Genomic DNA, 141121 nt, shown 5'->3' on the forward strand with positions numbered 1-141121 from the left:
GGACAATGGATGACGTTTGAATATGGTCTGGGGATTAGGTAATAGTGTGTCAATGTTAACATCCCCGATTTTGATCATTGTAACATGGTGATTATGTAAGAGACTGTCCTCGTTTTTAGCAAATCCACTCTCAAGTAATGAGGGGCTTTAGAAAAATGAAGTCAACAGTCATTCCATCTGCAAACTAGGACAGCCACCAGAAATGGGGAAGACACAGCACATGATTCGAATAGTAGCTGCAGGCAATGGCAGAAGTAGGTTTGTGATAAAACACACAGGATTTATCATTGCCAGAAGAATTATGTTGATGATGGCTGCCAGAGGCACTTAGGGGAAGGAAGCCTCAGCTGAGGAGGTTAGAAGTGCCCATGGATGCAAGTTTTTAGCCACGTTCTTCTAACTTGGCGAGGAGTCTGCCATGTGCCAGGCATTGTGCTGGGTGTTGAGGATGGAGTAATGACCAAGATGGAAGTAGCCTTTGCCCTGCTGGGGCTTCTGCTCCGGAGGGGAGCCGGACAAATACCCAACAAACAAACAGATAAAGTAACGGTGAATGTAAGTTTCTGAACAAAGGATACAAACAAGGGCCAAGACAGAACAACACACACAGGGCATTTGGGTGGCTCAGTCAGTTAGGTGGTTAAGCGTCTGCCTTCAGCTCAGGTCGTGATCCCAGGGTCTTGAGATCCAGTCCCTGCATCGGGCTCCCTGCTTGGCGTGCAGCCTGCTTCTCTATCTCCCTCTGCCACTGCCCCTGCTTGTGCTCTGTCAAATAAATAAATAAAATCTTAAAAAAAAAAAAAAAAAGGAATAACACACACATAGTCTTTAAGGAAGTCCTCTTGGTGAGGATGACAGCTAAACCGCCACCTGAGTAAGGAGAAGGAGCTAGACAGATACGAGTGACAAGCATTCCTGCCAAAGAGCACAGCCTGTGCCCGGGGCAGGCGGGGGGGTGGGGGGCAGGGTGGGTGTTGGGGGATGGAGTAGACCCATAAGGCCAGAACAGTAATGGGGTGGGAGGAGCCCAAGGTGAGTTTTCTGAAAGGAGGCAGGGGTTCAGACTGTGTAGGGCCCTTGTGCGAATTTGGGTTTTACTCTAATGCAGTGGGGGGCCATCGGGGAGTTGTAAGTAGGGGATGAAATGACCTCGTTGGTGTTTGAAGTACTGTTGCCACCCACCGAAAGGAGACTAAATGGGATAGAGGCTGAGAGCGAAGGCAAAAAGATGGGTTAGGAGGCCTCGGGGAAAGGCGAGGGCAGGAAGGCAGACAGGGCAGGCCTCATGATTGGACTTCTGTAATGTCTCCAAACCCAGCTCCACTTAGCATGATAGAGAGGAGCTGATGGGGACGAAGAGGACGGCATTCATCCTCTACCTTGCAACCTGCTTCCCGTGACCAGCTCTCCTGGCCTGGAGTGTGTGCGGAATAAATATTCCCACCTAAAGCCTATAAGCAGCCTGGTGATAGCATTTTGTGTTACAATTTTTGTCGTGCTGTGTCCTAGTTTGGGTTCTCCTAGACCCCGAGAGGCGGGTTCAAGTGTAAGCAGCTTATGCAAGAGGTGCAGGAAGTGCAGGTGAGGGAGGAGGACGTGGGCAGCTAGAACTTAATCAGTGCACACACTCTGGGAAGCACACCTCAGCTCGGCCACCCAAGTGATGGGGGAGCTGGGATATCTCTACACCAAATCCCTTCCCCGGGGCATTGCAGGGCTGCCGGGCAGGGGGTTAATAATGCTCTCTCATTTCTGCCTTTCTGCAGGGATGGGCACACTGCCTCCCCCAGTTCTGAAAAGAGGCCTCAGCACAGAGATGCAAGTGTTGACAGGTGGAAACCTCTGAGCCCAAGAAGTGGCAGGGTCTGAGGGATACCAGAGACATGTAACAGAGTGGCCTGGACTCAGTGTTGTGTTTCCTTTCACTTTTGAAATTGAGCTCAGATGATGAAAGCTTCTTTGACCCCCAAGAGCCCCTGAGAAGCTGGGAGAGAATATTCCAGGGAGAACTGGCTTGGACGGAGGAGGCAGTCGTGGAGACAGAGAGAAGTCAGCGTCTCCTTCAGGTGCTGGTTGGGGGTAGGGAAGGCAGCAAGCAATAGATCTGAGGCGAGAAGACAAGAGTTTGGTGTCGTGTTTGTTAAGTGTGCAGGGTGGAAGGAACATTGGAGGGCAGGTGCTGGTAGGCAGGACGGGAGACGCAGCTCCAGAAAGGGGAGATAGGTGGCCTGGGTTAGCAGGGAGCACAGCGGATGTTCAGGGCACCAAAACTATTCCAGTAAAACGACTGATGGAAGTGTGTTCTTACATATTTGTCCAGACCCACGGAATATACAGCATTGAATGAATCCTAATGTAAACGATGGCCTTGGGTGATAACGAGGTATCAGTGTAGGTTAATGTACTGTAACAAACATACCGCCTACTGTGGGCTGTCGATGGCCGGTAGGCTGCATGGGTGTGGGGTCAGCGGACAGATGGGTACTCTCGGAAAGTTCACGCGATTTTGCTGTGAACCTAAAACTGCTGTAAAAAATAAAATTTCTTTTTAAAAAGTTGGGGGGCAGGGAATAGGGGAAGGTTAGGCCACAAAGACAAGGAGGAGAAAGGTTCAGAAGAAAGCAAAGATGTGCTAGGGAGAGGGCAGAGGACGGATGTGCCCAGCACAAGCGAACACTACCTAACCACAGGCCTCCTGCATGGCGGGCACTCTCTCTCTACAGCTTCACGAGAAGCTCGGGGGGTGGGTGTCCTGAGGTGGAGACCCTCAGACTCTGAAAGGTGCAGTGACCCATGGGGGTTTAAATTGAGGACAGCAGACTCCATCACTCTGCTGCCTGTGATAGAGAAACCACCCAGGAGCAGCATAAGGCAGGGCAGGGCGATGCTGGGGATAAGCCCCAAAGGAGAAGCCTTTGCTAGGAGACAGGGCTCTGCATTGAGGTTCCATCCTCCCTAAACCCAGGAGAGAGCTGAATTTGGGGCTCCTTGTCAATAAGAAAAGAAGAAAAAAAAAATGAACATGTTTTGCCCTGGAAAGAGGAAGAGCTCGGCAAAGCCCAGAGTTGTGCTTGCCATCCCTAATTGCAGCCCCAACTACCAGAATGTAACTTGTGGTTCCAGGGAGGTATTTTCCTAATCACCAGAGAAAATAGCATTTATCTTTTCATTTGCCTTTCCCTCAAAGAGGTCCAGAAATTCTTCTGTCAAGCTCAAAAGGGAGAAATTCAGTCACTTTCTACTCTCGGTGATGTGGATGGGGTCGGTTTGTCTTCTTCCTTCAGCAGAACACTTTGTGTCCTTGTTGTGACAGCTAGAGAAAGCCAGATAAAAAGATGTTTTTTTCCAGAACGAGTGTGGAAAGAACGTTCTGGCCACCACGCCAGCCACTGCTTATTCATTTACTTGACAAACTTTTTTTGAGCAGTTGCTATGAGCCAGACACTAGCCCAGCCATTAGGACCACAATGATGAGTAAGACAGGAGCTCTATCCTTGAGAAGTTCACAGCATGGTTAAGACCCGGACAAGACAACAAAAAATTCCATTGTGATATGACAATAGCGGGGAGAACGAGAAAGGCCTATGCACGCTTTCCAGGCACCTGGGAGATGGATGGGAGAGGTGGGCAGGGACAGCTGGCAGGACAGTGTCGGTATTGGTGATTAGACAGCCATCATGCTTATGTTTTCATGAAATGAACTACTGGTGGAGTCTGCTTTACCTTTTCAGGGGAAGTCTCTGACTGCAGCCTGGGATGAACTGAAGGCCACTCACTCTGCAGTTCTGAACAGACCATTGGAAGGTTCTTGAATAAAATTCCTTCCAGGCCTCTGGGCTGGAGATTCTAGGGTATTTCATTCCCTTTAGGATAAAAGAAATCAGACTTTAGACAGAGAGCAGCAGACCAGGGGACCAGCATGTCCATTGGAAGGTTCTTGGTTCTAATGGTCCCCAGCCAATGAATCCCTGTGTGACTTGGGGAAAGCTTGTTAACTACAGGCAGCTGCCTCAGCTTCCTGTTTGGAAAAGAAGCGATAAGCAGTAGGACTTCCTTCTCTAGTGGCCAAAAGACTCGAAAATTGTGCTGCTGTGTTGGGCCTCTGCTCGGTGTGAAGGAAACAGTAATGCTTTTTTGAGCGTACTTAAAATGCCAGTGTGAAGAATGACTTTTGGAACGACTGAGATTTATGGAGATACAAATCACAAAATGTCTTAGCTTGATTTACATTAAGGGAAAAGGCAGAAAGACACCTAGAAGGCAGTACATTCCAAAGATGAAAATTAAACATATATTAAAAAGAAAACATAACAAATTTAGATACACACACAAAATATAGACACACGAGTCAATACAGTAGAAAGTCAGGCTTTCCATCTAACAAAGAGAACTTTTTAAAAAAATTGTACCAAGCTATTGGATACCCAAGAAGTAAGAAACAGAAATCAGCATCAATCTTAGATATGGGCAAGATTTCTTTCTCATCATAGCTAAAACTCGTCTCAGGTAGATAGGGGTCTGATAAGTGTCTTACCATTATCCTCAGAGTTAGCTTAAAAGCAAAAAAAAAATTTCAAGGTCCCTCGAGTAAAAGCACAGTCCAAGAGCAGGGACTCCGCTAGGCAGAGAAGACTGAGCCACAGTGAGCTGGTACGCTATTCGACTTCTTACTTTCCTCAACTTCACGTCCCTCTAGCATCCAGAAGCCTAATGTAAGATATTTGGAGGTCAAAGCTTGTGCAAAAGTCTCATTCTTCATTCCTGAATGAAAGAAGGAAGAGGAACTTCATCACTCACTTTGAGAAAAACGAAATGTATTCAGAGTCTGTCCCTGCTGTTGGAAAATGGAGCATGTCTGCTTGTGGGCAAAGTAATAACCCCTATCTATCGAACCCTACTCTGGGCCAAGTACCCCCCTAAACATTTTGCATGCATTGGCTCTCTCCACATAGCTAATGCTCTGAGGGAGATATGATACTTATTCTCATTTTACCGATGCAGAAACGGAAGTCTAGAAAAGTTAAGCAACTGATCTAGCCACGAGGGATGCTTGATGCCCAAGACATGCACCCTACCTATAAGACCATAAATGACAAAAGGAGAATATGGATCCCATGTCCCAGTGCCTCTAGAGCCCGTGCCATTAATCATGAGAGCAGTGGTTTTTCAACTGGGGATGATTTTGTCCCCTGGGGGATATCTGGCAATGTCTGGAGACATTTTTGGTTGTCACATCTAAATGGGTACCTTTCTCTCACAGGCTCTGCAGGAAGACAGGAACAGACAAAACCTAGAAGAAAAAGGCTGAGGATAGAATGGCAAATCCCCACAGTGGTAAACATCAATTGCACGGGCAGAATAACTCGAGTTGCTCCGGCAAAAGAGCAGAAAGGGGCGCGTGGGGGGCTCAGTCGGTTAAGCGTCTGACTTCGACTCAGGGCATGATCTCAGGGTCCTGGGATCGAGTCCCACAGTGGGCTCCCTGTCAGCTGGAAGTTGGCTTCTCCCTCTCCCTCTGTCTCTCTCTCCACTCATGTTCTCTCTCTCTCTCAAATAAATAAAATCTTAAAAAAAAAAAAAAGAGCAGAACACATAAAGGAGAGCATCTCTGTCAGGCTCAGGAGCAAAGCATTTGGGGACATTTCACCGAAGGACAGATGGCCAATACTCCCCCATGCTCTGATACAGACCATCTTCTTACAAGCATCTCCTGTCAAGCACCATCCAACACTTTATGCTCCAACAAATACAGCAGGAGGTGAGACAACATTGTGTTTGGAAGTGGTTCTGCAGTCAGCTTTTGGAGTTTAAATTTTAAATCCTGGATCCTTCCCCTTCCAGTTGTGAGAATTTGGACCAATAACTAAACCTCCCTAAGCCTCAGTATCCCCCCTATGAAATGGGTATGGTGAATTTCACACAGTACCTATCTCACAGGGTTGTGTGAAGATCATATGTTACTGTATGCAGCCCAGATCTTGGCCCCCTAAGTTCTCAATAAATGTTGGCTGACGATGATAACAAACCAAAGGGCCAAGGTCACTAATTATTTCTATCTCCCATCTTTCCCCTCATCTTCCCCCATCCTCCCCCAAGGACAGAATCCATCTATTCTGATAACATTTTTTTCCTCTATGAGACCCTTCTTGAGCTCTGTTTCTCTAATGTTTCTCTGTTTCTCTAGTGTTTCTCCAGCACTTTGCCTGGACTCTTTCATTTAACATAACAAACATTTATAGTACTCACTGTTGACCCTGTTAAGTGCTTTAAAATTTAACTCACTTATTCCTCACAACAACCCTTGGGGGAGGTATTAACATCACTCCCATTTTCCAGATGGAAGAACAGGCAGGGAGTAACTTGCCCAAGAGAGTTAAGTGCTACATGGCAGAGCTCATGTTTGAACCCCAGCTGTTCACTCTCAACCATTGTGCCTCTTTTATGCCCCTTAAAATGATGGATCTTCGATTTTGGTTTTTCACAATCTTCACTCAATGTTCCCTGGATACACACGGAGTTCCTTGGGAGCAGGGCCTGTATGATCCACTCAATATATACTTATTAACTGATTAAAATCACATTGCTAATTGATGCAAATTCATCCAAAACACAAGGCTCTACCCGGGACCTAAATAGGAAAGAAAACGCCTTATTCCAAAGGTTAAAATGAGCTTGGGGCAGGGAGGATGCAGAAACCACACTCTAAGCTGAATGGCAGCCAGAGGAAGATAGACGAAATGGAAGACAGAAAGTAGTGTCACCTTTAAGCCTACACAGGCCCCACCTAAAGAGACAGGACTAACTGAATCTCTAAATTTTAAAACTGAAACCAAGATGAATAAGCCGAATCATGAGGGAACTCCATTCTGTTCTGTTGTTTTGTTTGCACTGTGATTTACATGATAGTGAAGTTTAGTTATGAATCAAAGTGCCTATGTGTGGAAACCAAACTACAGGTGCAAGAAATAGGAGAAATAGGAGAGAGAGGTGCCCTCCAAAATGCTAGTGAAAAGGAGAGGTGGACAGCAAAGGGCTATGGGTGTAAGGAACATGGAAAGAGAAAGCTCCCCCTTGCCTTTTCTCTGCCTCCGACCCCTCACCTTTTCCAGCTCACATACTGGCTGGTCAGGTGTGAGGATGTTCTGGCTTCTAGACCCACCTCTGCTTCCAACCAGCTATGGGACTTTGGGAAGGTCTCTCCAGCTCTGAAAGTCTCTGTTTCCTTGCCTACAAAATCACTGGGCTAGGCCATAGCATTTTTGTATTTGTTGTTAATGCCTACCACTTTTTTTAAATTGAGGTAACATTCACATGCCATGAAATTAACCATTTTAAAATGCACCATCCAGTGATATTAAGAACATTCACAACATTGTGCAATCACCATTCTATGTAGTTTGAAAGCATTTGCGTCACCCCCGAAAGAAAACCCTGTACCATGAAGCAGTCAGTCCCCCTGCCTCTCCCTACAGCACTTGGCAATTGCCAATTTGCCTTCTGTTTCTATGGCTTTACCTATTCTACATATTTCATATGGAAGGAATCATACATTTGGCCTTTTGGGTCTGGCTTCTTTTACTCAACATAATGCTTTTTTCAGTTCATCCATATTACAGTCTGTATCAAACCTTCATTTTCTTTTATGGCTGAATAATATTCCATTGCAGGATACAGTATGATTTTGAGCTCCAACATTATGATTCCCTTTCCTTTTCAAACATCTGTTCACAAACACATTATAAGCACCAATTAAACACAAGGCAGGTACTAAGGGGAAATGACTGAGAAATTTGTAGCCCCTTGCTCTCGCTCGCTCTCTCTCTCTCTATATATTTTTTAATTGGAGTATGACATTTAAAAGTGCCCAAATCATAAGAGTACAGGTTCATGAACACTCACAAAGTAAATACAATTATTACTGACTTTAAGCCAGGTCAACAGATAAAATATTACTTGCATCCCATTCTTGTCTTCTCATTACCTTCTTCCAATTCCCATTTTCTCAAGGTCACCACCATTCTGACTTGAAATCCTATATCTTAATTTTTCCCGTTTTTGAACTTCACATAAATGGAACCACACAGTGTCTACTTTTTCACCTCTGGCTTCTTTCACTCAATATCATGTTTGTGAAACTCACCCACCTTGTTGTATGTCACTGCTGTGCGTTCATTCTCATTGTTGTATAGTGTTAATAATATCATAATTTTTTTTATCCATTCTATGGTTGATGGACATTTGTGTAGTTTTATCTCTGTGCTATTATGATAGTGTTGCTATGAACATTCTAGCCTATGTCTTTTGATAAACTGATGTATACACATTTTTTGGGCATATGCCTAGGATTGAAGTTATATGAGTCATATATTCAGTTTTACTAAATACTGACACGGAATTTTCCAAAATGGTCAGACCATTTTAGATTCTCATCTCTTGCTTCTAAGGTAGTCCTTTCCAAAGCATGGGGCTGGTACCCACTGCTGTACTAGTAGTGCATAAAAGGATTTATGTGAGGAGCAAAATAAATAACATCAAGTCCCAAAGTGAGAAAAGTATTACCCTTTTAATGCTCTTTAAATCCTTCTGATTACATAAAGAGAACCCCATGTGATACCAGGATGCTGCTAGCCACCTGTATCCCTTTTTACAAAGTCTCAGATTTTCAGCAGGCAACTGTATCTAGTTGATACTCAATAACATTTTGTTTTAATGTAGTTATTTTTTTAAGATTTTATTTATTTCTCAGAGAGAGCACGAGCACAAGCACAGGGAGCTGCAGGCAGAGGGAGAAGCAGCTCTGGGCTGGGCAAGGAGCCCTACGCAGGACTCGATCCCAGAACTCTGGGATCATGACCTAAACTGAAGGCACACAATTAACCGACTGAACCACCCAGGCGTCCCTAATGTATTTATTTTAATTACTTTCTATTCATAGCAAGTTATAAGGTTTTTCTATTTAAATTATTTAACATTTCTTTCACATAAATTCATTTACGTTTTTCAAAAGTGAGTCAACTTAAAGAAAATATTAAATAATATATACAGATTCAAGAAACTATGTTGGTAGCGGAATGACTGGTGTCTGGAAAATACCTACTTAGAGTCTGCATTTCCCGTAAGGCGACCTTGTGATTTTTATCTGTTTCATGAGCTTGCTTCAAAGTGTCATGCTCACCACGGAGCACTTGTCTTTACTAATCAACAGAAAACACAATGCAACTTGTCCCAATTCTCCCAACCTGGGGAAGAGAGGCCAAAATGGAAGTCCACACACCATCCCAAAGGTTTTCAGAACACCCAAAACTTGACGTGTCTGACCACTTGGACATTAAAATTATATTCCATCTCCTGGAGAATCTGGAAGGCTCTACCTGAGGCCTACACACAGGAAGAAACTTTTGCAGAATGGGTAGAATCAGTCACCCACACAGGTTAACCATAAAAATCATAAACTCCCCACCTGGATGAGTCCTTTTTAGGTTGGGGCGACAGTTAGAAATAAGGTGTTGTTTTCCTACTTAGAAGCCACGGCAGGAATTTTCTCCTCGGAATTAGGGCGACGCACCCAACACGTAAACCGACGCGAGGAAGGTCCCGCCAAAAGTTCGGGAAGACGTCTTTCCCCACCCCCGCTCCCGCCCCCGCTCCCGCTCCACAGCCCAGGCCCCGCCCCGCCCCGCCCCGCCCCGCCGCCGAGGCTCCGCCCCAGCCCCGCCCGCCGTAGATCCGCCTCGTCCTCCCCGCCAGTCCCGCGAATCCCGCGCGCACTGAAGATGGCGGCTGCGGTGGGGAGATTTTTCCGGGCTTCGGTGAGTGGCTGCCGGCAGGGGACAGGAGCGGAGACACAGTAGTGGCTCTGAAAACGTGCTTTCCAGACAGGATCCTGCTTCCTGTGGTGTAAGGGGCCTTTCGCCGTTCTTGGAGGGCACCAGCGGGTAACGGACCCAGAGGCCTCGCTTCCAGGGAATGCGCGTGCGCAGAACCGCCCCTTCCCATCTGTCCCCTCTTCTAATCCCTCCTCTCTCCGAGTTGGGGGTCCCCAGTCCTCTCTCCACCTGAGCACCTCGTCCTGGAGGCAGGCCCCCTGACCCCTGTTACCTGTTCTGTAGCTACTCTCTGACCTTGGACACGTGACTTCACCTTCCCGAGCCTCAGTTTACTGTCCTTGCCCTAATATAGAATGATGCCTACGGCAAGTGTTGCAGTAAGCATCCACTAATTGGTGGATGGAAACCAAAGTGGTAAAGTACAAAGTGCTAAAGTGCAAAAGGCACTGCCCTCCTCCCGTTCCCCCAGGTCTGTCCCTGCGCTTTCCTCCCGGCAAAGCCGAACACCCTCTTGGTACCCTTTCTCCCCTATCTTCTGGCGGGGTTGAACACAAGGCTCTTTCTTCTTCCAGAGTCATGCTAGACACTATAATTGAGCAAACAGTTCCCTTGAGCCCTGTACAAATTTTCCCAGAGGGTGAACTTTGCTCTACTTTTTTGCTTGTCTGCGGGGCCTTGTCTTTTCTGGGAAAACCTTGATATGATAGAATATGCTTAGCAGATCATGCTGGTAAAGGCCATAAATACACAGGCCTGGCCAAGTCCCCTTGGTTTTTGAGCCCTCTGTGTTGTTCTTAAGAGCATGGAGTCTTTATGGTCTTGTAATTCCCCTCTGCCTTGCAGGGTTTTAACAAATTATTTATATATTTTAAAATAAAAGTTACATATATTTAAGATGTACAACGAGGGGCGCCTGGGTGGCACAGCGGTTAAAGCGTCTGCCTTCGGCTCAGGGCGTGATCCCGGCGTTCCGGGTTCGAGCCCCACGTCAGGCTCCTCCTCTATGAGCCTGCTTCTTCCTCTCCCACTCCCCCTGCTTGTGTTCCCTCTCTCGCTGGCTATCTCTATCTCTGTCGAATAAATAAATAAAAAATCTTTAAAAAAAAAAAAAAATAAGATGTACAACGTGATGATTCGATATACATAATGAAATGATTACTACAGTCAAACTAACATCTCTTCATATAATTACTTTTTTGTGTGTGATGAGTGCCTGAAACCTACTCTCTTGGCAAATTCCCAGTGTGAAATACAGTATTATTAAGTATAGTTATTGTACCCCTACAATAATATCTAGATTAGATATCTAGACATTCATCCTACATAACTGTAGCTTTGTATACTTTGACGGACATCTCCCCATTCCCCTGTTGCAGTCTTGAAGAAGAAGGAAGCAGAAAGGAATGTTAAGAACATGGAGGTTCATTCTATACTCTTAGAGTTTGGGGTTTGGCATTTGGTTCACAGGAACAAGGAGAGCAGAGGCGACCAATGGCCTAATGCCCTTTCAGCAGGGCCAGCCTTCAGGCTACTTCCTAATATAAAGTGTTTCTCTTTCCAGATTGCCCGCCATGTGAGTGCTATTCCTTGGGGCGTCTCTGCCTCTGCAGCCCTTAGACCTGCTGCTTCCCGAAGAACCTGCCTGACAAATGTATTGTGGTCTGGTTCTGGCCAAGCAAAATTGGCTTTTAGCACCAGTAAGTGTTATGCCTTGGTTTGACCCAGGTAATATGAATCATCATCTCAGAACATGGGCTCTGACCCCTGGCTATCCATTAGACTCACTTGGGAGCTTTTGAAAATACACCACTGCCCCACTCCCACCCCAGACAAATTAAGTCAATATTTGAGGTGAGACCGGGACAGCATTTTGTTTTGTTTTTTAATCTAAATGTAGTTAACAGGGGCACCTGGGTGGCTCAGTCGTTAAGCGTCTGCCTTCAGCTCGGGGCATGATCCCAGGGTCCTGGGATCGAGCCCTGCACCAGGCTCCCTGCTCTGCTGGGACCCTGCTTCTTCCTCTCCCACTCCCCCTGCTTGTGTTCCCTGTCTCATTGGCTGTCTGTCAATGAAATAAATAAAATCTTTGAAAAAAGAATGTAGTTAACATAACAGTAATTGTTAGTTTTAGATGCACAACATAGTGATTCAAGATTTATGTACATTAGGTGGTGACCACCATGATAAATCTAGGTACCATCTGTCGTCATACAAAGTTGTTATGGTATTATTAACTCTATTCACTATGCTGTACATTGCACTCCCCTGTCTGTCTGCAACTGGAAGTTCGCACCTTTTAATCCCCTTACCAGTGTATTTTAAAAGCTCACCAAATTGGGGTGCCTGGGTGGCTCAGTCATTAAGCATCTGCCTTCGGCTCAGGTCGTGATCCCAGCATTCTGGGATCGAGCCCCACATCGGGCTCCCTGCTCAGCGGGAAGCCTGCTTCTCCCTCTCCCACTCCCCCTGCTTGTGTTCCCTTTCTCGCTGCCTCTCTCTCTGTGAAATAAATAAATAAAATCTTAAAAAAAAAATAAGAGGTCACCAAATGATTCTAATGTCCAGTCAGGATTGAAAATTACTGAGGCAGACTGCTCTTGTGTGGCATTTCCATCATCAACACATCTTCCATCTCCTACCTGAAAATCTCCAGTGACTCCTCTATCCTTTTTTTTAAGAACAAATTCTATGGGGCGCCTGGATCAGTCGGTTAATCAGTTAAGCGTCTGCCTTCCGCTCAGGTCATGATCCCAGAGTCTTGGGATCGAGCCCCACCTGTCTGGCTCCCTGCGCAGTGGGGCTTCTGCTTCTCCCTCTTCCTCTGCCCCTCCCCCTACTCATATTCTCTCTCTCAAATAAATAAAATATTAAAAAAAAAACCAAAAACCTCCAGCCTGATATTTAAGGGCCTGCAGAGCATGGCCTTCAGCTGTTCGTGCTTTGTCTCTTAGGCGTCCTTCCACACACACACCTGCTCTCTCTCTCCTGATCAAACTGCCACGGGCTATTCCCCGCACCCGCCCTATTCTCTCTTCCCTGTCCTGCCTGGACATGGCAAAATCCGAACCGTATTTAGAATCCATCCCTACGCTCCTTTCCTCCTTGATTCTATCTTAATTTCGTCCCTACCATCTTATGGCATCATCTTTTTAGTCTTTTCAGTCCCTATAGTACTTTGAATTGAATTTGTGTACCATCTAGAACTACAGAAGGGGGGATACTACCTAAGACGTAGAGTTGAACTGAACCTTTTAATTAATTTATACTAATTAATTACTACGAGAGAGTTGAATACAGTCAAGTAGGTGCGTGATTTAGCAGATGACGAACTACACACGTGTGTGGCCTTCCTTCAGGTTCCTCATACCACGCTCCTGCCGTCACCCAGCACGCGCCCTATTTTAAGGGCACCGCCGTTGTCAACGGAGAGTTCAAAGACCTAAGCCTTGATGACTTTAAGGGGAAATATTTGGTGCTTTTCTTCTATCCTTTGGACTTGTAAGTGTAATTTCTGTGATGCTTTAATGTCATTTAAGGTCCCTGCTTCCACCTGGTATTTCCTATCTCTGGTTGCTCTTCTGGTCAAGGGAAGGGTTCTTTTTGGATTCTTTTATCACTGGTGGCCTTGCTGAGTACAGCTTGCATCTGCAGCTAATCTGATAAATTTAGAGAAGGGGGTGGCATTCTTTTTAGTGGGGTAGGTTTAACATGGCTCCGTTCTACGTGCTCAGAGTGGTGGTTTCCATAAGCCAGTCTGTCAGGAAGTTTTCACTGGCCTGGAGGAAAACGAGAAAAGTAAAGATGATAAAATGACTTTTCTCATAAAGCTACTTTATTTGTTTCTTTACTCTTAGGATATGCCTCTTTTCCCCCATCCACCCCCATTTTTTTATATGATTCTTAAATGGAGAGGTGAGTCCGGTGAGGGTGCTTATCCGTTTTTGCCTTTTTCACCTTTAAGCAAGTTGAACTAGTTTTCAGGCTACCTGTTTAAATTTTAAATCCTTGTTTTTAAATTCTCTGATGGGAATTTCTGCCCTTTTTTTTCCCTAGCACCTTTGTGTGTCCTACAGAAATTGTTGCTTTTAGCGACAAAGCCAATGAATTTCACGACGTGAACTGTGAAGTTGTTGCGGTTTCAGTGGATTCCCACTTCACGCATCTCGCCTGGATCAACACACCAAGGAAGGTATAAACCTCAGGGGTCCTGCCTTTGCGCTTAGGATCCTAAGAACTGAAAAGATCCCATGAAAGACTAACCTAGAAGTTGTTAAAGCATGACTGGTCTGATTTGGGCTATTTGTAGGTCCTAAAGCTCCTGGCAGATTCTGTTAAATTCCGTCCATATCTCCTCCCAACATTGCCTGGATTTACTGCCCGCTACACATTTGCTCTCCAAGGTACAAACAGTAATGGAGAACAGGCTCAGCAGGGCAAGGAGCGGGACAGTTGGGTGCTCTCTCGGGTACCTTGTCGATCCCACATATCCTGCCTGGCTTGGGAGACAGTGGTTAGGTTCTCTGATTTCACTCTTCTGCATGATCACTTTTCCTGCCGAAAAATGCTTGGGAGAATCAAAATTTCTACCCATGTTGCTGGATTATCCATACCAAATACTCAGTCTTTTTATTACTCTTCCATTTTTCTGCTAGAGAAATTAATCTGTAAGTAAAAGAATGCATCAAGAATCAGAAAGAGAAAGGTTTCCAGTATTAGCTTAAATCCTGCCTCTGTCCCTTTCCAGCTGTGGCCTGGAGCAGGTTACTTTACCTTTGTGCGCCTCAGTTCCCTCAGGTATAAAAAGGCGATGATAATAGTATCTGCTCCAGGATGGTTGGGAGGAGGAAGTGAGTTAACAGAGCTAAGAGCAGTGCTTGACCCACTGTCGGTTCTCAGTTGCTGCCACCTGTCGCCATTCTTGTTGGCCTCAGACATCAGTTTACGTGGCTGAGAATGGGGAGAGCACACGGTGTAACCGCCAGTCACGTTTGCATTTTTGTTAGAATGGCGGCTTGGGCCACATGAACATCGCACTCTTGTCAGATCTGACTAAGCAGATCTCCCGAGACTATGGCGTGCTGCTAGAAGGCCCCGGTGTTGCTCTCAGGTAAGATCTTGTTACTTACAAACTTAAGCTTGTTTTTCATGTTTAGCATCATCCCACTTCTTAGAGGATTTTATAGAGCCCTCGATAAAGCATTTTGAAAACCAAAAAGCTTTCATTCACTTTAGCCTTTCCTAAGCACCGATGAGTGCCTCCATCTCAGGATGGCCAGACGTGTCTGCGCCCTGCAGCACCTTGCGTCTCCTTCTGAGGGCTAGGCTCCTTCTGTGTCTCGATGGTCACACTGCTGCACTTGAGCTCACCACCTGGGAGCTGCCCTCATTGGGAGCACACTCCTGACATGTCCAGAGAAGGGGAGACTAGCAGACTGTAGGAGTCAGTGAGCTGGAATGGCTGAGATCTTGTCCAAGCCCTGGAATCAGACCAGAGTTTAATTTTTTTTAACTCACCCATTTATTTAACAGCTGCATGGCTTTGGGCAAGTTGTGGAACCTGTTTGAGTCCCAGTTTTCCCATAACTAAAATGAGAATGGACCTCCCAGGCTCCCAGGTTGGTTGGGGTCTAAATAAGGTGAGGCAGCTGGAGTTTTAGCACAGGTTCTGGTAGCCGTTACGACCCCTGTCCCAGAATATCATTTCTGTCCTCATTCATTCAGTGGCGAGATCTTTACTCCTTTGAGTGTGAAAACGTTCTGTCTTTAATGGTCCCATATTCAAACACAACCTTCCCGGGTCGGGTGTGACCTTAAGCCTTACAAGTGGCATCTTGATGGCCACTGAGTGAAGCAAGGGTTGGTCAGAACTTGACCCCCAGGGAGCAGGCAAGGACCCCATTCTGATGTGCCTCACAGTTTTGCCGGGGGCTGGCTTGAACCTGCTCACCTGCTCTGTCTTGTCGCCTCACTCCGCTCTGGCCTCACCTGCTCTGTCCTGTCGCCTCACTCCGCTCTGGCCTCACCTGCTCCGTCCTGTCACCTCACTCCGCTCTGGCCTCACCTGCTCCGTCCTGTCGCCTCACTCCGCTCTGGTCTCACCTGCTCCGTCCTGTCGCCTCACTCCGCTCTGGCCTCACCTGCTCTGTCCTGTCGCCTCACTCCGCTCTGGCCTCACCTGCTCTGTCCTGTCGCCTCACTCCGCTCTGGCCTCACCTGCTCTGTCCTGTCGCCTCACTCCGCTCTGGCCTCACCTGCTCTGTCCTGTCGCCTCACTCCGCTCTGGCCTCACCTGCTCTGTCCTGTCGCCTCACTCCGCTCTGGCCTCACCTGCTCTGTCTTGTCACCTCACTCCGCTCTGGCCTCACCTGCTCCATCCTGTCGCCTCACTCCGCTTTGGTCTCACCTGCTCTGTCTTGTCGCCTCACTCCGCTCTGGCCTCACCTGCTCTGTCCTGTCGCCTCACTCCGCTCTGGCCTCACCTGCTCTGTCCTGTCGCCTCACTCCGCTCTGGCCTCACCTGCTCTGTCTTGTCGCCTCACTCCGCTCTGGTCTGCTTTCCTCTTGGGTGATACCTGGAACTGTAGTTCTGGAGCCACCTTGGAGCTTCGGCCTCTGTTACTCCGGGAGATTCTGTCCTCCTTTAATGCACGCAAGCCCGGCTTTGACAAAGTGGGCAAGGGAAGGAGAAAAAGAGTGCGGGCTTTGTCCTCCCAGGATCCCCTTCCCTGTAGGGTCTTGCTCATTTTGCCATTACTTCCCTGCTGGTTTCACTGTTAGGATTGTCAAGGGAGGGTGGCCGAGTCTGGTCTGTAAGATAAGGCTTGCTTCGCGGAGTCTGGGGGCCTTGCGTCTGCACCGTGGACTCCAGCTTGGCTCCGCTCTCGGTCAAGGAGCTTGTGATCCAAGCAGCACCCCTTGCTCCTCTAAGCGTAGACCCCCAAGAGCCAGGCCCAGGGAGGAAGAAGCGCCTGTTCACTTTGTCTTTTTCTTTTACTTGCTTTTTCCCTGCGTGATTAATGCGTGGAATGCCACACCCTTTACGACGGGCTGTTAAAACCTGTGGTTGAAACGTGTCTGCATATGTCGTGGTAACCCCAGCACTTGTACAGAGGATGAACACGGACCACAGGGCAGGTCATCTCATCACGCTGCTGCCAAGTGATGAAGAGTAACAGTCTTGGTTGTTCCTTTAGATCGCTGTTCTGCTCAGACCAGTAAATTCTTTCTGCAAAGATTTCCCCAGGGGATTTTCCCCCATTTACCCAAGAATTCACTCATTTCATCAGTATTTACTGAATAGAGATAAAATACATCTCTGTCTCTTCCCATCTACCTCTGGTTCCTAGCCAAGATTTGATACAGCAGCCCAGAGAACACCTACAGCACTAATAAGTTAAAGAAGTCTTTGCTCTGTGGCTTTTAGACTCTGTGTAGCTCTTCTATGTGGAAAACACCTGTTTTCCACGTGGCCGGTCCAGTCACACCTGTGTGTGGCACATCATCAGTAAGAAGTCATAAGTTTTTTGTGTAACAGTGAAAGCCTCACGTTTAAGCATATGATCGAGTTTCATGCTTTACTGAGGAGACTTAAAGACAGAAGCTGGTAGAAGTTAGACTTTGTCATTGTGGTGCCTCTGAGGTACTAATGGGGATAAATCCTGATGCAGAGGTCTCTTCATCATTGACCCCAATGGAGTCATCAAGCATTTGAGTGTCAACGATCTCCCCGTGGGCCGAAGTGTGGAAGAGACCCTCCGCTTGGTGAAGGCGTTCCAGTTTGTGGAAACCCATGGAGAAGTCTGCCCAGCAAACTGGACCCCGGATTCTCCTACAGTAGGTTTCTTTTCCAAAAGCGGTGAGACCCCAGCATAGGGTCCCAGCCCCTCACTGCCTCCAGGGCTGCTGGCCTCGAGCACCTATACAAGGAGCCCACCCTTGGAGCAAGGGTGCAGGTGGTGTACAAACAGGTGAAGCTGCTGAGGGGCGGGGGTTGGGCTGGGACCAGGGATCAGGCAGGCTGTTGATGTAACCGCCATCCGTGTATTTTAAAGGAAAGAGACCATGCTTTAAGAAGTTAACAACTTTGGGTTAAACACTTAGAGCTTTCAACTCTCTTTCAAGACTGTTATCTTAAAGTCAGCTCCCTAAATAAATGTTTCTGTATTTTCAGATCAAGCCACATCCAGCTGCTTCCAAAGAATACTTTGAGAAGGTAAATCAGTAGATCATCCCATGTGCACCCACCTCTTCTCACATCAGGAAAGAGCCACGGGTGGAACTCACTTTGAGCATTTCAAAGATGATTATTTATAGAAGACAAAATAATTATGCTTGTATTCATACATAATACTCTAAATGTTTTGTTTTTGTAACATTGGCTGAGGCTTTTAAATGTCCTCACACACAAAAAGCGTCCTTTATTGGTAACCTCTTGATGGCTGGCTAGTTTATAGAATGCTAGTTCGCCTGTTCCTTGGATTCTGTCTTCAGTGGAAAGAGGAAACATTCTTCGTTGGCCTTACTTGAACCTTTACGTACACCAGAATAGTACAAGGTGTGCCGAAGCTTCTGACCAAGGGTCCTGAAAGTTTCTTCTTGGATTTCTTTGTACTAAACTGAATTTTCTTTTAAGGTAACAAAGATCATACATAGTTTTAAGGTGTTAACATCAGCGGTCTAATTTAACTCTTGGCAATGGGTGTATATGTACTTGAAACAAATCTGAATCATGTTTTTAAAAAAACACGGTGACAGAGTGACTTAAGTGATCGTGCATGTTTCTCGTCCCTGAGGTTGATATAGTTATTTTGCTTATTTGTTAGCTGATGTAGGGTCTACATACAATTCTAGATATTGATTGGGTATAATTATAAAGGATATTTATCAAATCCAGGAGTTGCATTTTGAAATCATTGTAATTATTTTCTTTTCTGAAATGCTCAAAGTACATAATAAACACATTTAAAAATATTTCATGTTTAATACCATTAATTGTTGGTTCAGCTTATATTATGGGGCTCTAGTTTTCCTTCCGATTATATCAACCAACACTTGTGGAGCATTTAACTCAGGGCCCACAGAAATGAGTAAGATGCTGGCTCTACACCCAAAAAACTCAAGAGAGATATGGAAGCATTTATTTGTTATTGCAGTAAATCCCAAGTGCCTACCGTATGCTGGGTGCTGTTTTGGAGGCACAAGGGTGAACAGGAAAAGACAACCCCCTTGCTTTGTGCAGTTACATTCTAGAGGGGAAACCCAATAAATACAATAAAAATACATAGAATGTTCGGAACGGAAATAAACTGGAGCGAGAGCTAGAGTGGGGAATTGAGATGTTCTAGGTAGAGTTGTCAGGCCTTAAAGGAGAGTCAGCCTCCAGGTCTGTTTTCTCAATCCGTAAAATGAGGGCAATAATTGTCCTAACTCAGAGTTTTGATGAGGACCAAGTGAGAGAAAAGATGTAGAAAGTAAGGGAGGGGTTTAGAAGGTGCTAGGCATAGGGTTTGGCAAGTGCAAAGGCCCTGAGGCAAGAGCCGGCATAGAGTGGTGCAGAGGTGAAGGAGGAGAATGGTAATGGGGAGCCCAGAGTACCTTTTGAACAAGCTAAGGACTTGGGATCGTCTTCTAAGATGGGAGATGTAAGGAAGGTTTTGACAAGAGTCACATCAACTTGTTCTAGGAGGGTCACTGTGGCTCCTTTGTTAAGACTAGACCGTGAGGGTCCTGAGGAGAGAAGCTGAGCTGGATTTGTGACATACTTGAGGGTAGAGCCAACAGAATAACACAGGTGTGCTAAATACTATGGCACATGGATGCACTCCTGGGGGATAAGGGGAACACTGAGGACGGGTGTGGGGGAGAACTTCATCCTAGAAAAGGAGTTGAACTCTTGAGGCTATGGAAAGGTGAACCAGGTGAACTGAGCACAAGAAGCTGCTAAGTCACATTGGCCTGAAGAAAACCATGAGCTAGTTTCATGTCCCTGGAGGGGAAGGCAAGGCAAGGGACGGAATAGGCCAGCTGGGTGTTAGAGGCCCAAACAGCATTTCCAAGGGACCCAGTGTCATATTAGGGCTTTCACATGTTTTATCTCATTTTATCCACAACAAAACCTTAAAATAGGTACAGTTAACTGTCCTCATTTTACAAATGAGGAAGTAGACCCATTTATATTGGCTGGACCAGGACCATCCAACTAAGTAATTGGTGGTGCTGGGTCCTCAGCCCAAGACTCATGAGGACCCCTGAACTCCTTAAAGATCCAGGAACATACATTCAACAAACACAACCCCCACCCACTCTAGTGCAGGGCCAGTGGTCTAGGGAAGGCAGCAGGAGGAGGAAGGCAGGTGCATTTTTTCTCTACAACCAGCCCCTACTTGATCTGGGATTCAGAGGAAGGAACTGGATCTGTCCCAGTGCAGTTTGCACTGAGTGCGGTGCCTGCATCACAGGCTGGGGCAGGGCCTCACACTTCGAAGGGACCTGGGCCTGGTTTAATGCTTTGATATTGACTTTCTAAAATTCTCAATCTTTTTTTTTTTTGTAAGATTTATTCATTTATTTTAGAGAGAGCAAGCGTACAAGCAGGAGGGGCAGAGGAAGAGGGAGAGAGAATGCTAAGCAGACTCCACACTGAGTGTGGGAGCCAGCCGCAGGGCTCGGGTCACCGGACTCTGAGATCATGACCTGAGCAAAAGAGTTGGAGGCTTAACCCACTGAGCAACCCAGGTGCCCCTAAATTCTCAATCTTTTTTAAGTAAGGGGCACCATATTTTCAAATTTCACCTTGAAAATTAAATAGCCAGCCCTCACTATCCCCAGTGCCTTGTACATTGGATTTTAAGGGCAATTGAAGATTTTGCATCGTAAGGTCCAAAAGGTTGCCGCACCTGTCACCTGGGTAAGATGCAGGTTCTTCTCAGTAGGTACCGTGAGGTGGGGGTTCCCATAGGACACACCTACACCCACCCCCACCCTGGCTGGAAGCGGCCCGGCTTCCCTAACGATTAAATAAGGTTGGGAAGACTTGGTCTGTGGGAGGGTGGGCAGGCTCACGGGGACGGGGGGCGCATGGGGACCGGAGCGGAGGTGGAGGCGTGGGATCTGGGGCTCTGGCGCGTGGTGACAGCGAGCAGCGGGAGTTCGGAGACCGGGCAGCGGGAACACCGGGCGGCCGGGGCCAAGGCGCTGACACACTGCGACACCGAGCGGCGGGCGCAAGGGACGCGCGCGCGCCCGGGGCGGGGCACGCTGCCCGGCTCCTCCTCCGCGCCCGGCCCCGCGGCCGCTGCCGCTCCAGCCACCGCACAGGTCCCAGGAAGCAGAGCAGGAGGAGGAAGCGCGGGGCCCTGGCGGCTCTCGGCGTGCATCGGCGCGGCTCCCGCATGGAGCCCAACGTGCGCTTCTGGATCACCGAACGTCAAGTACGGCCCGGGCCCGGCGCGGCTGGGGGCGGGGTGGCCCTGGGCCCCGTGGAGTCGCAGCGCTGGCCCGGGTGACCTTGGGCAGGCCACGTGATCGCACCCCCCCCCCCCCCCCCGCCTTCCCACCTCAGACCCCGGGAGGGGACGAAGGGGAAACCCAAGAGTGCGGGATGCCAACAGCCACGGCCGTTACCGCGTGTCTTCCTAGGCCTGGCTAACGAGGGTCGCCACAAGGTCACCTTGCCCTGGGGAGTCAGCCCCCCCGACCCCCGCAGGTGTCTGCCCTCTGCTGCCTGGGCTGTTGCTGAGCCTCAGGTTGGAAAGGAACATGTGCTCCCAGGAGCCCCCAGCCTCGCACGCTCGGTAGGCTCAGCACTCAAATGACGCGGGGGCTGTGGGCAGCGGCTGAGGACAGGAAGTCGCCCCGGCCCCGCCTCCAGGCGGTGACTCGGCGGCGCTGCCCAATGGAAATGTGAGGGGAGCCACAGAGGTCATTTAAAATTTTCTAAATTCTAAATTTTAAAAATTTTCTAAATTTTCTAAATTCTAAAAATTTTCTAAAACATTCAGAAGGGCCAAAAAAAACAGATGAAATCCATTTTAATAATGTATCGAGCCCAACAAATATAAAATATTAACATTTCAACACATAATCCATATAAAAATTATTAGTGAGATGTTTACATGCTTTTTTTTACACATAGAGCATACTTCACCTTGGCCTAGCCACATTTCAAGGGCTCCATAACCACATGGGGCTAACTGGACAGTCTAATTCTAGGGTGTTCTCTTTCAGCCTTACCTAAAGGAAGGCCCAACCGGGTTTTCTTAGGTAGGGAAGTTGAAAGGGACAGGGAGCTCAAGCTTTTCCTGGCAGAGCCAGGACTCAAAGCCAAAACCACTTCAAAGTTGGGGGGGTGGGTGTTGGGAGGAAACCATGCCACCTCCACGTGTGAAGCCAGCTGCCTTTACTGAGCCCCTCCTGGGGGTGTCCGGTTTTATGACTCGAGTTCAGCTTTATAACAAGGATAAGAGGGTATAGAAACAAATTCTGAGATCCTTTAGGTAGTTGGTTCAAGGTCATTTGTGGGATGTGGACTAGGCCCATTTAACCCCAAAGTCTGGGCTTTAACCTTCAACCTTTACTTTAACCTTCAAAAGTAATTTAGTATTGGAGTGGTTAAGAGCACATGCCGCTGAGTCTTTCCTGGCTGGGTTTCCAGGGGTACATTCCTGAGGTTTTCTATCCCTGTTTCCTCACCTGTAAGATCCCAGGGATTTCCCACAGATTCCAGGAGCTGCTTCAGTTAGAAGGCCCTGTTAGGGTCTCAGAAATAATGGTGACTGTTACTATTACCATGTGTCTTTTGTTTCCCTGCCACCATCAACCTCTTTGGTGCTCTTCTCCCTTTTAAGTCTTTTATTCAGAGATTTCTTCAGTGGACAGAATTGTTGGATCCTACAAATTTGGTCGTTTCAATTGTAAGTATTTTCTTGTTTTTGGAGATAAGACATTTCACATTTTATTCTAAAATGTGAAGACTTCGTCCCTTTGAAAGCAGTTGAAATGGAATCCATATATATTATCATGTTTTTATTCCTTCCGAATGAGCTTGTTAGATTGGAAGCTGATCAACAAAAGCAGACAAGTAATAACCAAAGTTGGTAGTGCTGCTTCAGGAAGGATCAAAACAACAGTCCCTGGTAATGGAGGACAGACAGACAAAGATGGTCACCGACCTAGACCTAGGGTGCTAAGGGAGGGGTGTGGCAGGAAATTGGGAGACAGTGTTGAGGCAGGGCCGGAAGGAGGAGGCAGACAGGAAAGGCCTGACAGAGGGGACTGTAAGCAAAGCCCAGGGGAGAGAGCAGGTCGTCCAGACAGTGGGGATTTTAATGCGGGAGAGCAGGCAGGTCCTCAAGGGCCTTGTGCGTCCTTCGGGTGGGAGGGGTTTGCATTTGGCCTACAGGGCGAGGTGGTGAGGTTTGTGTTCCAGAGGGTTTCTTTGGTCACCAGGTGGTAAGCAGTCAGAGGGGACCAGACAGTAGGTAAGGTGATCTGTTGGGGAGATGGCTCAGCTGTCCTAGCGAAAGACCAGGATTTGAACCAGGTGTGACCAAGGGCTTAAGAGGAGGAGATACCATATCAGCAGCAGTAATCCTTCAGGGCCAGACCCACGGGGACACTCCCGACCTTGTGCTCAAGATATTCCGTGCAGCCTGTTTGTCATAGAGAAAAACAACCTGAATCCCTGTCAGTAGGGAAATAGAGAAACATAACGTGGTATATTCATACAGTGGAATACTAATAAAAGTTAAAAGTGATGATCTAGTTATCAGTGTATAATATGGAAACAGTATATATGATGCTAAATGGAAAACATGTCTACAGTGTTTAAGGGAAAAAGCAGGATGCATAATGTACATTTATGCAGATTACAGTATAAAGACCCAATACTACATCTTTGTTTACAGATACATGTGTTCATGTATATATAAGTATAAAAAAGTGGGCTGGAAGTTAATACCTTGAACTCGTAATAGTGGTTATCTCTGATAGAATGGGGAGACACAAAACTGGGGGCGATGGCTTTTGGGGGAAAATAAAAGAAAAAATTGGAAGCAAATATAACCGAATGTTTACAGTTGTTAATTCTGGGTGAGGGGATTATGAGTATGTATTCATTTCATTGTCTTTTCTGTATTTAGTTCTTTTTTCTCAAATTAAGAAAAAATGAAGAGAGAAAGTAAGCCTGAACGGATCAGATGTGGGAGTGAGAGAGAGGAGGGACTTAGGTTTCTGACTTAACAAAGTCGGGCAGCTAGCTGGTGGCAGCACTCATGGAGACAGCGGACATCCGTTTCTGGGGGGAGGGGGAGGTGCAGCCACCGGTGGGTCGAGCTGCTGGAGCTCCAAATCTGAGTGACACACAGGACTGTCCTCATGGAAACTCTCAGGGAGTGGAGAGCCTTGGCCATGTGTTACATTGAAATCAGATGTGAATGAACATGTGATTCCTAAATCATTTGGACCAGTCTAAACCATGCTGAGATCGTTGATTGATTTCTTTCTGTCTCATAGGAAAAAATAGAAAAATCAAGGCAACTATTGTTAACAAATGAAGATGCATCCATCCGTGACTCGGAGGACCAAAGGGTATGTCTCCTGTGCTGGGTTCAAGGTTGGATGTGGTTGCCTTCAGGAGATCTCTGCTAGCATGGTCTGAAATCAGGTGGAGTTTTATCATTGTAAACACTGCCCAGGGCATCTGCTTTTCAAAACTGGGTTAGTTTTTTTAGATGTAATTGGAATTCGTTCTCATAAACCAGATTACTAGTAGAAGGAACCAGTATTGAGGAGAAAAAAAATCCTAGGGTTTTTCCTAAGCTCAGATATTAGTGGGGATTCTCTGTAGCTGATCCCTGCAGCCCCATGGCAAACTCCAGAATTCAGGCAGGCCTCTGAAGTCAGAATCTATTTCCCATTAGAGGCATTGTTCCAGGTCAGGGTTACATTCCTGCCCAAAGACTTAAACCAAGTGTTTGTTATCTATCTTGCCGTGTATGGGGCTTTCCAGAGCCCACAAACATCAGTCCCGTGAGGCAGCCTGTGGAAAGCACACATATTTACATTGGTTTGGGGTTTTTTTTTTTAAGAACTTGATGGGGCTTTTGGGCCCACAGCCCGGCTCTGAGGCAGGTGCCTTGGCTAATGGCATGATGTGTCACCTGCAAACAGTCTGCTGTTCTCTGAGCCAGTGGCGGGCTGGAACCAGCGACTCACCCGAGGGATAAGTTAGGGGTTGGCCTTGAGTCCTCTCCAAGGAAAGAGACTGAGGACTTTAACGTTCTGGTCATTTTCTTTCTGTGGATCATCTCATTGCTTCTTGTCAGTTCATTTGTTTGTTTGAGTCATTTGATTTGTTTATTTTGATTTGTTCTGTCCGTGTGGCATTGAACAGTTCTGGCCTTCACTCTTGAAAAGGCAGAGGAAGGTGGCAGCAGAAATGAGACTGGAGAAGAGATGGGGTTTTTTTTCTTTTGCTGCCAATTTACCTTTAAAAGCTGTTGCTTGTTTTTTCTCTTTTTAGATAAAAGAAGCTTGGAATAGAAGTCTCGTAAGTTTCAGCCCTTTCCTAATTTTTAGCCTCCTACAAAAACAAAGCCAAGCATCAGACTAACCTTTGTGTTTACCCTCGTGAAGTCAACAGTGCATCCTGACAACAGCAAACTGATCCCCGTTCCTTTGCGACCTGCAGGTGAGCTCATTCTAATTTTCAGAAGAGGGCTGGGAAAACATGGTTTGCAACAGTTCAACAAGTCTGCCTGCCTTTTCTTTTTCCTAGAAGGATTTCTAACAGCGGGTCTGGAAAGGACAGCTTAAAAAGGATATTTGAATCAGAGTCTGGGGTTGATAGTGGAGAAGAGCGGGTTTGGGACCCAGAGCTGCGTCCAGTCCTGTGGAAAGATCTGGGGGGTTAGGGGTGAGGGCACAGGCCTGGGTCTGAAACGTGCTTTGCTTTGTCATCTCCCAAGAAACACACAATCATTTCATTGATGATTCCAGAACTTGTAACTCAAAAGTGTTTTGGATTCCACGTAGTATTCTCTCTCCTCTTACGTTAACTATGATGAGGGGAATAAAACCCATGATGGTACAGGGCCCTTTTAACTGTAAAAATCTCTCTGTTATAAATAAGAAACTGAAAACAACATGAATATCCAACAATTCAGACTATACTTAAATAGACTGAGGTACCTCCCGTGTGCAATGTGGAAGAGCGGATCTCCAGGAACTAGTATTAAGGAGAAAAAAGGCAAAGTATAAAACAGTATATAGAGATCCTCTTTGTATGAATAAGTATTGTGAGCACAAGAGAGTGTGGGAGTTTGCATCTATCCTGATAGATGTCGTGAAGGAAAAACACTTGTTTCTCCTTTCAACGCTTCACTGTTTTTTTTAAGCCTATCCATGTGAGTTGGCATTTTTTTAAGTTTATTTATTATTTTTAGTAATCTCTACACCCAACATGGGGCTCGAACTGACGACCCCCGAGATCAAGAGCTGCAGGCTCCACCGACTGAGCCAGCCCGGGCCCCTGGGGTTTCACTTCTGACGTCAGATGTGCTGGCTTTTCCCACATCCTGCAATTCTTTGACCCCAGCGGTGTATCCTACAGTTTTAACTCAGTTCTGACACTATCAGCCTGGAAACGGCGGCAGACCCCACGGGTGAAAGGCTCAGTCCCACAAGACCAGCCCCACTTCAGACGCCAATTGAAAGCCCAGATTCGGGGCGCCTGGGTGGCTCTGACGGTTGAGCATCTGCCTTAGGCTCAGCTCATGATCCCGGGGTCCTGGGATCGGCCCCGCATTGGGCTCCCTGCTCAGTGGGAGCCTGCTTCTTCCTCTCCCTCTGCTCCTCTGCTCTTGCTCTCTCGCTCACTCTCTCTTCCTATCTCAAATAAATAATAATTTTTTTTTAAATGCTTAAAAAAAAAAAAAGCCCAGATTCTCACCTGTACTTCTCACCAATGTGCTGTAAATTGGAGGTTCCCACACCTCCCTTCTTGGGTCTGAAATTGCTAGAATGGTTCACAGAATTCAGGGAGACAGTTTACTGACTAGGTCCCCAGGTTATTATAAAAGGGAACAGATGGAAGAGAAGCGCGGGGCGAGGGGGGCTGGGGAGGGCGGAGCTCTCACATCCTCTCCAGCACCTGCTCGGGCCCACAAGCCAGAAACGCTGTGAGAGCGGAGGCTTTACTAGTGTGGTCCACTAGATCCTTGGCTGCTGTGAGTAGCCCTGCCTCCAGCCCCTTTCCCCTCCCTGGAGGTGGAGGCCGTGCAGGGGGCTGAAAGGTCCAACCCCCTCATCCCCTGGCTGGTTTTCCTGGCAACCAGCCCCCTCAGGGGCTTTCCAAAAGGCCCCTTCTTAACATCAACTCAGGTGAGGTGGAAAGGAGCTTGTTAGGGTAAAAAAGACACCCATTTCACCTTTTTACTACTAGTCTCAGGAAATCCCAAGGGCTTTAGATCTCTGTGCTAGGAACAGGGCCGAAGAGCACACCCAGGTGTCTTCTTACGAATGACAGTATCACGGATGTGCTAAGCTCCTGAGGAAGGACGAACAGGCGGACCCCGCTGGCCTTCAGTGAGAGGGACTGGGAAGGCCAGAGGGTGCCTCGGTAGGTCTTTCTGGACGGTGCTGGCCCTACGCACGTAGTTAGTATTAGGAAAAAGAAAAGAATGAGCCGAGACTGTCCTTTGGCGCCGCGCCTTCAGGGTGCGGAGGGGAGGTTCTCGGGCGGCGCCCCTTTCTGGCCTCTCTCGGCCTGGGCAGCCGCGCTCACGGACCCTCTTCTCTTCTTTGCCAGCTCTCCTGCCTTTCACGGCGCCCATGGTGAGTGGACTTGAGACCCCGGGGGTAGGAAGATGTCACTCATCTCCTAACCTCAGTGGTTTGTGTCCTGCAGCTCTGGACGCCTGTCCCGCCACGGCCTGGTAGATGGCCGTGGACTCCCCACCCCTGACCGTCGTCCGCCGCCCGCGTGTTCTCACCCCCCCAGCACGCTTACCTAGTCAGGCGCCCCGCCTCCCGGAGGTCCCAGTGTCACGCCGTAATCCTTTGGATGCCTGGTGTGCACAGAGCACTACCGAGGAGACGGACGACAGGCTCCCTGACTCAAGCACACGCAGTTGTCCATGACCTTCTGTCCCTTAACCCTCCGCCCCCATAACGCCCTCACCTGGGACCTGGAACTGCCTCCCAGCGACGCCGTCCCACCTCGGCTCTCACGAGGCGCTCGCGCAAAGGGGCAGCATTCCTCCATCCCTTCTTCCACGCCCGCCCTGTGTCTGCGTCCCCTCGGGAGTGCGTACCCCTCAGCTGCCCTGCCTGCTGCACATCTTGGAAGCAGGGACCGCGTGAGACCCCCGGGGGTCCCCAGTGTCCTGTAGGTGTTCACCGAGCGTCACTCGCCCACCAGCCAGTGGCCTCCTTGTCCCAGCTCCTGGGGGGAGTGGGGGCGGTGCTCAGCACAGCGTCTCCCCTGGGAAGTTCTTTGCCCCCCCCCCACAAGCTCTCCCTCCCCCTCAAACACTTAAACCTCTGCTTTATTTTCTTAAAAGATATTTTTCTCGATGATGTCGGTAAAAAGTCTGAAGTCCCTGATTTTACCTCAGGTAAAAACTCTTTCTGTTTCTCGATTCCTGAATTCTGCTGTGCGCTATGAACGATCAGAGCGTGTGATCTGTTGCCTCTGTCTGCAGGTCTCCTTCTACGCCTACACCACGGCGTTCAACATTGTCAACGGAAACGCCAGTTACGTGAGTATGATGAGGCCCAGGGGACACGCAGGTGTTTGTTTGAGTGATCCTTCCTGGGTAAAACCGTGGTGTGTGCTGAATACGTGCTTTCGTTTCTTCCTAGACTCGTCGCCTACATGAGAGTCTGTTACTAGGGACAGGAGTGATTGCCTCTTCCTCCTTTTTTGGAGTGGGTATTTTAAAAATCTGTCAAATCTTTTTGATTCCTCAGCACAAAAGACACTATGCTGAATTACAAATTTGTTTCAACGTAAACAATTTAGAAAGTGTGGCTAAGACGTAAGAAAGAAAATGGTCACCTGTAATCCCGTCCCCCCCTAAGTAAGCATATGAGTATCCCAGGTTTCTAGGCATAGACCCAGTACTCTTACCTTTTTAAAAAGCTTATTTATATAAAAAATAATAATTAAAGAAAGAAATTCTTTAAATTTTACATATGCTATATAAGCACGTTATACAAATTGTGTATTGCTTTGGATGTCAGGACACTGTGATGGTTAAAAATACAGATGTTAGAGTCAGATAAGCCCGGGTTGGCCTCCTGGCTCAAATTCTTAGCAGCTCAGAGACTCTGGACAAGTTACCTCCCTAAGCCTCCATGTGTTCCTGTGATGATTGGGCGAACACCTCAATGTGGCAGGAATTAAATACACGGAGAGCACATGCAGTGGCCTGACTGGGGTAGGAACTAGGTCGATGCCCCCTCTCTGCTATTGAGTGTGTTCAGCTGATTTTTTTGGTCCTGTGCAATAATGATTTTTCTCTCCTTTTTCTAGTTATTCCCTCGTCTGCTCCAGATGCGGCTGCATAACGTTTTGTTGAAAAAAGCCCTTCCCATCATCATTCTCAGTAAGTAGGAAGCATGTAATCTTTGTGGTCCTTGAGCCTTCCTGCATCTCTAGGGACAGCCCGGTCCCTCGGCCACATGGTGACTGATGGCAGCTGCTGTTTGCAGCTTCCCGGGGTCTCCAGGCCCAAGTTAGGTCCTTGATCTGAGAGGTGACGCTTGCTCTATAGTGACGCTTTCCATTGTCAAAGGATGAACACGAGTCCGGGAACACAAATTCACTCTAAAGGCTGTGCCAGCCCTCTGCATGTTTAATTTCACTTAGTCCTGCCAAAAACGTGTGGGTAACAATGTCATTATTCCATTTCCAGATGGGGAGGCTGAGGCGGGGGGGGCTTTAGGTAAATGTCCCAGGGTCATACACGGAGGCAGAGGCAGCCAGGGGTTCCAGCCTGGTGGACTGACTCCAGTGGAAGTGACAGGCATGTTAACCAGCGGTTTGAAGTTGGCCAGCCCACAAGTTCACTAGTTCACCTCCAGAGCTAAGTTTGAAAATCATAACAGTTTGAAGAGTTGGCAGAATGATCTCAGGGGTAAAACTGGGGAAAATGTTACAGAAACCTGGTCAGACCAGCGAAAGCAAAAAAGGGGGCCGTATTTCAAGGACCCAAGGATTTGTCCTAGAATCCTGTTGTGGGGCTGGACTGGACCCTCAGGGGTGCTGGAGCCTGGTGCTGGGTTGTGATCGGGACCCAGGACCGGGAGGCCAGCGGTTCTAACCCAGCTGTGCGGCCTCAGGACGGAGCATGGTTGGCCGGCACATGCCAGGTGACCACCTGAGGGTCAGGGAAGCGCAGCCATCAGAGAAAGAGGCTTGACACCAGAAAAGATGTTCCTTCACTGGACCAAACTTACCCTCCGTTGTGCATTTTCTTCTTCACATCCACAGCCCACGTCAGTGCAATGAATGTTGTTGCAGCCCGAAGTCTTGAGCCCATTCGAGGCATTGAAGTCATGGACAAGGAAGGCAATGTCATGGGCTATTCCAGAAAAGCCGGGACAAAGGTAGGGGGACACTAAGGAGCCCTAGTTGGCTTGACTTTGGGGAAGAGCGTCGAGTTTTGTGTTTGAGAGCTGGGAACAAAGTCATGTCTCCCTTCCACCTTTCCTTATCCTGTCCTCCCCCATTTTGCGGAGGGAGTGGTTTTACATTTTGCACCACAGTGTTTTAAAGATGGCGCCTTAGTGTGGTTCTCCAGAGAAGCAGAACCAGTAGGATATTGGCTGATTGATGGATTGATTGTAATTGGCTCATGCAATTGGAGGGCTCGTTGTCAGGCTAGAAACTCAGGAGCCCATGCTGTGGTCTTCAGGCAGAATTTCTTTGGGAAAACCTAGATTTTGCTCTCACAGCTTTCCAGCTGATTAAATGCCACCCATTCACACTATGGAAGATAATCTTATTTAAAGTTAACATGGCAGCCCGTCAGGTAGCGTTTGATTAAATTCCTAGGTGCTCTAGCCTAGCCAGGTTGACACGTATGACTGACCGCCACAGATGGGCCTCCGCCAAGTGCGAGGCCAATCTCCAAGGGCAGATCCTGTTCTTTCAGCTCAGCATCCGCCCCACAGGCCGCTCTGTGCTTGTGGGAGTCAGTGAACTTCTTCTCTGCGTTTAAGAGAAATGTTCCTTCTCCACCTCACAGCAGATTTTCTTACAGTCTTCATCTTTAAGGACCAGTTTGCTATCAAGAGTGGCCTGGGGTGTCTGGGCGGCTCAGTCGGTTAAGCGTCTGCCTTCGGCTCAAGTCATGATCCCAGGGCCCAGGGGTCAAGCCCCACATCGGGCTTCCTCCTTGGTGGGGAGCCTGCTTCTCCCTTTCTCTCTCCCTCTGCCTCTCTCCCTGCTTGTGCTCGCATGGGTGCGCGCTCTCTCTCTCTCAAATAAATAAATAAATCTTAAAAAAGAAAAAAATGGCCTGAAGAAATCTAGTGCTCTGACCAGAATGCCTCTAACAGGCCTCAATTTTTAATAAGGTTTATTATTAGTTTATTCTTTTGATCAATTCAGCACAGTGGCTTCTGTGTACATTCAGCTCGAAGAAACTGGAATGGCCTCGGGTGGTCTCATTTTGGGTGTGGACTTTTTTAATGATACTTTTTCAGCAAGTGAGGTGTTTTTATTTGGTTTCTTTGAAATGACGTTAGCTAAAGAATGGAACGTGAGACAGTTGTGTGCGCAAATGGCATGAGGAACAGCACAGAACAGCCCGATACAAAGTGAAGGGAATAGCTCCTGCGTCTGAGGGGCCTCCCGTCAGGACACCTCCTGCCCCGTGTGTTGGCAGAAGAGGAGGTCAGAAAAGATGGCTGCTCAGTCAGTAAATACATCATTATGCGGCTCGCAGAGCACATTCCTCTAAACCCTATCCAGGAGTCACAAAGCTGAGTTATGAACCATCGGATATGTGCCACCGGATTCCTGTCCGACCCTTTAGTGGCATGTCTGAAAATAGTGGCCACCGTCCTAAATGAATTACAGTAGAGACACAGTGATTACAGGTAACACGGGGAAAAGTGGCTGCCAGAAATAAAATACCTCGCTTTTGAAATAAAGGTTTTGTGCCTAAGAGCCACCCTAATGAGACCTTTATAATAGCTTTACTGAGATATAATTTACATACTATAAAATTCACCCGTTGTGAGACTATAGTTTGATGAATTTTAGTAAATGTAAGCAGTTATGCAGTTATCGCCACAGTCCAAATTTAGAACATATTCACCCTAAAAATTTCCCTCCTGCCCATGGAGTCACTCCCTTCTCCCACCCCCGGCCCCAGAGAAACGCTGATCTGCTTTACGTCTTCATACTTTTGACTGTTCAGAAATTTCATGTAAGTGACTTGTACACGTGTTTTTTGTGTCTGACTCCTTTCACTTTTGAGGTTCATCCCCCTCTACCACTTACCTACTGACAGTCTGTCGCTTTTTACTGCCGAGCAGCATTGCACGTATGGATGGACAAACCGCACGTGCGTATCCCTTCTCCCGGCAGGGGGTATCTGGACTGTGTCGAGTCTGGGGCTGTTCTGCGTAATGCTGCTCCGAACGTGCACAGGTCTTTATCGGACCTCTGTTTGCGTTTCTCTTCAGCTCGCTTTACCTGCAGGGCGTTAGGGCTGCTGTGAACTGTGCACACAGCTGAAGAGAAGAGTGAGAACAGGTGTTCAATCCGTGAGTTGCCCCTCTGCACGAGGCGCCCCGAGGTGCTGCGCTAGGCTCAGCTCGGCCACACCCTCAGCCACGCCCTCAGCCACGCAGCCACGCCCCCAAGTGCTCGGCCACGCCCTCAGCCTCAGGCTCCCTTCTTTCCTGGAGCCAGGAGTGCTCAGCCTCCCAGCAGAGGCAGACTCAGGCCCGGAGAGCTGTCTAGATATCTAGTCCGTCTCTCCAGGAGGAACTTCATTTTTTGCATGAAGGCCAATTTAGGGTAAAAGAAAGATTTGATGCTCTGCTTTTGTTTTCTGTTTTACCTTCCTCTGAAGAATAGAGTCTGCAGCTGTGCGTAAGCATTAGCATTCTTCCATCATTTCCTTGTCACCAAAAGGTCTCTTGTCTTTGGCTGAAATTTCAGAAACTACGCAGCCAGCAATATCTGATGGTAATAGGGCACCTCTGATCAGATTTCAGGGCCAATCCATGCTGTTTTCCCTTGACTGGCCTTGGAAGCCACTCAGCTGCAAATAGGCAGACAGCCCCACTGACGTGGAAACCCACCTCCCTCAGCAGCCACTTTTCTCTTCCTGAAGTGGAGCAGTTTTATTTTATATTCCTGAAAGTTTATGTATTTATTTTTTTTTTTAAATGATTTTTTATTATATTATGTTAGTCACCATACAGTACATCCCCGGTTTCCGATGTAAGGCTCGATGATTCATTAGTTGTGTATAACACCCAGTGCACCATGCAATACGTGCCCTCCTTACTACCCATCACCGGTCTATCCCATTCCCCCACCCCCCTCCCCTCTGAAGTCCTCAGTTTGTTTCTCATAGTCCATAGTCTCTCATGTTTCATTCCCCCTTCTGATTACCCCCCCTTTCTTTATCCCTTTCTTCCCCTACCGATCATCCTAGTTCTTATGTTCCATAGATGAGAGAAATCATATGATAGTTGTCTTTCTCTGCTTGACTTATTTCACTTAGCATTATCTCCTCCAGTGCTGTCCATGTTGTAGCAAATGTTGAGAACTCGTTCTTTCTGATAGCTGAGTAATATTCCATTGTATATATGGACCACAACTTCTTAATCCAGTCATCTGTTGAAGGGCATCTCGGCTCCTTCCACAATTTAGCTATTGTGGACATTGCTGCTATGAACATTGGGGTGCATATGGCCCTTCTCTTCACTACGTCTGTATCTTTGGGGTAAATACCCAGTAGTGCAATGGCTGGATCATAGGGTAGCTCAATTTTTAACTTTTTAAGGGACCTCCACACTGTTTTCCAGAGTGGCTGTACCAACTTGCATTCCCACCAACAATGTAGGAGGGATCCCCTTTCTCCACATCCTCTCCAACAATTGTTGTTTCTTGCCTTGTCTATTTTTGCCATTCTAACTGGCATAAGGTGGTATCTCAGTGTGGTTTTGATTTGAATTTCCCTGATGGCTAATGATTTTGAACATTTTTTCATGTGTCTGTTAGCCATTTGTATGTCTTCATTGGAAAAGTGTCTGTTCATATCTTCTGCCCATTTTTTGATTTGTTTATTTGTTTCTCGTGTATTGAGTAGTTTATGTATTTATTTTAAAGATTTTATTCACTTATTTGAGAGAGAGAGAGAGAGAGTATGAGCAGGGGTGAGGGGCAGAGGGAGAGGGAGAAGCAGGCTCCCCGCTGAGCAGGGAGGCGGATGCGGGGCTGGATCCCAGGACCCCAGGATCATGACCTGAGCTAAAGGCAGGTGCTTCACCAACTGAGACACCCAGGTGCTCCCTGAAGGTGTATTTTTTAAGAGCCCCCGCCTTGGCCCCCTCTGTCCCCGTGGGGGGAAAGGCATTCCCTGCGGAGGCATCGGATGAGCTGAGCATCAGCATAAGAAGCAGAGAGTAGGGCTGCCGAGCAGGGGAGAGGAGCGCGGAAGGTGGGCTGTAGCTGCGTCCTGGGAAGCCAGAGTGGAAGACAGCGTTGGAAGGGGATGGTGGAGTGTGTGCCTGTTCTCCTTATGCACAGCAGTGCTGTACTGGGATCGTGTCTCACCCAGGGATTGGCACCTGAAGTTAACATGCGAGTGTCGTCTGTGGTCAGGACTTCCCTTGAGAGTCTCTCTCTTACGTTGCCCTTGAGTACATGTGACTTTGTGCATATAACCCATACAGTCAATACATGTTTAAATGCTCAATATATGGAGTAGCGTGTATTCTAGGAAAGATGACAGAATGTTACAAGCTATACATGTTTGTGCAGAGTAAGCTTTTATAGCACACTTAATGCCAGTGCATACAGATGCATGGTCCGTGTGGGTGTGATGCCACGCCAGGGCCCTCCGAGCTGGACTTCTGGAGGGTTCCTCCACTCGAAGGGGTGGGAGTAACTGGGGAGCTGCTCACAATCGGGAGGCCAGTGGCAGAGTCCTGGGTGAAAAGGAAAACATGCAGCAGTCTTCCCACCAAGGGGACTGCCCTGTGGTTCCAGGAGACGATTTTTCTATAAGCTGCCTTTGCTTGTACTTAGTGAGTATTTTATTGGGTGGTTGGCAGACGGATGGGGAGACCGCGGTGGAGTCAGCGGGAGGTAAATCCCGGCACCAACCCCAGCCGTCCTGGTCTCTGTCTTGAGCGCAGGATCCCTGGAAATGGTCTCATTCCATGCACTAAGATGCTTGCTTTCCATTTCCGCCAGGCCGTGAAAGACACAGCAGCATCCCGGGTGGTTCTGTTTGGGACCTCAGCTTTCATCCCGGAAGTCTTCTCACACTTTTTTGTAAGGTAAGAGGCAACTCGTTTCCCCAGGTAGGAACAAACATTGGACACTCCAAAACCTTACAAGACTTGTCAAACATTGATCCTGGTGGGAGGGATGGGAAGAAGTTTGTTCAGTCATCTTTCTGCTACACTCTCTTCATCACAGCGGAGACAGTAGGAGTGATTTGGGACAGGCGTGGAAATCCAGATGTGCACGCTCCCTAACCCTGGTCTCCTGCCCAGGCCCCGTCCTCAGTTAGCTTTGTGTTCCCAGGCATGTCCCAGCACCTGCTGAGGGAACGGCCCCTCGCGTCTCAAACGCCAAGCCGAGGTTATTTGCAGGTTCTCCCAGCTCCCATGTGCTGTGAGGATTGCTCCCGCCTGTCTTCCCCTTCACGGCAAGCATGTATTAAGTTAGCCTAAGTGGCCCAGGTTCAGTGGACCGTCATCCCTTTTGAGGAGCAAGAAATCGCCTGTTAAGAGGAAGGTCTGGAGTCCAGCCAGTGTGAGAAACCCAACACGCAGTAGCTTAGGCCGGAAGGCAGATGTGTTGGTTTAGATCCTGGCTGCGGGCAGGGGCCCTGTGTAGCCTATGGCCACCGAGCGGAAGCTCCTCTCCTCTTCTCCACGGCGTCAGCTTCCTCTGTCCTGCCACACATCGACTTCTTCGTGTTGCTGAGGGACATGACTGCCAACACCTCCCCGCTCATATCCTCCAAGCGTCCTGATGAGCGATGAAAAACACAGCAGACCCCAGGGAAGGCAGAGAATGTCTTCCACTCAGTTCCCAGACTCCCAGGGAAGGATTTGTTGGCCCAGGTGGGGTCACCTGAACCAGTCCCCTCTGTCCAGCGTGGCGAGCTAGGGAGCCTTTGTTAGGACCACTAAGGAGCGCATTTTTAAGACGTAGCAGCATGCTGCTTAGAGCCAAGTGTTACTTCCCGTGGTCCATTGGCTGGATGGGGGTGGAGACTTCTGCTGGCCCAGGCTCTTCCTGGACCACTCTGGCTGGGTCCGAGCTAGGGCACCTGGGAAAGCTGGGGCCCTCCAGTCTGTCCCTCCAAGCCGTGGTACTGACTACCTGGGGTGAGAAATGGTGCTTGTTTCCCAGTGGCCCCCACTGGGAACATGACAGTATCCACGCCATGACAGTATCCATGCCAGAGTGACCTCGGTGGCTCTTCGGACTCAGCCCTTTCATTCTGTGTGTGAAGAAACCCAAGGCTCAGAAAGGGGAAGTGACTTGCCCCAGACCACCTGGTCTATCCATGCAGACCCCAGCTGGACCCAGGACCCTGGGTCTCTGACTCCCAGGCTGGGGTTCTTAGCACGCTGTCTCTCATGTCCTCAGAGGTCAGGGTCAGAATGTCCCATCCGTGTCAGCAGAGCCCAGCATCTAGAATCCGGCCTCTCATTTTCGAGCTGTGGGATTTTTGGATAAGTAACTTAACCCATCAGTGGCTGTGTCCTCGTTTACGTGAAGGGGATGATGATAATGCAAACCTCAAAGGGCTGTTGGGGATGAAATGGGCAATGCCTGTGAAATGCTTAACCGTGGGCCTGACGCACAGTGGGCGCTCCGTCGTGCAGCTGCTGGTATCACATGTGGCTGAGTGGGAACCAAGACATGGGCCAGCAGCTGCACGAAAGACCATCAGAGCCGAGGGCCAGCCTCTAAAAAAAAGCCTAGTAACCTTGTCTCTTACAGGACCCAGTTTTTCCGGCAATATCCGTGGTCATTATGGACCTTCAAGCTGTCTTGTACTGTCTTAGTAATGGGACTGATGGTGCCAGTTTCTTTTAGTATATTCCCACAAATTGAACGGGTAAGTGCCCCCATCCACATTTCTTTCTCAAAAACAAAACAAAACCCCAAAACCCTTTTTCTTCTCCTTGTTATAAGAGTAAGATAAATAATTCTAAAAAATCTGCAAAGTTGACAAAAGTATAAAAAATAACATTATCTAATCCCACCCCCCCAGATCACTTATGCAATTTTGGATTCTATTTTTCTTAATAATAGATCAGAAGCATTCTTCTGGGACATTTAAAAAACCCTTGAGATATTTTAAATCCTTCATAGTATTTCATAGTGACGCCCCATCCAGTGGGACTTTCTGCAGTGATGGAAATTTTCTATACATGTGCTAATAAGGCAGCCACTAGCCACGTATGACTGTTGAGCGCCTGCCGTGTGGCTGACGTGACTGAGGGACTGAATTTTTACTTTTATTTAGTTTTAAGTTGTGTACTCCCGTGCGGCTCGTGGCTCCTGTGTCCGTGCAGCTCTGTCGACTGGGGTGTATTCTGACTTAGGACGAGTCAGACTAGCTGGATGCGTAGTCCCAGCTCCTCCGTGACTTTGGGCAATTTGCTTCAATTCTCCGAGATTCGGTTTCCGTATCTGTCAAAGAGAACTGAAGACAGTAGTATCTTTGCAAAGGGTTGCTGCCGCTCTCAAGCACTGCTGATGTAATAGATATTCTTGATTTCTGGCATTTCTTGGCTGAAAATTTCAAATGCTTATTTCTGTCACTGAAGTTAAAAATCAGTGATGTCTTCAAAAGTATTTAAATTTCTGGAATGAGCTTGTGCAAAACCGAAATTATGTAATTTTAGGTCCATAGAATCACGAATTCAGGCAACTTTGCCAGCACATAACAGAGAAACTTTAAGTTATCTTAGATGGCTGTGTATTCACTCTGAGGGTGCGGGGGGGATGGGGTGGGGTGGGCAGCTTCTCATTAAGATAAAATGTTAGAAAATATGTTTAATCTTCACAGGCCCACCTGTTAGAACATGGTTTGTCACAGTGGTATTGCAATAACAGTGAAGCCTTTTGCGAATACGTACTTTGGATTACGTTGGTACTCAGAGGGAAGCCGATGGCTGGTCTGCAGGTTAGGTCATTGACAAAAAAGTCTTTGAATCTTGGGGGAATTCCTGCTGCCCTTCGGCCTTGGTCTGGCTTCCCCCCTGGGCTGTTGGATTCATTCTACACACACTTACAGAGGGCCTCCCCTGGCAGACCGGAAGCTAGCTTCTGGGGTCAGCCGTGAGTAAACGGGGGTCTTGCCCTTGAGTAGCTATGAGAAAACAATGGCATGTGGCCACCAGAGGCTTTGATTTGGGGACATAGGGGGAGGAAGAGCCACAGAACCCAGGAATCCTGACCTGGCTGAGAGTAGGGGTGGGGTGCTTTAAGAAGTCCAAGGGAAGAATCTTTTGCAGAGCTCCCTTTGCTGGCATGGGGGAGTCAGAATCTAGAATCAGCGAGTTTGTTGTTATCGGGTCTCTTTCTAGTTGTCTTGTACATGTCCTCACGGCTCGTGGGCTTCATCTTTCCAATGTTAGGAGTAACTTGGTTCCTTACTCTGATAGCATTTTGTTCCTTGGCAGTGGCTGCTTTCTGTGGCTGGGGCTTTCCCTTCTTATGGAAAGGCTAGATCCAGGACAGCCCGCCAGTGCTCAGAGCAGCCCTCTCCCCCTTCACCGCCACCGCTCTCACTGGCCTCCTTGAGTCGGGGGCCACTAGACTTAAAGTTACAGGGCTGAATGGATGTGTTTGGGTGTTCGGGCCAGTGAGGGAGCGACTCCGCACACAGGTTGCCGCAGATGCAGGGGGGTCTCGGGGGAACACAACACGCACCAGGGTGATGTGGGCACGACAGAGGCAGCGTCAACAGTCGGGGGCTGGGGGCAGTAGCAGGAGATGTGACTTCTGTTTATGCAGCACGTTTTGTGTCCTGGGGATTCTGCCAGGCAGTCTCATGTCTTCGAGACAACTTTATTTTTTTTTAAGATTTTATTTATTTATTTGTCAGAGAGAGAGAGAGAGCACAAGCAGGGAGCGGCAGGCAGAGTGAGAAGCAGACTCCCCACTAAGCAAGGAGCCCGATGCGGGGCTCAATCTCTAGACTCTGGGATCATGACCTGAGCCGAAGGCAGCCGCTTAACCAACTGAGCCACTCAGGCATCCCTCAAGACACCTTTCATGGTAGTTTGTATTCCCATCTTACAGATGAGAAGCCTGGGGCTGGGGAGGAAGATGAGACTCCCCTGTGGGTTGTTCAGCTATGGAGTGGCGGGGCCGGGTGGTGAGGACCTGTGAGGTCTATCACCACGGTGATAGAACTTTATATGGAGACAATGAAAGAGGTTTCGAGGTGGGAGTGGCGTAGTGAGGTCATATTTTAGGAATATCACCCTTTGGATGGCGTGCTGTAGGTGGGGCCAGTCCTGGAGGCTGGGAGGGCAGTTGGGGGGCTGTAGAAGTTTTCTGGCTGGAGGTGATGGGGGTTTCGGAGTAAGTCATGGTAGTAAGTTAGAAATATTTGAATTGGACAAGTTAGAACCTGTGAGCATTCAGATTGGGGGAGAAGTGAAGAGAAAGGGATCCGGCGGAGAGGGAAGGAAGGGCTCTGTATTAACTAGGATCACATTTGGTTGGAACTGAGAGCCAAGATAACAGTGCACTCGACAAGGTGGAGGTTTATTTCTCCCTCACATAAAGTGTGGGTGTCACGAGCACGTGACGCAGGTGCACACACGAGTTGTGTCTTTCCACAACGTCCAGCTTTAGTCAGTCATAAAGCAAAGTTACACAAGTATAAAGCAGGTTCAGGATTCCAAACCCATTGACATTTCACCGTGTGATGAAACCTGGCTTCTTACACGGCACACAGAGCAGGACAGAAGACAACCGCACAGCAAGCAAGGTAACAGAAGGGCGGAGGAAGGTAACGAACCTAACGCCAAGTCAGTCTGTGGGCGCGCAGTTGGCATGAGGCCCCAGTCTGGTCCGGGTCAGCTCTCGGCACTTACGGCCTCTGATGTTCAAGCAGGGAAGGACCTCGGTTCTGTCCGGAGATCAGTCTGGCAGAGCCCTCGGCAGCAGTTGCCTTCTCTGTGTGGCCAGACATAGAGGGGTCATGTGTGAAGAGCCGAACAGCTTGCTGCAAAAATTCTCCCCTTTTAAAAGGGATTTAACTGGGGGGTGCCTGGGTGGCTCAGTCGGTTAAGCACCTGACTCATGAGATCAAGCCCCGTGCTGGGCGTTGAGCCTGCTTAAGATTCTTTCCCTTTGCCTCCCCACCTCCTGCTCATGTACTCTCTCTCTCTCTCTCTCTCTCTCAAATAAATGGATGGATGGATGGATGGATGGATGGATTCATTTGGTCTTGGGCCCCTGTTGTCCTCCTCTGATTCTGCTTATTACAGTTCTGGGTGTCGGCTGATGCTGGTCCCAGCGTTACCTCGTAGCTGGTATGTTTAGCCTCTTACCTTTAACTTCTTGTATCGTTGCTTGACACAGGCTCCTGTTTGACATGAGAGACTCCATTTTGCTCTCTACAATGAGGTAGCCAGCCCAGTAAGGCAGCAATGCGTCAGAGAGTCCGCAGGGGTCTAATTCCTTCCAGCTCAGCATGCCACCTTCCCTAGGGTTGGGTCCCATCTTCACGGTGCAAGATGGCACCTTTCTCATTCTTCTGGGCCAGGTGGCACTTGCGCTCTGGCACAATGGCCAGAACTTAGTCATGTTGATCCAAGGTGGACCCAGAGGTGGCTGAATAGTGGTCCTGAGCCGGTGGGGGCCCTGCCTCCTTGTCTGGCCTAGGGTGGCCAGTTCTGTTTGTAGAGAGATCCCAAGGCCAAGACGCCCCTGTCCAGGACCAGGACATCTTCTCAGACATACCACAGGCTGCAGCGACCTTCTGGTCTGGAAACTCAAGGACCTTAACGGGGAAGCTTGTCCCCTGCAAAACTCCTTTTCCACTAAGCCACCCCTGCCTGCGGCTGTCAGCTACTTCTGCCACCTTGCTAGGCTAGAAACATGGCTACGTATTAGATTTTTGTTAATTTTGTTAGCTGTGATGACAGCAGAGTAGTTACATAACAAAGTCTTTATCTTTTGGAATTTCCTACTGAAGTATTTGTAGGTTAAATGGCAGATCTGAGAATTGCTTTCAAATACTCCAGAAAATACCCCCAAGCTGGGTATGGGAGATGCTGGATGAAGCAAGACTGGCGGATTGTTAATAAACCAGATGAGTGTATGAGGGTCCATTCTATTCTTCCTGCATTTGTTTATATTTACAGTTCTCCAGAACAAAGTGTTTTGGAAGTTAAGTGTTCTGCTATCGATTGGACGTCACTGAAAAAATGGGACTGGAAAACAGATGCTTTCTTGAAATTGTTTTTTAAACTTTTAAGGAAAGTTCTTCATATAAATACGAAGACTTTGACTTTGTTTTTCAGATACAGCGCAGTGAGCTTGAAAAGGAAATTCAGTCTGCAACAGAAGAAACAGAACTCTTCTATAACAGAGGGGTATAGGATTGCGGTTTTGGTGTATCTGTTTGGTTCCTGCCCGAACACCTTCCTCTCTGCTCGAGGTGTCCATTCCGAGAACTCTGAGGGAGGTCTGGAACCCGAGGTGTCTGCGCCCACAGGTTGCCTTACAATTACACAGGCCATGACTGTTTCAAGGCTGGTGCCTGGGCTTTCAAGCTGGATGGAAGACGAGAAGAGAGAGGAGAGGCTGTCTTGTCTGACCCACCTCACAGGGCTGCCGAGGGGACGGCTGATAGAAGAGTTGGTTTCTAGGTGTTCTTCAGCCTCTGAAGGATGCTGTGAAATGACTACTACACTTATTGAAAGTTGAGTGTTCGAGAAAATAAAGAAGGGTCCACCTTCTTTACAATGCCAGGGCCCAGGCATTCCATTAATGGCCCATCTCAAGGTAAACAGGAACCTCTGGTGAGCACTGAAGGCCTCCGAGCCCCAAAGCCATCCTCTCACCCTCCTCAGCCTCCTCCCATTTGGGACTGCTTCAAATCTTTGCCCTCAGCCACCCACCTCCTCCTCTTTCCTCACTGGCGAATGAGCCTGCCTCCTCCTTCACAGCGAACACTGAGACTGTTGGCCAGCAACAGAGCCAAGTCTGCAGGCCTCCTGCTGCCCACGCCTGGCCTTCCGTCCTTGCAAGGTCAGCTGTGTCCTCGGCTCTGGGCCCCTCTGTCCTGATCCCTCAGGGCCTGGCTCAGCTGGCCTGGCTCGGCTTCCCTGCCTCCTCCGGCTCCAGGCCCCTCCCTCCTTCCCTGTCGCATTTGAACTACTTGAGGCACCAGCCTCATTAAAAAAGCAAACACCCTTCAAGAGCCAAACTTCATCCAAGATCGTCTCCCCTCAGTTTCCATCCCGCCTTCCACTCTGCTAACACTGCTGTCTCCTCCATGCCCCACCCGAACATTCCACCGCCACTCTGCTGGGTGCTCAGACCCAACCCTGGGCTTGCTCCCCTGAGCCACAGGCCCCAGTCCAGCTGCACCACGCGCTCCGCCATCCAGATATCCACTTGAGAACATCTTTCCTCCCAATCCCAGAAAATGGCACCGCCAGTGAACACGGTAGCATCACCCACGATCGCTGGTGTCACCCTTACTCCTCCCCTCCCCTCAAGCCCATTCAGTAGCTGAGCCCCATGGTGTCAGGTCTGTAAGCCCCATTCCTCCTTGGCCATTGCTACAACCTGCCCAGTCCAACAGCATCCCCTGCTGATATTACTCTCCTATCTCCTCTAGCTCCTCCAGTCCGTGCCCCAGCCTGCTCTGATAAAGACCTGCGTAAAGGCCTTAGATGGCTTCCCAGTGCTTCAGGTTCAAGTCCAAATTCCTTGCCAGGCAGGAAAAGCCTTTACCTTACTCATCTCTTGCCACTCCTTTTTCTGACTCTGGACCAACACCCGCCCCGTTCCTCATACGGGCTATGGTCTCTCCTTCGTGGACCTTCATATCAGCTGCTCCCTGCCAGGCTAACTCTTGCTTATGCATCAGGTCTGACTTGGACATCACTCCCTCCAGGAAGCCTTCCAGGATGTGCAGTACTGAATTAGGTGCCCCTTCTATGTGCTTGCAAGGACTCATACTGTATCTAGCACTTATTTACCACACCACAGCGGAATAGCCTGTTTGTTGTCCCTGAGCCGCCATAAACTGTGCCTCAAGAGCAGGAAGTGTGTCTGTGCATCAGGGAAGCCTCAGGATACAACACCATGCATGGCAGAGTAGGCACCCACACAGCAGCACACTGGAGGAATGTTTCCAACGTACCCTGTCCCCGATCATCAAGGAATCAATCTATCTGTGGCTTTCAGGGTTCCCTAGGCCAGAATGATGGTTATCTTCAAACTTGGTTAAAAGGGTTTCACGACAACTTACAAGAACAAAAATCAGTTAAAAAAAAAAAAGTTCTACCAGGGTGCCTGGTGGCTCAGTTGGTTAAGCATCTGACTCCTGATCTCAGCTCAGGTCTTGATCCCAGGGTGGTGAGTTCAAGCCCTGCGTTGGGCTCTATGCTGGCTGTTGAGCCTACTTATTAAAAAAAAAAGTTCTACCAGATGGGTCAGTATAGCCACAGGTGTACATGAAACAAAATTAAAGAATAAAACATACAAAGGCCCCAGGTGGAGGCTTAGCCGCTAACAGATGACAGTAGAAAGGCGAGGGCATCTTTTCGAAGGAGAAGACATTGAAGTGCCAGCCCTAGGAAGTGGGGGAGGGAGAGCAAGGGGGTGAGCCAGGGGTGGAAGAAGGGCGCCCGAACCCCTTAGCTTTCAAACAGGTCTTGTAAGAACTCCCCAGCATATCTGCATTGACAAAAGGGTTTTATCTTTTGTTCCAAGTGGGGAGAATTACAGCTACCTAAAACTCTGTTACAGAGTATAAAAATATTTCCATTTTATTTCTGTATCATAAGTTTGTAATTTTAACAACGCTGATCGTTAGCTAATATAGTAATACAAAAATGAGGGAGATAAAGACGCTCCTATTCGTTTTCATAAAATGCAGATTTAATTTTCAATTGTTTGCCTTCAAAACATCACCTCATTCCAGATCCTCCCCTGCCCCCACCCAAGGAAGGAGGGGACAAGTCTATTTTTTATTTTTACTCAACAAATGTCTAACACAAAGAATAAAAGAAAGATCTAATAAAGACAAGATTTTTTTACAAACATTTTCCCGGGTAAGATTTCTAAGGACAACAGTAGTGAGTGTAAAATAACCTTTCATAAGTAATCCGAGTACGTGGAATAAAGTAACAAATACATAATTTAGACCTCCATGCTTAGGTTGTAGCTTTTAGGTCTCCAATTACGAAAAAGATACATAACCTGAACAAGAACTGTTACCTTCATATATGGCGAAATTACTTTTACTGAAGTCTGAAGACACTCTCTGGTCTAGGCCTTGGCAATTATGGAAAGTTGCTGTTCCACTCATTTACATCCACATTTACATCCAAAATGGGCTCTTGTTTCACTCCACCATGTAAGGACTGGCATCTTTTTCAGAAGAACATTGCTAGCAACAGGGTTAATTAAGGAGTACTAGTGGCTTAAGTTGGCCAGATGCTTACCTCTGCGACAGTATAAATATGGATTATTAAAGTTGTCTACTCAAGTATAAAATCTATGCAAAATCCTCATAGTATAGGCAAAAATGTTCAAAGGCCAAGAAGAAAAAATTGTTTTACAAGAAAGTGCAACTGCAGGGTCTTTTTTGAATGATCTTCTAGACTGTTCTGCAGAAAACTTAGTTTGGCTCAGAAAGTAGAGTTCCTCGTGAGGAATAAAAGTTCTTCCTAGAAGAATATAAAGCAAAACTTCAGGCAGCTTTCTGAAAATACACTGTTAGTTGGTGGCTACGCAATGAAACAATTGGAACTTAAAATAATGAAGGCTTTGGGGTTTGCTGTGACCTGCGCCAGAACTTGGCAGAGCTTTTTCTCTTCCGCCGGGACGCCACGCCGTTGCTGACGGCATACGTGGTGGTTACAGCACTTCGTCCGACACTGAGCGCAGGCAGGAGGCCAGGAGAAAACCGGTTTTCATAGCGTTTCAGGGTTTTTTCAGGTCAAATCGCAATACCTTCAAGTAAATTGTTAAAAATATAACATTTCCGTTGTAGTTTTCGGTATTTGACATAGTTGGTGGACAATCGTGGCGTGAGAGCTTTCTGTCACCAGTGACACATCGTCGCAGTCAGATTTTCAGCATCTGCTCAGCTGCCGCGAGATGGTAAAGGAAGTTTTCTGTTGCTGGTGGAAATCGTCTTTGCTTTAGGGCCTCAAAATTGAGAACCAGCTTTTCTCCATCACCAGAAACTTCGGAAAACGGTTCCAGGTTGGTGAAGATTTCTCTCGTTTTTAGGGAAATATCCTTTGACAGGAAAATACGCCACACGTGAGCATCAAAAATATGAATCGTTGTTGCATTTGAAGAGAATTCTTCCTGCTATTTTTTAAGTTTATCAGACTATTTATAAATTAGGAAAAATGAAACAAACTTAAAACAACTTCGAAAAATCAGTGTCCTGCTTTTGCCATTTAACCATTTTTAAGTGTTGGATTCAGCGGCATTAAGTATATTCACAGAGTTTTAGGACTACCACCCATTTCCAGAACTTTTTCATCCTCCCAAAATGCAATTTTGTACCCACTAAACAATAACTCCCTATCCCCATCTCCAACCCATGGTAACCACCATTCTACTTTTGGCCTCTATGAATTTTCTTATTCTGGGTACCTCGTATAAGTGAAATCACACAACACTTGTCCTTTTGTGTCTGGCTTCTCTCACTTAGCATAATGTTTTCAAGGCTCATCCACGTTGTAGCCCAAGTTAGAACTTCATTCTTTTTTAAGGTGGAATAATACCCACTCTGCACATTTTATTTTTCCATTCATCCACTGACGGACATTGGAGTTATTTTTTACCTCCTGGCTACTGTGAGTAGTGCCGCTACGAAGCTGGGTGTACAACTAGTTCTTGGAGTCCCTGTTTTCAATTCTCTCTCATACGTATCCGACAGAATTGCTGGATCGAAGGGAATCCTGTGTTTAACTTCTTGAGGAACGCTGCTACCGTTTTTAGAACAAATCTCCTCCCAAAGTCCTCTCTGCCTGGGGTGAGTAACCCAGCACCTGTCACGTGGGCTTTATTCCTCCTTACTGACTGAACAGTGCTTTCCGTGGCTGAAGAGTCATCAGAGCTCACATTAAATCATGTCTTTTTCTTGGTCTGCTGACACCATTCATTCATTCACTCAAATATTTCCAAACCCCTACAGTATGCCAGGCACCTTCTTCATACATTATCCTGAGTCACCTGTGTATCACTTCTAGTCCATGAAAAACACAGTAATTCAAAACTCACATTTACATAGTTAACCAACATTGTAAAGAGTCGATGTTTTGGGGCACCTGGGTGGCTCAGTTGTTTAAGGGCCCGACTCTTGGCTTTGGCTCAGGTCATGGGTCCTTGAGGAGCCCCACATCAGGCTCCCTGATCAGTGGGGAGTCTGCCCCTCCCCCCACTCACTCACACTCAAATAAATAAATCTTAAAAAGAAAAAAAAGTCAATGTTTTTACTCAAATGTTGATAGAGGGATGGATGGGCAATGACGACCCACATGGAAAGAAAGGAGAGTCTCAGTGCTCAGGTCCTTAGGACGAGACCCGCCCGCTCTTCCTGGCCAGAGCTCGATGGGTCACCAGCACTGAACAGAACAGTGCTGCTGGTCGGCTCCTGTCAGAGCCGTGGCTCCTCTCATCCTTTAACTCACAGGCTGCCTCCTCAGAGAGCTGTCTGACCCCTTCTCCAACATTCTCTACCGTGACCACTTGTTCTGTCACAGCAGTCATTTATCATGGCTCACGATGATCTGGTATTTCCACTATTTTCTATTCATCTACTCCCCATGACGGCAGGGGACTTTGCTCCAAAGTATCCCCGTTGCCCGATGCCTGACATATAGTCAGTGTTCAATAAATATCTTCTGGTTAAACGAATGAATAAATGGAGAAAAGAGCCAGGTCTAACCAGGTGAGGAGGGCATGCTTATCAGAGGGGCCCCCCAGGTGGCACAGGTGCAGATGGTGGGAGACAATCCTTCCAAGCCTCTGGCCCCCCCCAGATGAGCCAGGGCCGGGGAGAGGCCAGGCTGGAAGTGTATCCCAAGAGAGGAGCAAGGCGCTGGGCACGGGCGCAACGCAAGCAGACAGCAGACAGGAGAGGAGACTGCGCCAGCTGCAGTGCAGGGGAGCGGCTTTCCCACCACACAGACACGCTTAAATAAACTCTTTGACTATCCTGATCGGGCAAGGGGAGAGGGGTGGGTCCATTCGGACACCGTGGTCAGCTTGACAGGCAGACCCCATAGGCAGGTAGACCCCACCGGCAGCCAGCCACGCAGGGTGTGATCCCAGAGTCTGCTAACTTCGGCAGGGATCTGATATATGCTTACCGATGTTCTGAACACAATACGTCAAAGCCAGATTAAGGCGCTCTCTCTGGATTCCCCGGCTCAGCAGCAACCTTCTCTTTACAATGTGTTCCTCCGTGAACATTCTGCTAAAAATTCTGCTAGGAGCACAAAGTGCACTGGCCGGCCCACAAAAGCATTCCGGACCCCTGGTGGGTTACACTTCTCATTATAAACACTTGCCTTCAGCACCAGCCCCCCAGAGCCTGATAACTCTTCGGCTATGGCGGCCCCCCCCCCATCTTCCCCAGGGCCATCCTGCAGACCCTCATCTGAGCATTGCCCCTGGCCACTCAGAGTCACGCTATGCGCCCTGCCCCACCCTGCCCAGCAACTCTCGTAAGTCAGAGTATTGACGACTTACCTGAATAACTTGGCTGTCTGATTTCTCTGGATCTTCTGCAGACTGAACAATGAGCTGACCAATTTCTTTGTGCAGTTTGCCCATAGTCATGGCCTCTGGTGAGATCAAGCACGTGTTGTATGAATATTTAGAAGTTTACATAACAAAAGCCATGCCGGCTACTTGAAAAGGTAAACAATCACAGAGGGAACTTTCAAAGCAACCAACTGACAACCTCCCACATTTCCATCTTATCACTGAGCACAAACAGGACGATGTGCTAGGAGGTGAGGCATAACCACGCTTTACACTTCATGTTCGAAATAAAAACATTTGTCACTCCAAGGACCAAACTCCATTCAAATAACGCCAACTGAGATGAGCCCATTTTATAGATGCGGAGCGACAGAGGGCAGCGGGGAGATGGCCACCCCTTCCGGTCCTAATGTTTCAGCAGTTTAAGTGGCCCAGGCCACCGCTAGTTTCCTATCACTTTGGCTTTACAGAAGGAGAAGGCCATTACCTCCATTCTCTTGTGCTTCTGGACACATCCTTCAAAAAGATTTTCCACACAGGAGTCATGATCAACCCTGTGCGGTGCTAAACTGCTACACCTTTTCTGATACTCTGTCTTTCGAGAGGTGGGGCACACTTCCCCTCTCTCAAGCGTGGACCGGACTTAATGACTTCCTTCTAACAGAACATGGAGGAACTGGCGTATGACTTCTGAGACTTGAGTCATAAAAGGCACCATGGTCTTTCTGTCTCTTGGATCATTCGCTCTTGGGGAAGCCAGCTGTCGTGTCACGAGAACACTCGAGCTGCCCTGCGGAGAGGCCCACGTGGTGAGGCCTCCTGCTATAGCCACGTGAGTTAATGCAGAAGTCGAGCCTGCGGAGGACTGCAGCACTGGCAATATGCTGACTGAGTCCTCAGGAGAGACCCTGAGCCAGAACCTCTCAGCTAAGTCAGTCCTGAAACTGAGATAATAAATATTTGCTGTTTTAAATCACTAAGTTTAGAAGTGATTTGGTATGCCGCAAGAGATCACTAATACAGCTTGTTTAAACAGAGACGTGGAGAAACAAGATAAAGAGACCATCTTATACTGTATGGCCTAAGCCCCCAGAATGTATTACTGCCATGGAGAGACCTGTAAGAGTAAATGCTGTGTTCTAGACACAGAAAAATCCCTCCAGTTCAGCACAGAAGGCTAAGCAGGCCCTCAAATACCACTTTTAGAGAATCAGCCTAAAAAATAGAACTGCTTGGGGCGCCTGGGTGGCACAGCGGTTAAGCGTCTGCCTTCGGCTCAGGGCGTGATCCCGGCGTTCTGGGATCGAGCCCCACATCAGGCTCCTCCGCTATGAGCCTGCTTCTTCCTCTCCCACTCCCCCTGCTTGTGTTCCCTCTCTCGCTGGCTGTCTCTCTCTCTGTCGAATAAATAAATAAAATCTTAAAAAAAAAAAAAATTAATTAATTAATTTTAAAAAGTACAACTGCTTGGGTGACATTTTGTATCAACGACAGAACAGAAGAGAGAACGAACCTTTTGCAAGTGGAGCAATGGTGATCTCACTATCTGCCAGATTCACAAACACGTCATAGAGGTCTGATCTATTGCTCACCTCCAAGTCCACAAATCCGGCGATGTAACCTGCATTACAAAGATGACCAACATTACCGAGTAGGAACAAATCCTATTGTGAATGTATCAAAAGAGAACTGAATTTAAAGCTCATCAGGTGCTCTTCCTCAAGGCTTTCTTCAGGGAACATCAGCTGTACCCCGCAGCATTTCTTAAGACTTCACTATTGTCAGTCATACAACTCAAACTAGATTTTAGTGTCAAGGAAGAAGGAATTTACTTTTCAGTCACTGCGATTCAGGTCAAGAATGACATCAGCCGAAGCAGAGGTAGCAAGGGATCCCTGGACCAGTGTCCCCCTTTAGGTCTTTGTCGCTAAGAAGCCACAGCCAAACACCCGGCTTTCTCAGGGACAGCATGCTGGGGACAGCATCAGCCTTCACCGGTTTCAGATCGGACACACTAAATGCTCAAGGAAGTAGGGCAACTCAAGATTTAGCAGACCTTGGAACTGATGCTAAAACAGCAGCTACCAGACTTTCCAGATTTCACACCGCAGTACAATTAAAAACAAAAAAAAATGTTTTTTGATGACCAATTTATCAATGCTGAAGTTTTGCTTTACCATGAGAAAACATTTAAAAAACAACAGCAACAAAAACAAAAATTTAACCGCGGGCCACCCAGACACAGACTCACTCACATGAGAAAATGTGATCTATGACAGAAATGATACTGATTACCGGAGAAAAGAGGACCCCATTCACTGAGTAGTCCTGGGCCAAGTGGCTGTCCAACTGGGAAAAAAAATTCCAAACTCACTATAAAAAAAGTAGTTCTAAGTACATTAAAGACTTAAATGGGGAAGAAAAACACTTTTTAAAATTTTACAAAATATGCTTCTACCCTTGGTATAAAGATTTTCTTAAACAAAATACCAAAACTAAAATCATAAAAGTTTAATAAACTCCAACATTAAAATTAGGATTTCCAGAGTAAGGGGATGGGCAAAATGGGTGAAGAAAATGAAAAGGTACAAACTTCCAGTTATAAAAGGAATGTCACAGGGATGAAAACTACAGCATAGGGAATATAGTCAATAATACTATAATAACTTAATAGAGTGGCAGATAGTAAATTTATTATGATGAATGTTTCATAATGGATATAATTGTCAAATCACTACTTTGTATACATGGAACTAATAGCGTATGTCAACAATACATCAATTAACAACAAAAACCCAGAGTGGGGGGGGAACATGAGGGATACAAGGTAAAACAAGATTGTAAAATGTTCACAAATGTTAAGTTGGGTGACAAGCATCTGTATCATATTATTCTTAATAAAAAGCCTAAAAAAATAAATTTCTATTCATTATATCATGAGAATAAATAAAAAATCCATAAACTCAGAGATTTTTTGAAGCATATATAACCAACAATGGATTCATATCCTGAATATATAAAGAATTTCTATGAATCATTAAGAAAAACCCAATGGAAAAATATGTAAAAGATAGTTACTTTGCAGAAGAGGAAACAGAAATGACAGAAACAGAAATATGTTTAACCTCATTAGGGATCAAGAGAATATAAATTAAAAGCACATGAAATATCACTGTACAGTCACCAAGTTGGCAAACATTTTACAGTTTGACAGTAACCAAGTGTTGTTGAGGACATGAAGCAATGGGACCTCTCCTACTCTGGTAAGAGGGTAAATTGGTACAATTTCTGAGGAAAACATCTGGCATTACCCTGCAGCTTGAGGATCTGCATGCCTTATAACCCAGAAATTCTTCTTCCTGACATAGAGCCTAGATAAAGTTTTACATGTGTACACCAAGAGACCCACAATAAGAATGCCTGTAGCAGCACTGTTTTAAAAGTGAAAAATGAAAGGGGCGACTGGGTGGTAGTCCGTTGAGCGACTGACTCTTGATTTTGGCTCAGGTCATGATATCAGGGTCCTGGGACTGAGCCCTACATTGGGCTCCGCAATCAGCGGGGAGTCTGCTTGAGATTCTCTCCCTCCGCCCCTCTCCACCCCCCACCTGCTCTCTTTCTCTCTCTGAAATAGATAGATAGATAGATAGATAGATAGATAGATAGATAGATAGATAAGAATGATGAGAAAAGTCCGAGTGCATAAACTATGGCATATCACTTAATGGGATCCTATAGAGCAGTGAAAATGAATGAGACTACAAATATCCACATGAAAATACATAAATCCTACAAAAATACTGTCAAGCAAAAATAGAACAAAAACCAAAACATAGGCCACAGCAGAATTCATCCATCATGAATCCACATATATAAAGTTAGTTTAGTAAAAACTAAACAATATATTATTTAGAACTATGTGTTTCTGTGTACGGGGCTAGAGGAAGGAAGTGAGGAATGAGATGGGAAGGCACATGAGATGCTTCAAAATACAGATAGTGTTCTATTCTCTCTGGTGAGTCCGTGAGTGTTCCTTTTATTTTTTTATAACTTGCATAAATACTGCATATTAGTTTATATGTAAGAAATTTTTCATAATTGAAAAAGCAACAACAAAAGCCCCTATGATCTATCATTATCATTATTGCTTTATGAAAGAATCTTTTAAGAGCATAACATTATAAAGGTCATGATAACCTTAAATTTAAAAAAACAAAAACAAAAGACTATGTCACCACAATATTAGAATTCCTACAGATATAATACTATTATTAAATTATTCTCAGAATCTTACCATTAAAAATTTTTATACAAGTATAATAACATCATTCAAAAATAATTTCATTTTTCCTTTGGGAAAAAAATATGCAAAGGCTCAAAATAAAATCTAAGTCCAATCACTGATAGGGAAACTTTTAAAATGAGAATTTTACAAATTAAAAATTAATCATATTTTGGTGATGGGTGCACAACAAAGTGAATGTATTTGGTGCCTCTGAATTATATACTTAAAGATGATTACGATGGTAAATTTTATAATATGCGTATTTTACTGCAATATTTTTTAAAATTAAAAATAAATTTTTTAAGGAAAAAGAACTGGTTGCATTTACCAAAGAAATAATAAATCATTATTCCCTTTAAGACTGCAAAAACACTCCCGCAAACCAACAGCAACCCTGGATAAAGCCAAGCCCCTCGTCCCCCGAGATCCTGTCATCTACCTGGGCACATCTGTAAGGCTTCCAGCTCATCGGCATGCAGGTGCACATAGGAATGAAGTATGGTCCAGTCCTGTCGATGCCACACCAGGGCAGGCAGAGTCCTGGGGAATTAAGGCAAGAACTCAAATGGTTGCCAGCCCACACCTGACTCAGCCCACCCTCCTTCCTCTTCTTCCCCAGGAGGAAACTGGCTACCAGAGGCAGAGGGGAGAACGAATGCTAAACGTGCCAATACCTCCAGGCTTCAAGTTAAAGTAATGCAATGTTTTAAACGGCCTTTTTTGGGTCAGATGAGCTACAAAAAGCTCAAGGTGAAGTTTCAAAAGATCTCCTTGGTGGCAAGGAGTAACACTTCTGAAGTTTTCCTCCCAACACCTCACTCTGTAAACTGCCACGGAGGGAGTCTGAAGGTAAGATCCAAAGCAGGGCCCTGAAAGCAACAAAAATTTTTGAAGTCTCTCATTCCATATTTAAAATTGCGATTGGGCGCCTGGTGGCTTAGATGGTTAAGCATCCACCTTTAGCTCAGGTCATGATCTCCAAGTCCTGGGATCAAGCCCCACATGGCGAAGGGGGGGGGGGGGTCCCTGCTCAGCAGGGGGTGTGTTCTCACTCTCCCTCTGCCTCTCCTCCTGCCTGTGCTGTCTCTCTCTCTCAAATGAATACATAAAATCATTAAAAAGAAAATTCCAATCAAACTTACAAACCCCTTTGTGTTTGTTTTTATACAAGACAAGTTTCTTTAAAAAACTTCCAGTAATACAGCTCCTGCAGGAAGAGGTGTAGAATTTAACCGTGATTTGGTGAACCCACTCGTGCCCTGCTATGTATTTTAGAAGCTGTGGACATCCCAGTTTCGGAAGCATAAAGGTAGAGGAAAAGGGTAATTGGGTGGCAAAGAAGAGGCTTTGGGGATCAGAGCAGCGTGAAAGTTCTGGCCCTGTCGCCTAAGATCTGAGGCAGTCGCAATCAGAGCAATCACCGTTTCTGAAGCCACACATGGAGCAGGGTGGGTGCCAAGTACTCTACAAAGAGTATCTCCGATCACGACAACAAGCTTACGAAGTAGCCACTATTATCTTCGTTTTACAGATAAAGAAACGGAGGCTTAGAAAGTTTAAGTATCCTGTATGTGGTCACAGAGCTAGGAAGGTGCCCTCCCAGGATTTTAACCCAGGTCCTTCTGACTACCAAGCCTTCTTTTTCCCACTTGCTAAACAGCCTCTCGGAGCCTCAATTTTCTCATCCATAAAAGAGGGCAATAATATGTCCTTGCAGACTTCTTGTCATTAATAAATTTAATAATTAAAGGTGACTACACAATACCTGGCATACCGTAAGCACAAAAGCTAGGTCTTCCTGCTTTTAAGAAATTATCTATGAACAAGTTAGATTTGGTAAAGAAAAAAACGTAAAAAAAAAAACTTTGTTATAAAAATAAGAGAGGGTGCCCGGGTGGCTTAGTCAGTTAAGTATCAAACTCTTTTTTTTTTAATATTTTTTTATTATATTATGTTAGTCACCATACAGTACATCCCTGGTTTTTGATGTAAGGTTCAATGATTCATTAGTTGCGTATAACACCCAGTGCACCACGCAATACGTGCCCTCCTTACTACCCATCACCAGCCTATCCCATTCCCCCACCCTCCTCCCCTCCGAAGCCCTCAGTTTGTTTCTCAGAGTCCATAGTCTCTCATGCTTCACTCCCCCCTCTGATTACCTCCCCTTTCTTTATCCCTTTCTTCCCCTACCGATCTTCCTAGTTCTATATGTTCCATAGATGAGAGAAACCATATGAGTATCAAACTCTTGATTTTAGCTCAGGTCATTTGATCTCAGGGTCATGAGATCGAGCCCCACCATGTCAGGCTCCATGCTCAACGTGGAGTCTGCTTGTCCCTCTTCCTCCCCCGCCGTGTGCGTGCTCTCTCTCTCAAATAAATCAATAAAATCTTTAAAAAAAAAAAAAAAAAAGAGAGAGAGAGTCTATTTGGTAAAAGTGAAAAAAAGAATTCCTTAAAACAGGGGTCAAGGAACTATGACCTTGGCTCAGCTATCTGTGTTTACACATAAAGTGTAACTAGAACACAGGCCTGCTCATTCACTTACATATGCACTGACTCCGGCAGCTGGGTGGTTGGGACAGAGACCCTATGGCCTACAAGCCTGAAATATTTACTACCTGGCAAGGAAAAGTTTAAACTTCTTGCTCTAAAGTGTTCCTATTTCTAAATCTGAAGAAGAATCTGCCTGAATTCAGTGACCTTGAACTACTAACTCTCACCTGAAACATTAGACCAAAATGGCACTTCACCCTCAGCCTAACACATTCTATTTATACCAAATGTGCAACAGAACAGAGCACACAGGAACACGGACCGCCCCGATCTGGCTGCCAACAAAGCCTCCGCTTCTGAATGGCCAGAGACAATACCTGGTGAACTCCTGGACAGCTTCTATTTTGGGGTGATAGACGACAATTCTTTTCTTTAGCATCAGCGCCGTGTGTAAGATGACGGTTTCCATTCCAAACTGAGATACGATGTCTTAAAACACAAGAAATTATAATGTTTCTGCGTTAAATAATATATAAGGAAATAAAATTGTTATTGGAAAGGATCCTTTCCAATAAATACAGAGATTCTTTTCTATATACAGAATACAGAAATATTTTCAATACAGAGAACAAAGAAGCACCTTATGCCCTTGATGGGCACAGAAATCCGTACCTGCTCCCTAAGAAGGATACTACAGCAGCCTACACCTGCCCCCCAAGGGACTCCGTGCTGGACGCACAGATGAAGCCAGAGCCACAAGAAAGCAGGATAATGATATGAAGGGAACGAGCATCTTCCTGTCATGAAAAATCCTTAGGTTTTAAAAAAAAGTTCACCGACGCCCTCTCCTTCCCCCTCCCCCCCCCCCCCCGCCCATCATGACTTAGGTCCTTTTGAGATAGCTGGACAAACCTAACATGTCAACAGGGTGCTTCAAAACAGTGCAGAACAGTAGGATCAAGAGCAAAGACAGTGCTGTGGGAGGACAAGCACGAGAGCTAGCATGACCCTCAGAGCTCCCCTCTCCTCCCTGTTAAGGACCCTGAAGTCTGGCTCAGCCCTGTACTGTCATTTTGGATGTCCCAGCTAGGAGGGAAAGGGCAGGGGGTTAAAAGAGGAACACCGGGCCAGGGGCTGGAGCTCTCCCCATGGAAGAAGTAACTGCTAAAATGTAAGGAAGAGAAAAACTATGGAAGTCAGTGGAGACTCAAGCCGTGCGATTCAGCTTACCTGTGAAAGAGCATTTCTATATTAACTGTCAGAATCCTATGGAAAGGACCACCACCAAACTCTGCTTTCCTACGACAGAATTCTAATCAAGTAAGGCGATGTAGAAGTTGAACTACCCTCCTGTTCAGCAAACAAATATTACGTAGATGAAAGTATACAGGGAGATGGAATATCAGAGTCTAATGAGGATTGGCCTGGGCTTGGGGATATTATTGTTGTTGGGATGGAACCATCCGGGATGGGTTTTTGTTCTGTTTGCTTGCTTGCTTGCTTGCTTTTTTTTTTTTTTTTTTTTTTTTACCTTTGATGGAGCCTGCAAGATATGCCTTTCGGGCATCAAAATCCTTGCTAAGGAAAGAGCCATTTTCTTCACTCTGGCATATCCCCTTTGTGAGAACTGCAATATAACTCTCCATCATTTTAACTGGGCTCCCATGTTTCAGGTACATTCTGTAAGAAAAGACAAATGGCAGCCATGCTGTTATTCAGCAGGAACCACATGGAGCAACGCAACCCAAGGCTACGTATGGGCCTTGCTACAAAATCTAAGTCAACTTGCTAATACGCTTCTGAATGCCTGAATCTTTTCATGATACGACTACTTCTAGAATTTAATCTGAAAATGTATCCAAAAAAATAACCCCTCGAGAGACCTTCAACAATTCCCGGTAGGTGGCTTTCTCCTTACATCTGGGGAAGCCTGCTATTGTCCACTCAAGCAGGAGAATGAGCTATGGACTTTCTGAGGCCCCATTATTCTTAAAAATATGGCATACTTACCTCTCTCTACGTCTTATGTTCACAAATGGTGTTTCTAGTAGGAACAACTCTATCTTATTGCTGGGACTTCCTTTCACAAGGAAGGAGTTTTGCGTTGTTCACAGAGAAAGCACTAATTATAGAACTTATACTTATTATCAGAGTTCCCAGAGGTAGCTATATTTAGATAATTAGGAAACCAAACTCCTTTAAGTTTCTGGTGATAAATGCACTCTAGATATACTCATCATCAAGTTCCAGAAAATGCTGACAGGACTGACTACATTTATAGCTCATATGTGAAATCAGTCCCTTCCCCTGAAACCTCTTCCTGTGAATAACTAGATCTAACTTGTGCTTGAGAAGCAGGACTGGGCCTACTGGGGTGTCGTAGTAGCTAAAGGAATAGAAAACTGGAAAGAAAATAAAATCATGGTTTAAAACAGATCAAACTGAAAATCATATTTATTGTACATTATGTGAAGAAGTGTTTTAATTACTAATCAAATTTTGTCAATCATTGTGTTTTTTAATTATCTTAATGCACAAATTGAGGAAAAAAGGTAAAGAACAATGAATATGGTAAGCTATCATATATATAAAATAATCAAACCCATGAACTCATACACACATTTCTATATGGAGAAAATGTCTCCATTTGGAGGTTGGGAATAGGGGAAAGAAGGGACTTAGTTTTCATTGGATACCTTTTTTTATTGTTTGTATATTTTTGCTATATGCTTACATTACACCACAAAACAAACAACACACCATTAAAACTGTAAAATAGATTCAATAGACAGTAATGGAGAAGAGAAACATAGGAAGGGTAAGACTACTTTTTCCATGACAACCCTGGGCCATGAAATATTGAATAGAAGGAGGAATTCCCCCAAAATCATTCCATAGGAAACCCACAAAGTGCAACTCAGGGGAACTTATTCAGATGGGACGGCCACAGGCTGTCACACCTGGCATGGACAACTGACTCCACGTGTGCAGGAAACCCGGGGTTCTCCGCCACAGCCACTAGCTGGACGGACTAGAAGATGAAGGGGGTCATGGCAAATGACCTGGACCCCACACAGGAAATGAACCCCTTCGTGTGGGCTCCCACTGCCACTGCGAGCAGCATGCTATAGAAACCATGCTTGCCCGCTCCCCTCCCCAGAGATGGAAGGGAGCCCCTCCATGGTAACCTCAGCATGTGTGAAAAGTGTCAGTCTATGTGCCTGTGCACACAGGCTCGTTAGTGAGAGTGTGCGCGCACGCGTGCGTGCAGGAGCGTGTGGGGATGTACACACGGAGGGCAAGTGCAGTAAGGGGTAGCGGGCAGAGGAGGCCGCTGCCAATAGCTTGAGTCCTCATTTCTCCTCAACTGTGACAAGAGAAAAGTCCAGAATGCAACAATGCCATGGCACTAGAGAAGGTGAGGAACCCTCTGGACTTCCTCTTGGGCAGGAAGCGGGGTCTAAAGCAACCTTACATTCTGGGCCCCAGAATATTTCCCAGTGAATTCACTGGGTAACCTAACCTTAACCCAATCCAATGAAATGAGAGCCCAGTGTTTGTTCAAAAACAGCTTTGCAGTGTTTTTAGCTGATGGCTTCTAGATGGTGTCTCCTCTTACGATAATAATCTCTGTGTCAGTGCCACAGTAGCAGACAACTGTTTATAATCCACGGTGAACTATATACCTGGAACTTATCTTCTGACAGCAAGAAGGCTCTCTTATCATAGCTGGCTGCAAAACCAGTAAAACTTCATTTTGTTAAAATATAACCTACTAGAAACCCTTAAGTAATGAGAAAGCAGACTTCCTCTATAGATCTATATATGAGTGTACATATACAAAAATGGCACACACACAGAAAAGCAACCATTTATCTGGCTTATAGTGAGAAAAACAAAAACAACTCCCTTTGCTCCCCGCCCCAAAACTTACTGGGCATAATAAGCCTGAGGGCTGAGGTTGTAATACATAACATTAGAATGACAAGTCTATCTAGTGACAACAATATTAAAAAACAATAACAAAAAACTGTCAAAGCCCTGGTTAAGGAAAAACCAGTGTCCCTAACATATAAGAAAGATTCCATTAACTCTACTGCATATACTTACCAAGGCAAGAAAGCAGACTGGTATTACTTTACATAATTTTTTTCAACAGCTGGGATGAAACTAAAGAAGTTTACCTGAATGACGACTAACCAATTAATCAGATTCTCAGCTTCTCAGCATTCCAGCTAAGAAATATTTTCCTGTGCTTTAGCGTAATTCAAAATGCCCGTTAATTTTCCCCAAAATGACTCCCACACACAGACTTTGACACATACGAACCAGCTTATCACTTCACGAGCACTTAACTTATTCATCCTGCTAAGGAAAGTTCTAAATCAGAAGTGAGTAGAAGCGGCAGACCAAAAGTGGCAAGTGACTCAAAATCCCCAGGAACTGCAATAGTTGTGTAAACTGCTTGCTTCCCTCCCTTCTCCCATTCTCCCAAAAAGAGGAGCAGTGTCATCGAAGCAGAAGAGAAAGTTCCTCTTTACAAAACAGTTTCTGAAGGGCAAGTAAAGATTAAGTTGGGGAGGCAGAGGCCTGAAATTTGCTTCCTTGGTGTAGAAATCTGCTATGCAACTATTGAGTAAGATCTTCGTTTTTGTGTGATAGCATTTAACACAGTTTTCATACAGACCTACACAATATCCTAGTGAAGGCGGCATATTTCTCTGGGTTAAAATCTTTGGCGGTCAGAACAATAGAAAAATGAGTCACCTGTCCAAAAGAAACAAAAAAGTATACTTTTTAAAGACACTTTCACAGATTTAATTTTTATTACTATATTCTAGCAAACCTCTGTACAAGACAGACAGGCATTAAAAGGAAAAGATCAAAATGTAACCAAGTTTTCACTTGCTTCTTTATACTTTTATGCTTATATACACATGCATATAAACAACATATACTTATATATACACATAAATATTTAATTTCCTAGATAAGAATATAATACTTTGAGTTTAAACTTTTTCAAAAACACAAATACATTTCAAGTATCAAAAATGTGAGTTTTCATTTATATTCCCCTAACCTCATCAAAGCAGAATGAGAAATGCTATTAGACTACTAATTTATCAACTATTAATTAATGAAGCAGAAGGAAAGAAAACAAAAATACACACAGTAAAAATCACACAGTTCCTTGGGGTACCTGGGTGGCTTAGTTGGTTAAGCGTCTGCCTTTGGCTCAGGTCATGATCCCAGCGTCCTGGGATGGAGCCCCGCATCAGGCTTCTTGTTCAATGGGAGGCTGTTTCTCCCTCTCCCTCTGCCCCTCCCCCTTCTCGAGCTCTCTCTCTCTCTCAAATAAATAAAATCTTAAAAAAAAAAAAAAAATCACACAGTTCCTGAAATAGTCAATTCTCTGTAGAATGCCAGATAGTCTAAACCACTGTTATAAGAAGCTTCATTTATCTATATAAATTTCTGGTAATCATATGCCTATTATTTCCACTGAGACAAAATTCAGAACATTATAAAAAGTAAAGCATTTAAGAAATTTATGAATTTAAGAAAATTATTCATTATGAATAATATGATTTTTAGAAATCATATTTTGAAGTATAAGAACTATCTCTAAATCTTGCTACTTTTCAAATCTGAAAAACAGACTTGAAATCAATGTTGCTATTGTTTGGCAGACTATAGCCAAAACATAGATAAATCTACTTGAGGATACATTAAGATCTCTCAGCAAGAACTTAATGAACATAAACCAAAGCTTTTATAACACTTTGAAAACTATCTTTTTTGCAAATCTACATTTTCTAATTATGAATCTGTTTTTTCTTAAACCTCTAGCAGTTTTAAGATTTTATTTATTTATTTTGAGAGAGAAAGACAGTGTGCGTGGCAGAGGGAGAAGGAGAGAAGCATACTCCCTGCTGAGCGTAGAGCCTACTTTGGGGCTCGATTTCAGGACCCTGAGATTACGACCCGAGCAGAAATCAAGAGTGGGACACTTCACCAACAGAGCCACCCAGGTGCCCCAAACCTCCAGCAGTTTAAAATAGTTGCCTTCCTGTTATTTTAAATGTAATTTTTTAATTTTAAACTGATATCTTGGACATGCTTCATACAGTCTGGTTATTGGTTATAGAAGTAGCCCTAGAAGGTAAAAGAAGTCCCCACCCAGGAACACACCAGGAGCTCAGCCACTTTCTAATATTTCTTTTCTTTGAAAATAATTGGCTGGTTGCTTGGGATTAGGAAAGCCCACAATAACCACGTACTAGTTTTCAACATGTCACACTGATACTGTTCATATCAAATGACACACGCAAAAGGCCTACTGAATACCTGAGTTTCTTTAATTCTCCTTTCTATTCTTAATATATCCTTACCATCCACAAACAAATGAAACAAGTTTTCTTAATTATGCCAAGGATAATTTTATCCCTTAAAATAGTTTTTAATTATAGAAAAATGCTTTTTCTACTTTTATTAGTCAGAGTCATGACTTTGAAAGTACTTCTACATTTCTAACTGCAACAGAGTATAACCTGGAAAAGGCTTCATGATACCAACCACAGGGTCAGTCGTATAATATACACCAACAAATGTTTATAGAATAAATGAGAGTGAAACCTGAAAGGGAATATTCCCAGTGAAAATCATATTTAGTTTTTTTTCAAAAGGGTATCATGAATGATAATGTCTAAAGCTAAGAGTTACTGGAATAATGTGACATCACTTTACATATTTTTGGAGTTTGACCTTTATGCAGTCATACCTTTATCAAAACTGAAGAATCTGGAACTTCGATTGTTGTGATATAAAACCATGTTCTTCTGTACTGACCGAAGACGAAGGGATGGAGAAGTTTGCTCTCATCTGTAAGGCAGCATTTTCTCAGCAGTAAATTCCTTAAAGTAGCTGTCGTGGAAGGATAACACCACACCCACAGAACTTCTCCATTTGTGTCCTTTTCTACGGTGGAAAGATGGTCACTGTGAGAATGTCAAACAGCAGCAAGGAAGTGAATTGATTGGTTACTCAGAAGCACTTAGTGGAATCAGTTTTAACATCCCATTTCACAAAGCATCCTGGAGCACATGTGACCCCAAATTCCCACCTACCTCTACTGGTCAAATTATCTAGCTCTCCTGATCTTGAGTCTTAGGCCACCTGAGTAAAAAGCTTTTATAACAAATCATGAATTAATATTTAGCCTTACAGCTTTGGTAGAGGTCTTCCCCTTCACCCTTCTCCTCCCACACAAATTCTCATAAACTCATTACATTTTTATCTAGTGCGAAGGATCTTTAATAAATACACAGGAAGGGTCTGTTAAAAACAAAACTGGGGATGAAGAAAACGGTGAGATCTCTTTTAAATCACATTACATACTGCTTGTGCAAATTCCGTATTTAAAATAGTAATAGTAATAATAATAATAATGGTTATGCCATCATGTATGTAGTTTCATCATCAAAGCAAACACCTCAATAACGTAGCCAAACTTTAGAAAAACAGTTACTGCATATATAACGGTAAGGATGCAGATTTTGATCTATTCTATAGATTAAAAAAAACTTTTATTATGAAAAATATCAAGCATGTATAAAAGAGAACTTAAAAAAAATGAATTTCCCCATCTCCACCATTCAGCTCCAGCAACTAGACACACCTGGCTCCTCCTCGTTTCATAGGGGGAAGAGATAGCTCTCCCCACCATTATTTTGAAGCAAATCCCTTTTAAATCCGTGTCCATATAAAAAGATACAAAACCCGCTGAATTGAAAATGATTATAAGTCATCTTCGTCTTTGCTGTTACCAGATACAGTCAGAATTTAACCCAACCTCATTCAGAAGTACCTTCAAATAGGACTACGATGGCTGAAATAATTAGGTTTTGTTTTGTAGCAGTTTTAAAATCACATCAGAAATAAATACAGGAAGCCATTCCCAGATAAATGCACTCCTTTGAGACAATGAAAATAGAAACAGTTTTGCTAAACGGAAGCAATGTTCTTCTACACTAAAGGAACACAATGTTTAGGTGTTTGTAAAAAATATCAATAGAATATTATTTCAAAGGACAATGGCACGCAGGGAACCGAGACAGTCATACAAGCAACCCCGTGCTCGCTCCCGCCTATGGGATGAATGGTTCCTTGAAACACCCAACCCTAAAAGACTGCACACGGCTCAGGCACACCCAAAGGTCCCAGCGTACTTCCTCAACCACTATTTCCTCAAAACTAAACAGGATCCCACCGTATGTGAATATGTGGACACTCAGGCTACACGCTTTATCTTATGATGAAGAATTCCTCCAATGGTACGAGTTGGGGCTCCGCGGCTAGACTGCAAAGGTCCCAAACCTGGCTCCACCACTTCCTAGCGTGCGTCCAGCATAAATGACACCCTGGGCCTCCATCTGCCTCTCCAAAATGTGGCCATCAAACATTATTACCTACACCCCCCGGAGCAGTGGTAGAAGTTTAACGGGACGTAATTCGTGCATAACGCTCAGCACTAGGGCTGGCACAGTTAGCCACCGAGACTCGAAGCGCTCAACCACATAATCGGGGCCAGGGCAGGCAGTCACGCGTGGCTCCCCCACGCTCCGAGGTTGGCCCGGCCGCCTCCCAGCTGCGCGGCCCTCGACCTGCTCTCCGCCCACTCCCCGCCCCGCCTGTGCAGCGGGCCCCCTTGCAGCCGCCGGAGCTCGGTCATCCTCGATATCCGGGCTCGTTTGCAGCACGGGGAGTCCGGGAGGAGGCCCGAGGTCCCTCCGTCCCGCTGCCCGGCCCGGGCGGGTCCCATCCGAGACTGCAGACGGACGGGCCCAGGGCGGCTGGCCGAATCCCCGCGCCGAGGAGGCCGGGCCCCGCAGCCCCCAGCCCAGGCCCAACTGAGAAGGGGCCGCGACCTCCTCACCGCGGGCGGCGCCGGAGGCCGCGGGAGCAGAGACCACCCCGGCCCAGGTGGAGGCGGAGGCGGAACTGGGGCGCGGGCCTGCGGGGCAGGGCGCCTTCATCCTCACCGATCAGCCCGACTCCGAGCATCAGCTGAGTGTCCACTGCCTCAGCCGCAGCCATTTTCCGCCGCCGCCGCCGCAGCGCACCACTCCCAGCAACCAGCTCGCAGGCCCCGCCCCTGCTCCGGGGCAGCGCCCACCCTCCGGCCCCACCCTCCCACAAGGCCCCGCCCCCGCCGTTGAGGCCCCGCCCTTGATTCTCCTCGACTTCCTGCTCTCCAGCTCACCTTGGGTCCCTGGCTCTTTACCCTCAGAAAACTCCCTCAGCTTCTGCAGCTTTCCTCACTTCCTCTAATTCAGCTCTTTTTAAACCCTCTCCTCAACCTACTCCAATCTTTCCTCCCCTCCTCAGCCTTTTCTCATTCTACCTTTGCCCTCCAGACCAGCTAAAGAGAGGCGTCCAGAGTCTGGAGGAAGGGCCTTCATTCATTCATTCATTCATTCATTCATTCATTCAGCCATCCATCCCTAAACAAAAAACAAACAAAAACCCCGAAGATTTGAAAAGACTTTGGGAATATAGTGTTGAACAAGACAGAACATTCTAGTGGAGGAAGACAGACAATTGCGGAGTAATATCATCCTAAAACAGCCTAGAGTGATAAGCCCATTGCAATAAAATAGTGCAGTGTGTTACAGGGTGGTGGGTGTATGCTGCTTTAAAATAGGTTTGGAGGAAGGCTTCTCTGAGGAAGGGGTATTTAAGCCCAGATCTGAATGAGGAAAAGGAGCCAGACAGTTCGGGTGTCTTCATGATCCCTCCTTGCGGAGCCTCTATGCCTCTAACGCCAAATCTCACAAAACTAATTAATTAGGGAGCGTCTACAGGAATACAATCCCACCCCCCTGTCATTTGATGTATGTTTTAAAGTATTTAATATGAAATATTTCATAAATATATACCAATTGAAGGAAAACATGTGGTTATCACCGAGTTTAAGAAATAAAGTATCGGGACACCTGGGTGGTTCAGTGGGTTAAGCATCTGCCTTCAGCTCAGGTCATGATGCCGGGGTCCTGGGATCAAGTCCCAAATTGGGGCCCTTACTCAGCAGGGAGCCTGCTTCACCCTCTGCCTGCTGCTCCCTCTGCTTGTACTCTCTCTCTCTCTCTGACAAATAAATAAATAAAATAAAATAAAATAGTATTACAATGTAGTTAAAGCCCTTCCCTTCTCTAATCCCCTTCCCCTCCCTGTCCCACAGAGGTAACCACTGCTCTAAATGTGGTCATTGTCATTTTCCTATATGTTTTTAAGTTTTGGCTTATTTGTATGTTTCACTCAACAAAATATTGTACTCTTTCTTTTAAAACTTTATACCAATGCAACAGTAGTTAACATCTACTGAATGGAAGACACTATTTTAAGTATTTTACCTGTATTACTTCCCTAAATCCACACAATACCCCTGTGTATAAGTCCTATTATGAGCCCCAACTTACAGGTGAGAAAACTGAAAAGTGGCACAATTTGCCCAGGATCACATAGCTTGCAAGCAGTGATAGCGGGATGTGCACCCAAGCAAGGGGACTCCAGCTACACGAGATATCACTTGTATACAAAGCCTCCCGTTCTGTTGCATACTATTTGTATTCATTTGTAAGTTGCCTTTTTTGCTCAACTTTGTTTTTTAAAATATTTATCCAAGTTAATACTTATAATTCTGGTTCAGTAATTTTAACTGAGTAATACTTTGATCATGGAAATATGATTAGTTCCATCAGCTACTAATGACAATGAATTTGTTTCCTGCTTTTTACTTTATAATCACAGTGCTACTGTATTTTGAACAAGTATCCTTGTTCTGCCTGCTCTCTACATTGGGAAAAATTCTACATCTTCGAGGTTCAAAGGCCATTTCTTTCCTAAACCCAGGCAAAACTAATTTCTCCCTCTTCCAAGGTCTAATAGCATTTGGTCATAGAACTAGGATTGGAGTATATTTAGCTCTTCCGTTCTCTCATTAGACTGAACTTCTGAAGGGCAGCACCCTGAATTTTGCCCCTTGGATCAATTCCTGGTGCTTACTACTGTAGTACATAGTTGCTAATGTTTCTAGTTCTCACAGAAAATACCAACGTATTAGGGGCTAAGGAGTGGATGCAGATTCAGAATCAGTTTGGAAGCCAAGTAGACACTTGAACTCATGTTTCATTGGCCTTTGCAATCTCTTGCAAGGTTCTACGGATGAAGTGCTTACAAGGAAAATAGATCCTCTTGTGCATTCCCTTTAACATCAACAATACACTAATCTGCATCAGTCTGCCCCTCAAATACCTGCTTTTGGTGAAGGTCACTGTCATCCAATCAACTAGGAAAATTATATAAAATCCTACCATATTTCAGCTACTGTTATGGGCTGGAATGACTCCATGATTACATAGCATAGTGCTAACCCTACTGCCTCAGCATGTGATCATCTGTGGAGACAGGGTCTTTAAAAAGGTGAGTTGGGGGGGGCGCCTGGGTGGCTCAGTCGTTAAGCGTCCGCCTTCAGCTCAGGGCGTGATCCCAGGGTCCCGGGATGGAGCCCCCACTGGGCTCCCTGCTCTGCTGGGAGCCTGCTTCTTCCTCTCCCACTCCCCCTGCTTGTGTTCCCTCTCTCACTGGCTGTCTCTCTCTCTGTCAAATAAATAAATAAAATCTTAAAAAAAAAAAAAAGGTAAGTTAGTTAAAATGAGGCTATAAGGGTGGGCCCCAACCCAATCTGACCTGAGTCCTTATAAGAAGAGGAAATTTGAGATCCTATGGGTGTGCCTGCACAGAGGAAAGGCATCTGCAAGCCAAGGAGAAAGGCCTCAGAAGACATCAAGCCTGCTAACACCTTGATCTTAGACTTTCAACCTTTGGAACTGTGAGAAAATAAATTTCTGTTGTTTAAGCCACGCAGTCTCTGGTATTTGTGGTGGTGGCTGTAGGAAACCAGTATAGCTACTCTATGGCCAGTTGTATTGGATGTATTTGAAGCGCCCTACTGGAGATTATATTTCTACGGGGTTCTCCTCCCTCTTCTCAGGTAAAAGAGAAACTTGAAAAAATTGCCTTTGAATCACCAAGGGTAACCGCCTCTTCTCTCCGCAGTGAAGGTGTGGGCCCCCTGAGTTCACTGGCAGTCTTCCTTGGATGGGCCATTGCTCCTTTGTCTGGGATCAGGATATACAGTCATGTCCCTTTGTGGTTGGGAAGTTTAGTATGTGCCGGACACCCAAGGGAATCCCCATAGCTCCGAGAAGAGAAAGCAACAGAGGGTCCGTGTGCTTGGAGCAGTAGACTGTGGGACAAACCTTAGCCTGCTGCTCCTGAGGCAGCTGGCTGCCCGGAGGGGCCGGACCCAGGGTAAGAGTTCATCAGTGAATCAGGGAGAGCATTCCTCCTCGCCTCAAAAGCAGTAGAAGGATCAGTGCCCTGAGGAACATCCCAGGTCCTTATGGTAACCCGATGCTGCAGTCTCAATCTTCCAGAGTGATCTGTGAGGCCATGAGAGCTACCACCAGGAGCAGAGCGCCCCGAACTACTTCACAATCTCCCTGGATTTGTTTGCTGGCCCAAGAGAAAGCCCCTGGGGTCTGGGACAATTGGAAGGAAACCCTTAAGAAATGCCAACTTCACAGGACGCCTGGGTGGCTCATTCGGTTAAGCACCTGACTCTTGTTTTCAGCTCAAGCCATGATCTCAGGGTGGCGAGATCAGGCCCCGCACTCAGTGTGAATCCTGCTTGAGATTCTCTCTCTCCCTCTCCCTGTGCCCCTCCCCCCTCACCAGCACTCTGTTTCTCTCTCTTTCTCTAAAATAAATAAAATCTTAAAAAAAAAAAAAACAAATTCACTGGTAATGAGGCAGGTGGATGCTCTAAATTTATTATGAAAGATAAAAGCAATATGAGCATAATTGCTTATTGAGTTTGTGACAGTTTATACTGACTTCACCTAGGAAATACCCTGTTTTGTGCAATATGGGTTTCATGTATTTAAAAAAGATGTGTTAATGAATCGAAGCCTTTCTTGGCAGTATCTATCAAAATGGAGAAGTGCATATCCAGCAATTTACTTTAAGATTATGAGGTAAAGGAAGGTATGAACTGTATAATAAAAATGCAAATATACATATTTAGAAATGTATGATATAAATGCATATTTATAAATATGCATAAATGTATATATCAAATACATACGTGTATTAAATATAGTATAAGGTCCATACTGTAAAAATGTCATAGGACAATATTGAAAAATATTCCAATGTTAATAACAATGGTTTTCTTTAGGTGGGTAAGACCAGCTATTTCTCCTCCTCTTTTTACTTCCAATTCACAATTTAAAAAAGACTGTATTTATTGCTTGCAGTAGTTCAAATTTAAAAATCTCTGAAAAAAAGGGATACATCCTACAATTATAATTGTAAGTGCTTTTTTTTCTTTCTTAATGGTACATAAAATGACAGGCTTTGCCACTGATGGCATTTCTAGATTTTATGAACAATGGTAAACAGAAAAAATGAGAAAACGTGTTAAATCCATAGGCCCCAGATCTCCCGTCCTTTCCACTTCACCAAGGTCATTTGCTGAATCTTACGGAGACATATTTAGCTCAAAATACATAACTTTCTGTGGTATTTGGGCTCGGGGAATCATTTTCCATTAAATTGGCAGGAATATAGGATCAGGAAAACTCGACTTCCCTTACACAGAGTGCAAACATTTGCAAAGCCAACTGTGTCAAAGACTGGGGAGATGGGTACACGAGGTAACCACAGCGGAGTTCTTGCCCGTGACCACCTTTCCATCAGGTGAGAAAACAGAAAAGGGGAGAGGAAAGGCATGACCAGATCTATCGCTTCTGGGATTTCAGACCTAGAGATCCAAACTTGAGGAAAGAGAAAAAGGAGAAAATCTCAGAGGTGGAAGAGCGTGAGCGCATCTGAAGTGTATTGCCTCTCCTTGCTCCTGCTGTGTCTCCCGCGGTCCGGATGCATGCCAGGCACTCTTTTTTTTCTCTGTGAATGAGTTAGGGAGCGGCCCCGTGTGGCCAAGGCCCACAGGGGCCGCCTTTGTCTCTGGCAGTTAGGCAGCATGCAGAAAATAGAGAGGGTGAAGATGATGATGGACAGACGCTAAAACAAAGGATTTGAGTTAGATGGTGGTGGGTGTAGGGAGGGAGGGATAATGAAGACTGTGGCCAGGCTCAGGACACCAGGCAGGGGTGGAGACGTTATCTATGTGAAGATGGGAGAAGAAAGGAATTGACACCTCCCCCCCTCCAATTTCGCTCCCGGTGCTGTCAGACCTGCCAGACAGGTTCCCGGAGTTAAGGGAAAAGGAGTAGAGAGGGTGGAGAAGGGGAGGCATCCTTAACCTTTAGCAATAAAGCTGCACTGAGCGAGGGTGCAGAAACAGAGGAGCCTGAGTTCAAAGCTCAGCTCTGCCCATATCGGCTGCGAAACCTCTCTCATGTTGCCCACCTTCTGTGTGCTGGCTTCCTCAGTGACCAAATGGAGCTCATCATACTTTCTTCTGTGCCTCTCTCAAGAAAAGTTTGAGTCAAGAAAAATCTTTTTTTTTTTTTAAGATTTTATATTTTTTAAAGTAATCTCTGCACCCAACATGGGATACAAACTCACAACCCTGAAATCGCGAGTGGCACGCTCCACTGACCGAGCCAGCCAGGCGTCTCTGAAGAAGAATCTTTATGTTAATAATATAGATAAAGGGTCCCCCAGATTCAATGATTTCTTAGGGGGACCCACAAGATTCAGCACATAGCTGTGCTCACGGCTGGGCTTTATCAGGAAAGGGAAAAGGCACACGGGGTGATATCCAAAGCAAAGTAGGCCCACGCTTCCCAGAGTCCTCTCCGTGGAGTCACATGGGACAGGTTTCATTCCTCCAGCGACAAGTTGGGACAACGCAAGTGAAATATTATTGACAAGGGAAGCTCATTCGAGACAGGTTTTTATTGGGGGACAGTCATGTGGCAACTTCGGCCTAGCATGTCCACAAATTCCAGTGTCTCAGAAGGAAACAGGTATTCAGCATGAACCCCATCGTTTGTGCAAATAGTCTAGATACTCACTCCGGTCAATTTCAAGAATGGTGGGAGCACTGCTGAAACCCAAGTTCACAAGTAACAGCCAGGGCCTACCCTATTGATAGGCTTTTCTAATGAGAGCTGGCTGAGGCCTGCTACGTCTTACTTGCACAGCCTGCTTGCTCTTTGCTCCCTAGGAAAAGAGTAGAAGGCATTGGTACTGGTATGGATTTGGAAAATGTCCTGGGTACGGGCATAAGGGACCTCAACATCCTCTACGGATGTTCTAATTCCCAGGTCCCTGTGAGCCCCGGCTCTTCTTTTCATCATTTTTCCTTAATCGTATTTAATCAAAGATTAGGCATGTGTCAGCCAAGAGAGCATTGGGATGTCAGCTCTTTTAAGAGATTCCAGGCTTGCTTGGGGCCCAAGAAGTCACTTCTGAAAGGGGCTTTAATCAAATGCCTTGACACTCTGTCCTGATGGTTAACTGGCTTCCTGTCTATGTGAGCTTTCCAGAACATTCCCAAGGGAAAGTCATCCTTCCTGTGTTCTCCACAGTACCAGGTGGAGATATTGGAACCTGAGTAGATCCCAGGCCCCAAGAAGCCCAGCTTTCAAGCTGTGTTGTATTAAAAGAAACAGATCAGCAAGAAAATGTAATCGAGATAAAGTCTGATCTGTATTTGCCTTTTTCAAAGAATACTAAAGATGACAGAATTCATTACCTACAGTGATATGTCTTAAAATCCCTTTCCCCTCATATTTTATAAATAGACATTTGATTTTTCTTTTATCATTTTTAATTTTTCAAATTTTTGGATGCCAAAATCTGGGGAAAATATTTTATTTTAGAATAGTTTTAGATTTATAGAAAAGTTGCAAAGATAGAACAGAGAGTTACTTACCACATACCCCTCTATCGGTTTCTTCTTTTAGTAACATCTTACATCAATACGGTACATTTGTCACAACTAATGAACAAATACTGATACATTAGTAACTAAAGTCCATGTTTTTTCCTTAGTTTTTACCTAATGTCCTTGTTCTGTTCCAGGATTCTATTTCGGATAACATTATATTTAGTCAAAATGTTTCCTTAGGCTCCTCTTGGCTGTGACAGTTTCTCAGACTTTGCTTGTTGTTGATGGCCTTGACAGTTTTGAGGAGATCTGGCCAGGACTTTTGTAGACCATCCTTCAATTAGGATTTGTCTGATGTTTTTCTCATGACTGGTCATGTGTTTTGGGGAGGAAGACCATAGAAATGCCGCTGACCTCACATCAGATCAAGGGTACGTTGAGGTGTTAACCTTGATCACCTGGCTGAGGTAGTGTTTGTCAGTTTTCTTTCCTGTAAAGTTACTCTTTCCCCCCTTTTTCTCTTTCTTTTTTAAGATTTTATTTATTTGAGAGAAAGAGAGAACACCAGTGGGGGCGGGGGTGGGGGTTGGGCAGAAGGACAAGCAGACTCCCCGCCAAGCATGGAATTCGACATGGGACTCAATCCCAGAACCCTGAGATCATGACCTGAGCTGAAGGCAGATGCTTAACTGACTGAGTCACCCAGGTGCCCCTCTTTTCCCCCTTCTATGTTGTCCGCTTTGGGGAGAAGTCACTATGCCCAGCCCACACTTAAGGACTAGGGCATCACGCCAGGCAAAGCATCTACATAACCTATTTGCATTCTTTTCCCTGCGAAATTTGTCTATTCTCTCCTATTTATTTCCTTATTCAAAGGTTGTGCATATTGGTGTGGACTCCCTCCGTGTTTTTGTGAACCGTCACTCCCATTCATCGGCATAGGCTCTGAAATCTCTGCCTGCTCCCTCACAAACAGCTCTTCCTGTTGCCATCTCCTCTCTCCTCTTTCCTTTTCTTCTCCATGAGCTTCCCCACCCCTCTATTCTTTCTCTTTCTCTCATCTGAGCCTTCCCTACTGGAATTTCCTACCCGAATTCAGCTGTCCTTCTGATTACCCCATGTACCTAAGAAAGAATAGGTGGAGAAAAGGGGGAGAGCAAGGGGCAAATGCCCCCTATCAGTAGACTACTTTAGTAGAGGGGTGGGACAGAGGCTGTGAATATTTCATGCACTGATTACTTGGTGTCTCTTATGTGCACGTATGTGAAAATGATTTCTAGAGAGCTTGTGTCGGGGCCTGTGTGAAGAGTGCTATGGGTAGTATCTCCTTCAAAGCTCAGACGACTCATCATGCCTATTTCACAGATGAGAAAATGGAGGCTCGGTGAGATTACTTGCCCAAGAACCTAGTGCTAATAAATGGCAAATCTGGGGTTTGTAGCCGTCTGGTTCCAAACGTGACAGCTTATGGGCTGAACTGAAGTGCATTTATAACCCTAAATTCCCTAGGAAATAAGCTTACCCTCTAGTTCTAAAAGCACTAGTGTGGAGTCCTATAACACATGTTTGTAGTCTCAGATTCCTTCTATAGGGCTTTTGCTTAACAGTCTTGATTTGTATAGGTAAACCTTACACAGTTTTGCCCTTTCCTTCCACTGAGCCATAACTTTGTTTTCATTTCATGCAAAGCAAAGTCACTTTAGACTTTTAGACTCCACTCGTGTTCCATTCTTCTTTCTCTAGAAATTAATATGGAGAAACCTGTCTCTGTACTAGTTTTCTACTGCTGTGTAACAAATTACTACAAACTTAGTGGCTTAAAACAACACGCATTTATCGGCTCACAGCTCTACAGACCAGAAGTCCAAGCATGGCACGACTGGGTCTCTGCGTTCCTTCCTGGAGGCTCTGCGGAAGAATTTCCCTCCAACATCCAAGTTATTGATGGAATCCAGATCCTTGCAGTTGTGGACTGAGGCCTCTGTACACTAGCTGGGTTTTGGTGGGGGGCTGCCCTCAGCTCCTAGAGGTTGCCTACAGTTCCTTGCTATGCAGCTCCTTCCGTTTATCCTCTCATGCTTTCAATCTCTTACTTCTCTGCCTCGGACCTCTGGACCTGGATTTGTAAGGCTCATGTGATTGGTTAGACCCACCCAGATAATCTCTTCTTAAAGTCAACAATGATACATAATATAACCTAATCACAGAAGTAACACATCACCATGTTTATAGTCTCAGCTATTATACAGGGCGTGTACATCAGGGTGTGGAAATCTTGTGGACTTCTTAGAATTCTGCTGACCATAGTCTCCATTCCTTTATTTACTCACATATCACATATTTGCAGAGCACTTGACCCATGCCCAGCATAATTCTGGGAGTTGGAGCTACGGTGGTGAACATGACAAACCTGGTCCCTTAAAACTTACCATCTAGTGTGGTCAGATGGGGGGAAACCAAGGAAACGATGAAAACTATCCATTAGTGATAAATGCCCTGTTCAGAATTAAAATAGGGTAGTCTCAAGCTTTAGATTGCATGGTCAGGAAGGAGCCCTCTGAGGAGGTGCCATTTTAGTTGCTTCATGAGAAGATAACACAGAGAAAAGGTCCACGTGATTGTCTAATATCCACAAGCCCAAGATGAAAGCCCACACCCTGTGGTTCCAGGGTTCCTTCTAATCATGTTTCACACATTTAACAGAGAAGCCTATTTTCAAACCACACCCTAACCCACTCTGCACGGTGTCTTACTCATCTGCTCTTGGCCCTACTTGGTTTGTGTTGCTTTGAGCAGAGTCTCCTAAATTCCCAAGCAGGAGCTAGGCTGTGTGGCATGACGATGGTATGTGTGACTATGTACGCCAATTCCCACAAACACGCTTCTCTTCTTCCCCTCAGACTGCTCCTGGAGTCTGGCAAAATGTTAATGGATGAAGACTCCCGAATGTAAGATGCATTTTTCCCAATAAATAACGAATGCTGCCAGGACATGTTTCTGCTAAAAATATACTCCACTGAATTTGCATTCCAATTTCCTGCTTAATTTGCACAACCTGGGGGTGACTGGGTGGCTCAGTGGGTTAAGCATCTGCCTTCAGCTCAGGTCATGATCTCAGGATCCTGGGATCGAGCCCTGCATCAGGCTCCCTGCTCAGCAGAGAGTCTGCTTCTCCCTCTCCCTGTACCTCTCCTCCTTGGCTCGAGCTCTTTCTCTCTCTCTCTCAAACAAATAAATAAAATCTTAAAAATAAATAAATAAAATTGCACAACCTAAAGGTTCAGTGAGAACTGCCGACCCAGGCACAGTGCACCCCACATCTGCTCTTGGTACACTACTGTTGAAAAGATTTCCAACCCTCATTGGACACGTTCATGGTTAAGAATGTAAGAGTATAAGGTTTTGGACCTTGTTTATCATCAAGCAGTTGGAACCATCAAGGTGCTCTGAAATATACACTGCACAAGTACTTCCTGGGTGTTGACCACGTGCCAGGTACTGTCTATACACAATGATGAGACGTCCCAGTCAGTACCTTCAAGAGACTTCCAATGTCAGGAGGAGACTAACATGCAGATGGACATTATAATACAGAAGGCTTGCTTGAATCAATGAAGTCATTTTTTCAACAGATATTATTGAGGGGCACCTGGGGGACTCAGTAGGGTAAATGGCTGCCTTCGGCTCAGGTCATGCTCTTAGGTTCCTGGGATCAAGCCCCATATTGGGCACTCTGCTCAGCGGGGAGTCGGCTTCTCTCTCTCTCTCTCTCTCTCTCTCCTTCTCCCTCTGCTGCTCCCCCTGCTTGTGCTCTCTTGCTCACGCTCTCTCTCTCAAATAAATGAATAAAATCTTTTAAAAAAAACCCGAAATATTTATTGAGTGCTTACTCTGTGCCAGGCACTGTTAATAGATGCTAGACATACAGAAGTTGAACAAAACGGACATCGATCCCTGCCTTCATCAATCTTATATTCTAGAGGGGTAAATCATGAAATATATAAATGAGATGGTGATAACTAAATAAATGCTGTGGAAGAAAATAAAGAAAAGGATGCTTGGAAGTGTGGGAGGAAGGGAGGTTATTATTACTTTAAAAAGGTAAGGGAAGACAGCCCTGAACAGGTGACACTGGCATGGCATGGGAGGGGAGGGGGAAGGAGTTGTGTAGGATCTTGTGGGCCATTGTAAGGACTTTGACTTTGACAGCATGAGCTGGGCAGCCAGAGAGGATCTTGATTAGAGGACTGACATGATCACCTACCTTTTGTTTTAAAGGATCCCCCTGCTGGCTAAGGTGGAGAGTAAAGAGAAGGGGGCCAAGGGGAAATACACAAGTGAACAGGTTATTACATATTTCGGGTGAGACATGATGGTGTCTGAGACCAGAGTGATAGCTGTGGAGGTGGTAGAAGTGGGATTGGCTGATGGATTGATTGGATATGGGGCTGTGGCAGAAAAAGTAGAGTTAAGGATATCGCCAGTATTTTTGGTTTGAGCAACTGGAAGAAGGGGGTCGCCGTTATTTACATGGGGAAGATGATGGGAGGAGCAGATCAGAGGCCAGAGGGACCAGGAGTCTAGTTGGGGGCAGGCTGGGTGTATCCTGTATGTCAAACCTTAATGGATGTGTCCGTTAGGCATCAGGGTGTGAGCCTGGCTTTCAGGAGAGAGGTAGAGCACTGGTGATGTAATTTTGTAACTTCTAAGCACAGAGATGATGTTTAAAGCCATGAGTTAGAATCAAGAGACGGATGCAGTTAGAGGAGGGGAGGAGTCCGGCGGCTGAGCCCTGGGGCTTTTCAATCTTAGAGGTCAGAGAGATGAGGAGACACCAGGTCAAAGAGACAGAGGAAGAGTCAGAGAGGCAGGAGGAAAATCAGGAAAAGGTGATCTTAGAAGCCTCGTGAAGGAAATGTTTCAGGGAAGCTGGAGTGACCGGCCCTCTGTGTGAGAGGAGATGGAATCCAGGGCACGCGTACAAAAGGCTGGCTTTAGACAGGAACACAGACCGAAGGGTGACAGGAGGGAGGCCGAGCATCGAGGACAGGAGCAGGTGGGTGGGTAGAGGGCAGAGTGCAGAGGCGGGTTCTCTTCTAACTGCTCCACTGTTTGCAGCGCTAGAGAAAATGAGGCCATCAGCTGAGAGGAGAGGATTGGAGAGAGGAAACAGGGTGACATGGTCACCTGGGAGAACGGGGGCACGGTCTAGAGGAGTGTAGTAGGAGGGCCGAACAGCAGCACGGTGCTTGTTGAGGCTTGTGGTCATGAATAAAGTGGGACTTGTTGACACGGTTGTACATTTTTCTCCAGTCATATTGGGCAGCAGGCAAGGAGCAGAGGACGCTCGGATTGGCCAGGGTTGGGGTCAAATCAAGGGAAAGCTGAGCAAGGAAAGAACTAAATGATGGAATCCAAGCTGGGTGTGGGAGAAACAGAGGACATGGGGGATGGGGAGCAATGTGAAAAGGAGTCGGATTGATGAATGGATTGCAGGTTCATCAGGCAGGAGGATTGTTGGGAGTTGTGGCACACTAGAATTAACAAGAATGTGAGATACTTGAAATCAAGATTTGGAAACTGGGAGAGCTGGCATGACAAAGTGTAGTGTAGGGGTCAGCAAACAGGGCCTAGGAGCCAAAGTTGGCCCACTGTCTTTGTTTACATAGCCTAGAGCTAAGAATAGTCTTTACTATCTTTTAGTCTTTACATTTAATTTTTTTTAGTTTTTAATTCCAGTATAATAACATAGTATTACATTAGCTTCAGGTGTACAATAGAGTGATTCACCAATTCTATCCTTTGCTCAGTGCTCATCAAGATAGTTTTTACATTTTTTAAAAAAGATTTATTCATTTGAGAGGGAGACCACAAGTGGGGGTGGGGGGGCAAAGGGAGAAGGAAAAGCAGACTTCCTGCTGAGCAGGGATCCTGATAAGGGGCTCAATCTTAGGACCCTGAGATCATGACCTGAGCCAAAGGCAGACATTTAACTGACTGAGCCACCCAGGCACCCTTCCTTTTTTTTTTTTTAAAGATTTTATTTATTTATTTGACAGAGAGAGAGAGACAGGCCGCGAGAGAGGGAACACAAGCAGGGAGAGTGGGAGAGGAAGAAGCAGGCTCATAGCGGAGGAGCCTGATGTGGGGCTTGATCCCATAACGCAGGGATCACGCCCTGAGCCGAAGGCAGACGCTTAACTGCTGTGCTACCCAGGCGCCTCCGAAGGCAGACTCTTGACTGAGCCACCCAGGTGCCCCAACTGAGCCACCCAGGCGCCCCATCCTTTTATTTTTCTAAGATTTTTTTTTTTTAAAGATTTTATTTATTTGACAGAGAGAGACACAGCAAGAGAGGGAACGCAAGCACGGGGAGAGGGAGAGGGAGAAGCAGGCTTCCTGCTGAGCAAGGAGCCCGATGCCGGTTTCGATCCCAGGACCCTGAAATCATGACCTGAGCCAAAGGCAGATGCTTAACGACTGAGCCACCCAGGTGCCCCTAGTTTTTACATTTTTAAATGTAATATTCACACATACATACAATATTATTCTTTTAGCAAGAACAGTTGCTCCAAGAATTGAAGATATGGCCTCCTGGTCTGCAAAGCCTATAATATTTACCACCTAGTCCTTTACAGAAAAAGTTTGCTGACTCTTAGTCTAGACTCTAGGGTATCACCATGTGTGTGAATGAGTGGGGTAAGGTAGAGGACACAATTGTGAAGGCCAGGTGGCCAGGATATTGGCGGGATCATCTACATGGGTATAGAAACCATGAATAATTATGACAGTAGTGTTGGAAAGTGACAGAGAGAAGAGTCAAGAAATGAAGGGTTGTGACCCGGGATCTGTAGAGCACCTATACAGCACTGTCATGTAGAGCGATCACAGGTGGTCTAGACTGACAGCATGAAGTTCAATATTCACAGTTCAAGGGAGGAGAGAGAATGTTCTAGAAGTAGCTAGGGGGAAGAGCTAGTCAGTCATTGATCCACCTCTAGGCACCAGTGGTTTGAGGGAAGACTAGAGCCACCCCATGACACAGCTGCAGGCGCAGCAGAGTGCCCAGAGATGGCCTGGGTGCCCGAGTTAATTGCGGCTTGCGCAAACAGCACAAGAGAAGGGGCAGTTAAGTCAGCCCCCCACTGGCTGAAAGGCTTCGCAGAGGAAGCCTTTGAGCTGAGGCTTAAAGTATTAGTAGGGTTTGGTCAGGTAACAGTGGGTGGGATAGGAAGAAGAGAAGGAATAGACAGGTGTAGGAAAGCATGATATATTTGAACACTGACCTCAGAAAGTCACAAATGAACTTCGGTACAGCTGGAGGTTCTAAACCAGTGCAATTAGGAGCTTTGAGTGAAGAGCATTGTTTCTTATTTGCATCCTGGGGCTTAAGCAGATTGAGAGCCCCACGTAGATAGGTAGATGCTCTATAAATGAAAGAAGACACACACAGAACTTTAACCCTGTTACTTCCCCACAGGTATAGTAGAAACTGTTTTATATAAATCTTTATGTGGGGATTCATTCATTCATTCATTCATCTCTCCAGCATTTTTTGAGAGTATCTCATCTGCCCAATGTCCTGCCAGGCATTGGGGATATACTGTGAACAACACAAAAGCTTCCACTCTCTGAGCTTATAGTCTGCAAGTAATTACATTGAAGTATGATCAGTGATAAGACAAGATGATATGGGTGTTCCATGCCTTGGCATCTAAATTAATCTGGGGGCTAGGGAAGAATCCTGGAGGAAGTGACAGTTAATGTGGAGAAATAGGTTGTTGTTAGAACAAGGAATGGGTGGTAGTGGTGAATGTCCCAAGGGAGGTGATGGCACTCATTGGGTTGGAGGTGGGAGAGAGGGCTGTTTCAGGCACCGAAAGACATTGAGTGTGCTGAGAGATGGACCTGGAAAGACGAGTGGGGCCTGGACTGGAGTGGTGTCTCTATCTTCGAGAAGCTTCTGGCAAGTGTTCAAAGTCTTCCTTCTCTCTAGGCTGTCAAGTCCAAGAAGGCAGGAACCAAGTCTGTCTTGTTCCCTGCCTTGCACCTACCTATCAGGCCTTAGTTCTCATGCCCGGCACGTGGTGGGTATTCCACAATGCTTTGTTGAAGGAATGCGTAATTGTGAACCGTAGTCTAACTCTCTGAAACTCTTAGTTTTAGTGTAAATACCTTCATTCCAGCATTCTTGTAAACAAAATGACGAATGTGAAAGCATTTTGTAAACTATAAAACATGATACTTGATTTAAAGCTATATTATGTTGCATATACGTATAATGTAGTACTTCATTTGTGCCCCTAACAACTGTTTTTTTTTTTTTTTGAGAATCTTATTTGCTGTACTCAAAACCTCCAAAGATTGTTTGAGAGAAATTACCCAGTTATATGCAGTACAAAAGTAGCTTGATTAGGGAAAAAACCTTCACCAGCCTGATTACTTCCTTTTACCACTTCCTAAAGTGGCTTCTAGCATATTCGGTTTGCTTGTTTTCTAAGAAGCGAGCATTAATCAACAACAAGTAATTATGCTTTTCTCCTGGAATAGATCCTATCTCGTTCTTCATTGTGTACTCATCCGTCTTCACTAGTGAAACATCAACTCCTTGAAAACAGGCAACTTGCATCTTTTATCCCCAGCATTATAGCTATTAGCTGGTGCTTAATACCTATTGGCTGAGTGTTTTTGATATATATTTTTTAAAGATTTTATTTATTCATTTGTCAGAGAGAGAGAGCGCGCACGAGCAGGGGGAGCAGCAGGCAGAGGCAGAAGCAGGTTCCCCAATGAGCAAGGAGCCCGATGTGGGACTTGATTCCTGGACCCTGGGATCATGACCTGAGCTGAAGGCAGACGCTTAACCAACCGAGCCACCCAGGTATCCTGTCCTATTGGATGAATTTAATAAAATTTATTCTGGAAGTTGAGACTATTCACAAATACAGTACTAGACACTAATTGTACTTAATGTACTTAAATGATCATTGGGTATTATATTACCAAATGCTTCATCTACTTTAACTTGAGAAAAAAGAAAGAAGATGCCGAAATATTGAATTTCATTTTTTGCTCCAAATTTTCTAGTGTTTGTCTTGTTTTAGGTCTACCACATAATGAGTAATAATCAATGACATTATTTTACTATCTTCTTCAAGATATGATAACGAAAAGGTAAGAATGTTGGAAAGCTTTTTCTGATATTTAGGTCAGGTTTCCTTTTATTTTGTTACATTTCTCTGTGGCCTACTAAATAGTTTTCCATCTACAGCATTTAAAAGCTATATTTGCTCTTATGTTTAGCTCTTTGATTTTGACTTAATTATTATATACACAAATGAGTCTCTTGATCCTGCCCCATAAAACAGTTCCTATAGCTTCTTAGTAAGTGTTACTCAACTCTGTCTGCCTCTTAATTTTGGGGGAGTAAGTTTAGACATTTAGAGTGGCCCACGCAATTTGGAGACATTTAGAGTGGCCCACGCAATTTGGAGAAAGAACTCTCTAAAGTTAATTTTTAAATAAACTTTTTTAGAGTCTGTGATGTATCTTTTGTCTTTTCCCAAGTTTTCTTTCTTTATAGTGGTAAATTTAATTAAATAGAAAAACCTCTTTGCTGAGGCAGAAAGAATGAGGGGAAAATGTTTTTTGCATATATGTGCTGTGGATTCCTCGTTCCCCTGATACAGTACTGTCATTCATTAGCATATCCCATCCACCATTACAAAATGTGTAATAAATTTGCAACAATTTATTCCACTGTTGCTTTCTGAATTTTTCTTCTGAACTCATCTTAATTTCATACCTAGGGCTTGAGTAATTAGATTCAGTTTAAATGGCTTTCGAGTTGTAGGTGTACTAGGTAGTGACTGAACATTAAAATTGTTGATCGATAATAAACACTGCAGCAAAAGCCTGAGAAATTGATTATTCCCCCCCACTAACACCCATTTTTCTTATGTTTTTCTGTGATGTGTGCTGAATGTAAAGGCTACAACACTCCCGTGTATTTTCAAACATTATGCAAAGTCTGTTTTGCTGCAGAACTTGTGCCCTCTTGCCAGATTACGGTCTCCAGTCTGTCCCCATCTTTCAGGTCTCAGCTCAAAATTCACCTCCTCTGAGAGCTCCCATTTCCTAGACGATCGTTTTGTCAGCAACTTTTTAATTTTATCGATACGAAATAAGCTTGCTAATTTATTTATTGTGTCCCTCCTTCCCCTGCTAGCCCGTCAAGGGACAGGTCACTACTTTTAGCCAGTGGTGAGCAGCGCTGGCCTAGCGATAGCTGCTCAATGCATTTCCGATAAACGGATATATGCGGCATTTTCATTTAGCGGAGACAGTTCATTCCCTAGGCGGATGGGGCCTGACTGTAACTTTGCATGACTCCGCACAAAGCACGTCGGAAATCTATGCAGACGCCTTCTTTCTCGCCAGGCAGAGACTCTGACCCAAATATCACCTTTCCCACCCCGATTCTCGCTCAAGGAGAGACAGAGGCCTGAGAACCTTCTCCCACACGTATCCCAGAGGTGGCCGAAGGGAGCACGACCGCACACGGAGGCTGCTTGCCGCCGCCACGTCAGCCGGCGCGCGCGACGGCAGCGCGCCTGCGCACGGAGGACCGCCCCCCTACATCCGGGGCCTGGGTGGCGGCGGCGCCGCCGTGCGGGGGTCACGTGGCTCTTTCCTTTCCGTCTCTGGTCGGCTGGGCGCGGGCGACTGCTGGCGAGGCGCGTGGAACCTCGCGCTGGTTCCCCTTCGTCTCCTTTCCCGGCCCGGGCCACTAAGGAGTTCGCTGACGCCGGGTGAGCTGAGCCTGCCGCCAAGATGCCGGCCTATTTCCAGAGGCCGGAAAATGCCCTCAAACGCGCCAACGGTGAGTAGGGGATCGGGGCGCGCTGGGCTGGGTTGGCCCGCGGCCTCGGAGGTCGAGGAGCCCAGGCCTGCTTCTCGCTGCTCCGCTGCCCGGCTGCGGCCGGAGAGGTGATCGATGCGAACTGCCCGCCGCGGTCCCGGCCTGTGGGTGGGCATGGTTTCCCTTTTCGCTCCAACCGACTGGGGCCGGTGGGAGGTGCGGAGCCGGGAACCGTCGCTCTGGGGGCTCTTCCTTCCTCCCGCCGCCGCCTCCTGGTGCGTCTCGGGGGCCGCGGTCCCGGAGACACGTTTCCGGGACCGGAGTTCCTTACCTCCTTTTTCCGCCTCCGCCCGGCGACCCAGGCCTCCGGGCTCTCGGCTGCTTAGGCCCCGCGCCCCCAGCCGCCATCTGGGAGTGCCGGGGAGGAAGAAACATGGCTCCCTCCCGGGGACAATGCACGCGAGAACCTCGACTCCACCTCCTGCCGGCGCCGGGAGCCGGGAGCCGGGCAGTCCCACCTCCGGCCCTCCTGCAGACACCTCCGCCCCCCAAATCCAGCGCCGGTCTTTGCTGGGTCAGGGTCCACTGTATCACTGCTTCGGAGACTCTGACCCATTTAACCTGTTACCTGTTTTTTCTGGCATTGATTATTGGCAGCCCCAATCACATGAAGTTGGAACAGAGTTAATACTGTAAGAGAGGGACTTCAAGTTCTCTCTTAAAGATAACGAAATTGAGGCCTAGAGAGATAGAATGTTTACCCAAGGTCACTTTGGGAGTTAGTTGTTGAGCCAGGAGACTAGAACCAAGGTCTCTAGACTTTCAGATAAGGCTTTTTTTCGCCGCAGCTCTACTGCTTGCGATTTTTCTTTCAAGGTGTACTTAAGCCACGGGCCCTTTCAGGAAAACTTGTGCGTGTCCTGGTCTGTTCAAGAGGCATTTATTACGTTGGCGTTATGGGGGTGCAAATGTACTGTGCATTGCTCTGGTTTTTAAAAACTTTCTCTTTAAGAGTTTTTAAGCCCAACAGTTTCTAAGTGTGTAGGGCGTCTATGGCTCTTATTTTCACCCTTTCACTACCCAAACAAGTTTTGGGTCTTATCCCTGTTGTAGGTGGATATACCGTGTCTATTACAGTTTTATGTTTATGGAGCTTATTTGTTAACTTGTTTGAAAATTCTCTTGTGAAAAGTTCAATTTCAGTCAATACATAAAATTAATACTACTGATAACCTGTCAGGTCTAAAGGTGTGTTTATCACATGGTTGTTATTTTAAAAGTAACAATTTGGGGGTTGGTAAGAGTGTGGAATATGATAATTCCACATTTTTTGGAATAGAGTACAGTAATTGTTTTAAAAATCGGTTAAAACTACAACTTAGATCTGATGACTACTCATTTTAACCAGTGATCTAATGGTTAGAACAGGCAAGAATTAAAGATGTTAATTTCTTCTTCTTCTTCTTCCTTTTTTTTTTTTTTTTTTTTTTTAAGATTTCACTTATATATTAGAGAAAGAGAATGCACAGGCAGGATGGGGGGGAGGAGCAGACTCCTGATTCCCAGGGAGTCTGGTTTGGGACTGGAACGCAGGACCCTGGGATCATGACCTGAGCTGAAGGCAGATGCCCAACCACTGAGCCACCCAGGTGCCCAAGGTTGTTAATTTCTAGGAATGAAAATAGATCCAACTGGAAAGTTATCACTGCAAAATGAGCTGTAGCAAAGTTAGAATTTTTTCTTACGTGTTAGGAAACTTAGAATTATATTATGGTATACAAAAATGACTGGGATTACATTAACTGTTCCAATTGCTATTGTAGATCTGTTTTACAGTCACTTCCTTTACCCATGGACGTTTTTTCTCATGCTAATAGGCTGAAGCACTGTAATCTTGATGGCCTTAAATAGTACACATTTGATGTGTTCAAGGCTTGTTTCTTTCATCACGCCTCCCTTGTGAATCTTGATATGCGCTTAGTATGAAGGGTTTTCCGATGTGTAACAAATCTTAAATGTTTTTACACGTTTTCTAAGTTGAAATAGATTGGATTCATGAAGGGAAAGTTGGGGAAAGCATCTGAAATTAAAGTAGGCAAGATGAGCAAGGGGCACCTGGTGGGGGGGACACTTTAATTTTGTGTAGGTTTTTATAAGGCTGTACTGTCTCTTTGCTGTAGTCCTTTTAAAATGTAGGTTGGGTGTTTCTGTAGTAGAGGCCTTAGCTTTCAAGGAGTAATTTCTGTACCTTTGATCTTGTGAATGAGAGCTCCTGTCTGAAAGTGTTAAAGTGAGCAGAATGGATGGCACATGGCACTGCTTACAGAATTTACAAAACTAGGATTATAAAAGGACATTTCATTCGATGGAGATAATCTCGTTTTATGTAAATGTTTTTATCTGTAACATTTGTATCCTCAAACACACAGAGAACTAATCAATCCATTTTATTATCTTAATAAAATGTGAATAAATTTAGAATAGTTGTCACTCTGAGTCTGTAATTCAGAACAATATTTTTGGGAATTGATTATAGTAATCATTCAGGAAGATGAGAACTTGGCCCACCAGTTACAGGCAAGAAATTCATACACTGGAATCATTTGCGAAAAGCCCCTTTTCCTGAATATGTTGTCAGTAGTGTGGAATTAATTGCTCCTGATCTTGTAACAGCCTTTTAATTTAGATTCTGGCAGTGATTCATGTAAAGTTGTCATTAAACCCACAAATTGTTTAACATTGTAGCTTATCTACTTGTTCTGTTGCACAGATAAACTAGTAATATTGAAGGGGGCAGACCTAAACTTTTTCTTTTAGAAATAGTTTGTCATTGTGTTTGAAAGGTAAACTCAGAATGCCTACACTCCTGGTATTCATAATTCCAGATTTTAATCTTTATTTCAAGAATATCGGTTTGGAAATGGACTTTTTTTTTTTAAAAAAAACATTGCAATAGAGCCTTTAATGTGTGGTGTTTCTTTTTAGCCTCAAAAACTTTTCCTTTTTAGATAGTTAAGAGGAACTAAATTCTCCCAGTATGTAAATTAGGGTAAAGATAGGAACTCACCCTCTTGGATTATCATGGTCTCTGTTCCATTCCCTTTTTTTCCTTTAAAAACATTCTTGCTTGGTATCCATGTTTGCTTTTTTTCTTGGTGATGCTGGAGGTGTCCTATAAAAAAATTATGTTTTAGTGCGTTTGTTTTGGTTTGTTTGAACCTGTTGTTTCCGAGTTTGAAATTGGAATTTGGAATCATAAATTTTGATTGGCTGTTTAGGAAGCGAAAATTACTTTTAAGGACCCTTGGGTGTCTCAGTCTGTTAAGCATCTGCCTTCACCTCAGGTCGTTTTCCTGTGGTCCTGGGATCCAGTCCTGCATCGGGCTCCTTGCTTGGCAGGGAGCCTGCTTCTCCCTTTGCCTGTCCTTCCCTCTGTTTGTGTTCGCGTGCTCGTTCTCTCTCTCTGACAAATAAAATCTAAAAAGAAAAGAAAGGAAAATTACTTTTAGTTCTATCCCTGAACAAGATTTCTTACTTTTTAGAGTGACATTAAGAAATCACACTCCCCTATTTAAAAATAAGAGATTGGGTAGGTGAATTATTTTTAGACAGCTTATTATTTTGTCATCACCATGGTGGGGCCAGCTCTCAACTTTAATAACTCTTTGTTCCTGTTTTGTGTTACAAGCATTTTGACAGTGTTTATATAGAATAGTATTAAGATTTAAATGCTCAATTTAAGACTGGGAATTGTATGTAACAGATTGTTTTGCTGCTGCAGTGCTAGTAAATGTGAATCATAAATTTAAAAGCATTTATTTCCAAGTTTTTGGCTGATAGAGACCTTTTTTGTTAAATAGTTGTTAAAAATACTTAGGGTACTGTTGGATTTTAGAAAATAACCTTGTATATGTATGCTTCAGGAAGAAGATAGATAGGTCCTCCCCTTAGAGCAGGATAGGCTTATTATTTTAACAAAGTATCTAGTTGTATTACATTTTCATTTCCTCTTACAGGGTTGTTTTTTGTTTTGTTCTTTTGTAAGATAATGGACTCAAATGAAAATGGACTTTTCCCCATATTGCCAGGATTAATGTTGACATTGACTTGAATTATTGTAGAGGGGTTTGTTTTCACTTGCATATGAAGAATATGATTTGATACAATATGGGATTACATAGGGTATTGTATAAAGATAACTTACTTCGGTATATTTTGTGATTTTTCTCGTTGCAAACTTGTTAATATACCAGAGTTGGAATATTGTTTGTAGTTTTCCTGGAGGAAGGAATGTTCAGAAGCAACATTCCTGAAAGATGTGCTAGTTGAGAGAAGAAATAATAGAGAATTACTAAATCTGTAGATCTAGTAAAACTCCTAAATAAGGGACATTTCTGCCTGTTGTTTGCCTAGCACGTTAACATGGTTTATAATGTATGGTGTTAACTCTTGAAAATAATTCTTTGTTAAAGATTTTTTTCTTAGGAGGAAAATAATGATTTTTAACAATGGGAATGTAGTGTTTTAAGGCCTTCTTTTTTAATGGTATAGACTAGTGTTTTGGTTCCCCAAAGTATTTTTCAAATGTTTGGTGGAAAGATTTTTTTGTGTGCAGTTTGGCAGTTACTGAATTTTAAGTTGAACATAACCAGATGACTTAAGTTTGATAGCCCCCCACCTCATTGACTAAGTTTTGTGCAAAAGAAAATAAAAGATGAGAAAAAATAGGATAAAATTTAATCTTTGTCAGAAATAATATGATAGAGGAGACTTTGCTTTTGACTGAATTCCAAAATGAGCAGTATCCATAAAACCTGAGATTGGAGCTGGATTTTGAAATACTGCCACATGCAGAACGCCTTCGGGTTTCGGTGGCACTAAATTCATAAGTGGATAATTTCCTTGCTATGCAGTCTAAAATTTTTACTGTCTTTAAAAATTGTATTTTTTAATAAACTATTTTTTTAAATAAACAATTTTAGAAGTTCAAGATTTACAAAATTATTGCAAAGATAGTACAGAGTGTTTCCATATAAACCGTAACCTATTGATATCTTTTATCATTTTGGTACATTTGTCGCTAGTAATGAACCAATACTGATATATTGTTAATGAAAGTCCATACTTTGTTCAGATTTTCCTAGCTTTCCCTAATGTCCTTTTTTGAATTCCAGGATCCCATCTAGATACCATATTACATTTAATCATCCTGTGTCTCCTTAGAAACCTCCCCTTGTTATGACAGTTCTTAGATTTTCCTTGTTGATAACCTCGACAAGTTTTGAGGAGTACTGGTCAAGTATTTTGTAGAATGTCCCTCATTTGGAGTTTGTCTTAATATTTTTTTTTCATGTTTAGACTGGAAAAATAAGTGGAGAGATATTCCATAGATTGGAAGACTAAATATTGTTAAATTATCAATTCTTCCAAATTTCATTCATAGATTCAGTAAAATTTGAATGAAAATTCCAGTGAGCTAATTTGTAGATATTAACAAACTGATTCCGAGTTTATATGGTAAGGTAAAGGACTTAGTAAGCCAAATAATACTGAAGAACAAAGTTGGAGCACTCACTGCTTGGTTTGAAGACTTTTACATCTATAATAATCAAGATAGTGTGGTATTAGCAAAAGACTAGACACATTGCAATAGAGAGTGATCAGAATAGAGAACCCAAAAGCAGGGCCACACAAATAGTCAGTTGATTGTAAAGGGAACAGAGTCAATCTAATTGACTGTCTAATTGACAGTCTAATGATTTTTCTGCCTGGAGTCTTAGCACGAACTAGTAAAAATTTCCTCAGATCACTGTGATTGAAGTTATACTTGACTTTACTGTGTTTGCTGGGGAAAGGTTTTTTTCCTCTCATGACCTCAATTTCTGGAACTTAGAAGGACACATTTGGTACAGTGTAATTGAGTGAAATCCAGTGTTATATGTAGACCATATTTTGAGATAGTACCAGTTTTTCATTGTTTTAGACTCAGATAGTTTTGGCATGGCTTTAGATAGCAAAAATAAACGTTTATCTAAAAAGAGATGGTGGTGAGTTCAGAAATTAAAATAGCCAATTTAAGCAAAATTTAGACTTCTATATAGTATATATAATGGATTTTAATTTTCCTGAATTATTTTTTCAGAATTTCTTGAGGTTGGAAAAAAGCAGCCTGCCTTGGATGTTCTTTATGATGTTATGAAAAGTAAGAAACACAGAACATGGCAAAAGATACACGAGCCGATTATGTTGAAATACTTGGAACTTTGCGTGGATCTTCGGAAGAGCCATTTGGCTAAAGAGGGATTATACCAGTATAAGAACATTTGTCAACAGGTATGAAAAGAGCTGGGTTTTATATTTTTAGTAAGTGCTTTTAGTGACTTTCAGAGGAGTTTACTTTCTAGAGTTGTAATATACTTTATATCTTAAAATTTGCTCTTAAAATATTTTATGGTTTGTTGAGAAAGTGTTTTAAGGTTCTTTCTCTCCCTCTCTCTCTCTTTTTTTTGATTTAGGTGAACATCAAATCTCTAGAGGATGTTGTTAGGGCATATTTGAAATTGGCAGAGGAAAAAACTGAAGCCGCTAAGGAAGAATCTCAGCAGATGGTCCTAGACATAGAAGATCTGGATAATATTCAAACTCCTGAGAGGTATGTACGTTAAATTGTTGATACATTTTCCTCAGGTTTTCTTGACATGTGTCTCCATCATCCTCGTTTGAAGTTCATTAGAAGGAATGCTTATCTTCAGAATTTTAAATGTATAGTAACAAAATCATACTATTCAAAATTTGTAAGCAGATAGGAGGCACATACCGATTTAAATGGTTGTAATATGCATGGGGCATTCAAATATTTGAATGCGTGACTACTTTACAGTGCATCTAAAGTTGTAGGAAGAAGTTGCACTTTTTTATACTGACCATTGTTGGTTTTGATTTTTCAATCATATGGCAAAGTAGGAAATCGTATCTAAAATTCTTTTCGACTTTTAACATTTTTTTTTCCTTCTTTTTAGTGTTCTCCTAAGTGCCGTAAGTGGCGAAGACACTCAAGATCGTACCGACAGACTACTTTTAACTCCATGGGTTAAATTCCTTTGGGAATCATATAGGCAGTGTTTGGACCTTCTTCGAAACAATTCTAGAGTAGAGCGTCTCTACCATGATATTGCCCAACAAGGTAAGATGAAAACTGATTTGAAAAGTTGACTTTTGGGACAAGATTTTGCAAAAGATGGACAAAGTTAACCTGTTTTTCTCCATAGTACTCATTTTATAGTTTTTATCCTTACTGAAAGATGATTGGCATTCATTTTAAATATTAAATAAGTGACTGTAAGAAATTTGTTTTACTTGTTAGTGTAATTCTATATGAAATCCACTTCACGAATATCTGAATGACAAAGTCATTTTGGGATTTTCCGGTGACTAAAAACATAAATGGAACTTATTGATTGGTTTCTGATAAACTTGAGTTCTTTTGACTTCACTACTGCATATTCTCAACCATGCCGTGGGTTTCTAAGGCCTTTGTAAGCTTCGGACTTGTAGGATTCCTTGAAAAAAATACATAGTTTTATTTTCTTAAACAGTATCACTGAATATAGAACTAAGTCATTTTGATGACTCAGGATTGTCATAAAAAGTATCCGGTTGTTACACTGTGTATACAATTGACACTTGAACAACTGGGGGTGGGTGGTGGTAGTGGTGCTGATGGACATACCCCTTTCCCCCATTCCTGCACAGTTGAAAATCTGCCTATGACTTGACTACCCAAAATCTTAACTACGAATACCCTGTTGTTAACTAGAAGCCTTACTGGTGACATAAATAGTTGATTAATACTTATTTTCTTTGTTACATGTGTTATATACTGTAGTCTTAAAACAGGTAAGCTGGAGAAAAGAAAGTGTTAAAATCATGAGGAAGAGAAAAATAAATGTACAGTACTGTATCGAAAAAGTCTACACGTTAGTGTACCTGTACAGTTCAAACCCTTGTAAGGATTAACTGTACTTTGAATCCTGAACTGTATGAAGTCTGTTCTCTTAATCTTGTATCTTTTCCCTACTGTCACTTGGTTTAATGCAGCTTTTTAACAATATATGAATGGAATATATGTGACTTGAGAGTGGCTTTTGGCTTTTTCTTACTTTGGCCTCGGTAAGCCTTGTGTTGCCATTCTTTTCAGTATGGGGGACGATTGGCATTTGTTTATCCAAGTTGTAAGTGACTTTAAGAATATTTTACTTTGAGTGTTAGAACCCGTGTTCCATTTTGCTTACATGGCTAGCATATGTGAATTTTCATTTAGCAGAAGTACACTTGGGGTTTTTGATAACTACTGATAGAAATGTTAACCTGAAGTTAAGCTGCATCCCTTTTGTTTTGGTTCTGTTGGAATAGAAATCTCTTTTAAGAGCAAAGGAATTCTGAAACAATTGTTGTATTGCATATATGACGATAGAAAATTATTTTAATGACAGAGTAAGTAGTTAAGGTATACGTCTATGTACACAGCTGAAGTCAGGTTACCAGAAGCCCGCAGTTTGTTAGCTAGCGAGGCTCTTTATATTTCAGGCTAGAATATTTTGTTCTTTTAGGATTTGAAGTGGTAGGTGTTTGAAAGGTAAGTCCTCCTACACTTTAATTTGAATAGCTTCCCATTTGTAAACTCTCCTAGAACCCCAGGACCAGATTCTAGCTCTAGGACAGGACTATGTCCAAAAGATGGTCAGGATACATGATGAAGTGACCGATGATTCTGATCATTTCTAAAGACTGATTATAAGTTTGGTAAATCTTGTTAAAATAACTGATTTTAATATTTGAAATAAAACTAATTCAAATACTTGGTGATGGTGGAAGGTACCTAATATATCTTATAATTATGCCTATAGCTTTCAAATTCTGCCTCCAGTACACCCGTAAGGCTGAATTCCGTAAGCTGTGTGACAATTTGAGAATGCACTTGTCACAGATCCAACGTCACCATAACCAGAGTACAGCAATCAATCTTAATAATCCAGAGAGCCAGTCTATGCATTTGGAAACCAGGCTTGTTCAGTTGGACAGTGCTATCAGCATGGAATTATGGCAGGTATGTTGTGAACTATTTGCTGTCTTTTGTAGTCATAATAACCCATATTACCTTTTTTTTTTTGTGAGTAAAGCAATAGAAGTTTATTAAGCAAGGATACAGAAAAAGCTCTCAGGAGTGAGAGGGGTTCTGACAGAGTTGCCTACTTTTTTTTTTTTCCTTTAATGAGTATCTTCATCTTGATATTTATTGGTTAATTTCCATAGATAATTGAGGAATTTAAGATGCCCTAATGGATAGCTAAGAGTTCTGGACAGGCAGTCTCAGGATATTTTGGTTCTGGTTGCCTGCTGTGAAATCTGGGCCAAATCAGGTAATCTCTTTTGGACCCAGTGGCTTTGCATATAAAACAGTTCATCCTCACTGTTGCTCAAAGTGTGGTTCAGTGTCTGTGAACTACCTACTGATCCAGGATGAAAGAATTATAGAGGAGAATATGCATTTATTAAGGGTGGAGGTTTTTTAGTTTTTTTTGTTTGATTTTGTTTTTGGTAGCAATTTCATGGTAATTTTGTGTGTGTTTACTCTGTTTAGAAAAACTAAGCTTGTCTTTTAGTTTTTGTAATAATTTTGCTGTATTTCATAAAAATATTGGCAGCAATAGGTTGGAAACTTAAAAAAAAAACTTGTCCCTTTACTGTGGATGTTGGAGAAATGCTGCAGTAGATTGTCTCCTAGATTTCTTAGTGTTTCTTTGGCTTAGTAAAGGTGTGGGGAAGAGCCTATACTGGAGATCTTAGTAGTGTTGGGAGACTTGTCCACTATTTGGGCTTTTTACGTTAAGAATTCCACAAAGACATTTTCACATGATTTTGTAGTCCTGACTTGAAACTTTTAAATATTTGACCAAAAGATAAAATCTAATTGAAATTACAGAGGAAGATCGGTAGTTTTTCAGCCAGTTGAAACGGTGATTTCCTGCTTTCCAAAATATTTTCCCTTCTGTAGGGACACCCTTAAAACACTACCTGATGAAGTAATGAGGAAAAAGAGGTACTATAGAAGACAGACATGCTTATTATAGAAAAAGTGGATAAGTAGAAAGAAGAAACTATTCACCTGTTATTTTATTATTCAGAAATAACCTCTGTGATGTGTTTTATGTCCTTCCAGATTTTTTCTTATACATTCTCCCAAGTAGTGTGATAATGATACACTTGAAAAAACTTCTAAATCACGTTTATTTATTTATTTTTTTTAAGATTTTATTTATTTATTCGACAGAGATAGAGACAGCCAGCGAGAGAGGGAGCACAAGCAGGGGGAGTGGGAGAGGAAGAAGCAGGCTCCTAGCGGAAGAGCCTGATGTGGGGCTCGATCCCAGAACGCCGGGATCACGCCCTGAGCCGAAGGCAGACGCTTAACCGCTGTGCCACCCAGGCGCCCCTAAATCACGTTTATTTTTTTATTATTATTTTAAAAAAATATTTATTTATTTGACAGAACGAGCGAGCACAAGCAGGTGGAACAGGAGAGGGGCAGGGAGAAGCAGGCTCTCCGTCAAGTAGGGAGCCTGATGCGGGGCTTGATCCCAGGACTCTGGGATCATGACCTGAACTGAAGGCAGACATTTAACTATCTGAGCCACCCAGGCGCCCCTAAGTTCATTGAAGTGTAATTTACGTTGAGCAAAACTCACCCTGAAATTTGAAAGATGCAGTCATCACCAGAATCAGGATTTAACTCCCTTGTGCCCCTTTGCAACTAACCCCACCCTGAACCGTAAGAATCTGTTGATCTGTTTTCTGTCAAAAAGATCACATTTAATAATTAAAATGATCTGTTATGGAAAAATTTGTAAGCATATAAAACCAAATTTTTAAAAGTATACCTTGAAACATCTTTAGGACAGTCAAAAGAATGGGATTTGAAAATAACCTTTGCAAATTAAGCACAGTTGACAAAGTTGTCAAGATAGTTGGAGCTAATCTGGTTTTGTCAGGCTTCAGGCTGGGGTTGGTTGGTAGAAAGACTAATAAAATTGAATTTTATGAAATTCTCTATGGGGCTGATACATTTTCTTACAGATACTTGGCATCTTAAAATTCATCCTTGCTACTACTATGAAAGGGGCAAAGAAAGCGAAAGTCTCTATTCTATTTATATCAGTTGGCACATGTTCAAATACACCTTATCTACTTTAAAAGCTTCTTTTGAGCAGCAGCCCTGAAGTTCATTAGCATCTTGAACTGGACTGAGGGAGTTGCATATTGTGGCTGAAAAGGCAATGCACTTTTTTTTTTTTAAAGTCTGTTCTGTCTAATTTGAAGAAGTTTAAGGATTTAGTATTTTTGCGATAAAGGTAGTTTTCTGAAATATATCAGATATTGTAGATGAGTAAAAGGAACCACACATAAAGGAATTTTACTTCCCACTTTTTTTATTCAGTACTTTGTGTTTTAGGTTTCATAAAGAGATTTGGATTAGATTTTTTTTTGTTTGTTTGTTTAGAATGCAGTGACTGATTTATACTACTAATTTTAGGAAGCATTCAAAGCTGTGGAAGATATTCATGGACTATTCACCTTGTCTAAAAAACCACCGAAACCTCAGTTGATGGCAAATTACTATAACAAAGTTTCAACTGTGTTTTGGAAATCTGGAAATGCTCTTTTTCATGCATCTACACTCCATCGTCTTTACCATCTGTCCAGAGAAATGAGAAAGAATCTTACACAAGAAGAGATGCAAAGGTAAGAATGTTACAGTCAAATAATATTGAGATTATGAAATAAATATCTTCTCATGAATGGCATGGTTCCAGGTTAGGGTATCTCAGCTTCTACACCACTGACGTTTGGGGCCGGATAATTTCCTGTCGTGGCGGATTGCACTTAGGGTGTTTCACAGCATCCCTAGTCTGCCCACTGGATGCTGGTAGCAGTCCTTCCACTTCTGACTGTGAGAAGTGTCTCCAGACATGGTTGTTCTCTGGTAGTCTTGGTCTTCAAGTAACTGTCCTTTGTCTGATAACCAACTTTGCCAAAAACCTGATTGAGAAAATCGAATATTAGGAAAGACAGTGTTACTGTATGAGCTTTCTATCCATATACGGTATTTAAAATCTAGTCTTAGGACAGATAAGAGAATTTAAAAAATAAATGCCATCAAGTCACTTTTTCCCCTGATTAGAAAATATAACTGAGTGTGTGTTTGAATATAGAAAAGGGGTCTATAACCTAGCAATCTAAAGACCACTTTATTTTTTTTTAACAATACATGCAGCCTATTTTCTTTCAGTCATGTGTTTTTTGTTTTTTTTTTTTTAATATGTTTCAGTTAGACTGCGGGAGCTCACGCCATTCTTTTTTCTCATTGGCAGACCATGTTATTTTGGCCTCTGATAGAATTTTGTACACCAAATGTTTTTCTAGCTTTACAGCAATACATGGAACAGACTAAATGAATTTTCCTAGTGTATTTTCTTTGAAACTCTTAAGGACAGTGTTCATTATGTCATCCACTGTCCTTTGTGCAGTTCATGTCTGAGATTAAAAAAACAAACGAACTTGGGTTCCTTTAAGGTACTTCTGTACTATCCCTTTAGAAGGTGCTGTAATAACAGTATTATAATAATAGAATTAGGTTATTTAGCTCTATGTACGTTATTTTGCTTAATCTTTACAACAGCGTCCTGACTCAGAAAATTAAGTATCTTACCTTAGGTTCCAGTCTTGGAAATGGTGAAGCTGAGATTCTAACCCTTGACCCTTGGGCTCCAGAGCCCACTATCCTTAATGTCCTATAGTGCTCTGAATTCAACCGGACTTTCCTCTTGTGTTCTAAGGAAACTAAGATTCAGCCTCACCACGAGTCCTCCCCTCCCACCTCCCAGTTGTGTTCACTTATGATCCTTGTAAGTTTTTCCCCTTTTCTTACTGTCATTTTTTTTTCCTTGATTTTAAAGCTGCCTTAATTGTTTTTCTAAAGAAGCATCGGGTATACAGATTTACCTGTTCTACATTTTAGACCCACAGTCTTTTTCTATAGTTGGCAAATATTGACAGTAGTAAGTGGTGGGTGAAGTTCTGCTTCTCCCAAGTATTCATTTTAGCACAGTCCATTTCTCTTCATCTCCTGCTTTGATGAATAACACGTGTGAGTACAGTCTGCTGGTATGGTGTACGTATTCTGTCACTGGCGTGTCTTACCAGACAATTAAAGAAGTGGTTTTTTGTATCAGGTAACTTTTATGAATTTAACAGATTTGTAATTTTGTTCTCTAGAATGTCTACCAGAGTCCTTTTGGCCACTCTTTCCATCCCTATTACTCCTGAGCGTACTGATATTGCTCGACTTCTGGATATGGATGGCATTATAGTCGAAAAACAGCGTCGCCTTGCAACACTGCTAGGTCTTCAAGCCCCACCAACAAGAATTGGCCTTATTAATGATATGGTTGGTATAAGTTGGAGCATTCTTACAGCTCAGAATAAAAAACTTTATGGTCACGTTTTATAATTCATGACTGGTGGTTCTGATGGATGGACTATTTTGAGTCCTCATTGTACCCATAGATAAGTATGGAAGTTTATAAGAAGGGTACTGGTTGATGTCAGGTCAATAGATTAGCTGACTGAGCCTATTTTAGCATAGGGGAAGGGATGTTCAATGGAGAATCTAGAATAATTTCTCCCTCCCTTCCTTCCTTCCTTCCTTCCTTCCTTCCTATCCTTTCCTTTTTTTCTTTTCTTTTCTTTTCTTTTCTTTTCTTTTCTTTTCTCTTTTCTTTTCTTTTCTTTTCTCTTCTTTCAAGATTTTATTTATCTGACAGAGAGAGAGAAAGCCAGCGAGAGAGGGAACACAAGCAGGGGGAGTGGGAGAGGAAGAAGCAGGCTCCCAGCAGAGGAGCCTGATGTGGGGCTCGATCCCAGAATGCTGGGATCACGCCCTGAGCCAAAGGCAGACACTTAACGACTGAGCCACCCAGGCGCCCCTAGAATAATATCTTGATAAAAAAATAAGAGCTGGGAGAATTCTATTTGAATGCTTACACCACAGCTAATTTAAATAAATATTTAAGGGCATTTATAAGGGGAAGTATTCAAGAAATGTGGAACATGAGTCATGTACCCATTTTATATTAGATTGTGTATGGGGATAGGATCTGCCGTTGTTTGCCTCAGTCTTGTGATTATTAGGTCTATATGGGAACACATACCTGTGCTTGCAAATCTTGCTGTGTCCCTGCAGTTAGTCTGTCGTTGGGTTAGCAGTCCCAACATGCGAAGGATAAAGGCCCACGTGCATTATATGTTCTAGTTTATAGTTAGGTAAGGTAAGATTTCGTTATGGGCAGTTTTGAGGTTTATGAAATTAGGCTACTTTTTTGGTCCCTTTTTAAGAAAGGTTATGCATTGGCACCCTTAGCTGAATTCTAGTCACATACAAGAATATAAAGTTATAGGGGCGCCTGGGTGACTCAGTTGTTAAGCGTCTGCCTTCGGCTCAGGGCGTGATGCCAGAGTCCTGGAATCTAGCCCCGCATTGGGCTCCCTGCTCCGCTGGGAGCCTGCTTCTTCCTCTCCCACTCCCCTTGCCTGTGTTCCCTCTCTCTCGCTAGCTGTCTCTGTCTCTGTCAAATAAATAAATAAAATCTTAAAAAAAAAAAAAAAAGAATATACAATTATAGGGACCTTCGGCTCAGGTCATGATCCCAGAGTCCTGGGATCGAGCCCCGTATTGGGTTCCCTGCTCAGTGGAAAGCCTACTTCTTCTCTCTCTCTGCCTGCTGCTCCCCCTGCTTGTGCTCGTGCGTGCTCTCTCTCTCAAATAAATTAAGTCTTCAAAAAAAACATAAATGTAATTGGGTGAATTCTCATAACGCCATCCCCACGCTGGTAGCCACTGCCCTGGTTTGTAACACCACATATTAGTTTGTCTACTTTGTATGAGATTTAAGTTCTATATATGTACAATAATATGTTAAATTCTTTTTCTTGCCGTTATGTTTGTGAGATTAGCTGTTTTTTCTTTGATCATTTCTGTATAAGAACATCTTATTTGTACTGTGTTTTTTTTTTTTTCCTTCTAGTTTGGGGATGTTATGAGTAGTGTTATGGTAATTTTTGTGTGGTACAGTTATTTGTAAGCTGTGGTATTTTACTTCATTACTGGTAATAAATTAGCTTGGACACATGAGTTGTCTTTAAATAGTTTATTGATCATGTTGATTTAGAGTGTTTATATCCTTATTAAGCTCTTGGGGACTTTTCACTGGGGGTAGATGCATAATTTGGGGTTAGAGACCCAAACATAGTTTTCCTTTGAATTCCTCTGGTGAACTTAATGAGAGTTGAGGCCAGTTTTTCAGACATTTTCCAGATTTCTGATCCTCTGTTTTTCTTACTTACACTGGATTCGAATCTAGTTGGAAAATTTCCTTCAGGAAATTAAACCTTTGGTTTATTGTAGGTCAGATTCAACGTACTACAGTATGTTGTCCCTGAAGTGAAAGACCTTTACAATTGGCTGGAAGTGGAATTTAACCCACTAAAACTCTGTGAGAGAGTCACAAAGGTAAGACTTTGTATTTTAGTTTTGGTTATACTACTATACAGCTGACCCTTTTGCTATTTCAGATTGTATTTATATTGAGAGAGAAGTATGGTCCTATACGTTTGAATTCAGTGCACAATTTCATTGTCTTTTTTTCTTTACATCAGGAAAAAAGATATTTCTGATGTGCTAAATAAACTTTTGGAGGTCTATTAGCAGCATGACTAATATAGCCATTGCTGTCAGTCACCTTCAGACAAGCCTCAGTGTAGCTTCATATTCTAGGTGTATTTCCCTGCCGTGTGTGATGTCTTTATATGTTTTAAGAAAATTAGAAAAGTTTCACCAATGTTTGAGTGTTACTTAGAAAGTATAATTCTTTTTCAATGTAATGGATTTTGTAGGTTCTAAATTGGGTTCGGGAACAACCTGAAAAGGAGCCAGAGTTGCAACAGTATGTTCCGCAGCTGCAGAACAACACCATACTCCGTCTTCTGCAGCAGGTGAGCATTTTCAGATGAGTGTTTTATTTAGAACTGGAATTGTCCCCATGATTGTTTTTATCACAACACTAAAAAATTTAGGAATCACCTAGGAATCACCTTCACCCAACTCTGTCCTTGCCAAAATTAGTCTTACTATTTATTTGGTTTGAAAAACAATTATCTCATGTAATTTGTAATTGCTTTTTTCACCTTTATTGTTGAACACCATCTTTTGTACATTTCTCCTCATTAGCAGTGTAAATCTATTTTACTCCTTTTAACTCCTTTGTGGTTTTACATTGTCTAAAGGGTACTGTGATTTATTTATTCAGACTCTTCTGATAGAAGTCTGTATTTCTAGTTTTTTTTTGCTATTAGAAAATGTCGCAGCAGTGAACATTTCCATACTTGTATCTTTGCATACTTCGATGGCTATCTGTAGTCCAGGAAGTGGACTTAGTCACAGGGCTTACACATCTAAAGCTTTAATAGCTCTTCAAGATACAGTTAATGAACCCTCCTACCAGTAGTGACTGGGAAAGCCTTTTCTCTTACGCTAGTTACTGTTAGTCTTTTAACATATTTTAGTCTGACTTATGTAAATTTGAAGATTATGGTTTATAATATGGCTTCAGTGTTCCTGTTTTGTCCTCATTTGTTTTCAGTGGGTGGGGGCTTTTATGACACTTTGACTTACAGTATTTGTGCACATTTCATTGGCCTGCTTCTCTTGTATATGTGAGCAGTGTTATTTCTTATGTGCTATACAAATAGTTGAAGGTTAATTAGCAGTATAACTAAATAGTAATGCTGCCAGTCTCCTTCAGACAAATAAGTTTATTGACAGTGTTCGGATGAATTAGGTAGGTAGCAGGTCTTTATCTACAAATATGTGGCCATTCAGGGCTTTTTGTTTTATAAAACTAGGATTTGAAAGGATTATGCTTTTTTTTTTTTTTTAAGATTTTATTTCTTTATTTGACAGAGATAGAGACAGCCAGCGAGAGAAGGAACACAAGCAGGGGGAGTGGGAGAGGAAGAAGCAGGCTCATAGCGGAGGAGCCTGATGTGGGGCTCAATCCCATAATGCTGGGATCACGCCCTCAGCCGAAGGCAGACGCTTAACCGCTGTGCCACCCAGGCGCCCCGAAAGGATTATGCTTTTAAGGAATGGTATCATGTGATGGTTCAAAGCGTAGCATTTGGAGTTGGTAGCCTCGAATTGGAATTCCAGCTCCAGCAGTGCAGTGTTAACACTTAATCTGAGTTTCAGTTTCTTTTCTCTGAGAAATGGGCATAATTTCTACTTCTCATACTTGTGTAAGACTGCACAAAAAAATGCTGAATAGATGATAGCTGTTGTTACTAACCTTGTGTTTCTTATGCAGGTGGCACAAATTTATCAGAGCATTGAGTTTTCTCGTTTGACTTCTCTGGTTCCTTTTGTTGATGCTTTCCAACTGGAACGGGCAATAGTAGATGCAGCGAGGCACTGTGACCTGCAGGTATGTGCTAGAAGGGACCCTGAGGTGAAGGCCTATAAGGACTAAAAAACACATATCCTTTGTTTCTCAGCTTTTGGTTCAGTGGCACCATTTTAAAGTTGTACTGAGTGGATCTTCTGGCTTTTGTACTTAACATTCTTAATTTTTTCCCCTCATAATCAGTTGAAATTTTTTACTAAAAGACATTGATTCCTAGAGTGATTTCATATTTGTGTATAGGTGTAACTATTGATGACGTTATTTAATTCACAAAGGTTCGTATTGACCACACTTCTCGGACACTTAGTTTTGGATCTGATTTGAATTACGCTACTCGAGAAGATGCTCCAATTGGTCCTCATTTGCAAAGCATGCCTTCAGAACAGATAAGAAATCAGCTGACAGCTATGTCTTCCGTACTTGCAAAGGCACTGGAAGTCATTAAGCCAGCTCATATACTGGTATGTATCTTTGGGAAAATATGACCTACAGAATTTTTGAGTGGCCCTTATGCTATATCTTGCACAAAAAGGTTTGAGACGAGTCTGAGAAAATGGGCTTATTATATATTTCCTGGTCAGTTGTATTTGTTAGTTTTGGTATCATACCTACTACGCACATGACGTGCTGTCCGTCCCCCCCCCCCCTTAGGGAGTACTATGTTTGGGCTTTTCCTTTCTGCTGAAGTTCTGTTCTTGTTTGTGTGCTGTGTTAGCATTTCCCTTTGGCTTGCACACTTTTTTTTTTTATATGGATTTTATTTATTTATTTGACAGAGAGACAGCCAGCGAGAGAGGGAACACAAGCAGGGGGAGTGGGAGGGGAAGAAGCAGGCTCCCAGCAGAGGAGCCTGATGTGGGGCTCGATCCCAGAACGCCGGGATCACGCCCTGAGCCGAAGGCAGACGCTTAACAACTGAGCCACCCAGGCGCCCCTGGCTTGCACACTTTAAAGTAGATTTGGTGCAGAGAAAACTTGACCTAGCAAATAAAGGTTCTTCTATGTCACTCCTATTAATAGAAGACTGTATAAGTCGTAATATTTGATGCTGGGAACTAGTAGCTTAAATAACATCATCTCCTGTTCTTAAATGCAGACAAACATAAGGGTAATATGTCAGGATTATTAGTAATTATTTGATAGCCTAATATCATGGTGTGTCCCACAGTTTTTTTTAAATGCATTTGTCTTTGAAGCAAGAGAAAGAAGAACAGCATCAGTTGGCTGTTACTGCATACCTTAAAAATTCACGAAAAGAGCATCAGCGTATCCTGGCTCGCCGTCAGACAATTGAGGAAAGGAAAGAGCGCCTTGAGAGTCTGAATATTCAGCGTGAGAAAGAAGAATTGGAGCAGAGGGAGGCTGAGCTCCAGAAAGTACGGAAGGCTGAAGAAGAGAGGCTGCGACAAGAGGCAAAGGAGAGGGAGAAGGAGCGCATCTTACAGGAACATGAACAAATCAAAAAGAAAACTGTCCGTGAGCGTTTGGAGCAGATCAAAAAAACAGAACTGGGTGCCAAAGCATTCAAAGATATCGATATCGAAGTAGGTAGCACATTACTTCTTAACAACTTTGATCCACATCTCAGAAGCATAGTCCTTTACCGTTTATTGATTACATTGGGTTTTCTGGTTATTTTCACTGCCTTTGGTACAGCTGATTCATTAATCTGTGAAGTAAACATTTGTTTTTAATGGCTCAGCAGTTTTTAACCTTTGTTAAAATGGAGGTGGGTACGTGCGTTTTAAAGGAATGAGAAATAGATGTTAAGATCATGTTGTTTTCCCTACACTGAAGTGGAACTGTGGCTATTGTAAAGCATTTTTACATTGCCTCTGTTTACCCATTGTGAGCATTTACTCATTGTATAGAAAGTAATTTAGGTTTTGATTTTAGAAAAATCACAAGAAATAGACATTTCTCTTGTATTCTTATTCGTGAATGTGTATTTGTAATACTTTTCAGGATCTTGAAGAATTGGATCCGGATTTCATCATGGCTAAACAGGTTGAACAACTAGAGAAAGAAAAGAAGGAACTTCAGGAACGTCTGAAGAATCAAGAGAAGAAGGTAGATGAAAGAACTGGTTGGTAGACTTTAAACATGCTAGGTTAATAGGAATTTTTCCTTTAAACTACCTGTGTTTTCATGTCATTCAGATTGACTATTTTGAAAGAGCTAAACGCTTAGAGGAAATCCCGTTGATAAAGAGTGCTTATGAAGAACAGAGGATAAAAGACATGGATCTGTGGGAACAACAGGAAGAAGAAAGAGTAAGGTTTTTGTTTAACTAACATTTGTAGACTGTAAACTATAATTAAATCCTCTGCCAGTAACGGGGCCATGATTTCAAAACTGCGATTTTGTGTTCCTTTGCCAGGAATAGTGCTTTAATGGCTGCGTACTAACAGATTGGTGGGCAGATAGAAATTTTCACAACAGAGATTAAAAAATGAAACTTGTAAAATACAAAGGGCAGCTGAAAGTTCACTAAAAAACCCCAGCTATATGGGGATATAATTGACATGCCATACAGTTCTCCCATTTAAACTGTACAGTTCATGGTTTTTGGTATATTTACAGAATCGCACAGCCATTTAATTTTAAAACGTACCCCAAAAGAAGCTCCATACCCATTGGCCGTCACTCCCCATTTCCTCCTCCACCACCTCGACCTGGAATCAGCAGTCCCCATTCTGTCTCTAGATTTGCCTATTTTTAAGACCTTTTATATAAACAGAGTGTATAATACATGGTCTTTGTGACTAGGCAGTTCCTTCTGTAGTTTTGTTAGTATATATCATATTTACCTAATGATTCAAAGGCAAGGTTTGCAAATGTTTATAGTGGCCAGATTTGTGATTAAAAGCTAATGGCCCCATTCTGGTTAAAAATAAAAAGTAACTACAGACAGCACATCCGTGAGGACTGTGGTGTGGGGAATGCAGCCTCTTGGTTGCATTGGTGTGTTGTCATCTGGGCTTCGTTTGCCAGTTCCTCCCATTTTTTCAGAAGTTAGAATTTTTGTGATAATATGTAAAATTAGGGAAACAAGAATGCAGACCAGATAAAATACTTGAGATGATCTGCTGTAGTCTTTGCCGGGAAGCCTTCCTTTTTCCCCTTGGAGTGCAAAGGGAAAAGCCTCCTTAAATCAGTAGTGCACCCTACCTTAACCTCCAGTTTTCTTTAAGGGAGAAAATATCTTTTATTATTAAACCATAGTGCTGATTACCTCTGAGGTATTTTATTTTACTGTATAGGTTATAGTTTTTCTTTTATAAAGATTTGCAGTACTTTTGGGCCTAAATAAAAAGTTTCTTACAGATGCCCCCAGGACTCCTTTATCCATCTTCTGTCCCCGGTTGCCTTCCTAGGGACATGTGGGCATAGATGATAGTAACCCTTTTATGTTTATGCCAAGATGGAAGGGGCAGAGGAGCTGCTTGTCATTCTTCAAGAATATCTGTCAGGAATTAAGAGTAATCAGATAATGAATGTTTTGAAATTTAACATCCTATTATGTACTTGCAGATTACTACTATGCAACTAGAACGTGAAAAGGCTCTTGAACATAAGAATCGAATGTCACGAATGCTTGAAGACAGAGATTTATTTGTAATGCGACTCAAGGCTGCACGACAGTCTGTCTATGAGGTGAAGTTACTGGTTTCAGGGAAACACTCATTCATGAGCTTTTTAGTTTTGCCCTAAGGTTCTTTAACACAGTGGTATGTTCTATCTTGACCTTTTGTAGTGATCATTCAAGTAATAGTTTAGTAGAAAGGTTCTTGAAAATACAGGATTAATTAGTCAGCCATCCCTATAAACAAATTTTTCTGAAAGTGAAAGTGGACTGCATAAAATTTGCTTTTGATACAAGTTTTTGTTTAGTGTTTGATTTAGAAAGGAAAAGGGTAGATCAAAGTATCCTGCCCTTAAATTCTCATTTAATCCTTCAATTTGTTTTATATAAAAACAAACCCACTAGGTATAGAAAATAGCTGTCAACAATTTAAAACTTAAAAAATTTGACATAAAAAATGAAAAAAATTTGACATGAAAAAACTTCCACAGTCATTAGGAAATTTTTAAAGATTTTATTTATTTATGGAGGTGGGGGGCTGAGAAGAATCTCAGGCAGGCTCCATGCCCAGTGCAGAGCCTTACGTGGGGCTCAGTCTCTCGACCTCAAGATCATGACCTGAGTTGAAACCAAGAGTCAAATACCCAACGGAATGAGCCACCAGGCACCCCCATTTGGAAGTTTTTGTACTTGAAAGTTGCTTCTTAAGGTTTCAAGAAATTTGCAGTGCTTTGGTAAACTTCAAATTTAACTTGTTGGTAGCTCTTCAGAATTCTTGATTTTTGTTTTGTAATTCTTGTTATCCATTCTGTTAATAGGAAAAACTTAAACAGTTTGAGGAGCGATTAGCAGAAGAAAGGCATAATCGCTTAGAAGAACGTAAAAGGCAACGTAAAGAAGAACGCAGAATAACCTACCATAGAGAAAAGGAAGAGGAGGAACAGAGGAGGGCGGAGGAACAAATGCTAAAAGGTATCTATAGACCAAGATTGGAGGTGGTACAAGGCAAGGTTGGTAGTCGTTGTATAGCAGTCATATTCAGGGCTCCTGGGAGGCTCGGTCGGTGAAGTGTCTGACTTTGGCTCAGGTCATGGTCTCAGGGTTCTGGGATCCAGCCCTGCATCGGGCTCCCTGCTGTCTTCCTCCGCCCCTCCCCCTGCTCATGCTCATTCTCTCTGTCTCTCTCAAATAACTAAATAGAATCTGAAAAATACATATACAAATACAGTCATATTTGGAAAATACAGGAACAAGGAACCAGGATCATTGGCTGCTTTTTTTTTTTTTTTTAAGATTTTATTTATTTGTGAGAGTGTGAGTGTGTGTGCACACGCACACAGGCACGGGGAGCAGCACACAGAGGGAGAAGCAGGCTCCCTGCTGAGCAAGGAGCCCAATGCGGGACTCAGTCCCAGGACCCTGGGATCATGACCTGAACTGAAGGCAGATGCTTAACTGACTGAGCCACCCAGGTGTCCTGGATCATTGACTTCTTAACTGCAACTAACTAGAACCTAAGTTTTAGTTGCCTGAAGTTTGTTATAGGTGAGGATGTTAATTCCTTTACCAGCTTATTTCCACATTTTTGGTGTTTGTTTAAAAAAAATGGTATCACCTTCTAATTTTTATCACTGTATTTTATGTAGTAACATTTATTGAGGAACACATGCCAGATGACATCTGTCAAGTGATTCTTTATCTGGAAATCCCAGATGCTCAGGAGTTGGGGAGGGATTCAAGTATCTTCTTGTCATTACAAAGCTATTCATGTTGAGTGGCATAATACTTGTTTTACTTGAATATTTTCTGTCCCCTAGCTGATTATAAACTACTTAAAATTTTTAAAAAGACTTTTTTTTCTACTTTATGCTGCCTGTTAATACCAGCAAAGTAGACATAGCAGTAGGGGAGAGAAGCAGGTAGAGGCACACCTTATAACCCTAATATGTTCTGTAGAGCGTGAAGAGAGAGAGCGTGCTGAACGGGCCAAACGCGAGGAGGAGCTACGAGAGTATCAGGAGCGGGTCAAGAAATTAGAAGAAGTAGAAAGGAAAAAACGCCAAAGAGAGCTGGAAATTGAAGAAAGGGAACGACGCAGAGAGGAAGAGAGAAGACTTGGTGATGATCCACTTTCTAGAAAGGTGCGTATAGGAGTTAGTCTGTTTTTACGTGATGTGTTTGTCACATAGTTGTCTTGCATGATCCATATACCTCAGTGCATGTGTCAGTGTCTGGGCTTGGTGTTTTAAATTGGTTGTATTCATCTCTCTTAAAGTCTGATATTACTTAGTCTTCCCAAAGGTAGGTTCCTAAGGGGGGAAAATTAGACTTACTTTAGCAAAGCTGGGATTTTAGGCTTCAGTTTAGAAATCTCAGTAAGAATGAAGTCTTCTAAGACTTCAGTATTTGATAAAAAAAACATTCTTTAGTGTATGGAAGAAGGACTGTTCTACTTTCCTTAATGGGGGTTGCTGTGAATTCAGAGGATGATGTGAGTTCTCTGACTCCTAAGTACTCAAAGAAATACGGTTCTGGTGGACCAGCAGTGAATATTCACCATCTCCTGGGAGTTTGTTAGAAATGCAGCATCTCAGGCCCAGTGCCAAACCTGAATTAGAATCTGCAGTTTAACAATATTCCCAAGTGATTGAAATGGTGCTCTGAGTATTTATTTTTAATATGCACACATGTCCAAAACTGACCTGTGTTCCCCCTCTGTCTTGTCTCTGATTGTCTTGTGTCTCTAATTCCTGCTCCAGATTGGTGACACCGTTACCCACTTAATCATGGAGCTTTGAATCTACCCCTCCCTCCTTTCTGTTCCTACATTACTGCCTTAATTCAGAATTTCCTTTTGCCTGTATTATTTACTGTTCTCCTTACTATTTTCCCTGATTATAATCTTTCCCCAGCTTTAGACCTTCCTCTACATTGTGGCCTGTGTGATTTTTTTTTTTTTTTCCATAACACATATTTGATCATTATACCTGCTCTTGGGTTTCACGTCTTCCTTTGTTTGGTACTCAGTACTTGCCAAAGGTAAAACCTGCCTTAGCAGTCCAGGCCTTTCTAGTTTGCTGCTTTCCATCAGCTTCATCTGTCACTATTTTCCTCTTGGTCACCTATACTTTCTCCCTTCAAGCTAGTTGAATGCCTTACCATGTTTCTGTGATGTTATCTGCATGTTTGTTCTGTTCTCCCTTGGATGTGCCCATGTTCCCCCTTAAACAGGATACTTATTTTCTAATTTAAGAGGTGAGTAGCTGGAGGATTTCTTGCCGGCCTTTCTCCATTCCTTTATCTGTGCCTCACCAGTGTCAGTTCTCTTTATCAGAGGACCCCTCGGACCTTTGATTTCTTTTTAAGATGTATATGGATAGATTTTTAGTTTTGTTACTTTTGTTGCTAATTTTTATTTTTACATCTTTGTTATTAGTGAATGTGGCCTATATGATTGGTTTTTTTTTTTAAATTATTAGAGCATACACGCTTGCCAGCAGGGGAAGGGGCAGAAGGGGAGGGACAGGGACAGGAGACTCCCCAACTGAGTCCCATGTGGCTTGATTTCAACCCTGGGATCGTGACCTGAGCTGAAACCAAGCGTAGCTGCTTAACCCACTGAGCCACCCCCCGCCCCTGGTCTCTATGATTTCTAATTGTTTGGAATTCAGTACATTTGCCCCTTGTGCCCTGAAACACGATGTTATGCATATTGTTTTTCTGTTGGGCGCAGTGTATGTATGGAATCAGAAGTGTTGTGTTATTTTAATTTGTTACATTCTGTTAATGTATCGGAGCTTCCTCTTCTGAAGAAAGGGAGGTTAACTTAAACTTGCTGTAATTATGGGTTTCTGTGGTTTTTTTTAAATTTAGTTTTTGCAAATCTCTGTATTCATCCTTTTGTTCATTTTCAGCCTTTTGTTGCTGTTTTGTGCCTCCTTTTCCCTCCCTTCTCTTTCAGTTGGACAATCTTTAGATTTATTTATTCACATTTAACATAGTAATGACTGTATTTGGGTTTATTCTTAACATTTAGTTTGGAGTATTTTATTTATTTCCATGTCCTGCTACCTCTTCCTTTAAGCCAAATTTCAGAATTTTTCTCAGTTCATTTTTTTTGTATTCTTTTAGTGATTACCATCCATTTTCCCCCTAAAATTTATCTAAACTTCGCAGACTGTAGATTTTGAGAACTCTGTCTTCTCTGAACAAAAAATTCTGAGCATGCCTTTATTTGTTCCATTGCAGTCAGTGGAGCACTTTTACTTCCAGCTCATTAAAGCATGTTATCTATTTAGGACTCCCTTAACGGTTGTACAGCCATATTGGCAAACGCTGCTTAGTTTCACATTTGTTTATACTGTATCCTCTCTTCTCTGCAGATATATTTTTGTTGGTTTGGTATATCCTTTCAGGTTTTTTTTTCTTTTCTTTCCAGGCTGTCATTGTGTATGTCTCAAAAGAGGTTTTATGTTTTTTTTCTCACAGTTGAAAAACTGCAATGGTTTGGTCCCTTCAAAATCCTCGCTCCGAAGTTTGGAGACAGTGCTTACTGTCCTAGCACAGAGGGGATGGGAGGGGATCAAAGTCTTGGTCTTGTTACTTCTGTGGATACTTTGTTTTATTTCTTGGGAACTTTCAGAATTTTCTCTATCCTTGGGATAAAGGGAGTGTAAGGATTTATGTGTATATGGTCTTTATTACTAATCCTTTTTGGCACTTGTGCCTTTCTAGTCAGAGGATGCGATTTATTTACCTTAGGGAATATTAAATTTCCTTAGCTAATGGAAATTTTTTCTCCTCTTGTCTGTATTTGCCTTGCAAAGTCCTGTTCTTTTTTAATGTTTCACATTTTCATCTCTTGGTCCTTTTGTAACTGGTTTTCTGAGATTCCTGTTCAGTTTATATGTTTATTAGCAGGGCCTGTTTGATGTATCAGCTGAGTTAAAAATTTTTGGCAATCATGTTACTTTTTAGAATACTTTTTGTTTGTTTAATGGCCATCATAGCCATCGAGGTGCTGGTTGTATGAAAACCTCTACTGACTTGAATCCTTTGTTGAGTTTGATTTGCAGAGTGAGTATGAAGGGTGGGAGAGTCTCGGTCTTCTGGGTATGGATGATCCCTCCATTGTAGTGAGCGTAAGTTTCATTGACATTTGTGTTCCTTTTTCTCCCATGGTGTCCGCTTTGGAAGGTGACACCCCAAGAGTCCAGAGTCAGGATGGCAGATGACTTGCTCTCTGGCTGTTTTCCTTCACTGCTGCTTATGCTAGTTGTTATTGGAGGATTTTGTTTCCAAAACACTTAAAATGTAAAGATCCTCTTACTCATCTACCTGGGATTGTTAGCTTTGTTAGATTTTTATCTTACTCCTCCCACCACTGCCCTAGGTCTTGTTCCGTGTTTTCCAGAGTGTTCTTAATTGCTGATTGTGGCCTCAGGTTATGTTTGTCGAGCAGTTAGGCTGTGTCAGAGGTGTTGGTGATGAACGTTGTGTGCGTTGCTCTCTACAGTGGCTGTACCACATTTACATTTCCACTTGAAGGGTGTTTATCTCCCCACACCCTTTCCATATTTTCTAATGACGACATAGTGTTTTGAAGAGGGAAATAACTGTTAATTGAACCACCTCCCATTTGACATTTCATTTGTTTTTCCTCTTTTTAGTAGGCACTGTGATGCACGATTAGGGCACTGAGCTTTTTTCACAAAATCTCAAAAGGAATATCTGAGGTCAGAGGAGTTCTGTAGGTATTCTAGTAATTCTGGAGGGGTGGGTGGGTGGCAGATTGCTTTCAGGTGGAATTTTATTGATTTATAAAGCCACTTACAATACATGAGAATGCCGGTTTCACTGTACTGTCGCTCTGATTTCAGGTTAAAAAAGAAACAACTTTAAAACTTGTTTATGTTTAAGGACTTAAGATTGATGTAAGTGCAAAAACATTTGGTAATACCAGTAGTTGTAATAAGTGTTGCCATTGTAGTGCCTCACATTAACTTTGGTGAATGTAGGACTCTCGTTGGGGAGATAGAGATTCAGAAGGCACATGGAGGAAAGGACCTGAAGTAGATTCCGAGTGGAGAAGAGGCCCACCCGAGAAGTAAGTAGAGTCAAGGAAAGTAGTATCAATTAGTCATAGGCCCTATATAATACCTTATAGCAGTTTTTAAGTTTGGTTTATTTTGTGGAGATGGGGAAAGGAAAATCGTGAGGAATTGTATGCATGTCTGTTATTGAAATGTTTTTTATAGTTTACTTCAACAATGCTGTAATTACTGACTTCTAAATATTTTGACAAATATATGCTTCAGATTTTTTTGTTCCCTAATTGAATACTACTTGAGATTACAGTAAGAATGAACAGTTCTAGAACATATTTTCCTTTTCCTTTAAATTTCTTAAGTAGATTGAACCATCCTTTAAAAAGGACTCCTCGTGATAACCAAGATTTCTGGTCGTAAGTCCTGTACAGAAATTAAGTTTTGAAAGATCATAGTAATAGATTTAGAATTTGGATGCTTCTTACAAAGTGCAATTAGATACCTTTTTAAGGCAGTTGTCTGCTTGCTTTATTTGTTGATATAAGATTTTATATTGTGTTTTTTATCAGAAGCACATATTCTTAGGCTGAAGTGGTTTTTAAGAGGGAGTGAAATAATTCCCCAAAAGATCATGTGCTTTTAAGAAAATAGACTCTTAAAGATGTTTGGCTTGTTGCTCTGTAGGGAGTGGAGACGTGGAGAGGGGCGGGATGAGGAAAGGCCTCATAGAAGAGAGGAAGATCGACCAAGGCGTTTGGGGGATGAGGAAGAGAGAGAGTCTTCTCTTAGACCAGATGATGATCGCATTCCCCGGCGTGGCATGGATGATGACAGAGGTCCTAGACGCGGTCTTGATGAAGACCGGTTCTCTCGCCGTGGGGCAGATGACGACCGGCCTTCCTGGCGTAACGCAGATGATGACAGGCCTCCCAGACGGATTGGTGATGAAGACAGGGGGAGCTGGCGTCATGCAGATGATGATAGACCACCTAGACGGGGACTGGATGAGGACAGAGGAAGCTGGCGAACAGCCGATGAGGACAGAGGACCAAGACGTGGGATGGATGAGGACCGGGGGCCACGTCGAGGAGGTGCAGATGATGAGCGGTCTTCCTGGCGTAATGCTGATGATGACCGGGGTCCCAGGCGGGGCATGGATGATGACCGGGGTCCCAGGCGTGGGCTGGATGATGATCGAGGACCTTGGAGGAGTACTGATGATGACAGAATTTCTAGGCGCGGTGCAGATGATGACCGTGGGCCTTGGAGAAACATGGATGACGATCGGATTCCCAGAAGGGGTGATGACTCAAGACCTGGTCCCTGGAGACCCTTTGTCAAGCCAGGTAAAATTCTGGTTATTCAGAAAACCGGCTTAGATGCTTTTATAGAATCTGATGTGTTTTACAAATAGTGAAATCTTATATGAGCTAATCACTATTCTGTAGATAATGCCAGGTTATTTCAAATAGGGGACATCTCAAGTGGTTATATTTTGATATCTAAGTAAAAAGCTATTTTTCAGCTGAAAAAGTGAAATTTCAATGTATGCATGACTGTGATCAGACCATATTATTAGTTTCCAGATAAACTGGTCTTTTATCTTTCCTTAGGTTATCTGTGCAGTGATTTTTATGTCTGGAGCTTGGCTTCCATGTCCCACACACCAAAAGAAGTTAAAGAACTTTACCCTTTTTCTGCTTTAGTCATGTGCACTTTCTTTTCCTTCTGCCTGTTGCCTGCTCCTTTGAGGGCTCTTGTTACCATGCCCATCGTTAATGTATTGGTATTCTTCTGGTTCTGTGCTAGACCAGCCTTCTCATGTAAATAATGAAAAAATATACTTACTAAATATTTGTCTTGCACTATTCTGTCAACCATGGGGTTGTACTTATGGGAAGAGCTCAGTTTCTTATTTCTCAGTCCTTGGGCCTGCTCATGTTTTTGTATTTTACCGTTCTTGAGCAATTGTATATAAGTTTGTGATTTCTATTACTGTCTTCTCCAGGTGACTTCTTTCCTTAACCTTCAGACCCATGTTTCCAGCTGCATGTTGCACATAGCACATTTCTTTTTTTTTTTTCTTTTTTTTAAGACTTTATTTATTTGACAGAGATTGAGACAGCCAGCAAGAGAGGGAACACAAGCAGGGGGAGTGGGAAAGGAAGAAGCAGGCTCATAGCAGAGGAGCCTGATGTGGGGCTCAATCCCACAACGCCGGGATCACGCCCTGAGCCGAAGGCAGACGCTCAACCGCTGTGCCACCCAGGCGCCCCGCACATTGCACATTTCTGCCCGGAAGTGTCTTTGACAAGTCACATTCAACCTCTCGAAACTGAATTGTCACCCACACACTTCTCTCCAGGGCCACCACCGTCCATCTGGTTGTATAAGCTAGGGGTCTGGGAGTTCTCCTTTGCCGTCTTTTGTCCCTTTATGTTAAATGTTTCATTTAGTTCAATTCTGTCTTTTTAATGTTCTTCAAATCCACCCACTTCTCTGCGCCACCATCATCCTTCCTTGAACTCTTGCTGCCGCTGGTCCCTGCAGGCTCTCCCACTCCCAGGTCTAGTCTTGGTGCAGTAACCACAGTGATCCGTTCCACACGAAGATTGCAGCGAGTAGCCCCTTTTCCTTTGCCCTTTGTGTTTCTGTCCCATATTTCTGTCTCTTCTGATCTCCTTTCCACTCTCTGGCTGTTGTGACTTTCCTTTTCTTGTGTAAATCAGGGAGAAGGTGTCGTAGATTCTCATTAAGTCATGATACACATTTTCTGTAAAGTCGCTGTGGATACTGAGCCATTGCTCCTCAGGGAAGTACCGGTTTGGTTCTTGTAAGGCCTCTGGTCACATTTCTGTCAGCCAATGAACACAGTCTTCTTCATTTTTGTTTTAAAGATAACGTTATTTAATACATGATGTTGGTTTGTTAACATTGAACTCGTGGCCAGTGGCGCTGTAACTTGTGTATGAAGCTTCTCTCACATGAGTACTTTCCCGGTGAGGCGCATCCATCACCTTTTCGTGCTTGGGACACTAGACAGCCACACGTCAGCACAGTGCCTGAGGGCCATTTTAAACAGTGAAATCACCAACAAAGCACAAAAATGCGAAAACCTGTCACTAAATAGACCACCAAAAGGGAACTTGTTTTAAAGTGGGAGAGCTGCAGCAAGAAGACAGAGCATTGCCCTGTCTGACCTCTGCTGTGAACATGCCCTGTGGGCGATTCGAGTATTCGATCACTGTGCACGTGTCCGTGGGTGACAAAGTGTCCCAGCGTTCATGTTAGCAATCTACAGATACATTTCATCGAGTGGGTAAATTAGCAAGTATGGGATCTATTTAGCTCAAAGCTATGGATAGGATTAAATGAGTTCGTATACACAGAAGGTTTAGAATAGTGCTGTGGCACATGGTAATACAAATAGTAGCAACAGTTGTGATTAACCTTGTAATAGATTTTCATTTAAATCTGCTCCCTTTGGCCTCTTTGTGCATATATATGATGTTCCTTGATTTGGGCGTCCCATGGCTTAGTGTGAGATACTGGTCGAAGGATTTATCTTTGTTCCCTGATCGCGTGGGTGGTAAATGATGGAGGGCAAGAATATGAAAAGAAAGTTTTTGGTAAAGATTTTGAAAATGTAAGATATGAATGAAATTATAATTGGGGCTCTGTCTCTCAGAGAGCTGGCTCCTACCCCTGACTCTCTAAGTTTTTTGCTTAAAGTGAGTTGTCTGTTTACCATCAGAACAGATTTTTATATCTGAAATCTCAGCATGTGGAACACTCAACCCAGACTATATACATTTCCCTTATCTTACGTGTTCCTCCCTTTATGTTAGAAAAACAGTGATAGGTAGTCATAAATAGGAGTCAGGGATTCTGTAAAATAAGATAAATAGCTTTAGTTTTCTTTTCAATGAGGTTGGAGCCACTTAAATTAGCACTTACAGTGGTGATATTAATGTTAGCATTTAGATCTCTATTCATAGTTACCAATCTGAGTTTCTTGAGTATAAAAATTTTTTGCCTTTTTAAAAAAAAATAAAAACAGGTGGATGGAGAGAGAAAGAAAAAGCCAGAGAAGAGAGTTGGGGTCCACCTCGAGAATCGAGACCATCAGAAGAACGTGAATGGGATAGGGAAAAAGAGAGAGAGAGAGAAAACCAAGATCGTGACGAAAACGACAAGGACCCAGAGAAAGAAAGAGACCGAGAGAGAGAGCGAGAGCGGGACAGAGAGCGAGATGGGGACCGAGAGGACCGCTTCAGACGCCCTAGGTTTGCTTGGAACTCTGGGGTTTCAGTTTGGATTCTCTTAAATTCTCTTTGGTATTTTCCCAGATAGTCTTGAGAAATGGTGTGAATTGTTCCTTAATTGAACGCCCCTCTTAACAAAGTTGAGAAAGTGAGGCTGACACTGTGTGGGTGTCTGCAGGTGGTAGGACCCTTTAGTTAATACAGGTCTCTTTGCCAGCCCATTGCCTTTCCGCTGTGGTTTAGTTGTTCAGTTTTATAGCCCTTAAATTATTAAACTCTGTTGACTTTTATTAGCAATAACAGTTCTAACTTGCTGCTTCTGGCCTGAGTGGCTTTTTGCTGATGAATCTAGACCAGCACCATTTAATACAGTTTTCTGCAAGGATGAAAGCATCCTGTACCTGCGATGCCCAGTATGGTAGCCAGCAAGCACGTTTGGAGCGTGGCTAGTGCTACTGACAGAACTTCTTGTTTCTCTTTCGGTTAATTTGTATTTAAGTAGCTACATATGAGTAGTGGTTGCTGTGTTGTCATTTGACCTCTACACCTGTGGCATCAGATTGAGATCAAGTTAGAAATTTAAAGGTCGTCCCTGTTACATTTGTAAACTCTCTGAGCATCAACTTGGACGTCCTCTTGTGGAGTCTAACGACAGAATTTAACGTGTCATTTTGAATGGTTCCAGGGATGAAGGAGGCTGGAGAAGAGGACCAGCGGAAGAATCTTCGAGCTGGAGAGATTCAAATCGCCGTGAAGATAGGGATCGGGATGACCGTCGTCGGGAGAGAGATGAGCGCCGTGATCTAAGGGAGAGGCGAGATGACAGGGACCGAAGAGGACCTCCTCTTAGATCAGAACGTGAGGAAGGTATGGGTGGTCTGCATGTTGCTGAACTATTGGAAAACCATAATCCCTGGGGAAATTTTGGGTTTTACTACCTCATCCTTTCTTATAAACATCAAAAATAAGATCGTGAATATTCAGTGTAGAATTCACAGTTCTCAGGGTGCCTGGGTGGCTCAGTACCTAAGCGTTCGACTCGTGATTTTTGGCTCAGGTCATGATCTTGGGGTTGTGTGATCGAGCCTCACGTCAGGCTCCATGCTCAATAGGAAGTCTGCTTGAGATTCCCTCCCTCCCCCCTTGCCCTCCGCCCCCCCCGCCCCCCCCAGCTTACTTGCTCTCTCAAATAATAAAATTTTAAAAAAAAATTCACAGTTCTCATAAACTTAATAGTCACTCTGTAAACTCATACCTAAATTCAAAGTATAGTAGTAGGCTGATTGGATGGTAAGGAATATATATTGCTTTAGAAGTTTATGTAACTGGGGAACAGTTTTGTCATTTGTTTAAGATCTTGGTAGATAAGCACAAAGTATAAAACGTTCTTACTCTGAAATTGTGAGAAACTTTAGTTAAAAATGTTGAAAATGGCCATTGCACTTAACTAAGTAGTTGTCTCACGAAACTTTTTCATTTGTACGATGGGATTACAAGGGTTTCTCTTTACACCTGTAAAGAAAAGCATGCTTATGGCCATTTTGCTGTTACGATTTCTTCAACAAGAGCCAAAAGGGTTTTTTTGAATTTTAAAATTTTCTTTCAGATTTTTGTCACCTTGCCCTAAAGTATTGTAACAATTAGGACACTTCCCAGGCCATTGGTTTCTTTTTGTTGGCAAATTTGAGTTGTATCTCTTAAGTCTGTGTGCTGTTTTGAAGAATTTGCCAAAAATTGTATCAAAATGATTACAGATTTTACTGATTTTTTTTTTTTTTTTTTATGGGGATTCTATATTGTTACTTTCATAGTACACGATTTCTGAGTAATTGGAGGCATTCGTTTGTTGAAGTTCTGTTTAGTCTGAGCCGGTACAATACAGTACAAACTTACTCTTTTTTTTTTTCTTTCAATTAAACTTTTTAGCAGGTTCTTGGAGGCGTGCTGATGACAGGAAAGAGGAGCGGGCCGAAGAGCGGGAAGGCCCTCGTCGTGCTCCTCCCCCAGCTCTTTCAAGAGACCGGGACCGGGACCGGGACCGGGACCGAGACCGGGACAGGGAAAGAGACCGGGACAGGGAAAGAGAAGGTGAAAAAGAGAAGGCCTCCTGGAGAGCTGAGAAAGATAGGGAATCACTTCGTCGTACTAAAAACGAGACTGATGAAGATGGATGGACCACGGTACGACGTTAAATCTCAAGATAATGGATTCAGACTCATGTCTCACATAGGTTTGATCCCATTCAAGGATGATTATACTTGTGCTTCAAGCAGTCTACATTGGATTCTTTAATGTTGTCTCACCATAACACAAAAAGCATGAACTTGTATTAATCCTCTATGATAGATCGTGCACTGTGTCCACAGGAGGTTGGACGGCCAGGCCATTTTCTGGAATTTAAGGTGTTGCATTATTTCATCAATCATTTGTTTACAAAAAAGAAAAACTAAAAAAGAAATTTAAAATGTGAACCCGTCAGGTATGGAGTAACACCTGTATCTTGGTATAGAACTGATCTTTTTCTTTTGTTCTTGAAATACTATATTAATTTGGAATGAGGTATGGTTCTGTTATAGAAAATGTATTTGAAGAATTCCAAGCAGGGGCTGAAACGACTTCCACGCCATTAGCGGTTGAGACATACCTCCAAGTATTTTGAGGTATTTACTATATTAACTACATTTAGAAAGTTTTTAGGTTCACTATAAGTGCAGTAAACATTACAAACATTGGATACAGTGGGATTTCCTGTAGATTTTACTTGAGAGGTGAGTATAAAGCAATTTGCCGTCATTATTGTAATGACAAGAATACTGCTCAAGTGTGAATCCAAAACCGTTACAGCTTTTAAATTTTAAAGCATTTGGTAAACTATCGCTGGGTTTTTTCTGTTGCCAATAGCAAACTGCTTTTCCATTAATGGAGAATTCATGCCTTTCAAGCATTTTAAATATGACAATATTTATAAATGTGTGGTTTGGAGGAATTGTTTAAATTCTTTTTCCTAATTTCTTTTCTCTTCAGGATAGATTCTTTCAACAAGTAATTTGTAGTAATGACTGTGTTGACTTCAATTCTGGAGTGTCGTAGCTATGTCAGAGATTAACTATTTGGTCTTATTGAAGCCAACACAGAACTTGCTGCTGTGTTTTTTCTTCAATGATAAATAAAATACTTACAGAATTTGTTTTAGTGTTGGTTTGTAGTTACAGTCAGTGTTTTACTTATTATGGTGAGTTTGTATATCCAGTTGAGTTTGTTGTTTTGAGGTTTCTTTGTTGCCATTAAGTGTCTCAGTGTTCAGGATCAAAGAAAATAACTCAGATAGGAAGCAAACGCGGCTAGGATGATTCCTTCCTTAATTAAGGAACCCCTTAGTTTCCTTGCTGTCCTCTGTGTGAGCTTGTATCATGGGGTGTGGGTAGGCGGATGGTTTCTTATCTTGGGTATTCCCCCCGAAATTAGAAAAAATGTAATTTCAGAGAGCATTAGTAGCAAATTGGTACTGGCTACAGACATGCAAATTATTTCCAGTATTGAGTGGCGGTGGGCCTTCCTGTTGTTACAGCTATATAATAAGGCCAGAAGAGGGAGTAGGGAGTATTGATGCTTTTTTTACTTACATAACCAGATGCAGACTTTTCTGTTTGATGTTACTGGTGATGGAAACCATTTAATTTTCTTAGTATGTAGTATTTCAGACAAGTGGAAATCTTAGTCTTTGGGGAGAGGGCCTGCTCTTTATAACAAATTCTAGAACTTGGGGCAGTAACTTGCTGAGGTCTCCCCAGTCGTTAGAAGAGGACTGTACCTACGACAGCACTGATTGGCCCCAGGGGACCATTCATTTAAACTGATTTATTTAGATGAGTTATGGATGCATGTCTGATAGGCTAGCCTGCAAACCTACCCTTCCTGCCAGGACCCTTTCCGATAAATACTATGCCCCCGAGTTCTTTGTCCTAGGAGTTGGAATCCCAAGCACAGGGTGGGGGCAGGAGAGTCCGCTGCTGCTTTGTGGTCCTGCTCTTAAGTTTCTACTCAAGGCTTCACAGCCTTCCCCTGCTTCCCCTGGTATTCACAGGTGTCAAAGGAAAGCTGAACATCCAGCCTACTCACTGTTACTGTGTGTAGAATGTCCTGTTCCCAGCGGCTTCTGCATTTTTAAATAAGAACACCATTGCTGTTAATACATGTGGATCTGAGGGTGGAGACAGTGGCCCAGAAAAGGCTCTACATCCCCTAGTTGTCCTTAGTGGCCTCCAAGGAGGCGGCAATCTATGTGTTGAGATGTTTTTATGTGCTTTACCTGTGTTTAGTTTTTTTACCAAAGACATTTTGACTGTAGATTCATTTCTAATTTTACAAGTCTAATTGACATAGAGACTGGACACTGGAAGGAATGCAGGAATGTTCCTCATTTGGCTAAGCACTGACTACAAGGTGAGACCAACACTGAAACTTTCCTGCCCTTTCCCTTGAGGTAGACGTATTTGTAGATTTTAAAATTGATAATTTAGGCCAAAAGTTGTAATTTAAGTTAATACTGCAGCTTCTAAAAAGGACTACATAGGAAAATTAAAATCCAAAGAAATGAAAAGCCACTCTCCACAAATACGTCTCCAGAAAAGGACAGGCAAGGTAAGGCAGTCTGCCTGCACAGCTGGTAAAGCTCTTTTGAGGAGTCCATACAGCCTTTTGTTTGTAGCCAAATATACAGACATGTTCTTGTAAAAACAAGGTAACTTTGTCACACTAATTATTTTATGTATTTTTTTAAACTTTGAAAAACTGGGTTTCTTTTCCCCATTTTTAAGTAAACTCTACTTGCCAATGTGGGGCTCAGATTTAGAACTCCCAAGATCAAGAGTGACATGTTATGTCACTGAGCCAGCCAGGTGCCCCACACCCTAAATTTAATTTTGCAAGTATTTAATGTTTTAGATTGAGTTCTAGGCTTGCTCCTTATTAAGTGCCTTAGACTGTGGTTAGTACACTTTTCCTAAGAGATCTCTAGAAGATTAACTGTAGTAACTATTCTCTGTGCACTAACTCCCAGTGTTTCAACCTTAGCTGGAAAACAGGCAGATTTGAGGGGGGCTAGTTATGAGTGTTTTAAATGAACACGATATGGTTGCTGCTAAAACTGTGATGGTGTCAACGTCAAATTCGTTATTAGGCACATCTCATCACTGAGGGATTCTCATATTGAACATGTCAAAGCCATGTGCTCGACACCTAGAAACACAGTAACAGTTTGGCTCTTTGAAAATACAAATGCCTGCCTAGTCCTTCTGGGCTGGAGAATACATTGTAGTGCTCTTTGAAAAGGTAGACTAGCAGTGAGAGAGGTAGTAGGAATTCTATTGACCCGACAACTCCCTGAGACCAAAATTAAACTGGTCTATTTTCTAGCACAACAGAAGAGAATCACATTTTATTAAGCTCCTTGAGTTGAAGACTAGTCACATTTGCAGTTCTGTGGTCTGGCGTTGGACTAGCAGGAATGGATTTTCCCTTGGCTAACTGTTTGCCCGCACCTCTCCCCCTTGTTCTGACGCCCTTTCCTTTGGCCAAAAAGGCGCACAGCCTCCCAGTATTGTTTACCTCAGCCTCTGTTACACGCTCAAAAGAGTGTTTCAAGCCATTTGCTGTGTATAGTTAGCTGTTTGATATAAAAGCAGTCTAACATTTAATAAAGGAGCTGAACTCTCCTACTTCAATCTATAGGGCTAGATCTCTTGCTGGCATTTTCAGATAGTGATGTATTTTGTACATTTTGTATGCATTCATCCTAATTCACTTCTGTGTTTGCCTCCTGTATCTGTCCTAATGGCAACTGCAAGCCACGGTGTGGTATCTGACAGGGCTGTAAATGACGGTGGGAGCTGAAGTAGGGGTCAAGAACGTTCGCCTAGGGATAGGATCTAATCTCCTTTGTGGATAAACGGTGGCATTCCAGAAACAGACTAGGGTCTTCCAGGGAAAAAAGGAGCACGGGGAGGCAGTGTTCCCTTGTCTTCAACCCCCACTCCACAATTAATTCCTTCAGTGCTTACTCTGGTTTGAAGACTGCCTGTGCCTAAAGCCAGACATAGCCATAGTGGAACCTTCTTGAACACAGGTTATTATATTAGCCTTCCGGAGCTCAAAGGATTGCAGCTTTCATTTAGTTTGAGAGGCAACAGCTGGAATGAACTATGGGAATCCTGAAATTGAGCATACTGCTCCCTTTTGATTTTAGGGTCACAAATGTTTTTCAAGAACTGGAAACGGGGAGATGGGTGCATGGACAAAAGGCCAAGCAGCGAAGTTATAGGCAAGATAAATGAATTCATATACTGTTACTGTATAAATACACAAGTTTTTAAACAGCACCAATTTCCAAGTGTATACACGGTAGGATTATAACTTGGCACAAACTTTCAAGGTGGAAATGCTAGTTGCTAGTTTAGTCGTAAGAAGATCTGGTACATAAAAGGACAAGGAGCTGTATTCTACCTGCTACAACTGTGCATTTTTACACCTCCAGCCGAGACTGACTACAAGCCACAAGGAGGGAGTACCCACACAAATTAATACTGGAAAGTTTACGAAGCCTTCACTTCTCAAAACGGTGATGCTGCCAGGGGCTTGCTTCACCTGGAATTAGAATAACTGATTAAGGACAACTAAGAAATAGTTTCCAAACAATAAAATAATTTTTCCGACATTCCATAAAATCGCCAGTTTTCAGTTCAGTTATGAGGCTTTTAAAAAAATATTCTAGACCTAGTAAAGTGCCTCCATAAAACTAAACATCCGAGATTAGATTGAGACAATTCATACTGATGCGCATCTAAAATAGATCGACCTATACGGTAAATAAACAGCGCCATTAAGTTGCCGTATTTCAGGTAGTGGAATACACACCCAGCCTTCACCGCCTGGATGTGCACAAATCAGAAACCAGAGATAAACAAATTAATATTTTAGCGTCCAGTCTTAACCGCTCTTCGACAGGAAAGTACTCCGTACGGCAGGCTTGCTTTGGAAAAAAAAAAACAAAAACCAAGACTTCCCAAGTTGAAGTAACTGCCGAGCTCCACGCCTTCGAACAGAGAGGGAAAGATGGTGCGCAGACCGAAAATGAGAGCCCGGACAGGCGGCGACCCTGGTAGCGTCAGGTGGCAGCAGACGGGAGCCCAGGCCCTCAGCGCAGCTTCTTCCCGGGCTGGCAGTCCCTGGCGCTGCGGGGCGGCGGGCGGGTGTTGGGCGGCGGCGGCACTTTGGAGAGCGGGCAGTACTTGATCGTGTGCGCGTTGTCACCGCTGGCGCCGCACAGGGGACACGTGTAGCGGCGCAGCACCGGGCACAGCACTCGCCCGTCGGGTCCCTTCAGGATGTGGGTGGTGTAGAGCGCCACCGCCTCCTTGTTGTTCCGGCAGAACACGCACACCTGCAGCTCGGGCTTGAGCAGTCGGGCGGCGGCCGCCCCGGAGGCAGCGTGCAGCCGGGGCTCGGCCGCCCACGCCGGGGCCCGCTCGTCGCGCGGCGCCACCTCGGCGGCGGTAGTGGCTGCAGCGGCGGGCGCGCAGCTCAGCAGCACAGCGGCGGCACGACCAGCGAACGGGCTCAGCTCGGCGAAGCGCTCCTCCAGCAGCCCGGCCTCGGCGGGGCCCGCGCACAGCTCCAGCGCGCGCAGCTCCAGCGCGCCGCCCAGGTAGCGGCCCCGGGACCCCGGCTCGTCGCTGTCGTCGTCGTCGTCGTCGTAGTCGGGCGGCCCCAGCGCCGGCCCCAGCGCCCCGGGCCCGGTCCCCGCGTGGGGGGAGCAGCAGGGCGAGGAGGAGGGCGGGGAGGTGCAGCCGCCACCGTCGCCGCCGAAGCGCGGCTCGCCGTCCACCGCCTTGGTGATGAGCGTGGCGAGCCCCAGGTAGTCGTTCCACGAGCTGAAGGGCTGAGAGTGCGGCGGGCCCTGGGCGCTCACGTAGCGGGCGCTGGGCACGAGCGCCATGGGCGGGGGGGCGCGGCCGCGGCTGGGCGAGCGGGGCGCCCAGGGGAAAGCCTCCATGGGCGGGCTGCGGGCCGCGCGCGCCGCCTCCCCGCGGCCGGCGCGGGCCGGACGGAAGGGAAGCGCGGAGCCTGCCCGCCGGCCTGCCGTGGGGTGGGGCCGCCTCGCAGCCTTTTATCTGGCCCCGCTCCTCCCCGTTTCCCCCCCCCCCCCCGCCCCGACTCGGCCTCGCTGCCGCGGCCCTGCCCCCTGCGCTACCCCGCCCCGGCCTCCTAGCCCGCGCCTCGGACGGAGGCGGAGCGGAGGCGGGCGCGCCGGGGGCGGGCGGGCAATGCGCGCGCTCCGCTCCGGCCCGCGCGGCTCCCGCGCCCCGCGCGCTGCGCCAGCCTTGCCAGCTGCGGGCGTCTTTCATTCTGCGAGGGGGCGGGCGAAGCGCCGCCTCGGGCCCGGGCGCTAATTGGCTGCTGACCAGAGCCCCCTGCGCTACGGGCGCCGCTCGGGACACCGATTGGTGAATCTGGGGCGGGGGGGGGAAGGGGCGTACCCTGCCTGCGCTGCTGGGAGGGGAGGGCGAAGTAGGGGGAGACCAGGGGAAGGGAGGGGAGGGGCTGCTGCTGGGGGCCGCGTTCGCCTGAACGCTGTGCTTTGGGTTTGGAGCAGGTGACCAGGTCTGGGTCTCCTTCGGCCGGGTGGCGAGACTCACCGAGGACACGGGTAGGCGTGGGGATGGGGGAATGCCCGAGGGTTCGCGCACCCTCCTCCTAGTCTTGAATGACCCAGGTCAGCCTTCCGAGAAGCCCCCTCTCCCCCCTCACCAGCATCAGCAGGAAAAGCTGTGGAGAGGCAGGATTTGGCGCGCTCTGAGGATGCAGTCGTCAAGACAGAGCTGCCCAACAATCGAGTAACTTCCGTTTGCACAGTGCTTTGGAGAGCTTTCAGCTGGGTGAAATCTTCGCACGAAGCTCTGAGGTTCAGAGAGGTTATGGTTCTTGCTGTAGTAAGTAGTGGGGGCATCAGGACTTCCCTACAGCACGCAGCGGACTCCCAACAGGTGTTCAGAACTGGGTGGCCATTAGCTGGTGACTTAGGTAGGGATGGGGGCTGGGCCAGAAAGTCTTCCACCCTCGTGCAGTGATTGGTGTGTGTGTGTGAAGCTCTCACCCCGCGAGGGGTGGGGGGGCTGTATAAAAAAATGGGGTGTATGTGCAGCTTGAAAAATAAAGCATATTTAGTGTCACAATTTAATACTTTAAAATGAGCCAAATATTTTTGTAAAAAAAAAAACATGGAAAATAAGTTGGAAGATTTTGGATTGGGAGGGTGTGAGGTGGTCATGCCCTTCCCAGGAGAAGGGACAACATCTTTTGAAAAATGGAAAGTAGGAAAGGTTTTAGGTAGGGGAAGGATTCTTTAGGGTTCTGTGGGACTGGGAAAATGCCTCCCCTGGTGGCTGGGCTGGCAGGCAAGGTGGGCAGGTCAGGACTTTCCTTCCCCTGCTGGGCTGGGTGCTCCGGCTGTGGAAGCAGGGGTGGGGGGCCGCTGGTGCTGACGGCGCTCATTAGGCAGGAGGCTATGCTTCTGGGTCTGGCTGTGTCCAGCAGGTTTAGAATGGCCCCGTAGGGGCTGCCCAGAACCTCATGCTGGCACCAGTTTACTTTGGAATGAATGAAGGAATCAGACTGTCAGCTGTGCAGGGGACCTTTGGGATCATTCAATCCAACCTTACTTTACAGATAAAGAAAACGAGACCCAGAGAAGAGAAGGATTTCTTCAAGGTCACAAGGTGAATATGTCACAGGCAGAACTAGAACTCAGGCCCCTTCGCGAATGGCTTGGTGGCCTTCCCGTTACACATGGACCCTGAAGGTATTTCAGACTCTAAGTCTGTGTATGTATGTGGAACACACGGGAAGCGATGAAGAGAAATGCGGTGGGGCCGGGTGCCTTTTGCTTGGACCCCTACCCTCAGGGAGCAGTCCGGAAGCCAGGTGGCGGGCAGAGGGAAGGACGTGGGGCAGCAACATGATGCCTGTTCTAGCCACCTGTCTGCATGAAGGGTTGAAGATATGTTTTTCAGCCTCTTCTTCACCTCCTACTCCCTAACGGTTGATTTAAGTCATGAAACCAGGCAGTAATATTCTGCACTTGCCAACCAGTTCCTTTTTCAAGTTTGTGTTGGCACTCAAGTTAAAAAGTCATTCCTTTTTTTTTTTCCTCCCCCTCTCCCACCAAAAATAAGTAAAAGAGCCCGCAGAAGGGTGGCAGATTGCTGACACTGAGCTCTGAGCTCTGACCACAAGAACACCGGCCCCTAGAGTGGTATGAAGATTATTATTCTATAAATGGAAAATTCCACTCTGTTCGCACAGCCCTGCAGCTTGCATACTTTCAAGGTATGCAGACTTTTCAGCTCTGAGGAGTGGGAGCCACTGTTCTGAGAAAAACTTGTGGAAGGAAAGGAAAGTTTAAAACTGCCAGCTGCTGGGTTGGCTTCCCCTGGGTCAGGCCAAAGAGAGCGTGGCAAGTAAGTGAGACCTTTCCTCTCCCACATCACATGATTTTTTGCCCTTGTGGGGTTTTTTGTTTGTTTTGTTTTGTTTACAAGGGGAATTAAAACTTTTCTGTGAACACGGGTAAGAAGTAATGCCTTGCTACGGAGCTGTGGGCTGAGCAGGGTGGGTTCTGATGACAGCGGAAAGATGCCCTGGAAAGAGGTGGAAGGGGGCTCATGTGTCCTGGGGGGCTGGCTGCCTGCCCTTTCCCCAGGCTGCTCACCTTATCTGCTATGGGCCTTGTGCATAGTGAGTTGTTTGATCTGGGAAGAACGTCTGGAAGTGGAGGCAGAGTGCATGAAGTCTACCTCCCCCCCCCTCGCCAGCACGTGTGGCCCCAGTGGACTGGGAGCCTTTGCTCTTAGTTACCACAGAAAGGCCTGAGTGGGTGCCTGGATTTAGTAAACAATTTCTTTTATCACTAAGCACAGGCCTCAGCCAGGCTGTGAGCTCTCCAGCTCTCTTTGAGGTGGTGGAACTGACTTCTGAGATATTCTTAGCACGTTGATGAGGTCTGCTCGCTTTTCATTTGCCTCCCAGAAGTCTGGAACAAAAACAGACAGAAATAGCCAGAGTGTGACAATTTCTTCAAGGGATCCCCTCCGATTGGTAGAGGCAGGAAGACCTGTTGGGACAGGCCTCATCTCGGAGGCTGGAGGGTGTTGCTCAGTTTCTTCTGGAATGGCGCCTGCACAGCATGGGCGGGAGGCTCTGGCAGGACAGGGGTGGGTGGTGGGGTGGGCTGCTTGGATTCTGCATTCCCACTTCTGTGCACGGCTCCCAGCCCCCAGCCCGAGAGGCAACGCACAGACCTCGGGGGGCATCGTTAGGATCCTCAGAAATAGGAGGTCAGCCCTGGGGAATGGGGCAGCTTGGCGGGTGTCCAGGCAGCTATAGAGATGCTGTTGGTCAGCCTCTGGGTTCCTCCTGACTTGCCTGCCAAGCTCTTTCTAGGTGGTCAGGCACATTTGGGTGCACTGGGGGCTCTGTTCTGTAACAGTGTTGACTTTGTCCATATCATGCCTCTGGCCACGCTCAGGGAGTTCCGGGGATGGGGTTTCTGTCCTTCGGGGGCTTAGAGTGAGCTGGAGTTAGTTGAGAAGCGCTGGGGTGAAGTGGGGGGAGCTGCTTGAGCCGGTGCCGAGTGTTCATCCTGGACCTTCTGCAAAGTCACATGTGGCCTTGGATGAGGGGCTTAAGCACTCTGGGCTCCAGCTGCTTCCTCTGATCCTCCAGAGGCTCCTCATGTCAAGTGGCATGCACTTTACCCCTCTTGCTGACTTAACTCCAGTTCCAGACGAGTCTCTGCCTCGGCCTCCGGGGTGGAGCTGTGACAGGTATAATCCAGCCAGACAGATCTCATTTCCCTGGGGCATGATTGGTTTAGGAGGGGGCTGGTGACCCAGTTCTGGTCCCTGAAATGTAAGGGGAGGTCTGTTAGGAGGAGTCTGGGAGGAATTTGCTCCCTTGTTTAAAAAGAAAAAGAAACAAAGACCAGGAGCTTCCTTTTCTTCCAGCCACTGGCAGGTTACGGAGCTGAGGCAGCCCTGAGGTGGTAAGTCTCTAGGACCAGAAGCTGGCACACTGGGGGTGGCTGACCGGAAAAGTTATTTTATTTATTTTTTAAGTAGGCTCCACATGTAGCCCTGACGTGGGGCTCGATCTCACAACTGTGAGATCAAGACCTAAGCCGAGATCAAGAGTCGGACATTTAACCAGCAGAGCCACCCAGGAGGCCCTGGAAAAGTTATTAAAAAAAAAAAAAAAAGCTTTGGGGACGTTTTTGTGGATGAGTTGGTGACTTGTGACACAAGACAATTAAACAACTTTATTGATTCAGCCACTGCTGGGCAGGGATTTTACTTACAGCTGAATTTCATTCTAACTGAAACACGTAGTAATATGAAAAAAAATGCATTTGGTAATTTTGTCGGAAAGGTAGGATTCGATACTCTGGCCGGATGGAGGGGACAGCCATGTCAGAATGGTGGGTGTATGGACAGGGGTGGGAAGAAACAAAGGCAATGGGATCAGGGGCTTTGTAGTGTCTCCTCTGTCGCCTGCCCTGTCGTGCGCCAGAGTCTCCCAGCTGAGAGTAATAAGATACCCCTTCAGACCAGGTGCTTTACAGTATCACCTCACGGACCCCCCCACCCCGCTACACAGCTGCCCCGTGAGGTGGGTTCTGTGATTGCCCTCCTGGTGTGGACGAAGGCTTAGGACACAGGAAGTACCTGGTCGCACTCTAGCCGTGGGGCGAAGGGGTGGAGGCGGCCAGCTGGAAGGAGACAGTGCAAAGAGCCACCGGGAGGCAAATCTGGGCTCATTCCACTGTGTGTCAGAAATTGTCCCCCAACAAAACCAGTTCTGGTTGAAAGAGGTTGGATTTTTCTAGTAATCCAGTATCGAGGACTTTGGTTCGGTGAGTAATGCTTTCTCTTTCTAACACTCGCCCCGCTCCTCCCAGCCATGTGGTCTCTTAGAAACGCAGATTGTCCCAGTTTTGTTTAAAAGCAGGTTCTGCCCCAAGGCTGAGAGCCTGGAGGGCAGATGTCCTGGGGTCAATGATACTGGGAATAATAGTAATAACAATAGCTCACAGATAGGAAGCCCTTTCAAGGCACTAAGCATGAATTCCTGTCCTTTCTTAGACCTTCCCAGCAGTCCTACAGTCATACCCATTTCACAGAAAGGAAAATGAGGTTTGAGGAAGCTCAGAGTGTATTACTCCCTTCTCCCAGCTACTGGGTGGGATTTCTCCGTGGTCTGTGCTGGGGCCTGAACGGTCTCCTGGCCCGTGGACATTCCATTCAGTTAGAATTCACAAATCCTGCCCCCCATCTCAGGTGTTTCCCTAAATGAGACCATTGGCCTTCTCTTGCTCCTCTTCAACGCCTGCTGTCTGCAGGAGGGGAGGAGTAAAAGCTGGGGCCTCTAGTGAGGAGTCATACATAAAATGATAAACTATAAGGTCAAGATTGTTCTCCAGTGATGCATAAAATGGTGAATTAGAAGGTCAAGGCTGTTCTCTAGTGGGCCTGAGGCCTGGAGTGGGGGTGGGGGGAAGATAAGGTCAGTGAAGGGGATGAGACCAGCCAGCCAAGCAGGGCTGCTGGGTACACTCCTGCAGGTTGTGCACTGCACAAGGGCTTGGCATCCAAGGGGGTACCTTTTACTTCATAGATGTGGTAATACCTATGAGTGAATCTCAGATAGTTTTCTGGCGGATGTGGAGGAAAGTATCGTTTTCTAATGGAATCAGTATATTATGACAGTTTTTTTCTGACAGATGGATAAAGATGTCTTGTGGAAGAAGTACCTTTTGCTAATTTGCCCAAAGCCCAAAGCTTTGGCTCTAGGCAGAGGCATGAAATGCTAAGCTTCCTGAAAGCAGGCCTCAAGTATGCCATTCGCTGCGTGCCCAAGGGGCCTTTTTAAAGCTTCAGGTGAAAGCGTCTCCCTGACTGAGCTGACCAGGTGGGCGTCTGGCACAGGTCTGCTCTCGTAGTCCTGGGTGAATGGCCGTCTCTGTCATTTTAGACCCCTTCTCCTGGTCCTACCTGGCTGACGCTTGTGTTTTCCCAGCTGTCCCGAGTTCCCTCGGGATGTCTTGGGCCCTGACGGTACCTGGCCATGATGATGAGTGAGTTGGCAGTGGTGTCTGTTCCTGGGGCGTCTCTGGCTTAGGAAGCAGAAAGTAGGGTGGTGGCCTAGGATGGTATAAATTGTTTAGCCTCGAGCAAGTCATTTCCATTGTCTGAACTTAGTTTTATTTAAAATAATTGGCTGGCCTGAGCGGTTTCTTGGGCCTCTCTAGCTCTAAAGTTTGTGTGTTCACCGTCACGGCCTGGGACTGAGGTCCTTCTGACCTCATGGAGCAGACAGGTGATGGTGCTTCGGTGGGGGGGTATTAGCTTCCTGTTACTGCTGTAACATGTTACTGCCAGCCTAGCGGCTTGAAACAACAAGTACTTCCTTTCCTACTGTTCTGGAGGTCAGAAGTCTGACATGGGTCTCACTGGGCTACAGTCAAGGTGTCTGCAGGGCTGGAGGCTCTCGGGGAGTATCTGCTGCCTTGCCATTTCTAGAGGCGGCCTGCGTTCCTTGGGCTCATGGCCCCTTCCTTTTCCAAAGCCAGCAACAGCAGGTTAAGTCCCTCTCACCGGCTACCTCTCTTTTTTCTTCTGCCTCCCTCTTCCACCGTGTAATTACAGTGGACCTACCCTGATAATCCAGGCTAATCTCCCCCACGTGAGTGCCATCGGATTAGCAACCTCAATTCCACCCGGAACCTTCATTCCCTTTTGCCGTCTAAGGTAACGCATTCCCAGGGACTGGGAAGTAGGATGGAGACATCTTTTGGGGCCAATATTCTGCCTCCTCCCAGAGGACTGGGGAACTCCTTAGCAAAGGAATCGTGAGTCCCAAGACCTTAGCATATCCAGAGGTCAGCTGGGCTGGTAAACGTAGGTTTCCTTTGCCAGTCGGGACTTGACACAGTGCAGGGGAAGCTGTGGGGTGAGGGGGCCCCACGAAGTATGTGTGAATCCCTCAGGCGGATGGAAAGGTCACAGTTGCAGGAAGGTATGGTGAGCAAAGGAAGTAGTATATGTGTCAGGTACTCTAAACAAACTTAAAAAAGTGATGATGATGATGTCACTTAATTTGTGGTTAAATTAAGCAAAACAACAGCCAAGTACAACAACAACAACAACAACAAACCCCAGCAACGGTGGCGTGTACCTTGGAGCCACTGGAATAAATGCTCTACAATCCTTGTCTCGCTCAGGAGGAGGGTGAAGATACTGACAACTGTAATATTCTTTAACTTATGGAAAATTTCAAGCATTACAAAAGTAAAGGTCATGGTATAAAGAACTCTAACCCAATTTACCCTTAATATATGATGAATCATATCTCCACACCGATTTTTCACTCCATCTCCCACGCTGTGGATCATTTTGAAGAAAATTCTTAACATCAGTGTTCATTAAATTTAGATTTTGATAGGTCATGTGTGTGTGTGTGTGTGTGTGTGTGTGTGTGGAACCACTTAAAAAGACAGAGGGTATAATAGTGGATGTAGAGAAGTGGAATGAGGGAAAATAATCATTACAGAAGAAAGCGTGACAGAAGGAAAATCATCATGGAAATGGTAGAACAAATTGGAAGTCTGCAATAAGATGGTTGAAATAAATCCAAACATAAAATTCCTTATAATAAATGTAAATGGACAAAATGGTTAAAATGCAAAATTTCAGACTGGATTTTAAAAAACAGCTCTATAGGGACGGCTGAGTGGCTCAGTTGGTTAAGCATCCAGCTCTTGATCTCAGCTTGGATCTTGATCTCAGGGTCGTGAGTTCAAGCCCCGCGTTGGGCTCCACGCTGGGTGTGGAGCCTACCTCAAACAAACAAACAAACAAACAAACAAACAAACAGACAAACAACAGCTATATGTCCTCTGTCAGAAACACACATAAAATGTAAGGTTGCAGAAAAGTTAAAGAGAAAAGGAGGAGAGAAGCTTCCTGAAAAGGAAACTGACGTAGTTATGCTGACAGCAGGCAAATAGGCTTGATGGCAAAAAGCTTTACTAGGGCTAGAAGGGTGGCTACGTAATGTAAAAGGTTCGATTTACCAGGAAGATACAACAATTCTAAACTAGCACATACCTACTAATTTAGCTTCAAGGCATACGAATGAAAATCTGACCAAATATCAATAAGGATATAGGAGATTTAAATGACAGTGAACAAGCTGGACTTTATATGTGCCTACATACATACATATATACCAGTCACTATATAAAATCGTAGGTAAACACTGCTTTCAGTAATTGCAGAATTTACATTCTTTTCCAGCACTCAGCACATTTATAAAAGTTGACCGGATTCTGTGCCATCAAGCAAGTATTAACAAAATTGAGAGGACTGGCGTCACATCGGATTTTCTGGCCGCAATTCCATTTCGTTAGAAACGAACAGCAGACAATAACTAGAAAAGAACATAATGCAGATAAGTGGAGGAATTGACGAAATGGGGAACGAAGATACGATAGATGGCTGACAGAGCTAAACAGTGGATTCTTAGAAAAGACTAATGCAATTAATTTGGCAGGGTTTATCAAGAATAAAAGACATGAAAATGAACAGTTTTGTGACTTGATGCTTCATTAAGTCTGAAAATATATGAAATGGAAAAATTGCTGGAAAACAAGAACTCAAGAAGAATGTATGTATGTATGTGTGTATGTATCTGAGGAGGCGAAGGGCCGAGGGAGGGAGAGAATCTCAAGCAGGCTCCCCGCTGAGCATGGGAGCCTGACTCGGGCTGGGACCATGGGCCTTGGGACCCTGACCAGAGCCACAGTCAAGAGTCCAATGCTTAGCTGCCTGAGCCACCCAAGTGCCCCAAGAAGAATTTAAAAACCTCGATGTTCTGCAACATTTATATAAACTGAATCAGAGTTTAAAAATCTTCTCACAAAACAGCAGATCCAGTTGACTTTATTTTTTTTTCTCCAGTTGACTTTAAAGAGAAGTTCTATTTTTCAAGGAATAATTAATTTCAGTTCTACACAAACCGTTCTAGAGTTTAGAAAAAAAAAGAATCATTTTCTCATTCATTTTACAAGGCTAGTGCGACCTGATAAAAAACAACACGTATGAGAAGGGAAAATACGAGCCAAGCTCAGTTGTGAACACAAAAATCTGAAACAAAATACCAGTGAGCAAGCGCACGAGCGGGGCGGGGAGGGGGGAGTAGAGGGGGGGAGAAGCAGACTCCCTGCTGAGCAGAGAGCTGGACTCGGGACTCGGTCCCGGGACCCTGAGACCATGACCTGAGCTGAAGGCAGACACTTAACTGACTGAGCCACCCAGGCGCCCCCAAAGTCTAGCTTTTAAAAGATAACGTAGGAAAATATCCTTATGACTTTAGGGCAGGAAAAGATCTCTTAAAACACAAACCCCACTAACTATGACATTAATAAATATTAATTAAGAATGCCCGTTCCTCAGAAGACACCATATAGTAAGTAAAACGACAAGTCACAAACTGAGAGGAGCTATTTGCAATACATGTTATTGATAAGGAAGGGTCTTTGCACCCAGAATATGTAAAAGAACCCCTAAAACGTTGATACGATTCATGCAACCGGAAGAAAGATTGGTTAAAAGTTACTGATAACAGAGGAAATTTGGCCAATAAACAAGAGACTAAAGAGTCTGATGTGGGAAATGCACGTTGACTGCCCAGTCCCAGGTTATGTGTGGCTTCAGCCTCACTAGATAATGCCAAATTATTTTCCAAATAGATTGTACGAATGTCACCCCGTCTAGCCGTGTACAAGAGTTCCAGTTCCACCACATCATTCTTTGAAAGATTTTATTTTGAGGTAATCTCTACACCCAACGTGGGCTCGAACCTACAACCCTGAGATCAAGAGTCACATGCTCTGCTGACTGAGCCAGCCAGGCGCCCCCAAGAGTTCCAGTTCCACCACACTCTTGTCAACGTTTAACATTAACAGAATATTGGATGTTGCCAATCTGGTGGTGTATACATACATCACCTCTTTTTTTTTTTTTTTTAAAGATTGTATGTATGTATTTATTTGAGAGACAGCACACGGGCAGGGTGAGGGGCAAGGGGGCAGGGAGCCTGACGCGGGGCTCCATCCAGGGACTCTGGGATCATGACCTGAGCTGAAGGCAGATGCTTAACCGACTGAGCCACCCAGCACCCCCATACATCCCCTCTTTGATGATTGGTCGTCTCCACCAAGGCAGACACCAGTCAGCAGTTAGGGTGGCTTCGAGGAACTTCTATCCTTCCTCCTGGTGGTGGCAGATCACAGGTAGGGAAAGGGAGCACAGGGAGCCCCACGGTCAGACCCTTGTTTCCGAGTGAGGTTGAAGATGGTGTGGTGGGGTGAGGAGGTCCAGGAAAACTACCAGCATCTACTCTGATGGTAAGAACTGGAAGACAAGGAAATCTGAACCTGGGCCTGCTTGTGTGAGGAGCCCTGCTGGACACAGCAAGAATGCTTGTAATTTAGGTGTGTCACATTTGGGATTGCTTTTGGCCAAACTTGAATGTCTCCTGGGGAGTTATTTGGCACTGTTCACAGCTTTACAGTGTTGCAGGGAACTTTTCCCTCATGGTCAGCAACTCTTGGTCATAATGAAATTATAAACCAAAGAGTTAAATTTAAGAAATGAAATGACACAACTTTAGAATGAAATGCGTGTAAACATTTCCCCCATCTCTCAACTGGAAGGGTCTTTCATAGCATTTAGATGATGGACGCAATCCCAAAGGAAAAAGCACCAGACCAGACAACTTGAAAATGTGTAAAAAAGTTACAACAACAAATGTTAAATGGCAGCAACAAACAACTATTCATGGCAAATACTTCTCCCCAACAAAAGTATATGGCTCGTATATTCCAGAACGTATTTGTCATATGAAAACACAGGGTCACAATTTTTAATGTCCACATATATAGGGTTGTGTGAAGAGCTGGGCTTTGGAGTCAGACAGACTTTCCACCTTCAAAGCCAGCAATGGCCAATTGAGTCTCTTAATTCAAGTCTCTCATACTAATGCTCCTGCCTCCACCTTTCGTGGACAAGGATGCTTGGGATTAATTGGGCCGACCTGGATAATCTAGGCTTATGTCCTTCGATTAAGATTAGCTGGTTAACAACCTTGATTCCATCTCCAGCTTTCATTCCCCTGTGCCGTGTAGGGTGGCATATTCACACGTCTGGGTGGCCATTATTGTCAGAGAGCCCGAGCAGGGGGAGTGGCAGGCAGAGGGAGAAGCAGGCTCCCTTCCGAGCAAGGAGCCCAATGGGGGACTCGACCCCAGGACCCTGGGATCATGACCTGAGCCGAAGGCAGACGCTTCACCGACTGAGCCACCCAGATGTCCCTGTAGTTTACTTTTCTGAATGCACAATACTGTTGTGGTAATTTAAACAAAATTTATCAGGGTGATGGGCATGAAGGAGGGCACTTGATGTAGTGAGCACTGGGTGTTACATGCAACTAATGAATCACCAAATTCTACCCATGAAACTAATAGTATACTGTATGTTAACTAAATTGAATTTAAATGTAAAAAAATAAATAAGCTAAACTTACCAGAAATGAGCACTTGGCAGCTGGACAGTAGGCCTGGAGAGTAAATACATCCAAAGGCAAAAGGACCTTTTAGTAAAAATCTTACAAGTACAGTTTAGTTATTCAAATAGAGGGTTAATTCCAATTTTGAAAAACTCAAACAGTACAGACAAGGCTAATACTTTCCTTCATCTGCCCAACTCCCACCCTCTATCACTTCCATCCCGGAGGCAGTCCCTGACCAGAAGAGTCCTGAGAGTAGGGACTTCATTTGTGTTTTCCGTCATTATTTTTTAAAGTAGGTTCCACGCCCAAGCTGGGGCTCGAACTCAGGACCCTGAGATCAAGAGTTGCATGCTTGGGGTGCCTGGGTGGCCAAGTCGGTTAAGTGTCTGCCTTAGGGTCAGGTCATGATCCTGGGGTCCTGGGAACCCCCCTCCCCCAGCTCCCTGCTTAGCAGGGGATCTACTGCTCCCTCTGCCCCTCCTCCCACTCATTCTCTCTTTCTCTCTCAAATAAATAAATAAAATCTTAAAAAAAAAAAAAAAAAAGAATTGCATGCTCTACTGCCCAAGCCAGCCAGCGCTCCAGTATCCTTCAACATTTTTTTTCTCCAGAGGTGAAAATAGTGTCAGGCAACACAGTGGACATTCAATTCATGTATGTTGAATGAATGAATGAGTTAATGTGTATTATTCCAGTTCTAGGAAGTCCTAGTGGTGGTGTGATTACATTCCAGTTCTGCAGTTTAGCCATTTGGTCAAATGACCTAACCTCACAGAACCTTAATAATGGCACTTGCAGCGTGGGGTTCATGCTCCTACTGCACAGGGTTGTTGGGAGTGGGGCGTGCATTTCTATGGACACTCACACAGTCTTTGAAATTTAGTGTATCTGAGATCCTGTGTATTCTGCAATTTGCCTTTTTAACATTTGATGTGCCTCAGGAGCTTTCCAGGTCATATATAGAGAGCCACCTCACTCTTGTTAGCTGCTGAACAGATGAACCCTGGTTTATTTAAGGGTTGGTGTCACACTCCCTGCTCTCCTCCTGCGTCTGGCAGGTGCTCAGGGAACAAGTATCTCTTGCTGAATCACGGGTCGGGCAGAGTGCTCCGAGACCTGGAGCAGCCTGTTGATATTTTAGTTTTCATCAACTGTGCAAAATCTTTGAGTCTTTTTGGTTTGGATGCGTCAGAGTCTGGTCTGGAAATCTACCCGAGATTATTTTTAGCGTATTTGGCCAGAGGATCAGCTGCTCTGTGGAAACGGGAACTCGGGGCTGGAGCCTGACCACACGTGCTGCCTCTAGCAGGTGGTCACAGACTCTGGAAGATCTGCCCGGGTCTAGAGTGGACCTGATTGATGGGGGACCTTGAGTTCCTGAATCTTAAAGCAGGGCTGGGGACTTCCTGGGATCAGCTCCAGCCAAGTGGTAAGGGACCCCAGGGGATTCCTGGGTCCTTTTCCAGTCCTGCTCGGACTGTCTCTATGATGGTTGTTGGACGCTGATGGGACCTTTGCACACTGGCCTCAGCCTCTGCCCCAGGTCTCCCTGAGCTCCAGACAAGCTGTGAATGTTCACATCGCTGTGCGTTTACTCAAGCTCTTTGCTCTGCCAGGACCTTTCCTCCCTCCTTTTTGGCATTCAAAGCTCAGCTCGGATGTTCTCTCTTCAGTCAAGCTTCCCCCTTTCCTACAGGGGAAGAGGTGGTCACTTTCATCAGAGGGCCCAGGGACTTCATACCTGCTACATCCTGGTCACAAGGTAGGACTGACTTCTGCTACCTGTCTGCTCCCCTCCCCAGATGGGGGCTTCTGGAGGCAAGGACCTTGGTGCCCATCCTAGGGCCTGGCACAGTGTAAAGCTTTGCAAATGTCTGCTGGCTGAGGGCTCCATGAGCGCAGGATAAAGACACCGAGGAACATGCCTGGGAACAGAGTGAGTTGAGGAGAACAAGCTGAGCGATCATGTGATACGGAAACACAGGCTGTCTTGAAGAGGCCACGCATTGGCTGTCCTCGGGATAACTTCCTCATTGTCTTCAGAGTGTCCTTACGGGCTGGAACAAGAAACCCAGCTCCTCAGAGGCTTTCGTCCAACTCAGATGAAATCTCTGTCTAATTTCTAGAAAAATGCTAAAGGAAGACGGCAATCATTTCAGTGATGGTAATTCTATATGTAAAATATCTCGAGGCACTCTCCATGTGAGCGGTCACATCAGATGAGCATAATAATGGTCACTTTTTGGGGGGTCTGACCCTCAAAACCTCAGCCATCCAGGATGAGGCTGAGGAGCAGGAAGTGAGTCAGAGGCCTTGGGTAACAATCTCAGAGTTCCACGAAAGCATTTTTCCGTGCAGAAGAGTTGGGTCCTCTCTGAGAACCTATGAACTCGTACTTTACGTACATTTGTAACGGGCCCTTTTATCTGGTTTCTCAGCTCAGGCCATAAGCTGGTGGTGATGGAGGAGGGAATGATGTTGAGGGAGGAGACCAGCAAACTGTAGAAGCTCATATGGGTACTGTTAGAACAGAGTCACCTTGGGTTGGGCCATTTAGCATTTGACCAAATAACTCAACTCGCACCCAGTCGCCTCTATAGTGTTACTGTATGGGGGCAGGTTATAATCACTTGGCGCTGTTAATTCTGAATCCTCTGTTTAAGAAGGCAGGCTACATAGAGTCCAGTTTAGAGAATGATTAACGCATAGACTGGGGTGTGGTATGTCTATCATGCACCTGTACTCACTTACATGGTATCTTTCCTTTCTCAAAACCACCAGCTAAACAATGATTGATTGTGGGTCATGTGTCCAGCAGTGTGCTAAGAGCTCTATGCTGTCACCTAATTTAGTCTCCAACAACCCAGGAGATAGGTATTATGGATAATCTGAGGCTCAGAGAGGGAATGAACACATCCAAGGTCACACAGCCAGCAAGGGCTGGAAGGGACTTTGATCCCAGGTTGATAGGCTCTGAAGCCAGCGCTCTTAACCCGTGGGCCCTGACTCTCCTGTGGTCTTCCTCCCTGGTCTCAGTGGACTGCAGTCCTCTTGGGTGTGTCCCCTGTTGTCCTTGAATTGCTACTCTTGCCCTAGCTCTGGGAAAGGTTCAGCGTGATGGAGCTGAATCCCAGGAGGCTGGATGCATGTCAGAGCCCCTGATGTCCACTGATGTGACATTTTGCTGATGAATAGCTCCCTTCCTGGAGCCAAAGCGTATTCATTGTCCAGCCACAGGAAGAACACACCATGTGTCCCCTGACAGCCCAAAGATGAATCCTGACTGTCTGGAAATGCTCAGCGTGTACCCATGGCCTTTGGTTGAACCAACCACACCTTGTCTGTAGGCCAGAGGTAAAGTCTAGGGCCATCCGTCTGCCTAATGACTGGCTCTAGCTGGAGGGCGAGGGGAGGCGAGGCCCAGAGTCCTGGCCAGGAAGTCATGTGATCGCCCCGCAGGCTGCTGTGAGGTTGAGGGCGCGTGAGCCCTGGAATCCTCTGGGGGAGTCTGAGGCATGTTGAACACAAGTGTCATGTTCAGAAGGGAACTCTCCACATGGCAGCAGTGCGGACTGGAAAGGGCCCTGAGTGAGCCAGCTCGGGGGGAGCTCGCTGACCCACCTGTGTGACAACAGCAAGTCTCCTCCTCTGGACCTCAGATTCTTCATGGCTAAATGAAAGGACAGGCATGGAAAAATGTTAATACATATCCCTGTTAAAAAGATCATAAAACAGTAGGACCCCCCTTTGTCATATAAAACAGTTGGTACATACATTTGTCTCTATATATGTTGCACGAAAAATATAGAAATTTGTAGGAGCACCTGATTGGCTCAGTCGGTAGAGCATATGACTCTTGATCTTGGGGTTGTGAGTTCGAGCCCCACATTGGGCATAGAGCTTATTATAATACACATACATATATATTTGTAAGAAAATAAATGTAGTATAGAAGGATCTACCTAAAATTGCTATGCTATGCAGTGGTCATCTCTAGGTGGTGGAATTATGAGTGGGTTTTTTTGTATAGTTGTATATTTACTTATTTTTGAAAAAAGAAACAAAATTCAAATCCAGGATGCTAGATTCCAAACCGTGTGCTCTGGGCTCGTCTGTGCTGCTGCCTCTGCTATTAAAGCCCAACAGTGGCTGTCCCCTCCTGTCCCCGGAGACTGCAGCCAGCTCCCTGCAGAGACCAGGCGCACCTGCCAGAAAGGTCTCGGGAGCTGCACCTGCTCGTTTGGCTCCTGCTTCCCACTGGGTCCCTCATGCTGCGCATGAGTGTGCTTTCAGCTGGGATTTTGTGGTGCCAGATTCCTTTTTCAAAACAGCCCAAGTGGAAGTCTGGGTTCTGTATGTTTCTTCACCTCTCACCACTGCACCCACAGTCCCCACCCCCCAGATTCAAACTTCATGACAGCCCTGGAGAGATGAGGGGTAGAGTGAGGCAGGCAGACGGCACTGGGTGATGTCTCCTCTGCTTTCCTCTGTCTCCGCTCGGGCTGCTATGATAGCACGATGTCATAGATTGGGTGGCTTATAAACCAAAGAAATTTATTTCACTGTTCTGGAGGCTTAAAGTCCCAAGATCAAGGCACCAACAGATGTAGTCTCTTGTGGGGGTGTCTGTTTCCTCATTTATAGATGGCCATTTTCTCCCTGTCCTCACATGCTCTCTTTTATCAGGGCACTAATCCTATTCATGAGGGCCCCACCCTAGTGACCTAATCACCACCCAGAGGCCCCACCTCCTAATACCATCAATTTAGGAATTTAGGGAGAACACAAACATTCAGCCTGTGGCGCTCTCCTTCTCAGCCACTCTCTGGGGTCACTCCTGTCCCATACCTCTTCCCTCTGCTCTCCTCCATCTCCCCAGTAAATCCTGCCCAGCTCACATGCAGCCTCCTCAGTGAGACCTTCAGCACTTGATTGGGAAAGCGAGTTTCATCTGCCTACCATGCTTTCCCACACGCCTTCTTCGAGTTCCTCTGGAGAACTCCCTCATGTTTTGTAGTTTGGTAGGGCTTCAATCACAGCTCTGCCCCTGCCGGAGGGGTGGGCATATGACACAAGCTGATCACTCAGAGGATCCAACCCCTCTTGGCCACAGAGACTGGATCAGGGATGGGCATGTGACTCAAACAGGACCAATCAGATTCCTCCCTGAGGTTGGTAGAATGTTGCAAGAGAGAAGCGTTCTTTTTGCTGTCCCTGCTTACCTGTGATGCCATGAGTCTGCAGCTGCTGGTGACCGTTTCGCCTGCATAAAAAGAGCACTTCTATGCAGAAGAAAACCATATACAGACAGAGCCTGAATGACGACATTGCTCCAGCCTCTGGATCAAGCTATACCTGAAGCAGATACTCCTGACTTCCCAGTTAGGTGAGCCAGCAAATCTCCTTTTTGTTTGAGCTGGTTTGAAATGGGGTTCTCCTCCTTGCATATGAGGGACAACTGACTAGTACAACTTCCCTGATACCCCATGGGCCCCCCCCACCATGTGGAGTTAGTAACTCATACTTCTGTGCTACACTATTACCACTTGCTACTGTCCTCTTCCTCAGTAGGACCTCCCTGCTCCTTTTTCAGCCCACAGCTCTGAGACCATGTATCATTAGAATTAGTGAAAGGCGATTGAGCGAATCGAGGGAGGAATGAGTGCATATCACCATCTTGAGACCCTTTCTGCAGCTGCTGACACTTCTATTCAAGGACAAGCTGGGTCTGAACTTACCTGGCAAGGAGACTTTAAGAAAGCAAACAGACCTAGCCCCACAAGCCAACATTCCTACTTCAGGAATGAGGCCGGGCCTGGGCAGTGCCGTGATGAGCCAGGTCTGACTGCCAGTGGCCGAGAGAACAGACAGAACTGTTTCCGGAGGAATAGGAGAGCCCGAAGCCATAGCACTGGCACCTGTCAGGGACAGAGCTGACATCAGAGTGCTTTTTGGCCACTTGGAGGGCAGCCAGGAGCTGGCCAGGAGGTCAGAGGCAGGTCCCCTGGTGGTTTTGGGGCCAGGATCCAGACAGGAGTCCATTTGAAATGGACGGACAGAAAGCTGACTTCCCGCCAGGAATCTGAGCCATGCACAGCTTCAGCTCCTGGGGAAGAGTTCAGATTTATTTCATGTGGTGCAACCCCGGGACATAGGCACTGTTTTGAGTGTGGCTGTGAGAATAAAAGTTATGATGGATTTTTTAAAAAATGGAATCAAGTGATCAACATGTTTCCAGGTCTGCAACTTGGAGAAAGCTTGGTGGACAGTTGAAGAAATGTTTTCCTGTAATAAATTAGAAGGCATTTTATTTTCCTTCAGCTCATCTGTCATCATAATTTCAACTGTGGTATGGTGGGGCAGCATTCTTTTAACTAATTCTTCCCTGAAACATAACGCCCGCTGGTCTCAAATTGCCAGACAGGACCCTTGATAAGTCTGAAAGAGATGAAGATTCGATATTAATTCTACAATTTGTCCACATTTCATTTTCATTTGTGGACGGCACTGTCTCCTCCCTACACTGACTCTCCAGTAAACACCACGATTGTGACTTGGGTATTCAGTGTGTCCACGGATGGTGGTTTTAGCAAAAGCATGGGCAGCAGGAAAGGCACATCCATATTTAAATCCTCTATTCCAATGAGAAAACATTGCTATGGCTTCCATGATGGAAGTGATCCAAGGTCATCAGCTTGTCACCAGATCACTGGCTGGTCCCCTTGGGGAATGGAGACGTTGTCACCAGACAAGCCTTAAGGAGTGGAGGTGCATGCTGTTGAGCTCATGCCTGTTCTCCATTCATCAAAGCGCCACAGCCACTTGGGTGTCCGTTCAGAGCCAGTGTCCAGTAATCTCTAGAAGTCTGGTTATTTCCCCTTCTCCAAAGCAAAACCTGGTTACCTGGTGGAAGGTATTTCAGGGTAGCAGAGTTCTTTCTCAAGGGGACTGTGGCAGATTGTGTTTTCCAAACATGGCTCTGTGGAATGTAGTTCATCTCACACGGTCTTCTTTAGGATATGACGTTGAGATACCCCCTACTGCGTGGTGGGGCCTCTGGTCTCTTCCTTTGAATCCGGGCCGGTCCATTCTAAAACACAGAACGTGGCTGTGATGGTGAATTTGATGTGCCAGTGTGAGTGGGTGAAGGGATGCCAGATCCCTGGTAAAACATTCTTTCTGGGTGTGTCTGGGAGGGAGTCTCTGGAAGAGATTAGCAATTGAAATGGTGAATTGAGTAAATCAGACGGTCCTCCCCAGTTTGGGTGGGTAGCATCCATTCTGCTGAGGGCCTGAGTAGAACAGAAAAGCAGAGGCAGGGCAAATTCAGTCTGCTTAAGGTGAGATGTCCATTTTTTTTCCTGCTCCCAGACACCAGCGCTCCTGATTCTTGGGCATTCCGACTCATATCAGGGTTCACACCATTAGCTCCCCCACCTCTCCCTGCCTCCATTCTTAGGCCTTTAGACTCAGACTGAATGATACCACTGGGTTTCCTGGTTCTCCAGCTTGCAGATGGCACATCGTGGGACTTCTCAGCCTCCATAACCATGTGAGACAATTCCAGTAATAAATCTCCTCTTCTGTCTATCTATATATATCCTGTTGGTTCTGTTTCTTTAGAGAACCCTGACTAATACAAAGGCAGTAGTGATGGTTGGCATGAGGCTAGGTTATAAAAAGCAATACAGTTTCCATATGGTTCTCTTTCTCTCTCTTTACACACACACACACACAGATATACATGTATATATACACACATACACTTATTACACACACAAATATACACACACATGCATGCATATGTGTGACATGTGCCTTGGAAATCCTGAGCCAACATACAAGAAGTCTACCAGCTACCCCAAGGCTGCCATTCTGGAGAGAGCACATGTGAAGGCCACATCAAGATAGAGAGAGGTGGTTGAGGGGCCCAGTGGTTCAAGCCCTCAGCTGTTTACGTGTTTACACTCTCGAAGCTTTAACAGCCAGACTTCTGGATGAGACTTCAGATGAGTTCAGCCCCCAGCCTTTGTGTTGCCCAGCAGATGCCAAGTAGAATAGAGATGAGCTCTTTCCACTGAGCCCTGAACAAAATGCAGATTTATGAGCAGAGTAAATGATGTTTTAAGCACTGAGCTCTGGTTTGGTATATAGCATTATTTTCAGGGCCTCTGCGCCTCTGGCTAAAGTCTGGGAAGGATTGAGGGGCTTTGACTCTTTTGTGCTCATTCAAGCTAAAGCTTTGCTCACCTGACCTAGAGCTTTCCTCTTTATACAAATGAAGTCAGTAGCAGGGTGCCCATCTCTCTCAGTCCTATGGATGCCAACACCAGACATCTCTGCTTGTCAGGCACTTGGTTC

General features: G+C 44.7%; 5 protein-coding genes, 1 long non-coding RNA gene and 2 other non-coding genes across 17 annotated transcripts; 6 read left to right on the top strand and 2 right to left on the bottom strand.

Moving 5' to 3' along the window:
* Window positions 1-9702: 9702 nt before the first annotated feature.
* On the top strand, window positions 9703-18795 carry PRDX3 (peroxiredoxin 3). The gene is made up of 7 exons (XM_026494245.4): window positions 9703-9809; window positions 11389-11524; window positions 13184-13325; window positions 13881-14016; window positions 14831-14934; window positions 17495-17660; window positions 17998-18795. Exons 1-7 carry the CDS (start codon window positions 9774-9776, stop codon window positions 18049-18051), a joined length of 774 nt encoding a protein of 257 aa, XP_026350030.1. The 5' UTR covers window positions 9703-9773; the 3' UTR covers window positions 18052-18795.
* A 2287-nt stretch (window positions 18796-21082) lies between these two features.
* On the top strand, window positions 21083-42491 carry SFXN4 (sideroflexin 4). 3 transcript variants are annotated; one of them, XM_026494243.4, is made up of 14 exons: window positions 21083-21256; window positions 22673-22738; window positions 24339-24413; window positions 25348-25374; window positions 25461-25515; window positions 27634-27659; window positions 28388-28441; window positions 28529-28585; window positions 28689-28754; window positions 29362-29434; window positions 30322-30437; window positions 35275-35360; window positions 37045-37162; window positions 41595-42491. In XM_026494243.4, the coding sequence occupies exons 1-14, from the start codon at window positions 21218-21220 to the stop codon at window positions 41670-41672; spliced, it is 936 nt and encodes a 311-aa protein (XP_026350028.1). In that variant the 5' UTR covers window positions 21083-21217; the 3' UTR covers window positions 41673-42491. The 3 variants fall into 3 exon arrangements, with proteins under 3 accessions (XP_026350028.1, XP_057164396.1, XP_026350029.1); XM_026494244.4 differs by lacking the exons at window positions 21083-21256; window positions 22673-22738; window positions 24339-24413; ... (1 more) ...; window positions 25461-25515; window positions 27634-27659 and adding an exon at window positions 27800-28183; XM_057308413.1 differs by lacking the exons at window positions 21083-21256; window positions 22673-22738; window positions 24339-24413; ... (2 more) ...; window positions 27634-27659; window positions 28689-28754 and adding an exon at window positions 27733-28183.
* DENND10 (DENN domain containing 10) lies at window positions 29650-63981 on the bottom strand. Of its 6 annotated transcripts, none has more exons than XM_044382185.3 (9): window positions 63868-63968; window positions 61608-61804; window positions 59511-59590; window positions 56355-56503; window positions 55201-55312; window positions 52764-52864; window positions 49553-49660; window positions 48025-48119; window positions 29650-32573 (listed from the first exon to the last, which is right to left on the bottom strand). In XM_044382185.3, the coding sequence occupies exons 1-9, from the start codon at window positions 63920-63922 to the stop codon at window positions 32532-32534; spliced, it is 939 nt and encodes a 312-aa protein (XP_044238120.1). In that variant the 5' UTR covers window positions 63923-63968; the 3' UTR covers window positions 29650-32531. The 6 variants fall into 6 exon arrangements, with proteins under 6 accessions (XP_044238120.1, XP_044238118.1, XP_044238119.1 ...); XM_044382183.3 differs by lacking the exon at window positions 29650-32573 and adding an exon at window positions 34760-36538 and having other exon boundaries at window positions 63868-63981; XM_044382184.3 differs by lacking the exon at window positions 29650-32573 and adding an exon at window positions 37413-37740.
* A 17411-nt stretch (window positions 63982-81392) lies between these two features.
* Window positions 81393-116263, top strand: EIF3A (eukaryotic translation initiation factor 3 subunit A). Its single transcript, XM_026494238.4, has 22 exons — window positions 81393-81630; window positions 87752-87942; window positions 88125-88261; window positions 88629-88792; window positions 90516-90715; window positions 93200-93408; window positions 94942-95113; window positions 97130-97234; window positions 97618-97716; window positions 99087-99203; window positions 99458-99643; window positions 100379-100726; window positions 101148-101252; window positions 101342-101455; window positions 102717-102839; window positions 103587-103740; window positions 104725-104909; window positions 108786-108874; window positions 109500-110161; window positions 112876-113101; window positions 113766-113947; window positions 115007-116263. The coding sequence occupies exons 1-22, from the start codon at window positions 81582-81584 to the stop codon at window positions 115270-115272; spliced, it is 4083 nt and encodes a 1360-aa protein (XP_026350023.2). The 5' UTR covers window positions 81393-81581; the 3' UTR covers window positions 115273-116263.
* On the top strand, window positions 97345-97475 carry LOC113252586 (small nucleolar RNA SNORA19). Its single transcript, XR_003314937.1, has one exon. It is a non-coding gene; the product is annotated as a small nucleolar RNA SNORA19 (small nucleolar RNA).
* LOC113252585 (small nucleolar RNA SNORA19) lies at window positions 98403-98531 on the top strand. The gene has a single exon (XR_003314936.1). It is a non-coding gene; the product is annotated as a small nucleolar RNA SNORA19 (small nucleolar RNA).
* A 2841-nt stretch (window positions 116264-119104) lies between the features above and the next one.
* On the bottom strand, window positions 119105-121130 carry NANOS1 (nanos C2HC-type zinc finger 1). The gene has a single exon (XM_026494237.4). It carries the CDS (start codon window positions 121128-121130, stop codon window positions 120273-120275), a length of 858 nt encoding a protein of 285 aa, XP_026350022.2. The 3' UTR covers window positions 119105-120272.
* A 305-nt stretch (window positions 121131-121435) lies between these two features.
* Window positions 121436-129762, top strand: LOC113251987 (uncharacterized). 3 transcript variants are annotated; one of them, XR_006408957.3, is made up of 4 exons: window positions 121436-121581; window positions 121991-122067; window positions 122804-122936; window positions 129487-129762. It is a non-coding gene; the product is annotated as an uncharacterized LOC113251987 (long non-coding RNA). The 3 variants fall into 3 exon arrangements; XR_006408956.3 differs by lacking the exon at window positions 121991-122067; XR_006408955.3 differs by lacking the exon at window positions 121436-121581 and having other exon boundaries at window positions 121737-122067.
* Window positions 129763-141121: the final 11359 nt, after the last annotated feature.

The sequence above is a fragment of the Ursus arctos genome, unplaced genomic scaffold (assembly GCF_023065955.2).
Source record: "Ursus arctos isolate Adak ecotype North America unplaced genomic scaffold, UrsArc2.0 scaffold_7, whole genome shotgun sequence".
Lineage (NCBI taxonomy): Eukaryota > Metazoa > Chordata > Mammalia > Carnivora > Ursidae > Ursus > Ursus arctos.

What these genes read in the sequence shown, in the direction of transcription:
- SFXN4 (XM_026494243.4), top strand. Translation starts at nt 21,218, where the DNA reads ATGGAGCCCAACGTGCGCTTCTGGATCACCGAACGTCAA. An exon ending in CGTTCCTTTGCGACCTGCAG is followed by an intron (nt 25,516 to 27,633) that starts GTGAGCTCATTC and finishes CTTCTTTGCCAG; the next exon opens with CTCTCCTGCCTTTCACGGCG. An exon ending in TATTCCCACAAATTGAACGG is followed by an intron (nt 37,163 to 41,594) that starts GTAAGTGCCCCC and finishes TTTGTTTTTCAG; the next exon opens with ATACAGCGCAGTGAGCTTGA.
- PRDX3 (XM_026494245.4), top strand. Translation starts at nt 9,774, where the DNA reads ATGGCGGCTGCGGTGGGGAGATTTTTCCGGGCTTCG. An exon ending in GGAGATTTTTCCGGGCTTCG is followed by an intron (nt 9,810 to 11,388) that starts GTGAGTGGCTGC and finishes TTCTCTTTCCAG; the next exon opens with ATTGCCCGCCATGTGAGTGC. An exon ending in GGATCAACACACCAAGGAAG is followed by an intron (nt 14,017 to 14,830) that starts GTATAAACCTCA and finishes CATTTTTGTTAG; the next exon opens with AATGGCGGCTTGGGCCACAT.
- NANOS1 (XM_026494237.4), bottom strand. Translation starts at nt 121,130, where the DNA reads ATGGAGGCTTTCCCCTGGGCGCCCCGCTCGCCCAGCCGCGGCCGCGCC.
- DENND10 (XM_044382183.3), bottom strand. Translation starts at nt 63,922, where the DNA reads ATGGCTGCGGCTGAGGCAGTGGACACTCAGCTGATGCTCGGAGTCGGG. An exon ending in ATTCTTCAGTTTTGATAAAG is followed by an intron (nt 59,591 to 61,607) that starts GTATGACTGCAT and finishes TCTTTTGGACAG; the next exon opens with GTGACTCATTTTTCTATTGT. An exon ending in AGCCTTACAGATGTGCCCAG is followed by an intron (nt 49,661 to 52,763) that starts GTAGATGACAGG and finishes TTTGTAATGCAG; the next exon opens with GTTACATCGCCGGATTTGTG.
- EIF3A (XM_026494238.4), top strand. Translation starts at nt 81,582, where the DNA reads ATGCCGGCCTATTTCCAGAGGCCGGAAAATGCCCTCAAACGCGCCAAC. An exon ending in TGCCCTCAAACGCGCCAACG is followed by an intron (nt 81,631 to 87,751) that starts GTGAGTAGGGGA and finishes TTATTTTTTCAG; the next exon opens with AATTTCTTGAGGTTGGAAAA. An exon ending in TCAGCATGGAATTATGGCAG is followed by an intron (nt 90,716 to 93,199) that starts GTATGTTGTGAA and finishes TACTAATTTTAG; the next exon opens with GAAGCATTCAAAGCTGTGGA.